The sequence below is a fragment of the Anser cygnoides genome, chromosome 1, assembly GCF_040182565.1.
Source record: "Anser cygnoides isolate HZ-2024a breed goose chromosome 1, Taihu_goose_T2T_genome, whole genome shotgun sequence".
NCBI lineage: Eukaryota > Metazoa > Chordata > Aves > Anseriformes > Anatidae > Anser > Anser cygnoides.
The window spans coordinates 48809857-48931752 of NC_089873.1; the positions used below are offsets into that span (position 1 = coordinate 48809857).

At 44.5% G+C, this 121896-nt stretch overlaps 1 protein-coding gene and 1 long non-coding RNA gene across 4 annotated transcripts; both read right to left on the bottom strand.

Annotated features, from left to right (window-relative positions):
• Positions 1–17866: 17866 nt before the first annotated feature.
• On the bottom strand, positions 17867–27361 carry LOC125182464 (uncharacterized). The gene is made up of 3 exons (XR_007162315.2): positions 24896–27361; positions 18815–18889; positions 17867–18209 (listed from the first exon to the last, which is right to left on the bottom strand). It is a non-coding gene; the product is annotated as an uncharacterized lncRNA (long non-coding RNA).
• A 17375-nt stretch (positions 27362–44736) lies between these two features.
• On the bottom strand, positions 44737–121542 carry CRADD (CASP2 and RIPK1 domain containing adaptor with death domain). 3 transcript variants are annotated; one of them, XM_066995067.1, is made up of 3 exons: positions 121392–121530; positions 117746–118051; positions 44737–45254 (listed from the first exon to the last, which is right to left on the bottom strand). In XM_066995067.1, the coding sequence occupies exons 2-3, from the start codon at positions 118041–118043 to the stop codon at positions 44959–44961; spliced, it is 594 nt and encodes a 197-aa protein (XP_066851168.1). In that variant the 5' UTR covers positions 118044–118051; positions 121392–121530; the 3' UTR covers positions 44737–44958. The 3 variants fall into 3 exon arrangements, with proteins under 3 accessions (XP_066851168.1, XP_013038075.3, XP_066851173.1); XM_013182621.3 differs by lacking the exon at positions 121392–121530 and adding an exon at positions 118172–118250; XM_066995072.1 differs by lacking the exon at positions 44737–45254 and adding an exon at positions 67129–67376 and having other exon boundaries at positions 121392–121542.
• Between the last annotated feature and the right edge of the window lie 354 nt (positions 121543–121896).

Genomic DNA, 121896 nt, shown 5'->3' on the forward strand with positions numbered 1-121896 from the left:
ACACCAGCTGGGACTTTTTGACACATGGTGTATGATCATTTCAGTACTGGTGGGACCTGCATGTGCCAGAGAGGGCGAAAATGCACATTTGCACTGCAAACAGCCTGAGCACCCCATTTTGCCAGCATCTTCAGAACACATCAGCTAATTTCTTGTGTAATGATGTTTTAATGACCACCAACTGCAGAAAAAGAAATAACTGAACCATCTGCACAAATAGGGCAAATTTTGTGTAGTCAAGGATTTGGCTTCAGATTACATTTCACTGGGGCGTTCCCTGAAGGGTATCTCAAAATAAAACCAAACTATTAAAGGAAACAGAGTTCTATTTTTGTAACAACTTTTCTAATTTTAGGCGTAAGTTCCCACTGCTGGCCCCATACTCTTGCAGGTTTTGGATTAGAGATGAGCCGATAATAGACAGCAAGGTTCTCCCGTGCAGTTTGTCTTTTTTGGTTCAGAGCTTGCTTACTTGAAGAAATCAGCAACGAATATACTGTGGGTGAACACAAAGGGCAGCAGCACTCCCTCCTCAGCCTGTCATTGTGTGTGCACGCCTGGCACACATGCCTTGTGCAGTTCACGCTGATCTCTATGGAAGCAGATTACCTCCAATTGTGAAAAAACACTTGCAGCGAGGAGTAAGGGTGAGATACACTTGCTCTTTTTCACTCCCTCATACTCCCGTTTGCACTTAGTCCTGCTTCTGACATCAAGGTAACCCTACTGCTATTAAATCTCTCTAGTGCATGGCTCACAACAATATTTGTGAGATGCTGTATTAGCTCTCTCCAAGCCTGCCTTTTTAGGGCTTCACTCTGCTCTCTGCATTTTAGCTGCTCTTTACTGTGGCACCATTCTTGTCATTCCTTCTGATATTTTTGTCTTTGAGTTTCTCCACATCCTGCCATTAAGTGATTTCTTGAAGCCACACTATGCACCCCTGTTATTTTCTTTCCCTCTAAGTGCTTGTATTTGTCCACCATCTCAGCTAATATAAGCAGGATAATGATTTGGTGTTTACAATAGCTAAAAAAAGTGAAGACCATAGAGTATTTAGGCATACCAGTACCATGATTTCACTACCAAATCACTGATGGCAGCAGTGTGGCCTGAAGGGCGAGGGCAGGCCGGAAAGGCAACACATTTACCCTCCAGTTCCGGTGAGACATGAGTAATCTCTTAATTTGGTCTCTTCCAGTTGCCCCAGATGTAGGACAAAGCTGACAGGGTGCCCTTAAGCTGTGCAGAAAAGAGGTACAATAACTGGTGAATAATTATTAGGATTGCTTGTTTGATTTTAGGTCATGACATTTCGTCCCTCTGGAGGCAGAGGACAGCAAGGGGCTTCAAGAGAAGGAAATTCCACGTTGCTTGAAGGCATTGAAGGCATTTGTGTTATTGATATTGAAGTAAAAGAAATGCTATAAAGTTTAAAAAATCATGAATGAGTGGCTTTTTATAATAATTTTCTCCTTTTGCAACCCTCTGGTTGAATTATTCTTGTGCATTTACCTTGTCTACTGGAAATCCTCTCAGGGTTGCAGGTGCAACCACTTTTGTGATGACTCGTATCACTCCACTCCAAAGGAAGGTGTATTGCCCTTTCAGCCATGGTTTAACTATTTCTCTTGATTACCTCTAGCCCTCATGATACCCTTCACTGGACCTTTAGCAGCCATTGCCAGCCCAGATGGGCTCTGTGTAGGGCCCGGTGACCAGAGGAGGCCTCACCTCCCTCTGGACAGTCCCAGGCTGGAGACACTCAAGTCCTGCTGGTGCCTCTGGATCTACCAAGGTTGATCTGTCCTGCTATCGATCTCTTTTGGGCTCTCTAGGCTTGCACTGGAAATGAAAACCTGCACCCGGCATCCTCTGCAGGGATTTCAGCTCCTTGCTGCCCTGAGGTGAGTGCTGCTGCCGGAGACACACCATCACTTTCCTGCCTGTCCACCGCTGGCACCAGTCTTCTGGCACCCTTCACACCTCTGTGCACAAGCAAATTGCTGGATTGTAGAAGTCTTTCTGTAGTTTCCCCATCACTGGAGCATGCCATGCCTGCTGGGGTGTCCCAGCAGGGTGGCTCCTGCTGCAGCATACTCTGTGCTTCCCTGTCCTGGTACCTCCAATCCCCTGTCAGGGCTTACAAACCGAGAATGAGATGCCCACAAACGGCTCTCCCCACAGACAGGCTGTGCCCCACTTTTGAGCTCCACAGCCCCTCTCCCAGCCCAGGGTCCCTGGTGTTGGACCCCACTGGGAGGCTGATCAGGGCTTCATTTACCACCTGCAGTGCTTGTGGAGCCAGGGAGCCAAAGGCTGCTCTGCTGCAGGATGGGGAGCAGGGAAGGTTGTTGGGATCTCTTACCTTTCTTGGACACAATCCACACAAGTCCATGGGACCCGATGGGCTACCTTGCAGGGTGCTGAGAGAAAGAGAAAGACTAATTTCATTGCAAGGCTGTTTTCTGTTATCTTAAAAAGGTGATGGAGACTGAGGGAAGTCCCTAGTCATGGAAGGAAAATTAGGAAAACCACAGGGCATTAGGATTGACTTCAGTCTCTGGAAAAATCATGAAGCAAGTCCTCTTGGAATACATTCTATATTTCTGGGCACATAGCAAAGAAAATTACTGTGAAATGTCAACATCGGTTTACCAAGGATATCTGAACAACCTGAGTGCCTCCTATGACAAAATGAATGGATTTGTGGATGAGGGGAGAGCAGTGGCTGTAATTTTACGTTGTCTTTAATTCTCTGTCCCACAATATTACTGTATACAAGGTGGGACATTGTGGCCTTCATGGGCAGATGGGTATAAAACTGGTTGGATGGACTCAAAGGGTCATGGTTAATGAGTCATACTCAAACTAAAGTCCTGTGACAAGTGGAGTCCCACAGGGTCTATCCTGGGACCTGTACTGTATAACACAGTGACCCAGAGGAGGAGGAGGAGGTGCACGCTCACCAGATTTACAGATGACACCAAATTAGGGGGACCAGTTGATAATGCTCAAAGACAGCACAGCCATTCAGAGGGACCTAGACAGGCTGGAGAAACGGATCAAGGGGAACCTTAGGAAATCCAGCAGGGACAAATGTAAAGTCCTGCAACTGGAAAAAAAGACGTCCTGTACCTTGGCAGCAATACAGGCTGGGGACTGACTGGCTGGGGAGCAGCTGTGCTGAAAAGGGATGTAGGGCTGTGACACACAGCAAGCCAAACAAGAACAATCATTTTGTCCTGGCAGCAAAGGGGGCCAACAGCATCCTGGGCTCTGTCAAGAGAAGCAGAGCCACTAGGCTGAGAGAAGTGATTGTGTGCCTGAGCAGTCATCAGATCCCACCTAGATACTGTGGCTAGTTTTGGCTCCCTGAGTATAGGGAATACATTGGTAAACTGGAATGAATTCATCAAAGGCCCACCAAGACAGCTGAGGCTGGAGCACATGCCCTGTGATGAGAGGCTGAGGTACTGGGTCTGGTACAGCCTGGAGAAGAGATGGCTTCAGGAGGACCTGATAACTGCCCCTGACTGCTTACACGGAAGTTATCAAAGAGAGGGTGCCAGCCTGCTCACAGCTGTGCACGGTGGGAGGGTGAGAGACAACAGGCAAAAACTGAAACAAGAGATGGTGAGGCTGGATGTAGGGAGAAACTTCCCCGCTCCATCAGGATGGTCAAACGGTGGCTGATCAGAGAAGCTGCGCAGTCACCATCCTTGGAGGTTTTCAAATCCAAAGTGGATTAAAACCTGAGCAGCCTTGCTCCTTCTCAGACCTAACCCTACTTTGAGCAGGGGATTGGACCGGAGACCTCCTGACGTCTCTTGCAGCCTGTAATGACCTGAAATAATTAACATGATAAGACTACCTGAGTCTTTATCATCAATGTCAATATGTGCATTGAAGTCCAGTGAATTTCCAGTGCAGCACTGCTGAGTAAATGTGAGCTTAAGGATCTCTTTTTAGCCTTTTTACGAGCACATTCAGGAAGGCAGCAGCTCTGGAAAGGAAAATCTGGATGTTGCAGATCATAATAACATTGCCAAAGAAGTGCTGGAGTGACATATAAATACCAGTATACATCTACTCAGTGTCTGCCTCTGCGCAGAAATAGTTTTAAGTCCTACCAGTAACTTAGAGATATATTTTGGTTTAAAAATACAGGGTCATGACATCACTGATGTTATGAAGAGAAAATAAGCAAGGCTCTTTTTACTGCTCTTAACTTTCTGTGTTAAAAATCAGATCTTTTTCTAAGAACAGCCCTACTTGGATTGTGAGTTTTGTTTGTTTTTCAAGGATGATGGAATAAAGCTTCATATCAGTCCAATCTTTTTAATATTTGGAGATCAGCTTATCTTATTGGGCAGGCTGCCAAAAGCGATTATAGCTGCAGAAACTATACATTTGAAGAGGGATTTTATCAAATCACTCACATCTGGAAAAAGGCCAAGAAAAACAGTGGCTGGAGAGAGTGGAAAACATGCCTTAAAAAAGGGATGAGAAGCTGTGGAATAATTATTCAAAAGCTTTGTGAACTTACATGAACATCTGCCAGGTGACCAAAATTGCCATCTGAATAAGGCATTATCCACATTTAAAACAGATTTAACTAAACAAGCCATTCCACCAGGCATAATTTCACATTTTCCATCCTTACAACTTTTCTATCAAGTGCGGATGCCCCAGGAGCACTGTAAATTCATAGCCTATCTTAATGCACACTACCTTCCTCTTGTAGATAAGCCCTTAGAAACAGGGACACCTCCAAGAGCGTGAACAGAGTAATGCTTGCTTAAAGGCTACCAGATGAGGAAGTGATTCAGTAGTCAGTGCAAACAAAAGTGGGTAAAAATACTAATGGCCATTAGAGTAGACTCTTAGGAGCGAGGGCATGCATTACATTTGTTTAGCCAGAAATAAAGACATATATCTGTAGGCACCCAATTCATATATCAGTGTGCCCTTCACAGTATACAAAAACACAGTGTGCAAAAGTAATTTCTCAAGCACAACTGGTTGCTTTTTTTTCCACTAACGTGAGAAAAGGGGGAAAAGGAGACAAGACTTTTTCCATCCCAGTTGTGTTCCACAAAGCAGCTGTCCGCAGCCATAACTGTCAGGCACCCAGAACACCTGGGGTCTTCTAGGAGACATTAATCACAGGCCACTGGGGAGGAGAGACATGCGAACACCCGCGTCAGGACTGGCTGTATGCATGGGCCAGGGGAGTGCTCTTTGAAGGCGGAGTGAGACTAGCCTGCTTTTTGCTAGTGCTCCAGGAGGAAGTCTGCACCAGCCAAAATTACTCCAAGGATTCAGAGACACCAAAGACTTGAAAATAATAATAATAAAAAAATGTTGGTTGGTTTCAGGCCATAATCTGCATCTGCATAGCAAGACGCTATTTGCACGTGTGTAAATTCAGCATCCTCACTCCCTTTGCTCATTTCAATATAGTCTGCGAGTTCAGAGAGTGAACCTAAAATACAGATGTAGCTGGAAAAGATTGCATTTTGAACTAACGCTGCTCTTTTGTTAATTTCTTCTGGATTGTGTTGCTTGGAGTAAAGAGTTTACAAGTGTGATGCTCTCAATTAATTTGCCCTAAACCATAAATTAGAGATGGAATGCATGTTCAGGTGACCTAGTATATCTGCCAGTATAACATTTCACAAAGAGAAGATACAGAAGATATAATTGCTTGTTCACTCAAAAGAGGGTATTCGTTATTTGCATAAAATAATTCCTGCGATATTCTGGTGCCACTCGAGCCACTGTAGCCTGTAGGAGGTCTGCAAAACAGGAGTGCACGCGTGCACACATGTGAATACACGTGCATGTGTATGAAACAAGAGAACAGTCAATGAGAGGGAAAGAACCAAAATGATGTTCATGTCTATGCAGATGGGTGCAGACAGATGTGGTCTCCTTTGCAGGCATGTAATCCTGGGCATAGAGCTGCAGGAACATGGCTCGATGGTTTCCAGAGCTGAACTGGCTCCCTTTCGACCAGCTTGAAGCATGGCAGATGAGCACACTTGTCTAGACACACCTGTGCAAACATGCCCAGACCCCGCTCCAGACTTCCAAAATATCTCTGGAATGGAAAGGAGCTTTTCCAGTTAGGACCTAAAATAAATATTTGCTGGGATAACATGCGTACTTGCTAAAGTGTTTGAAGTGGGGAAAGACAAAAATGACAGTAGAAACCAAAATTAGATGAAATGCCATTTGCTGGGTTGTTTAAGCAGGATTCAGTAATGAAAAGATGGCCGATCTCTGCCCCAGTGTCAGGTGTTTATTTCAGAAAAATAAAGAGGGACATGAAATATAAAGATTAAAATTTGGCAGAGCTCAAAGAAGAGTGCAAAAAGAAGAGAAAAAGCAAAAATGAATTCCCTTTATGATGTTTACTGACTGAACATTCCTTTAGGTTTCTTGGTTGCCACTAGCAGTGTTTCTCTCCTTTTCAGCTCTCTGACTTTTGGAAAACAAAAGGGTAAAATCGTATTACATTAGCATGTACTAGCATGGCCACTAGCATGATCATTAATCAAATCTATATTTAGCCATCTAACCTGAGCCGCGGTCTGTCCGAAGCCAAGGAAGAGAGTAAATCACTTCCAGAGGGTGCATTTAGGGTGATGTGATAGAAATTTAAGTGCCATGAATTACACCCTATGGAGGTTAGTGTCTCTATCCTTCTATTGACCGTAGCAATGAGTAGCTCAACCTAAATCACCTGAAGTCAGGGGAGACAAATCTCAAACTAAAGGGAGTAACAAAAGAAGAAAGGTAAATAATGTTCACAGAGGATTCTGCACACGCCGGGTCCACCTTCAGCTCTGGTGTAAGCCTAAGTGTGAAGAAGTATCTCAGAGATCAATGAGGCTGAACACATCTGCAAATTTTGTAGCTGAAGAAAATGCTTCAAACGAATATCCTCAAATAAAACAGATCTTGGAGGTACTGCTGTCAAAAAAGATAGACTTGCTTTTGACTATCTCCCCATCTTGCAATCCACATTCCTTGTCTAAATACGTACCTCAACCTATTGAGGTACTTCAAAGGCACCATTTCTTTTTATGGGGGTGCTAACACTCACAGTCTTAGTAGAAAATTGCAACTTGTATCATACATTTCCTCTGCTTATTCAAATATTGTCAAGTCAAATTACAGACAAAACCAAAAACAAACCAAAAAAAACCAATGCTTCTCTTGCTCTTTTTAAGAGTCTTATATTAGGCTTTTTTCCATTGCCCAGTTTAGTAATGATTAAAGGTCAGATTCACCTCCAGGCTTCCTATAGCACACACAATCTGCCCATGGTGTAATCAGAGACGCTCTGATATTCACAGTACAGCATATTCTAAAAATCCTTGTTAAACAAAACCAACACTTGCTGGTTCTCTGTTTCTCACCACTTACCTGACCAAATCTGGCTGAAAGAGTGGCATATGTAGGATGTAGTAACATCCTTGACCTTCCCTACACAGGCTCGGAGAAAGGACTGGACCCAAACATCTGAAATTTACAGCATGTGAGGATTAGTAGACTCTATAGGTCTGTTTGCCTCAGTGCCGCTCTTGCTGGTCCAGTAAATAAATTCCTTATGTTAGAGAACATGAGCAATAACAAGTGTGCTTACAATAAAGTCCTTAATAACAATGTAGAGGGGTTGTCCTTTCCCCTTTGCCCCATAGCTGAGATAAAAAAAGTCAGTACTGTAATCCCCTTTCAGGTGAGAGAAAGCAAAATAGATTTTCATTGCTACCTCTTGGTAAAGAGGCTACCATGAAAAGGATGGAAAGTTGCCATAAACTGTAAAAATGGTAAGTATTAGAATAGCTGTCTGAAAAAGCCAATACAGCATGGTGAGTGTAACAAAGGGAAACCACATCCACAGCAGCAGCTAATTATGCTGCTTCACTGTAACGACCTGAAGGCATCCCTGTGCTGAGATGATGAGCAGTCCAGGCCTGCACTATGGCTTGTTGTGCATGTGATTGGTAAGAACAGGTTGTGGTGAAACCTGGTCCTCTTCCACAGCTTTAGCAGAGACCTCTTGCAGTGTTTTTTGGGAATGAAGCAAATATTCAGCAATTAAAACCTCTCCACAGTGTCCCTATTGTCTTCCACCTTCACTCCCAGAGCAGCCTCTGTAATAAGTCACCAGAAAGGTAACATCATTGGACCAAGAGTACTTCAGATGGGGATCAACTGTGATTAGGAGGTGACTATCATCTGAAAGTTCGTAATTATTATTAGAATAACTAATGTTAATATCTTCCACTTGGGCTTGGTCCATGCATGCTGGAGATTATTGTAATTTAAAAATCATAAAATAAGAAGCCTGAAGCATTTGTGTTTCTCCATTTTTTTTATTTTTTATTTTTTATTTTTTTTAATGAGTGTTTCATTTATATAGTCCATATTTTAGTATCTTACACAGAGCCACAAGACGACTAGGCCTACCTCAAACTGATCAAAATGGAATTTTTCGATTGGGTTCAATGTTCAGTGGACTATCCAAGCATCTGTTTTGTGGTTCGTTCAACCTTATACGTCAATATGATGTTAATCTTCTTTATACACAAAAGCTGAAGCAGTGCCAATGATTTAACTTCCTAGGAAGATGGAAGATCCTTTCTCAAGCTGTAAATCCTTCTGGCCTATATCCAAAGTGAAAAATGTAAATCATCAGAGTGGAAACATGGCAAACATAATATTCTGTCTAAACAAGGGCAGTCAACTTTGGAAATTAATCAGACTCTTTCTTAGAAACACCTTTAATGACAATGAAGACAAATGTCCTAGAAAATTACTTGGGAAATTAATCACCCTCTTTTTTACACATTATTTCCAGTAATTTTCCAGGAGATTTGTCTTTGTTGCCATTGAAAGCGTTTTCTAAGTCAGGAAAAATCTCTTCTTCAAGAACAGAGCCAGCAAAACCATTTTGTAATATACAGCAAGCTTCCTTTCTCTGTGCTATTTTCTAAATAATCCCATTTCTACCTTTCCCTGAAACAAAACTGTTAGTCTATGCAGAGGTGAACCTAGGGAGGAGGTAGAGTCAAGGGGCTTTATAGGCACCACTTCTGCCCACATGGCCAGCACTGCACACAGTGGCACTCGGATGCTACCCACTTGCGATGCATCCACTTGCACCTAGACTCACTCCTGCATATATGAGTCATGCACTATGTGTGGTAAAAAAGATGAAGAGCCAACTGAGAACAAACCTATCATAACATCTTTATTCAGAAGCCTGAAAATTTATCATTCACTTTCAGATTTACTAAAGTTTCCTTTGGGCAGCTGCAGCCATTCAGGTTTTACTACTCTTTTGTATATGTTTTATGGCCTCCTTGCTCTACAGTGCAAGCCTAATAAACAATGAAGTTTAACAGTCCATGCCCCTTCCTTGTTTCCTCATTCCCTGAAATTTTCTCCAACAAAACAAGGTAGGAAAATCCCAGCTTCCAAAGAATCATAGAATATCCCAAGTTGGAAGGGTCCCACAAGGATCATCGAGTCCAACTCCTGGCTTCACACAGGACCACCTAAATCTTAAACCATTTGTCTGCGAGCATTATCCAAACCCTTCTTGAACTCCAGCAGGCTCCGTGCTGTGACCACTGCCCTGGGGAGCCCGACCACCCTCTGGGTGCAGAACCTTTCCCTAACCCCCAGCCTGACCCTCCCCTGTCCCAGCTCCATGCTGTTCCCTCGGGTCCTGTCGCTGTCCCCAGAGAGCAGAGCTCAGCGCCTGCCCCTCCGCTCCCCTCGTGAGGGAGCTGCAGGCCGCCATGAGGCCTCCCCTCAGCCTGCTCTGCTCTGGGCTGAACAAACCAAGTGTCTTCAACTGCTCCTCCTTGCCTTCTAGACTTATCACCATCTTTGTAGCCTTCATTTGGATTCTCTCTAATACTTTTATGTCCTTATACTGTGGCACCCAAAACTGCACACGGTGCTCGAGGTGAGGCCACACAGCACAGAGCAGGACAATCCCGTCCCTCGACCAGCTGGCAGTGCTGGGCCTGACGCACGCAGGGTACAGTTGGCTCTGTTGGCTTCCAGAGCACATTGTTGGCTCACAGTCAACTTGCTGTCAACCAAAACCTCCAGACCCCTTTCCATGGGGCTGCTCTCCAGCCTCTCATCCCCCGCTCTGTACATATAGCCAGGGTTGCCCTATCCCAGGTGCAGAATCCAGCACTTGCTCTTGTTAAACTTCATGTAGCTGGTGATCACCCAGCCCTCTAATTTGTAAAGATCTCTCCTCAAGACCTCTCTACCCTCAAGGGAGTCAAGATCTCCTCCTCATTTAGTATTGTCTGCAAACTTAATATTCATTCAAGTCCTGCAGCCAAGTCATTTATGAAAACGTTGAAGAGAACTGGCCTGAAAAGGGAACCCTGGGGAACCCCACTAGTGACTGGCTGCTAGACAGATATAACCCCATTTGCTATAACCCTCTGAGCTTGATCCATCAGCCAGTTGTTCACCCATCATATTATGTATTTATCTAGTTGTATGACGGACATTTTGTCCTGAAGGTTATTGTGAGAGACACTATCAAAAACTTTTCTAAAATCCAAAGAGATCACATCTACTGGTTTCCATTGGCCAGCTAGGTGGGTAACCTTGTCACAAAAGGTTACCTCCTTCATATCTACTTTAAAGCTCTTTCAATCAGCCCTGATAACTCATGTACAAAAATCCTTTTCCCACTCTGACCAAGGTGTATCCTGTCAAACACCAGCAGGCCTGGTGTTGTGTAGGTTGTCCCATGATCAAAGAAAACCAAAATTCTGCTGGTGACACCAGTCTCAGAGCCACGTATTGATCAGCTGGCTCTGCCTGTTTCTTCCAGTGTTATTCCCTGGTATTGGAAGGATAGAGGAAAGCACTACATGTGCTCCTGATCCTTTAACCTGTCATCCCAAGGCCCTGAAGTCTCTTTTCATCACCCTTGGACTTCTCTTTACTACTTTATTGCTGCTTACATGATAAACCAATAATGCATCATAACCTGAGGGCAGTACCAGGCTAGCAAATTTTAGGGGAAAATGGGATTCCTCAGGCAAGCAGAAATGAAGGAAGCATGGCAGCATCTGCACAACGGAGGCTCAGGAGCAAGGGTAGAGGAGAGGAATGGAGGAAGGGAACAGAGAGAGGGTGGGGTGTGAGTGCAGCGAAGATGTGGGAGAAGGGAATGTGGGGAGCACATGAAACCATAAAGAAGCAGTTTCTGCAAAAGGGCTCACACGTCTGGAAGGGCAAGCTGAAGTGATACAGGAAGTGGGATTGTGAGTAAAAAAGTTTCAAAACTGCTGCCAAAAAGTTAATAGAAGTTTAGGAACAGGAAAGCAGCCCCTGCTCTGATTCAGTCTGCAAACTTTGTCAGGTCCTCTATAAATTCTGGCAGCAGATGCTTTGGGGGAAGGTGTAAGAGCTGTAAGTGGGTGAAGAAGTGAATGCAGCTGTGCTCAGGTTGGGAGGAACAGCCAGGCTGCATTGCCCTGGTAGTCACTAGTGGTCAGAGACATTGCACATGTTCCAGAGTCGATCTGGGGCTCAGAAAGCTTTGTTAGCTCCCACATGGCAAATGGTCACCTTGGGAGGGAAAGCCACTTCAATGTCATGAGTCACCCTGGCAACTTACTGTCAGAGACTGCCGTGAGTTTTGGAGAAGATTTAACCTCTTTCTTTGACACTGTTTTCAGTGTTCTATCTGGAAATGTACGCTATCCACATCCATGCCCCATGTGGCTTTTTGAGTTTTACATCTCAGTTAAAAAGAGTTCCCATGGCAATGAATGGTCTAATGATAAGTCTGTGGAAAAAAATCCTTCCATTTATCCGTCTCAAATTTCTTGTCTTTTACGTGTCAGTGACCTATTATTAGAAGAGAGAAAGAACTACCCACATCTTCTACCTAACATAAACAATCCCGATCTCCCTTGCACTTTCACAGCTATAAAGTCGCAGTGTAAATACAAAAGGAGAAGATTTACACAGGCATGAGCACAGTGGGCTTTTGCAATAGCAGGAAGATCAGATGAATGCAATGTTTTCTCAGCAACTAATAGAACCACCCAAAACATAAAACCTGGTATTAATGAGAACTCCTACACTGTCGTTGGCTAGAAAAGAAAAATAGCAGGATAGAGATGGGCCACAAGATCTGGGGATATGTTGTGAACACCATTGTTAGTGCAGAGAGTGGAGAAAGAAACTAGAAGAGAGGGTCTTCTACATCTAGTTTTATGTAAGGATGTGGAAATGAAGGTGAACTGTACAAGTGTAAGCACGATATGAATCTTAGAAAAAGCAGGACGACAAAACATCAAAATAGAGAGAATGAACTTTCAGAAAGAAGTCCTCAAAATACTCAGATATCTAGCAGGTAAGATCAACACAGAAAACAAATGTAAGAGAGAAAAGACTGAGGGACAGTGGAGAGTCCCTGAATGTTGCAGTAATGTCAAAAGCATGATCTATCGCAGTGAGGAGGAAGGCTAAAATGGAGTATCAGAGGCAAATGTGGATAAATTGTGAGCCTCAAAACAGATCTTCATAGTTCTCATCTTTGTCAAGGAACTGAGGAACTACAAGGTAATCAGTTGTTCTTCATTTCATGGAAAAATGCTGGAATAAGTAAGCAAAGAATTGTGGGCATCTGGAAGATAACAAGGAGATGAATGACATCCAACATGGACCTGTCATGTCACACTAATATAGTTTACTCTCTGTGGCAGGGCAACAGGTCTTGTTGGCTGGGAAAAGGAAGTTGATGGCACATACCTTTACTTTATTAAGGCTTTCAACATGCCTTGCAAGATATTTCGATAAATAAGCATAGAAAAAAGGAATAGATAAACATTGGAAAGTACCTTAGCTCATCAAACACTTACTCTCAGAGAGTAGAGATCAACAGCTCATTCTCAAGACAGCACAAAGTATCTGCTGAGGTTCAGCAGTGTCTGTACCGTGTTCAGAACTATTCTGGATTTTTAACAGTTCCTTGCGTGAGAGAGCAGACATATGCTTTTTAATTATATGAATGACTAATGGGGGAGAAGCAGCAACGATGACAGAGGACAAGATGGGAATGTAGAATGATCTTGACAAACTGAAGAAATGCCTTGGAAGAAATAGAGTGCAACTGAAAAAGGATACTTGAAAAGTGTTAATAATTAACAAGGAATATCAGACTCCAGAAACATAGAAGGGGAATGACCAATTAATACAGCGTAATGCAGCTTGGGGGGTCTAGTAGTCTGCAAAATCACTACTAGTCAACAATTCAGATACAAAATAGGCAAGAGGTTTATACAATGCATAAAAATAAGCTGTCCATGAAATATGATGTGATTCTTTTGTTCTGTGTGGTGTCAATAAGGTTAAATGGGAGAATGTGTCCCATTTTGGTCACAGTGATTCCAGAAAGATTTGTCCTCCGGGGGTTGCAATGAGGAGGTTTGGAGGAATTTGGCTTACTGTGGAGGAGAGTCCAGTGAGAGATGATGAGTACATTCTCATGATGAGTTCTTAAACATGAATAAGTGACTAAACATAAAAATAATCCCTTAAATATGCAACAGATAAGTCATAGGAAAGGAGTAAAATCTTCTCAGTGTCTGCTGGGGATTGGATAAAGAGTTATGCCAGACATCACAGCAAAGAAGACAGGTTACTCATCAGGAAAATTTCTGCGATAATAAGGACTGCTGCACTGGAGCAGGCTGCCAAAGGGAGGCAGGGAAATCACCATCACTGGAGCTCTTGAAAAATGGATCTGTCAAGATCCAAAAAAACATCTGTCAAGAACAACACGTATTTAACTAATCTTTCTCTACTTCCTTCTTTGAATTGCCCATAATGTTATTACCTTACAGCTCTCCCTGATTTCAGAATCATTGATAAACATAGCAAATAACACAGGCTCCAGGACAGGATCTTCCGCATTTCACCATTTTGTCATTATGAAAAAAAATGTTCAGTCTCACCCATTGATTTCTGCCTCCTGCATGATGTTTGGCTCAGGACAGTGCTCTCTCACTTCTTCATTATTTAGCTGCTGGGTAAGACCTGACTAGATCTTTGTAGAAATCCAGACAGCTTATTCTGCTTCTGGATGTATTATTGCTCTAGTTTCAATGATAGTTTCAACCAGTTCTGAGGTACAGATGCAACAATTAGTGATCATCACCATTTTTTTGTTCATGTGGCGATAAATTACTAGATAAGATTGCCACTTGAAGTGGCAAGCTCAGGCAGACAAAAAACTTTCTTTCTTTCAGCCCATCAGCCTCCTTCAGGACCGGAGCACCTTCCCAGTCTGAGATATACGATCTAAATGTAGCAACATACATGGTTGTGGTATTTCCTTAGCAGCTTCATCTTCTCCTTAGGAACAGAACCAACATCTTCAGTGGTAAAGACTTCCTCTGAAAGATAACCTTAGTTCTGAAAATGCCCTTGCTTTCCTTTAGTTGCTTCCTTCAGCCCCCAAGTGCTCTCACAGCCCCTTGGAATTTCTCCTCCACCTACCAGTTCTGATAGACTTATGAAAACATCTTTTCATATTTACTCTTTTATTTTTTAAGCTATATTCCTTTGAAATCTATGTTGATCCTTCTGATTTCCTGCTAATTTATCACCTACCACAATTTATAATCCTGTTTATTGCCCTCAGTAGGGTCAGATTTCCAAATGCTGAAGGACTGGCTCAAATTACCTCTTAAATCTTGCCACTTGGCATTCCTCTGCCCCTGTCTGGTTCCCTTTTATTCAACTCCATGCTTATCTTCTGACACTATATAATGGTGATTTCATTAGGTAACTTTCTAGGGATTTAATTTTAATTTTAATTTTAAAGCCTTTTAAACTAACCTGTTCATTTTTTAATGCGTACCAGAGCCATGTAACTTTCTGACATTTTATTTTCCCTTTGTGAGTCTAATTATATGGTTGTCTCTAATTATTTAATGTTTGGCTACTGTCATTTTCTTTAAATTAACTCCTGTGTGTTAAGACTGAATCAGGAATAGCTTTCCCTCTGATGTGCAAGTTCTTGGCCTAGTTACACCAAGACCCAACACTTAAATCTGAGAATCTGTGTCTCCAGGGCTGGTGCCAACTGTCCAAGCCATGAGCAGGCTGCTGAGCTCCACCACCATTGCTGTTTCCCTCCTGCTGCTGTCATTTCGTTTGGCACTCACTGTCCTTCCTTTCATCTGGAAACACGTAGCCGAGCCATGATTTTACTATCAATACGGCAATGCTGTTTTTCTCTGTGCTCATGATGATGTTACAAGCTTTCCCTTTCTCTTCAAAGGTTGCACATGTCTGGATTTTGCTCAGGTTGGCAATTTGTCAGTAACACCTATCAAGTTGTGTCTGCATCGCCCACCACTGTTAATTCCCCTCCCAGCCCTGGGTGTGCTGCTGGGCAGGAGGAGACCCCTGCAAGGGGTACGAGGACCTGTGTCGGGGTCCAGCCCCTGTCCGTAGGGGTGAGGAAGGACAAACAGCTCCACTCACAGCTTCTCACTTGGCCAACAGAGAGTCCTTCAGAGAAAAAGCTTACTGCTGCCTGTGGTGCTAAAGCTGCCAGGGCTGATGTGCCTCTGTTTCAGTCCCGAGCAGATGATCTGCCTCGTTAAGGGGAGAATACAGGCGACTATTCATACACTTCTTTTGAAGCGTTCTCATTTGGGGAGTTAATCTCATTAAATGCATCTGCAGCAGGCCGGGCAGCCTCGAACATCTGTTCAATCGGCTGCCGTAACGCGGCGGTCCCTTCTCCTGCTCAGCTGCCACCAGCGTGGCCCGGCAGCCGTGCATTGTCCATTATGCACTGTCGGCGACACTGGTCCATCTGTCCTTGGCAGGAACATCTTGCACAAGGCTCACCACTAATCAGGAGGATGCACCGGGTGCATGGACACATAAACCCTCCCGGCGTCAGGTTACGTGTTGCACAGCTGTTTAAATTGTTGGGAGGCTTTCCCCCGGTGGTTATTTTATTTGGTTTATATGGTGTGAAGGGAGCGTTATTCTTGAAGGGACTTAAAGACCTTGGCCTGGTTTGTCTGTGGTCTTTAAAGATCCCACGACACTTTTCGCAAGAGCTGGAGAATTAATCTTGTGCTGCTTAAATTTCAAGACAGAGAATTATATTTTTCTTTCCTGTCTTTTCTCTCTCTATGCTCTGCTCTGCAGATTCAGGCATTATTAATCCCTTTTATGGCATTTTAAATGTACACTGTGTGTGGCATTGTGAATGGCAATCTGAGGGGTTGAACTTAAAAATCAGACCCTGAGCAGTTTATGTTGCTGGGGGAAGATCATGGTAACTGGCAAGAGCAGCGCTGGCAGATAAAACATGAGCATTGTGAATATCAGATATGGAAGGAGATCAAGTTAAAGTGCTGTTACACACATAAAATATTCTTTAATTACAATTCAATTTTCAAAATACATTTTATTTTTTAGAAATGAATTTATTCTTCAAAAAGCTCTTCCTTTGACATTGTCACGGAGTACCAGGGATAGCAGACCTAGCATCTGATGTACAGAGTACCGTGACTAGATGTCATAAAACAACACAATTTATGTCAGTGTAAATGAAAGCAGAATTCAACCCATAGCAGCACGCACATACAAGGGAGTGTTAGTTGGGTGGGTGTCTCATGCTCTGATGCTTTCTGAACGTAAGAAAAAAAATGAATGCCAAATTCACAGGAATAATTTGGCTTTGCGTAACAGGTACATAAAAGGTGATGAAATGGGGGGAAATGAAATGGAAAGAGTTCTCTGAGAATTCACGAACAAAAGTGAGCAACGAGAAAGAAATAGCCTCAGAGACGGGATTTTAAAAACCACGATTAATTTCTAATACCTAGAACATTCCTAAAAGCTTTCTGCAGTAAATAACAACTGTGATTCAATTACTAAGGGTAGAAAGGCTATCAGCACCACAGACCGTGTCTGTCCCCAAAATGGGCTTTCTACCGCAAGTGGTGGTGCCTTTCAGGCCAGAAAGCCTCCACTTGCTGTCCGTGCCAGCCCCAGCAGCTACGTTGTGCCTGGAATGGCACATCCCAGAGGATGCTTCCTGTAGGCGTGTAAGCCCACCAGCCGTGAGCCGCCCGACGCCCACCTCTCCTGCCCCAGCCCCTGATGCCACAAGGTCCCTGGCCAGCCCCCTCCCTGCTGCGTCCATAAAGCGCTCCTCCAAAACCTCCAGCAAGGAGCCTGAAATGCAAACTGTGCATTCCCTCTGCTTCAGGAGAGACGGCTTAGGACTGGAGAGGTGGAATGCCAGAAATGTTACTGCTTCATGTCTAATAAGCAATAAATGGATTTTATTATTTGCCTTAAATCATAACCCTTACGCTAGCTTTCAGAGCTGATGCAATCTGAGATACACAGTATATTAGATAATATTGTGTCATGGGGAAATATATGGCTTCCTGAGGTTCAAACTGCCAAATCACACCCAATCACCATTGTTCAGAAACTGCGTGAGTGTTATAGCTGTAGCAGCTGACACGGAGAAGATATGCTGAAGTGCCGTACTCAAATATCATCAAGTATTAGTAATCAAACAGTGGGGCCATTCTGATTTAACAGAAGCTGGAATTGAGTTTGGAGTAGTATATCCGTATTTCTCTTTGATTTAACATGGGCCATGACACATGTCATTAGCTTCTTCTCTTCCAGATTCTGCAGAGAGCTTTCAATCTACTCAAGGGATTAAAAATCTAATATGCTGCTGCCCTGGAAAAAAAACAGAAGCTTTTAAGTGCAGAAGCCTGTACTTGGGCACGGTTTGGTTTTCAGGATAAAGACTGTTCTTTATTTGTAACCTAAACACACAAGAAAAAAGAATTGTTCAAATACATGTCATACAGACAGGGAATGACACTCAGGGGCCATGCGGCTTGCAGTGGCTGACATGGGAACTGGGAAGGGAGCTGTGCACACAGCTTCAAGGCTGTATTTTCCTGCAGACACGAGGTGATGTCTTGAGAAACAAATAAAGATGCAATTGTTCCCAACTTCTGCTTTGCAATTCCAACTTCCTGATGCGCACATCTGACGTGCAGTGAGAGGTACATAATTTGCTGGCACGTAAAGGAGGGGAGCAGGGTTTGCAGCAGTCTCCAGTGGAGCTGATTTCTCTAATAGGAGGGCAATTCCAAGCAGAGCGAAGGAGAAAAAGTATCAGTTCCCAAGGACTAGAGAGGAAATGAGGGATTATTCCAGTGTTTAGGAAACTTCCTTAGTTCACTGGAAAGATTTCACAACTATAAACCCAACACCTTCTTTGAGTCTTGCAAAGCTCGTAAGCCTTTCCCCCGGACACATGGGCCAACTCGTGCCTCTGCACAGAGCCACTCTGGGGGCGAGGGGGCTGCCCTAGCAGCACGCGGGGCTGGGGTGAGCAAGGCACCCCAAAATTTGATGTCCCAGCACTGCCTGATGCACCCAGCGACAGTGGCCATGTCACAGGCTCTGTGCTACAATAGGCACTGAAATTTTCCATGTTATGTGCCATTTGCTCCCTTCTCCCCCAGACAGGGTGATTTAAGGCGGTCAGATTGCTCCCCTTTAGAGCGAGGCATTGCCTACAGCCCCATATCCCAGCCTGCAAAAGCACTGGAGAACTAATCCCCCACCACATTCCTCAGGTGCAAGCATTGGTGGGACCTCTCCTGCAAAGGAGATCCTGAGCTAAACATGCTTGACACGTGCCTTGCTTCAATTAAAATATAACAAAACTCACTTTGGATGCTGCTCAGCAGATTTTTCTCCAGCTTTCTTCCAGCAATTAAAACATTAACGACTCCTTTGGTGCTTCCTGCAGGAGTTAAAAGACAGCCTTCGAAACAGGCTCAGGCTTTGCAGTCAGTCTTTCCAGTCATTGTTACATCCATCTGATTTTGTGAAATGCATTTCCAAATAAATGCTAAATAGTACTAATTTTCATTTTCTCATGAGCACTGCAGGCAGACACAGCTGAGTGTTTGTAACCTTTCCATCGTACACAAACCAGAGATTATTAAAACCTTATTATCATACATTTTGAAAAGCACAGTTAATTTCTCCATCTTCCAAAAACTGAACCGTTTATCCACAGCTGCTTTTAACAAAACCTGATTTGTGCACTTCACTGCATTTGAAAAAAAAAAAGTTTTCTCCAAATGAATATAAGTGAAATGTAACTGTGAGCAGAAAAATGTGCACTCACATGTCCCTTCTCTCCTACAGACACACACTCAGAGAAGTAGGCAACTGTCTGAGGAGCCAAATTTCTGTTGTATGCTTTTATTTGCATTTCCTTGAGACCATGAATCATAAAAATGTGAGTATAGAAATTCTATAAAGTTTTTATACAAGAAAAAATAATTTCAGAATTATAGTACCCCCCAAGGTACTCATACTCTGAATGCTAAAAATATTACATATTGTTTTTCATACCCTGTTCTTTGTGATCAAAGAAAATAGCTAAGCTTTGTAATTTTGAGATACGATACTAGAAGCGTTTGGATATCTGCTGCCAGTTGTACCAGCACTAATCCAAAATAATTCTATTATGCACAGTTGTTTCAGATTTGCTCCCTAATGTGGCCATTAATTTTACCATCAAGGAAGCTTGCTGCCCCACCAGAATTTAATTTATATCAGCCCAGCACTCACTGCACAAGGCTGTGCATCAGCACGAGGGGATAAAACGGTGAATGCCACACAGCAGAGGACTGGGAAGAGTGCACGTGATCAAATAATTCGTGATCAAAAAGTGTCCAAGCAACTAATGGCAAAAATAATTCTGTATCCCAAAGTTTCTTTATCCGATTGAAAGGAGTGCTCTCAATGTGATTTCACATGGCAAAAGACTCTCCCAGACTATTGCAAAACTCCCTGGCAGAGCTCGCTGCCTCAGCAGAGGGGCAGCAGCGCCAGAAAGGACGGGCCGGGCCCCCCAGGTGCTGCTGGTGGGGATCGCTGCCTGGTGCTCTGCAGTACGCCACCTGTCCTGGGACTCCCTCAGGGTTTCCAGCCTTGCCAAGTGACTTCACTGCTGCTGCACACCGAATGGCACCGCTGGCCCCACCGCCCGTTTCCCCAGAAGTGCTGAGGCAGAGACCGGGCTTTGTCCCCGCCACGCTCAGCACTGGGCCCTGGGGACGGGCCCTGGGGACCACGAATGAGCTCCTGGTCTGCTCAACCATCAGCCAGAGCAGCACGGCCGCGTTAGAGCTGTCAGCCGGGGGTACCTGACCTGGGCGTTACGTTGCAGAGCCGCCCTGCCTGGCCCACGCCGGTCTCAGCCCGTGCGTGTTACTGACGTGCAGCTTTACCTCTGCAGGCCGCCGTGCTCCCTCGTTCGGGTTGCTGGGCTCGCCGGGGACCTCTCAATTTTTGTCCAACCTGTCTGGACAGGAGGAGCACCCCAGCCCCAGATGCAGGCCAGCATCTCGGGAGCAGAGGTGTTCACTCAGCTGGAAACTCATCAAAACCCCCTGATGACTGGATACGGGTATCAGAGTGCTACGAATGGGCTGTTTGGCTGCTGGACCAGCTGAACTGAGGCGTAACAACCGCGGTCTGCCCCTGCAAAAGCTTCTGCTGACAGAAAGTTATATAAGGAAAGAGAAATCAAAACCATGAGAGATGTAATTACACCAGGAAGGCCTGCGTTTCTGAATGAATCTCGTGTAATCTCTTTTGAAAAGAATGAAAATTAAAGGTATTTAAATGCCCACCTCTTACAGATTTCAGAACACATTGGACACTTGCCTACTTTTACAGAGCTGGCTCTAGGATTATCTGGGGTCAGTTCTCGCCCCCATTTAAAGCCAAGAGGATTGAAGTGATGCTAATCATTTCGCCCTAGCATCTCTGCCGGATGGTGAAACTCTATCTGCATCTTTGGCATCAGCTGCCCCTTATCTGGCCCTTTTGGAATGAAAACATTGTTAGGTTCACCATCAGGGCTATCTACTTTGTTGGGCTGCCAAAACAGGCCAGCGCTCACAGTCAGTACGAATGAGAAAGACGAAATCTTCAGGAACAGATGCAGTCCTGATGCCAGCTGATCTGAACAAGCTTTGTGCCTGCATACCAGCACCCAGAGTGAACCTGGGGACATGTTTGGTGCCACTCCTGGTCACACCGGGAGGGCACGTGCCTGTGGGGAGAAGGGACAAAGTCTCCTTTCATGTCTTCACATCTCCAGCAGGACTGTGGTATGTGAAACGCCACCCAAATACACACTGGGTGCCATGCAACCATGCTCGGCATGCCCCATGGCATGTGTGGGGCATGGCTCCACGCAGAGGGGACCACCTCCCCCTGTTTGCTGGCACCCCTCTGCTATCTGGTGGGGGCTCCTGCCTTCTCTGCACACCATAAAGAACAAAGCTTTGGGGACTGTGCTTTGGGAAATGGGTTTATGGCAGCTGACAAGCTCCTCCAAACAAGCCCTGCACTTCTGCTGTGGTTTAACCCAGCAGGCAGCTCAGCACCACACAGTCATTTACTCACTGCCCCACAATGGGGTCGGGGAGAGAATCGGGAAGGTAAAACTCCTGGACTGAGACAAAGACAGTTCAATAGAACAGAAAAGGAAGGGAAAATAGTAATAATTTAAAAAAAAATGTATACAAAACAAGTGATGCAGTGCAATTGCTCACCACCCGCTAAACAATACCTGGCCAGTCCCCCAAGCAGCAGCAGCTTCCTCCCCCCATTCCAGCCAATTCCCCCCAGCTTTATTGCTGAGCATGGCGCCACACGGTGTGGGACATCCCTCTGGTCAGCCTGGGCCAGCTGTCCTGGCTGTGTCCCCTCCCAGCTCCTGGTGCACCCCCAGCCCCTCGCTGGCAGGGCAGCGCGAGGAGCAGGAACGGCCTTGGCTCTGTGCGAGCACTGCTCTGCAACAATTAAAACATTGATGTGTTATCAGCATTATATTTCTCCTAAATCTAAAACATGGCACCATACCAGACACTATTAAGAAAATTAACCCTATCTCAGCCAAGACCAGGACAGCTTCAGTGGAGTCTGGTTCTAGAAAGATGACCACACCACTCCTTGCTGCTCTTCGAAACATAATAATCCTGATTTAGGGCTGCAGCTGGATTCAGAGGCAGTTGAATACTTCTCATCATATTGTACAGGATGGGGATAGACTGTAAAGATGATCTCTGAATGAATACACATGGCAAGTTTACAGCATCAAGCGCCTCTTAGTGCTTCTGGCATACAGACCTACTCCAGAGGGTAATCAGAGCTGCAGTGCGCTGAAGAACATGTGCAACCGTAACAGCCTCACTGACAAATGGTGAGAGCTCACAAACTGCACCCTGTGGTGTGCAGTGGTGAGCTGGCTGTGGAGAAGTGGGCGGTGGATGCCGGAGCATCCCCATGGGCACAGTGGGGCTGGTGCCATCGGAGCCCCAGAAGGTCAGGCTTCCTCAGAGGGACGGGGCTGCTCCCACTGCCAGCCACCACTCTGGGCTGGGCAGGACAAGGGCAGGGTTGCACCCAGGGCTTGGTTAAAGCGTGCCAATCCCAGCTTTCCTGGGAAAGAGGCAGCAGGGCTGCTTTGTGGCTGGGGGCAGGCTGCCACTGCAGGCTGTGCCTACTCTGCCTTGCTAGCACCAGCTTCAAACAGAGGAGCCTGCCTGGTGAAAGCATCAGTTTTTACCAGCTTCCTAAAGGGAAAATTTTATTGCAGTTTTGCATAACTGATGGTGTTATCTGAGAGGATAATTGTTGGGTGTAATAGAAAACATTCCTGTTCTCTGCACAGCCAGCAGGTTTCGGGAATGAATAGGGGATTCTTGTTTGAGCAGTTGCCCCTGATGTGTTCCAGCTCCTTCCCTGAGACACAACTCGCTGCATGCCGTGTGAGCTTGGGACAACTGCGTCTCTCAAACACAGGGCATGTTTCAAGGCTCCCTCAAAAATCAGGAATCCCACAAGGCAGTGCTTGTGATCATCACTATTTCTTTACTTTTGATCAATATGGATTATTTACTTGGTTGTGGTTAGGGGTACTGTTTAGAAAAGGCCAGAGACAACCCCCACAGGACTGAGCTACAAGACAGTCAATGGTGGGCTTTTATCAAGACACTCAGATGGTCCTTCAAAGGTCCCTCTTTCAGCCCTTGCTACCCCTATGGGCACAACTTGAGGGTGATACTTTGCTACTGCCGTCCTGACACTCAAACCAACGCGGTCAGGCTGAAAGGAAAGTCGGGGGGGCAGGAAAATAAAAAAGCAGTGGTGGAACATGAGAACAGATCTACGCACTAGCAAGCCCAGCGTGTGTTAGATTGCATGCCTGTTCCAGCCTAAGTGTGTCAGATGAGCAGGTGCAGACAGACTCCAGCTCCTCTGCCAGTGCTGTGGGTGCAAGCCAGCTGGGGATCAGTCCTGTGTCAGCACACCGCTGACCACAACATACAAAGCTGGCGGGAGTGCAGCAGCGCACTGTTGTGGCAGCACGGCTTTTGATCAAGAACTCGCTTGCATCTGTTTGCACCTGACTGTGAAGACATGCCCCAGGGGAAGCCACTGAACTTTGTTTTTCTAAGGTTTCCTGGTCTCTCATCTTTGTGTCCTGATGGTTTTCACAGAAACACTGCGGATTTCCCTCTGCCATCTGTGGCCCTCAACCAGGCTCACCTGTTTGTTATTTTTTCACAAACTACCATCTTTCCTTCCCTTGCAAAATCTGGATGTGAACACGAACGATCAGATTCTTGCTTGACAGGGCCATCAAAACTATTGTCTTTCCTTCCCAGTGATGAGGAGCACAGGCAGGCGTTTTGCCAAGTGCATGTGGGAACAGACAGTAAGTGCCATAAAAAGCCCTTGTGCACTGCAGCTTCACATCTTCACTGTCATTTATAAACACCATCCTAAATTATCAGCCATACAGGTGCCTGCAAAGTGGAAAGGCCTCTGGATGAGTGTTCTGGCTTTGCAGAGCTGCTGCAGCCTACAGTGTACCCTGAGACAGAGGATAGAAATGGTCAGTAGAGCAGGGAGTTTGCAGAATCTTCCTACCAGCTCTGCATTTGTGTATAGGTTGGTAAGCGAGCAGTTATTGCTTTTTCCTCATGTATTGTCTCTGTCTATCTCCTTTTAATTTCTCTTTATCAATAACAAAACAAATAAAGACTTCATTTTGCTGTTTACTGTGCTCGGTACCTGTCTCAGTGAGTAAAGGTATGGATTTTGTAATATGAGGATAAATATGCGGCAACTCATTGATGTGAACAATAGCAGACAGAAATGTGAGAAACCTGTATGTGGGGGGCTTGGGCATAGGAGAGGGGGAGGACAGGTATTCTGTCTGTCAGTAATCAGAAACAGGAAGATGCCGTATTCTTAGGCTACAAAACATGAAAATCTCAAGGGATGGAAATCTGGAAAATGTATTTTTCAGTCAGGGTGTCTAAATTTTCTTTGCCCATTTGTGGTACGATGAGTCCATATGCACACTCCTGCCAATAATATAATTTTACAAATCACTCTGGTAACACCTTCCTCCAAAAGGTGCACAGCTATGGCCTCAGGAGGCTCAGGACCTGAGTGTGGCATCGTCTGTGTCCAGCAGGAAAGGTGGAGGCAGGCAGAGGAGCTGGGGGCAGCCCTTGCTCCAGCCGTAGGCCTTGCATCCCACCCAGGGCCAGGCAGGACATGTTCTCCCCGTGCCACCAGCCTTGCTCCAGCGCTGTCAGCTGCCTTGTGCAGAGGACAGGAGGCCGGGGTGAGGTGTCCTGCAGCTGTTCACGACACAGCCCTCGTGCTGCACCTCCATCACGCCCACGGTATTGGCAGCTACACTTACCTAGCTCCCAGGGCTGCAAAGCGCAGCAAAAGCTTGAAGCCACTGCCCAGCGTTTTATCCCTGAAGCCTCCTGTGAGACAGAGCTCTCATTCCAGACGCAATCCCTGTCAGACGTGCGCTGACAAATATTCAAGTGATCTTCAGGTCTGACGCACTTCTTTTTCTCATTGACAACATTCAAATCTCTCTGGTTTTAGGCCAAGCTTGTTCAAAAACAAACAAAAAAAAAAAAAGAAAAAAATTGTTAGCACACTTCTGCAACGCTTTCTAGGAAGACAACTGAGTTTCAAAACTACCCTTTAAGCTGACCAAAAAAAAAAAAATTCAGGAAGATGAAAACAAGCCCTAATTACACAAAGAGACATGAGGTTGCCATTCACACTACAGTTCTGGGCTCTTACGTGAGCCCAGCGTGTTCCAGCAGCACCTTCGACCCAACCATTATTTGATTAGGATGCACGAATTAAGTGGCTTCTACTTAAGAAGCAGACAACCAGACTAAACTATGGGATTTTAATTAAGGCAATTCCTTGCGTGGAGCAGCGAGGGGTGCTGGGAGCAGGAGCTGTCGGTGGCTCAGCTCCCACACCTGGGCCTGCTCCCTGAAGGGGCCTGGGCTGGGGCCCCAGGGCTCGCCTTTGGCCTCCAGGGCACCTTGCTGCACCGGGCGGGCAGGCGGGCTTGGGGGAGGAGAACTGGCCACACCTGCTGCTGTTCTTGCCAGCTTGCACTGTGCAGCGTAGGCAAGCCTGGTCTTGAGGGCAGCCCTACGGCAGCTCGCATGAGCCAGAGTAGACATAGCCATGACGGCCCAGAAAGGCGCGGCGGTGCAGACAGAAGTGTCTTCTGTAACACAAGGCAGAAGAACTGCTGATGTGCGTGAAGAGGACCTCTTCCAGCCACATGGACCTAGAGTAATTCATGAATGTCACAGTCAGCATGAAGAGTAAAAAATTATATCTGTGGTCTGCAGGATGGAGTGTGCAGGTGACTGGCTGACAACAATGGCTACTAGGCACGGGTGTTTGGAAAACAACAAACTGCTAACAGGAGTTGAATAGATAGTCCTCTGACACGACAGCAGTGCTTATAGGCAGTTGCTGTTTGGTAGGGAGGAGATCAGGACTGGAAGGTTAGTGTAAAGGATGTTAGAGGCGCGTGTTGCCAGGCGCAGCAGGGTGGAGGGCCTGCCACTTCCTTGGAGATTTGTGTTCTCTGTCCTCCCTCACCTCCGTCCCCTTGCCCACAGCAGATCTAGTTCCCAGCTTCAAGCACCCGAGACTACCACCTGCTACAAGACCTTGAATTCCTCCCACATCTCCTAGATCCTTTGCTTCCCTGACACCCTTATCCACTCTCTGTATCAACTCCTTTCAACATCCCTCTGTTACTACCTGGACAGAAGGCAGCATGTACCATGCTGTACAGAGCTGTGCAGGTTAGATCAGATAATTGCTTCACTCACATAGAAGCTTTCCTCTCACAAAAGGCCATCTATGTGTCTCTTCCCTCTCTGTTTTCACAAGACTTGCAGAACTTTTGAGATTTCTACCTCACTATTAAGTACTGTAGAAATTAGTCATCTTAGTCAAATCTGTGAAGAGGGGGCTGACAGACACCTAGGAACAGCACAGTTGCACAAATAAAATTACCTTATGAAATCAACTACAAAAGATATCACTGCCAGATGTAAAAAGAAATAAAATAACTTAATTTCATTTGTAAAGAATTTGCAGTCTGGCACTTGTGGTTTTCTTCAGGGAAGAGCCTGATAAATGAATTCCATTCAGGGGTGTAGGCAGAATAAAAGAATTATTCTTCTCTTTTAACTGATTGGAAAAATCAAACTGTCTAGCCCAGCAGATTTGTACAATGAAACAATTTTCACTACTGTGCACAATAATAATGATACAGTCCATCTCTATAGTATATATCAGTCGAGGATGTCAAAGTGATAGAGATAGCTGGGCACTCCTGCATCCACATAAAATGCACCACCTTTTGAGAGACACACAGTAGCTGTTTTGCACAAGAGCTGGCAGGAAACATGGAAGACATCCACATTGCGTCTTCCCTAAATGGGGATTGATCAATATACTAAGGGTAATGTGTTGTACAGTCACTAAGTCAAAGTGTTGGGACACAGGTGTTACACTTCGTGGGTTGCCTCTCTTGACCTAGCTAGATACGCCCACACATCTTCTAGGCTGTGTACAGCATGTTCCCATGGCGCCCATGAGGATTTGGCAATGTCATGTCACCAGATGGCAGAAGTGAGGACTGAAAGCCAAGGTTTGTTGGTGGTGACCAAAAGTTTTTCTCCCAGGATGGCTGTTTCATCACCCATGGGACATGAGTCACTGATGTCAGTGCAGTTCTCACAGAATATGAGAGAAATTACCAATGCTGTCACTGAGGTCAGTACAATTAGCTTTCTTGCTGGTTGCTTCAGAAATGAGCCCAAGGGTTGTCTTGAGCCTCTTCCCACTTAAAATCTCATTGGTTTAAATCTAAGCCAGATCAAAACCCAGAGAGTCCTAGAGGGCAGATCTTCCTGCACCCTTAGGAAACAGCTACTGAAAGAAGTTGGAAGTACAGCTGCCAATGCTGATTTTCAACAGTCCAGCCTCGTCCTTGCTCCAAGGGCTCACATCTCATGATCTCACATGTGACTCTCACTGCTACCCTCTGCCTTGTGCTGCCCCATTCAGAGACCCCTTGCACATCCTGCTGTGGAGCTGTGGTTCTGCCCAGCTTGGACCTATACCAGAGCTGGGTGTAGTCTCCTCCTTGTGCATCCAACAGCTGTCTACAGCTCCTTTGGTGGTAGTGAAAGAGGTTGTGGGCAGTATTCATTAGCATACTTTTCCAAAAAATTAGCACAGAACTCTTTGTATATTCTTGGGCTAAACTACCAATCTCCTACTTTGATCATGCTTTTGCAAGAGAAATGTGCTATGATTCTTCAGTAAAGCTTCCAGTAATAGCTTAATTTCATACTCATGACTGGCATATGAATGGAAGCCTCCACAATAAATTGCATTAGCTTTGCAAAATCCATTAAGCTTTTTGTCCACTGAAGGGCTTTATTTCTTTTTGTCACTGGCACAGCCATGTTGTTGATTGTCTTAATGGAGTTGTGATCTGTCTATACACCTTGCAGCATTCATACTTTGGTAGGTATGTTATTGCCATTATGTGGTACTAAGGTTTTTAGCTGTTTACTTTTAGCCTGGCAACTACAACCAGTTTCCAAACTGCTCTAAGCCCCTGATTAATACCTTCCAAAATCTATCCTAATTCATAGTGCCGTAAGTAAACCTCTGTATTATCCAAATAATATCTGCAGATGCTGCTCCAATGGTAGCTTGAGTGTTCAGTGTTTGAGTTGCTTGCAAGTGATCTGCTTTATTTTGTGTCCAGCTTGAATACAGCAATTAAAAGAGCTTCAGAGTGTCTCTGCCTTTCTGGGAAAGCTGGCCTTCGAAACTGCAATCCCCTAAGCCACAAGGCTGTTCATTAACACCATTACTAGTGTAATGAGAATGGAGCCATATGTGGGTAAAATGTGTGAACAAGAATGTCTGAAATCTCCCTGTGTTCAAAAGAGGGTGCCCACGGTCTAATTCCCGCCCCTCCACTGCATTTCAGCCCTCTGAGCCTCACTTGCACATGTTAAAGCTCAAGGTTGGGTTCCAGTCCCCAGTGGACAGCCAGCAACCATGTGACACAAGGGGCAAGACTTGGAGACCACTCAGATAAAATGGTGCAAACTGTTACCTACCACAAAGCCTCCTTACTGGGAAAACCAAAAGAACAAGTGCTAAATGCAACCCTTGCTAGCAGGCACTGGTGGGTGAGTTAGCTGCCTAGAAGGACACCTGCAAGGTGGCCTGGAGATGCTCACAGTTGTGGTTTTTTTATTATGTGAAGAAAGGGTGTCAGCCTCTCTTTCAAAAGAACAATAAACTAAGTAAATTTTAAAAACAAACAAATGAACAAAAAACATAATTACAGTGACATAGCTACTGATGTAAAGTAGTGAAAACTGTAGGCTGGCAAATGACTCTGCTGCAGACAACCCATGGATGAAAAGTTGTCCTTGTAGATAAATTCTCTGATAGACCCCTGACACAGGCAAAGTTGTTTTTTCCACCACCTCCATTTTAAATATCACTTTCATAGCATTCCTCCCTCTCTTCCCAGTCCCCTCTGCCTTGTACTGAAAGTGTCTACATGTGAAGTGGACTTAGCATGAAGCTCTGGGGCTCTTTGGACTCACTACAGCAAATTGCAAATGATGTGATCTGATGGTATGAAGTGAATAATCTCTGCAAATGGCATGGTGTACTAGCCTGTTTGCTGCATTAGTCAGACACACGCTTCAGTTCAGCAAAGTGCTGCCAGAAATTCTGACCACACCCAGAAAGAAACATGAAAATATTCCTCCCAGGAAAACAGAAAGCTTATTTTAGTTAATTTTTCAAATGAGATGGTGGCCAGCTAACTGGATTTGACACAAAAAGAGAAAAAAGCAGTATAGCCTTCCTTCCTCACAAAGGAATTATAAATCATTCAAAGGGCTCTTTAATTACTGGGCCATTACTAAAATGTGCATGAGCATATATAAGGGCATGTGTCAATTTAGGGATAAATGTGTCCATGTGCATAGATCCTATGCAAGTGCACTGCATATCATTAATGGAACATTTGAGGGTTTCAGAATATAAGAATATAAGAAATAATATAAAAAAGGCTCTGTTAGGTCAAACACAGACCCAGCCAGCCCGGTATCCTGACTCGGAGAGTTGCCAGCAACAGATGCTTGGGAAAGAATATAAGAAAGCAAGCAAATATAGAGTGATCTGACACTTCCAACAGTCAATTAGGGGCTGTGGGGACTTTCTTAAGCTGGAGGCTACATCTGGAGCCCAGTTCTTAATAGTCACAGAGATGCGTACTGCTCAGGTGGTCTATCCACACGCCACAGAGCTTCACCTTGTATCTGAAGACCAGCACCAGACACTGCACTCATCTGCTGCAGGAGGACCTACCACCATGCTTCTCTGCCCCCATCTCTTGAAGAAGCCCCCACTTTGGGCAGTATTCACCTCTGGGTTTCTTTGCTGAGACAGCCAACTGAAGTTATTGTAATTAATTTAAATTGTGGTGATGGCCTCCCTAATTCTGTTCAGAGAGGTTATTATACAGCTATTAGACTGCAACAGAATGTGGCCACTACTGATCTGGGCTGGTTTGAATTAATGACCCAGAAATGAATGGCTCTGCATCCTATTAAAAATCTGCCAAGCCATGCCAGATCCCATTACTTTGGTTTATTTGTAACCTGTCATGAAGGACCCAATGTAAATCCAGATCTGGAGTCAATCCAGAACAACTCCAAAAGGCAGCTCCACAATCTCTCTCACATAACAGAGTGGCGTCTGGCTATTTTCACTTGGCATGTGACAGTGGGGAAATATTTATTTCTGTGGGTTTTTGTTCACCTGGACAAAAGTCAGAGGATAGTGGAAAGTGACCGGTGAGACATGAAGAAGGGCTTGGAGGCCCACCTTCCGAAAGCCATCTACTGCAATGGTATTACTTTGTACATGTAAATATGAGAGAATTGTCTTAAATTTGTAACTCAGGTCAGTGTGCACCTCCAGTTTGCACTTCATGGGCTCCAGCTGGCAGAAGAGTGCTGGGTTTGGCGATGGCGGGGCAGCAGGCCTTGGCACGCGCCATAGGGGATAAGCTGGAGCAGGTACCCCTGTCACCAGTGACTTCTGACCCTGGTGGTTAGTTTGAGCTGGTGGGACCTTCCTGCTGGGACAGGGCCACCGCAGCCAGGCTGGTGCAAGGCGGCCTTCCCAGGGCATATTTCAACCCCAGCCCACCGCCCGTGCCTGGCCCTGTGGAGCTGCTGTTGCTGCCTGATGTGAAGCCTAGATACCAGAGCAATAAATTCAGGCTGTCTGTGTCTACCAGCAGTGAAACAACAAGAGAAAACCAAGAACAAAACGCTGGGAGCAAGTTGCGATCACTGGGGCCTGGACTGCTCTGGGCTGCTCGCACCACCATGGCACGTAGGACAGCCCAGGTGTGCTGGCGTGGCACTCGTAGCATGGCTGGTTGCCACACGGGCTTAATTCTGAAGACTGACAGTTAGGGATGAGCATGCCCGTGGGTTGAGTCAACCTGCAAAACATTACCCCTTCCCTCCCTGTTGTTTGTGAGTGACGTGAAGGGCTTTTCAGATGAGGAGAAGAGGAGAGAACGTGGCCTGAGCACCCTGGGCCGCCGCTCCTGAGCAAGCAGCCGAGCAGGCACCATCCATCCATCCCAGCACCGAACTGCAGCCCTTGATCCAGTCCAGGCTTTCTGCAGATCCCTACTGGAAGGAGGCCATTTTTCTTGAGTGTATTTCCAAGAAACAGTTGACAGGCTTGGCACAGCTATTCCTGGAAATGTTCAATAGGTCATCTTCTGGAAGAGAGTGCTGACTGATGGAATTGAACAGATCTTGTTCTTCGCTCCGCGTGCCGCTTGCTGCCTCCGTTGCCATTGCTTGTCGTCTGCACCCACCCCGTGCCCGGGACCCCCTGGCACCGTGCCCCCGCCACAGCCCTACCTCGGCATCTCCCCCGGGCTCGGCGCTGCACCAGCCTCGCACGAAGAGCACCCTGCACCACACGGGCCCGCAGGACTCGGCATATTTGGAGTCTTATTTCCTTTCTGGCAGCGCTGCTGTGGTTGTGCTGCGCTGCCAGAACAATTGCCGCATGAAGACGGACGGCCCCAGACTGTAAATTGCAGTGCTGCCCGCTCGCACACATGTGCTGGTGCGACGGCAGCCCTGCACGTGTACGGCCGCGCGCTGCCCCACCGCCCTGTCCCGGCTTGTCCCGCGCCGTCGCGCTGAGCCGAGGCGCACGCCGGAGACGGGCTGCTGCTTTTGCAGCGTGTCGGGGTTTGCCAGCAGTGAGAAAGCATGGGGTGAAGTCACGCTGTGAGAAAGTAGCTTAAGGTGAGGAATGCTGGCGAGGGAAAAAAACAAAGATCCATGTTGGGTGGTTTCTTCAGCACTTCTCGTGCATTTAACCTGTTACTGGCAGTAATTACCCTGGCGAGATCTATCTCCTTTACTGGTTTTGGGGTGGACCCTGGCACCTCTGGCTCACTGAGGAAAAGGTCCTGGACACTGGTGGCAGCCCGTCTGGGGCCAGGGCCGGTCAGGATGCTCTCTGGCACTCCCGCATAGCCGAAGGAGTGATGCCGGCCAGGCTGCCCCCGCTGCCCCAGCAGGGATGGGCTGCAGACAGGGAGTCCTCCAGCCCATCCAGCTGGAGGTCATCAGCCCCCACGCATGGAAGGTGCCAGGGGTGCTGTTCTGAGAGGTTTAGCGTGGCTGGGTTTAATTCTGGCCTGGAGAGCACCTTATCACATTAAAGCGTCTTTGCGTCTGTACCGGCATGGCTCAGCAAGTACCTGCTGGTACCACAAGCAGCAGCCGCGCAATGCTCCCTGCCTCTGTCCCATGAGAGGAGCACAAACAGTGACTGCCTTTAACTGCCTCGCCATGAGCAGGAGGTGGGTAAGGGCTGGGAGGGCCAGGCAAGGTGCTTGGCTAGGTAGGATATGATGGAAAAAGCTTCCCTTGCCTCTGCGTCCAGCCTATGGTGATTGTGAGGGTCTAATACTGCTTTTGCCTGGTGTCCCATGAGCTTTCTCTTATTCTTTCAGCTCTGCAGTCTGTGAATGCAGCTGTTCACTAGTATGAGTTTTAAATAAAGTCCTGCAGGTTCTGTGTTTTCCGTATTCAAATCTATCCACAAATAATGTACTTGCTCTCTGCCAGGAGTTTAATTGCATCCATATCTGTAAAAACATCAAGACAAAACACACTTGGCTCAAACAGTTTCCCAAACTGGCATCAGACCTGCTGGATCCCCCAGCAGAGGCTCGGAGAAGCCTTCCCTCTCCCTCTCTCACATCGTGGATACATTGCACTGCTGCTTGATTTACCACCTTATTGTCCCCTTCCCGATTCCCATTGGCCTTGAGCTCATCTTGTCCAGACTGTGGGCTCCTAAAACTAGCTTAGCATATAACTGCAGAGTACAATAGGTTTTAATAAAGAGCCATGAATTTTAAGACAGGAAAAATGAGGACTGGAAGGTACTTGTGCTGGCAATGCAAACATGGGCAAACATGCAATGGGCAATCAGTCCCTGCATCTCAGGGGCACACCCACTTCACACCTTCCTATGCACTCTTAGATGTTGTAAGACTTCCCCTTTCAAAAAATTCAAAGCAATTTGCAAACGACAAAGTACAATCACTGCCCTATTTTACAGGTGAGTGGAGAGAGGTGTGAAGAGGTGCTACACTGCTCACAGCTCCCGGGACCCCACGCTACCGATTCCAAACAAGAAGCTCCCCAAAGAGGACCATGGTGCTTGAGGCTGTTCACCCCATTACAAACACAGGAAGCAGGCTAAACCATGAAGTTTAGCCCTAAATGGAGACTTTCCCCAGAGCTGGGGGCAGTTATGAAATGATAGTGTCATTTTGAAGAAACTGTTCCAAAGACAAAAAGTTGTAACCCTTCTGAGTAGAGAATGAGAACACATCTGTACTGTTCATGAGTAACTCCTTACCTCCAAAGAGTGGGACTGGGGAACACTTGGCCCACAGACACCCTCTTATGCCTGGGTGTAGGTTGGGACGAGGGCTGCCTTCCCTCCTTCCCTTGCCCCTGCCCCTGTGAGTCCTCCTGTTCCTGAAGATACCCCCAGATATACAGGCACCATGGGCCTTCTTCCGTATTTCTCTAAATAAAGCTCACTGTGGGATGCACCTGCTCTGTAACATTGACAAAGCTGTTTTTCCAGATCTATGTCTTCCAATCCTTTTTTATGCATTAATCAAAACCTTGAATCATCATTTGTTACTAAGTTAATTACCAATTATGACCACCACTCAGCAAATAATTCAAAGAGCTGACAGTGGGAAACGCCCTGTCCTGTGCAGTTTACAAGAAGAGCTCTTGCAAATAAAATCTCTAAAATAAAAAAGGAATCATTCATAGTGATGCTTTTGGAGGTCCTTTCCCTCTAACAAGATGACTTACAGAAAAATGTGAAAAAATCATTAACCAGCATTCATTTACTCATTCAGAAAGAGGTTCTCAGCAACTTCACGTAATTTTCAGAAGCTCATGGACACCAGAGAGACCAGCTGCCGTGCCTTCCCCAGGGGCTTGGGGCTCCTGCCCCAGCAGAAGGGAAGCTGCATCTTCATGCTCCCTGTGGCTAGCACAGGGCTAGTGGTGGGAAGACCACCTGGAGACGGAGGCTTTGCAGGATCATGTCAGGCTGAAGAATATATCTTTCACCTGCTCTTCAAGAGACCACTTTCTTTAAAAAGAGACTTGCCAAGTCTGCAGAAAATGCAGTTTATGGGTAAATGCACATAGGTCAGGCTAAGAGTGAGGAAGGGGTAGAGCAGAAGGGATCGAATTGTGTTTTTTGAGTAGCTATAGGAGAACTCTTCCCTCTCCGTCTGAGAAAGAAATCCTAACTTAGTCTAGGACAGGATTCACATGTAAGCTATATCTTTTAAATCATACAGTGTTTGTTTATAGAATATGCTGTCCTTCCCTAAACCTAAATTCCCTATAGTTCAGTGTCTTCTGATAAGCAGCTAAAAGTCAGTGTTGCTTTGTCATTTTTGTTGATTTTGTTGTTGTTGGTGGTGGTGGTGGTGGTTTTTTTTTACAAGCCATTTAGAAATGTCTCTTCCATTTTAGTTGCTTATATATCTCTCTGCTGTCTGGCCAGCTTGTGGCTGATAATCCTTAGTGACTCACAGATAAAACCTATTAAAAAAAAAAAAAAAAAACTAAGCAGTGACGCACCAGATGTGCAGTGAAATTTTAAAAACATGCTTTGACTTTTTAGGAATACATGCAATTAATATTAAACAGATGCCTGAAGTTTCCTGCACAGCTGTTTCTCTATTACGTGTCATGACTTTTAATGGCACTGAGGTGAGACATACAGACATGAGGAAATGCAAGGCTATTCCAAATTCAAGCTTTTAAAATTCCAGCAACAAAGAGAAGAAGAAGGAAAAAAAAAAAAAAAAGAGAGAGAGAGAGAGAGAGAGAGAGAGAAAGAAAACCACCAACAACCTACCAAACCTCTCACCATGCAAATGGAACATTTTTGCTCCGGTGCTTCACAAAGCAGACAGTGAAGAATGTCTGCAAAGGTAACATATAAGGTGTACTGCTTGGTTGTTTATCACCTTTGTTAGGCACCATCATATTTATTGGCTTCCTCTGATATATTTATTTTTGCAGCAGAGATCCACTCTGTGTTTATACACAGCTAAGACTAGAACTGGATTACAAGGCTACATTTTGTTCCAGAATCCCTCTTGCTGTGTGTGAGCTGTTTATACAAACTGAGTAGGTCTTTTTCCAGGGAAGCTTGTCTACAAAATTTCAATTTCCTTTTATTGGATACACGAGCCATTTATTACCCCATGAAAGGCCTCCCTGAAACCCACACTGTCAGGGCCCCCACGGACCTCCACGTTGGGCGAGGTGGCAGCGGTACTGCAGGGGCCGCCCGTGCTGGCAGCCAGAACCGTCGGGAGCGTTCAGTTCCTGTTGGAGCATGTTGTCTCCAAAGACCAAGTTCTGGGGTGGGATTCATTTAATCTGACAGGAGGGACGGGGTTCAGCTCAATAAATGTCATGCCTACAGCTGAGACAGGCATCAATTATAGTCACTGGGGTGGGGCCTAATCTAATCCTAGCAAAAACATGTGGAAAAGTAGATAAATTGCACTCAAAAGGGGCCCGCTTCTCTCTCTTGACTCTTGAAGGATGTGATAGGAATCAGCTGTGATGTAGGCGCCTCTACTGTAGATTACTAAAGTTAGGTTAATCCTTCCCTGGCTTTCTAAAGTGAAATGGTTGGCCAAAGCAATTCATCTAAGTTACCTCGATAGCCAGTAAAAGAGATCCCTCTAGATGTCCCCCCCGTCTATCTACCTGGCAGGTGGGCTGAGCTGTGGCCGGTGGGGCCCACCTTCCTTCTGCTGGCTATGGGAGAAGCGTAGGCTGCACGCCTGATCCTTAGATGGCGCAAGTCAGACGGGAAGCAGCCAGGTCTCCATCTCGCAGGGTTACCTTGCTTCAGGATCACACCCTCAGCCATGACCTCAGTAAGGCCTCTTCTCGTCTTTTGGCTGTCATGTCACAAATGCAGTGGTGCTTGCACGCTTCCTGGGATATCTTTCCTGGCTCCAGGGTTAAGCAGTTAAAGTGACAGAGAAAAGCCTCTGTATAATAAGCAGCTCCACCCCAAGAGATGGTCCTTACCTGGAGGATGCGGTCCCCACTCCCACCCACTGCCGTCCATCTCAAGGGGATCTCCTGAGGCCCCAGGTTCCTCCAGCAGCAGCTGCTGTCACTCCCTGTGTCCCTTTGGAGGCTCACTGAAATTCTGATATGTGCTCTCTCGCTATTCATTGTGCCTTCTCTGGGGAGTCACAGCCAGTTTATCAGCTACCAGGAGCATGCTTTGTGGGCTGAAAAGCAATTTCCTTTTCTCCTCTTATTGCAGGAGCCTAAAAGGGGTTTGATTTATGCCATCAGTTTTAGATTTAAAAATCTTCAGCTTCACCTTGGTACATTTCCTGGAGATCGGCAATGCTTAGTATAGTAAGCATTTAGTAATGCTTAACAGATGAGTAATTCTGTTATGGCATATGATCATCTTCTATAAACCAGGCCTGGATTTTTCCTACCATGTTAGTTATAGCCACTGTCAAATGGTGCTGTTCCTCTTTTCCTCCTTCACTTACCGAGCTTATGTCCCCAGGAGAGTTCACAGCAGCGAACATGGCAACACTCTGCCGCTGCTTCTGATCAGCTGCACTTCTGGTATACTTTTGTGCAGCACTCCTACTTTGTTGCTGTAATGGCCCTTAAAAAACATAAGCATTTGCCAACATGCTCAAGTACACGAGAACACAATGGCACTATTGGAGAAATGCTGGCTTTTTAATGAAAAACTCTGCTGTTTGCCAGGGGAAGTGGCATTCATCACTGCATGGACAACTGAGACTCAACAGGCCGCACGCTCCATTACCGGGTTGCTGCTGGGCCCACCACAAGTACACTGCAGAGGCGGTTTCTCTGGGCAGGTCTACGTGTTTGCCCGGGTACGGGTGCCCCTGCCTGCTCCTGGCACAGTGCCTCCAGCTACCAGTTTCCGTGTTGTTACGACCGGTGGAGCCCTGGCTGCCTGCAGAGCTGGTCAGGCCTGGCTTCTGCCCACGTGTGAGTCCTCCCACAGGACTTCTCTGGCTGGTAGCACTGGTGGCACCACCATGGGGTAGGGGGCACATGGGAGCGAGCAGGCAGAGGGCACCATGAATGATTTCACCCTCCCTGATGGAGGTCTCTCTGCTGGTGAGTGGTGAGAAGGAGCAAGATGGACTGAAATGTGCTGCCATGGTCCACCCTGAGGGGCCATGCGAGCCCACAATGGGGCATGTTCACCAATGGGGCAGGAGCATGCAACTATGCATCAAGCCCAGCACTCACTCATTCCTTTTCTCCTTGCTAGCGATGCTTATTTTTGTGACACTTAAGAGAACAACCTAGGATGAGACACTCGAGAGAGGCTTTGAAGCAGCCAATGCTTCTGTTGACTTTTCATTTTGTTTCCCAAGGAACCAACTATTTTGGGTGCGGGTTTCTCTGAGCCAGGCTGTGTATTGACTCGCAGTCCCACACTGGAGCTGGGTGAGTCCCTCAGCGCTCACAGCAGCAGGGAGGTTTTGTCATCCGATGGAGTCTGGTCTTCCCATGATGTCCTCCAGCACCACAAGGCTGGACCCAACGGCTCGAGGTCAGGAAGGAGGTTAAACACCTCCCTAGACTGGGGCCCAAAAGCCAGCAGGAGGTCTGGCACGAGGCAGCCGGGGTGGCACATGCCTGTGTCCCAACGTTGTTCTGGTGCTCACGTCCCTGCACGAGATGGTGGTGACGGCTGCGTGCCCCTCACACGGCACTAGGAGGTGACAGCCATGACCAGGAGCATTTGCTGTCAGCCATGCTTGGCCGCATGCCTGCTGGCACTTCTCTGGGATGACGGCTCTGCTTCAGTCACTCATGGTTTATCACCTCGGAGGATCCCTTGCCTCCTGGGATTAACTTTTGGATATGGCAGCTGTGTGCCCTGTGAGCAATGTCCCTTCTAGGAAAGCACGTTAAACCTGGACTCAGTCTGTCAGCTGGATTTCAGGGTGAAATCTGATGTGTCAGTTGTATCTGCCCAGTGTAAGAAAAAGAATAAAAAGACAAATCCTACCTGCTGTGGCCATCTGCTGAGGTCAGGAGGACTTCTCCTTACACAAGGTCTTGTGGCAGGGGCAGGGAGGTGCTGGGAGCCAGCCCTCGGCTTTGGAGTTCATTCCCTCCTCTCCCACCGCCTTTACTTTTGTCACCCTGCTTGTCATCCCCTCCATGCTTGCGTACACGTGTCCCTCTCCGCCCTGTTTGCTTTTCCCTCTGCCTTTAGCAGGAGCTGCGGGGGCTGAGTCACCAGAGCCCTGAGCTGCCACCGAGGCAGGGAATCTGACAGCCCGTGGCACAGAGCCTGGTCTGGGGCTGAACTGGAAAAAAAAGCATAGTCCTCAAACTCACAGCTCAGCCAGACTCAGGACTTCACTTCTAGTCTGGCTTTCTTCAGACGGCTGCCTGTGCTCTCACGTGCTTCTCTGATGTGACTTTCGCTTTGGGATGCTAGCTCCCGTCACTTTTTGTGCAGACTTCTGTGGGACGCAAAGACCTGGTGCTTTGTGAGAAAACCCTTGTGTGTCGCAAGGAGAAAACCCCGTGCTCTGCCCCCTGAAGGTGCACGCCGACCCGCACCGCTCTGCTGGGGCTCCTGTGCTGCACCCTGCTCGCAGCGCGAGGTCGGCTCGCTCAGGCAGCAACCCCCGACATTTATGTGGTAAATAATCCAGAGCTTGCTACAAGTTAGTCGGGCTCCTCTCGTAGGAAGCCCGCATCGTTCTACAGGTGGTAGCCCGAAGTCGTTTCTCAAATTTTGCTAAGTCAGGGCCGGCAGTGGAGAAGAAGAATATTGAATTATGGAGACTCATTTTGCATGCAGACATCTGACCCGATGGCACAGAGAGCCCAGCATGAGGCGAGTGAAATTCCATCAGAAGGGTTGATTTCCCAGGTCCATACGTGGACGGTTTGTTAATTCTTTTTCTCAGAAGTCTTTATTATGGAGAACAGGGGTGTGTGCTGATCGCACGCTGTTTCTTGGAACTTGATGGGAGGCACCGCACCGGGAGGTAGCTCGGGATGGGAATCTGAACAAAAGGTGTTGCTTAAGCATTTTGAAGAATAATCGAGCACTTGTTATGCAGCCTGCTTAATAACCTGAAAGAAGGATCCTTATCAGGAGGCTCCACATGTTCTAGTTATTCAACTGCTTTCTTATTTAAATAAAGCCTAGCAAAAGTGCCCATGAAAATAAAATTACCTCACAGAAGACAGTATCACTGGGGTCTGCCTGCTCAGCTCATTGAAAGTTACCAATTTTCCTGTTAGTATGCCTTCCTATCCTTTTTTACAGGGCTGTTGGGTGCCCCTCAGGATCTCGAGGGCAGAGACTGGGCTGCATACACCCAGTGCTGTTCCTGCCGAGGTACCACCACGACGAATGGGGCCATCAGCTCGTCCCTGCCAGCCGCAGCTGAGCGGGAGCACTTGGAGCTCACGGGGCTGTGCTGTGTGAGCCGGGAAGCATCACGCTCCTGACGAAGAAGGTATTGCTAAAAATCAAAATGAATGTCAGCGGAGCGTAAGAAGCTCTGTGTGGCTGCTTCCTAGGGAACGGTGCTCAGCGTGCGTGCGTGAAGAAACCGCTCTGGTTTGTGAGGATAACTTAATGGCTCCCTTAAAAATAAGCCAAAGCTCAGTGGCTTGCACTTGCCGAATGGCCAACAGCAGGGATCCTTACCACGGGACCCCCCAGAAAAAAACAAAAGAACATTGTTTGTCAGGAAATAGCCCTGAAAATACACCCTGCAGGAGAAGCACTGCTGATGGCACATCTCCCAGCTGAGGCTTTCCCCTGCCCCGAGCCCACTGGTGGCCGTGCCCTGCGGCAGCAGCCCCTGGGGCAGGTACGTGTGGTGGGTGGGCACACGCTGCTCGGGCAGGGTGACGGCAGCGCACACTGAGAGCAATAGGCAGCCAGCAGGCGGGCACAGCCTCTGGGTGCTCTGGAAGGCGCTCCTAGGAGGCTCCTGGGCATCCTGAATGAGCCTGCTGCTAGTGCAGAAGAGCTCTGGGCAGCATCCGTGAGGCTGGTGCCTGCTCTGCACACCCCAGGAGGACGTAACGCTGGCCATGGCAAGGTGTGCTGGATACTGCGCCCCCCCGGCCACTCTAGGTCTATGTGCCTGTCCCTCTTCTGGGCAGATGGCTGGTCAAGGACTTGGCTCATTCTGTCTTCCGTGCCCTTCTCTGCTCCTCTCTTCTTTTTCCTGTCTCATGGCGCTGATTTTGAAGTGGATAGCGCAAAGTAGCACTCGAGGCAGAGAAAAAAGGACCCCGTAACCCAGAATGCTTCCTACACCCACAAAAAGCCTTCACTTTTTATTGCCCCAAATTCATAAAGACTGCTTTTCAAAGGGAGGTAGTAAAAGTACCACGCTTCAGCAGGTTCCAATTAGAGACGGCCTAATCCAAAGCGCATTGAAGTCAATAAGAGACTTTTTGTCTCCTTGCTTCTGGGGCCTGGATCCGACATCCATGTCAGAAATGGCATCTGCAGCATGTGCAGACATTTTAATGCAGTCACTGCTGCAGAAGTGCCAGGAGCCTTCCCGCGCCATCAGCCCCTTCAGTAACCGCTCCGCTACACTGATCGTTCAGCCCTCCCTGACAGCTTCAAGGGGAAATTACCAATTCATCTGTCTCACAACTAAAATGCCAGCTTCAAAAGTGAATTCTGCTAAAATACATACTTTTTTAATCTGGAAAGACGTTTTGAAGGATTATTTCCGTTTCCAGCAACCGTGCCTCTTTTTCAGAAAAATATTGTATTCAGGCCAAAAAAAAAAAAAAAAGCCAAATCACTGGGTTTATTTTTAGGTCTATTTATCAAGTGATAGAAAGGCACCTTGAAAGTAAAAATTATTTTCGTTTAGTGAAATTTGGACACTCATTGTAAATTCACAGAAAGAAAAATCATTGTAAATATGCAAACCTTTTAGGAACTGCCTTTTCAGCTCTACTTCTGCTGTGTGTTGAGATTAGTCTGTGGTTATTGAGAATATGGAAGCTTATAAATAGATTAGCTCTCAGAGATTGTTTTTGTTTCCATTAAGAAACAAAATTGGCAGCATGACTGTATTTAGATCAGATCAGTGTGCCTTTTATATTCTTTGAATATAATATGACTTTGTTTATTTTTCCAGCCTTTAGCAAAATGTTTTATTCCATAGATCGATGGCTGCTGTAGCATATGACTCAAGATGGAAACTCCCCCCGCATGATCTGGGAGCAGCAGCTCGAAGACGACTGCATTTCAGTTTTCCTCTACACTCCGGGCACTGTTCGGAGCAGCATGAAGCCTCATTGACCCGCCTGCGCCCCGAGGAGGTCCCTCCTTTGTGATAGCCCGTGTTGCTCGGTGCAGGTGGGAAGTAGTGCTCTTAGTCCTTTCCTATTGCTGTGCTAAAAGTCCACCTGTACTCGCAGGGTACAAAACAGCTTTTATAAAGCCTGCTTACCACTGAAGAGAATTTAAGTGGGATCTCAACCTCTCCTTTACAGACCAAGGAAGAAAACCAATGGCTGCTTTTTCCAAGGACTAGAAGTCAAGCCATCCATTTCTGTAGAAGGTCCATCAGGGGCCACTTTGCTTTCCTCTCTCAGGCCACCTAAACGCTGCCACAAACCAGAATATAGCGGTCACACAATTTTCACTCGAAAGGCTTTTTCAGCTTCAGCTAAGAAACCCCAGTGCATCAGAAAACACTTGTTGCTGGCCATACCCTGCCCCTTGCTGAGCCCCCATCCCAACCTGTGGTCAAGGTGGCCACAGGCCCCCCTGCCCACCACGAGCAGTGGCCGAGGCAGGGCTGGGGTCCGACACCAGAGCTGCCACCAGGTGTGGTGGGCAGGGAGCCCCATGTCCTCACCCCAATGTACAGCAAAGGGAGGGACGGGCGCTCGCTCACGGGACTGCCTCCATCCTGAACAATGAGAGCTGGAGTCACTGGCTTGCCTTGTGAGTGACATTTAAACGAATAACATTTGCTCCCAAATTAGCCAGAGAAGAACAAGCCTTTTAAGATCTTTTGGCTGGCTTAAGAGAGAACGAGAGGCTTTGCTATACATCTGAAGAATTAAATTGTCTTAATTGCATCCTTGTGTAAAATAAAGCGTTACATACAGAAGAAAAACATCTTTAAATGGATGGAAAAATACACTGGATTAAAGGAATACTACTGTCAAATTAAATGTGTCCCTGTATTTGTGTGGTGTAAAAACAAGCTTCAGTAAAACTGAAGAGTCTAATAGGAACATTTCCATGAATTTAAAAATAACAGCAATGGAAACTGTCTCATAAAATAAGTAAACCTCTCCCTTCAATATTTGCAGCTCAAGTATTTCAGCATTAATTTAGGGCCTGGGAATGTGAAAGTAACTATAAATTATGAATTCAGCGCTTTGTTCTACAATACGAGAGACCAGGTTTTAAATTCCTTGTCTAGTCCCGGCTCTTGTCGTTTCAGAACCACTGCTGGGATGCAGAATTTAGCCCATTTAAAGATCAGTTTAAAGACTATGGAGAAATTACCTGTTATGATAGTGACCCATCAAGCTTCCAGTGGTCCATATTAGATACCTGGAAGGATACCTTACTTGTTAGGAAGGCTTCTTTGGCATAAGATTTCATACCTACTCCAAACTATTTTCTTAAAAATGCTCTATATGGGCTAGTTATGGGTAATCTGACATTGGTCTTGCAAAAGAAGAAAGTAAAATCCAAAGTTAATCCAAAGAAGAAAGTACCAGGGCCTGTGAGCACACCCACTATTACACTGCTTTACTGCCGGGACTGGTCCTATTCCCGAGCACTGTGCTCAGGCTGGTTTAACCGGGGATGGCTCTCTTGGCCACCCCTTTGTGTTCAGACCAGGGCCGTGCTGGCTCAGAACACGATAAGGTATTTGCTTTTACGTGATGGGGAGCTTTCTCCTGTAAGTCAGGCTTTTAGTAGTTTCTCCTGCTCCCCATTTCCAGCTTTTGTTCCTCCAAGCTTCTGCCTCTGACACTGCTTTGCCCCTCTTCCCTAACGTGCCAGTCACACTACTGCTTAAGTCCCAGCAGAACAGGCTCAGAGTTCTCACATCCCCTGCTCCGAGCCTTGTCTACATGAATTTGTGAGATGTCTCTACACCTGCTCTAGGACGGTTTTCAACAAAAAGTATATGCTGGCATTAAAGCATCATGAAATAGCAAAATAAATAAATAACAAGGCCTAAATTGTTTATTGGTTATTTTGGACTTCCTGATAGACTTAAACTCTGTAAGTAGCTGTAATAGGATATAATTAGTTAAGATCTGAGTGAGGTATAACAGGATCATGATTTACTGAAGGTCAGATCTGTATACAGAAGACTAAAATACCATCAGATTGCTTCAGGACCTGCAGGAGAACTGATCCTGCCAGGATATGTTCTCTGTTTCCATGCTTCTGAAATACACGGCAGGTAGGATGTCCTTAAAATTTCTTTGTCTTTCCTAATTTCCCATCTTCAGGAAAACTCTTCAAAAATCTGCGTAGAAGAAGAATTTTTAGAAAAAGGCAAAAAGGCTCATTCTTTCTCTAGTATAGAATTCTGACAAGGCTGTTAATCTGTTAAATTATATGGGCCAGATCCTATAAGATGGGAATTTATCTGGCAATGACTCTGTATAGATTAAATGGTCTACCAGAACTTGCTCATAAATAGACCTGGAAACCGTGCATCCAAACTTTGTTCCTAATTTAAGGTACAGTAAAGTGTCCAGAAAGAATTTAAATTCACTCAGCCTCTTATCATCAGGTCTCAGAGAGCAGCTGGCCACTCCTGGATATATACCATACTGCAAAGACCCCTTGGACATCAGCTTATCTTCCAGTTTATTAGCTGAGATAAACATAGACAACCTAGAAGTCATCTCATTTCATAGGCACCTTCTTGCTTTGTTTACCATCCCCTGCCCATCCTGTGATCATTTTTCTGCTGCATATCTTTCCAGAGAGTTCCCCACCCATGCTATGCTTAGAGACAGCATACAAGCACAGTGCCCGTCTCCTTGGAGAAACCTACATCCATTAAATAATAATGGGAAAAAACCTCACAGGCATGCCATGTTCCCGTTACTTCCGCTTGGGGCCAGTTTCAAAGGTAGACTAAGGTGGCAGCCATCTACCCTAGCAAGAAACTGTATGTGCTAAAACTTCAACAAATGTGAAATGGGCCACCTGCAATAACTGTTATAAAATTGTTAAATTAGTAACAGTGATTATTCTCATTTCTTACTGGGATATCAGGGAACTAGCACGGAACAACAGTAAAAAAGGCTTCTATACAGTCCAGAATATAGGTTAAACCAAGTGTTGTGCCCGCAATGAAACCAGAAACCTTGCTGAACTCACTGCAGGGCCTCCTGCTTGCAAGGACTTTAAGTGTCACCTTATATCCCCATTGGAACAGTACAAAAGCGAACAGGAAAGAGTGATCCATTTTTTAATGCCTGCTAAAAATTAATCTGGCATGAAAGGAATTATAAATCACAAGATGCTACAGAAAACTGGAATGTATAAGCTTAATAAAATCACAGTTCTCAATCCCAGTTCTTCCAGTTTGATGCACCAGATCTTCAATACATCTCCGTGAATCCTCTTTATTTAATTTAGCAAAGTGTGTGAAAGCTCCCAATCAATAGCAAGGCTTCACTCGAGCATGTACTGTATCACAGAAGGATCCACTTCTTCTGCCATCAGACCGGCTTGCAGACTTTGGATTGTTGCTTTTTTCCCAAAACGCTGTCTCCACAGGACAAATGCTGCTACAATCTGTGACTGCACATTGTGAGGGTGATTGACTTTACATCGATAGATGTCAGTATGGGACAAACCCAGGCACAGAACAATATGCTCCCATTCAGGTCCCAGTCTCTTTGCAAGCTTGTTCATCTGCTGATCTGTTGGTGAGCTCTTCAAAATACATGGTGCAATTTCAGTTATGTCTGTAAAAAAAAAAGAAAAATATGCATACACATGTCTCTAGGCAATGCTGCAAATACTAATGTAAAACCTTGACAAAGGAGAGAATAAGCAAAGCTGAGGTGAAAGAATTAATTAACTAGAGAAACAGAATGCACACTCAACCAGAAAAATGAATTACATAATCAACCAGAAGATTAATTAGAGGAAAACTAATGCTCAATGGACCTTATTAGAGAGCCTGGAGCTTCTGAATGTCAATAATCCAGATATCAGAATTCTACTCTGAAGCCAAGACTTTCAAAAGTAATTATAGATTTTGGGGTAGTGAACAAGAAAGGTTTAAAAGGAACGTGCTTCCAGCAGTCAGCACCTTCTGAAAATCAGTCTGGTTGTACGAGTATGAAACAGTGACAAATGACAAATACAGGACCAGCAATACCTTATTGCTCCTGTCGTGTGACTCTCTGTTTATACACTTCACAGATAATTGATTCCTTAGTTACCAGGTATTGCCCCATTTTTTTGCTGATGGCTGTTCACAAGAAATTTTTCTGTCTCCTAAGATGCTACTTACCAATATATTCCCCTTTGTGCCCTCTCATATATGGCAAATCCATCTTTGTTTTTTTTCTTCTTTTATTTGAATAAACTGATAAGTATGGTCCAGGTGAACCCATATGAACAAGCCATCAACACCGTTTCCCAAAATAAGGCATAAATGTAGCTGTAATTATCATCAGTAAAAAAATCTCTTAGGTACCGAGCCAAGTATTTCTTAAAAATACAAGTGATCTCTTTGCTATGGCAATCTGGTCATTTCAAAAACAACAAACAGACAAACCAAATTAATTTAAAAAGTGTTAATAGCAGAGTGAGATGACAGTGCTATTCAGAAATACGCTGCAAGGGTTCCATCCCACCCAACTATAGATAGCCCCTCCTGAACTCATCATGCTATGATTAATTATTGCTAAGAAGAGAAACAGGCTCTGCTAGGAGACAATCCATTTCATCAGAAAGAAGATGTCTAAAATAGACCAGATGAATTGCTCCTCTAAAAATGCACATTTCTCTCCGTTGACTATAAAAGGATCGCTGGGTATAAGCTCAGATGTTGACGTCGATGCTGTAAACACCCAGCGCTGGTGAAATGGTTCTCTGCCTGCAAACTCAAACCACAGACCAGCTGCTTTAAAAAGGTGCATTTAGAAAAGCAGCGTATCTGTAAAACATTTTCAGTCTCCGATACCTTTTGAGATCACAAGCTGAAATGAACGGTCAATGCTGGCTGCAATTGCTACTCTGCTTTTGTCACTGAAGCTGCTGCGTCAAAACAGAGCAAAAATATCCTCAGGAAAATGCTAATTATAGCCTGCCAATCCGAAGCAGCAGCCTCCCTCCAGAAGAGCTGCTTTGCAAAATCTAATTTATAGCTCCCATACCATGCTCACAGTCTCTGCCACAGCAGAGCAGCAACACCTGAAAGTACCACTCCTTTATTTCCTCAAAAACAAAACGATTTTGCATAGAATACCCAGCGCCTGTGAACATTTGTACTGCTTGAGCCCAATCATGCATGAGTGCTGCACAGAGATGCTGTGAGTAAAGGCAAAATTGCTTTCTGAAGAGTATCTAGGTGTCATGGTTTTGGCTGGGATAGAGTTATTTTTCTTCCTAGAGGCTCACGCAGTGCTGTGTTTGGGATTTTTGATGAGAACAGTGGTGATAACACACGGATGGTTTCAGTTGTTGCAGAGCAGTGCTCGCACAGGGCCAAGGCCGTTCCTGCTCCTCGCGCTGCCCTGCCAGCGAGGGGCTGGGGGTGCACCAGGAGCTGGGAGGGGACACAGCCAGGACAGCTGGCCCAGGCTGACCAGAGGGATGTCCCACACCGTGTGGCGTCATGCTCAGCAATAAAGCTGGGGTAAAGAAGGAGGAAGGGGCGACGCTGGGAGTGATGGCGTTTGTCTTCCCAAGGAACCGCTCTGCGTGACGAGCCCTGCTTTCCTGGAAGTGGCTGAGCACCTGCCTGCCGATGGGAAGCAGCGAATGGGTTCCTTGGTTTGCTTTGCTTCTGCACGGCTTCTGCTTTACCCACTGAACTGTCCTTATCTCAGCCCGTGAGTTCTCGCACTTTTAGCTTGCTGATTCTCTCCCTCATCCCACCAGGGCACAGTGAGCGAGCAGCTGTGTGCGGCTGAGCTGCCCGCCGGGACTAACCCCGGCCACTTTGATCTTTGTCTCCGGATTGCCAGAGGAACTGGGGCAGCGGCTGGTTTGGGAGCAGGGCACAGGACGCACCGCTTTCCCCACAGGTCACCGAGACAGCCCAGGCTGTCCCAGCTACGACAGCAAAGGCTGAGCATCGAGGCCACCTTTTGGCCTCAATGGATCGTGAGACAAGAGGGTGCGTGCCGGGATGGCGGCCCCAGGCCACGTCACAGAGCTCAGGAACACCCGATCTCCTCAGGCCTTATCCGCGGGCACTGGAACAGGTACGTCTGTGAAGACAAGGCCCCGTGGCCTACAGCTGCCCGTGCTGCTGGCGGTGTCAACACTGGCAAAGGAGGCAGGACCTAGGTGACCCTGTCAGCCCTAACACTGCTCTCCGAAGAAGGCTGAGCAGGACTGGTGGGGCTGTCCTGCATTACACGTGATGCCAGTCCCACAGGAGCACCAGGACATCCGAGTGCCTTTCATGAATGCAAATATGAACACAAGTGTTGGAGAACAAGTAAAATTTACAATAAAAATAGCTACACCGTGCCAACAATCTGCTCATACTAAACCCCTGGGTTGTCCCATGGTCAGCTACTAGGCAGAAGCCCTGTGCCCCAAGGAGTATGACCTGCCAGCCTGAGCCTTTTGCTCGCACACTGGCATTTTTACATCCAGCAGAATTATTTTATGGTACTGAAATATGATCAAGCAGGGAGGCCTAACAACAATACATGTCAGCTTGTCCATCCAGCCTTTGATATCAGGCAGATTTTTTTACTACAACAAGTATCTTGCCTTCAGCCTGTTATCAGCCCTTTAATAAGAATAAGAATAAAAACCATCCAGGAAATCTTTTCATCTTGAGCTAGCATCTGATTCTAATACGGATGCAGAAAATTCTGGGACAGAAGCCAAATGTTAAATTTAATACAAAGGCCTGTTATTTTAGGCCCATTTTATTTTCTGTGATAGCTCTTTTTCAGCTCCCATACAAAGTCACTGAGATAAACTCCAGACAAGTATTACATGACAGGTAACATTATTTAGAGGCATACTGAAATATTTAGTGAGACCATTTCGTTATGGCAAATGCAAAATCATATAAAGGTTTGGATATGATCTAGGACTAATAACACTTAATTTAATAAACACAAGGGCATTTCAGGTAAAAGGGAAATACATTTTCAGTCCTCAGCACCCAAGCTGCTTTGGACACACTGCAAAAACATTAAAGACGGCTTTGTAAAGTTATTTTTACTATAGACCCTCACTTATAATCTGCATTGGTCAGGAACAGGCTGAGGGAGGCAGCAAGATTATAGAAAAAGTTTCAATTATGCAGATCCTCTGACTGCATTTGAGAACTACTTTTAGGAAACCGAGACCTCAATTTGCATAAATCCGAAGCTCTTCTAGCTTTAGGTGGATCCCCTGTGAAGATGTACATGACAACATAGACGCGGGCTTAGGGTCAGAGAATTTGTTCCACACTGTTGGAAGAAGTGGGGCCTGGGGAGAGGAGAACTAAATGGCATCCAGGGTGTCACTGGGCTGCCTGTTTCTTATCAGGCTTGCCGCAGTGCTCTGAAGAGTATCTTACACAGGGACCTGGCAGGTGATGAAGGGTTTCCCTGGGAAGATCATTCGCAGCGTTTCTACCTCTGGTGAGCACACCAAGTGAAAGACCACAACAGCTGTGGACATGGTCTGTGCTGTGAAGTGCCACGGCTGCGTGCTGTGGAGAGAGGGAGCCCAGCCTGCTGCTGCTCACACCAAAACCACCAAGCGCCTGAGAAACGGCGAGCTGACAGCTCTTTGCTGGGGAGCGAGCTGACCTGGGTCTGCCTGCCAGATTGCTGGAGCAACACTGGAACCATGAAAAACACCTTTCTCAGGGCTGGAAGCAGGGGGGATGTTATTCACCCTGGTTTTGGAGTAGGAACAGACCCAGAGGAAGAACTGCGGCTCCTTCTGTTCGAAGTCGCAGCACAAAAGAACAGGTTTCTCCCCTTCTCCACCTGCTCCTTGCCGCCAGCTCTAGCTGTTCAAGGAAGCTCATCCACCCTAAACCTTTATCCCATCTGTCCCAGCTGAAAAAAACTACTTCTGGCTTGTGTGTACGTGTGCTTCCAGACCGCTGCACGGACTGGGAGATACAGCCATGCTGGTGAGCGTGGACAGGAAACAGACCTGGATATAAATAGAAATTATCACAGATATGGACCAGACAAAACAGAGTAACCCAGATACCAAAGATATGGCTGGGGCAAAGGCATCTGGTTGCCACTTCTGCATTTCTTTTCCTTCAGGACATTTCCAGCTTCCAGCATGAGACTACAAGATGTTGTAACAATCAGGGGGGTGGAAAAGGAACTCACTCCAGCTTGCCCCACTTTGGCAGAAGTGGGAAGATGTAACATAAAGTCCAGTGAAAATGGGCTTTGAATCACTTAAAAACTTTTTTTTCACTTTTTTTTTTTCTTTTCTTGTCACCATCTAGGTGACAAGAAAAGCTGAGATCATCTCAGTTGATGGCTGTCTTGAGCCACTGGGAAATCTTTATCGTCATCAAGGAACTGACTTGCTCTCTATATCGACGGAACTCAGTAGGGATCAAATAAGCTTGGCTCCAGCATAGGGCACAGCAGCAAAAAGCATCAAGGCATTTTTGGGTGATCTGCAAAGTACCCAACTGATTCCTCAGAACCGCCAGCAGCCCAAAATGACTTACGGTTTTGTACAAAGCACTCTCCTTTATGGCAGTATGGCTTCTCTGTGTGTGGCAAAAAGCATCTGTAAGAGTTTCAGAGATCTTCCTCCCTTACGCAGTCAATTCATTTTTACATGATGTAATGATGTAACGAAAGGAAAAAAAAAAAAAAAAGACTTTCTGGCTTTTGCCATCTGCTATGTAAAAGGTACTTTGATGGAAATAATGTACCTGAATCCAAAATGATGAAAAAGTCCCAATCAGCTACCACCTAATCCTGTGAGGACAACTCCATAGCAGTTCAGGATACCATTAGGGAGCCAGGGATAACACGGCCCACTTGTTATCTAATAACTGCTGGTAAATCTGCCCCTTGGGAAAGGATGTTCTGGGGACTGGTTTCTTCTCCCAGCACCGCCTCTGTATTTTATCTATTAAAATGACCACGTACACACTCACTGGATAAGAAGGAAGAAGGAGCCCTGATCTCTCTGAGCTGTACTTCCTAATGCCGAGATGCACAGACATGCTCCACTTCATTTCCTTTCTCCAGATAAATCATTCCAGCAAAAAATAGAAAGATTTCCCTGGGAAGGGTCAAGAACACTCCTTAGCCTCCAGAAGAGAGAGAGAAGTGGAGAGAGAGAAAACTCTCCTGCGAAGAAAGAGGTATGCTGAGACACAGCAAAATTGAATGCAAGAGTCCTTGGCTGAAACAATGCTAGGCAAACGCTCCAATTATTGTATTATCACATTGCAAATAGGCAGGTGATTCTGGACTTCAAATCTTGCACAGCTGGGAATGAGACTGCAGAAAGGAGTAGTTTCTTAGGTATGCACCTGGCCTCAGCATCTCCTGTTGGTCGGTGTGTGGAGTCCTTCAGTGATCTGGACTCAAGTCCCTAACATTTTTCACTTGATCCCCTAACCAGAACCGGCTCATAATATCTAAACAGTTCAAAGCAAGCATTTCAGAGTCTTCTTTAATCAACTTTCCTGGCATCTGGAGTACACTTCTTCCCTGAGAAGTGCTAAAGTTAGAGCAAGCAGTCCCACAAGCAACAACCCAAGAAGCCTTGTTCACCCCAGGTGTGAGTCCTACAGCTGACTGACTCCTGCTTCAGCCACTTTCCTCACGGGGCCTCTCCAGCTGCCTACTAATTCTCAAGAACTTCATGAAATCAATTCTCTCCACAACAGCATCTAGGCAGGCTTCCTGAAGTTGGCCAACAGATTTAGAATCTCCTAGGGGTAGACACATACACACAATGGCCCTCAGAAGAGGAGAGCACTGTAAGCAATACAGTAGGAAACCGCACCAAAGATGTTGGGAGCTCCCAGCAACAACACTCCACACAACAATCATCAGTGATGCGCCAGCAGCCAGTCACATTTGGAGCTCTTCAGCTAAAGGAAAACACATATAATGAAGAATTTGTGCCAGCCTCTGCTCCCCTCCAGCCCCTTCCGAGTGCAGCACACTTACTCAACTAGTATGAACCACGGACACAGTGCTGGATCCTGAACGGGCATGACCGTGGTTGCCAGACTGTGTGCTGTGTATTTTGGCAGGTGTGTTATGTTCCAGAAATCGTTTAATGACTAAATGTCATAATAGCAAACAACTTGCGTATAACCGTGTAGATTCGCTTTAAAGTGTAATCCCCTTGGCCCGAGCACAACAGCCAAACTGGGTCTGTCATGAAGCAGAACAGCACTGGGAGGATCAGGTTGGGACAAGCTTTCAAGAGCACTGAGGTGGGGTTGCAGAACCTGAATTGGAAGGTGAGTGTGTAGCGCCCCTGGTAAAGGAGGGAGCTGAGACTTCAGAGAGCCGCAGCCCCTCACGAGCTGCCAGAGACCCTGGATAAAAGGGAAAGAGATTACGAGCCTTGAGGGCTCCCAGTGGGTGCTGAAGTCAAAGGCCAGAAGGTGAAGGTGGTGATGGTGAGAAGGGTGGAAAAAACAGGTTAACTGCTGGATAACTGCAGGGGGTGGGTTGGCTGGATTTGCTACAAAAGGGGATGGGTGGTGACAGTGGGCCTCCTTTTGTGCGCTGCTCTTCTGCTTTCTTCTTCAGCTGTTCCCTCCCAGCCCTGTTCTAACAGGCGGAACGCAGGCAAATGCCTGCCCTCCTCACACAGCACATCCAAATTCACCAGCACTAAGCCAACCTGCGGCAATGGATGGCTGGAGTGCCAAATGGGAAACTATCATGCTAGATATACAGCATTTGGCAGCACTGCATGGGGACTGCAGTGCTTATTCTGTCCTGTGCAAATTAAAAATGGTAATGAAGCACCATAAGGTTATTTCCTTGTTGTGAACTTCAGAAGGTCTGATTCAGGACCCATTTAACATGAGAAACTAGCTCAAATCACTGATCAGTAAAAATAGTAGAACAGACTATCCAGAAACCAACCCCTGCTGTATAATTTGGGTGTTGTTTTTCTTCTTGTTGCTGCTAATTAAACACCAGACTGATTCAAAGGCAGGGAAGAGAACACTGGTGTTTTGTAACAGCTCCAAATAATCATGCTCCAGGGAACATGGAAAAATATTTCTCTTCCATATATCACTGTAGAGCTATTTTTTCTATAACTCTGTGAACAACATGGATCATGCAACCCATCCAAAGTATATTGAAAACCACTATGGTCCACCTCCTGGTGTCACTGGGGATCAAAAAGTGTTTTACCAGGGAGCAAGAAAAGCGGAACCATATCCTGTAAAACCTGAACACTGACAGCTGACCCCATTATAGACATCTTTCTGTACATAGGGCTAATACTCTCAGATTAAAATAATTTACAGAAAAAGATTAAAAATGACTTAGAGAAGATGTACAGCCTTCTGCTTTTAGCATGTGTGCAGCTGTTTCTCTGTCAAGTTCGCAGACTGTGGTCATTGTTCCACTTCTTTGTGCTTGTTGCCTCCTCTGTAGGTTTTTGCTCACTACCAAAGAGACAGCCATGCCTACCTCTTTCAACCCATTTGAGTATATCAGAGGACACCATTTAATGATGACTGCCAAGTATACACTGATCTCTGCTTGGGAACTCCCTCTCCTTCCACAAAACTGAATCAACATGGGAAAATCCTAGGGATGGAAAACCTACACCTTTGCAGGAACAACAGGTCCAATTAGCTTCCCAAGAATGCCTGTATAAATCCAGAATATATACTATCTCCTCTAATGCAATCAAAATCAAATCTCGGACAATTAAATACTCAGACTGAACTACAGAACGGAACCTGTACCATAAGCACATTTAAAAAAATAAATAAATAAACCAATCGTAGAATGCTGCACATTTTTTCCACTGACTACACTACAGCAAAACGAAATTGACAGAGAATTTTATGTTGAGTGTATGCCATAGGTATGCTTCACAACTGAAGGATTTTAAAGTTTCTGTAAATTGATAATTTGTGGTCTGATGAATCCACATAGTCATTAATATACAGAATGTGTATGTATAAAATCCAACCTCTGTCAATTAGTGATCATAAAATACACTTAGCATAAGTGAACTTCTATTATGGTAATTTACATTTCCACTTCTCATAATTAAATTATCAAAGACACTAATCAAAATGAAAGTAAATATAAATTATTAAGATTGGCTGTGTTCTTCCACATCGTGCTGTTTTTTTAAACTTGCACTACAAGATAGGAAGTTCTCTGTCTTATTTTAAATAAATTTGAATCTAATACCATGGCAGTCAACATGCAGAAAAAAAAATGTGGCCATGATTTTGCAATAATCAAATCTATGGCAACTTTAAATGGTCTCCCTCAAGTGAAGCAGAATCCACCCATGGTACCAAGTTCAACTCCTTCCTGCCAAAATCCTCCTGGGATTCTGCATTACTGCAGTAATTAAAAGGTACATATATCTTCATTCACTGGCACTCTCTTCTCCTTTGTGCTCTCTAAAGCTCCATGCTTTGTGACGTTAAAGGCATTTTTGGTACCGGGGTATGAAAAGAAGGCAGCATAAAATTTTGTAAATTTACAGGCAATTCAAGAATGCAGATGTTCCTATTTGGCTCGATACCAGCAGCAGCTAGTTCATGTATTCTTTATCACTTGCTAATGACTGCATAGTAGCTGCGGATGTGGCAACAGACTGCTAAAACCTGAAACATAAACATTCAGATTTTGTGACAAAAGTTTTCAGTTGTATTCTCACTAATCAGTTCCAGTAGCTGCCCAGTTTTCTTGAACTTTTCTGTAATGTGTCTTACACGTTTTGTACTTCCACAGATTTCTGCAGTATTACGGATGGCCTTCAGTACCAGCCCATGTTTAATCCATGTTAAACAGATTGACAGGGAATCCCCTAAATAAATCCAAGCTGTCTTAAGTTTTCACCCTTTTCAAGCCATAGGAAGCAACCCCTGTGTTTGAGGAGCTGAAACAGATCCACGTTTCACTTTTCATTTGCTTTTTATTGGGAAGAGCAGGGATGAAGTTTCAGCAGCTAATACTGTGGATTTTATTCTGTGTCCTGCGTGAAAAATGAAAGAATTACAATCCTATCTAGTATTTCTCTGCAGTTGCATACCGTGAAATCAGATAAATGATTCCACAAATAAAATGGTGGCTACAGATGTATACAAGGAAAATAATATCTGTGTAACGAAAACACAAACACAAGAGGTTATAATACCTGCTCTCTTTTTAGGCTGGATTAACTAAGCATTACAGACAAGATTGGACTGAATTATACTGTGTTTTTATACTTCTTTAGTTTTTGCAGGATTTGATACTGCTCTAGTACCTGAAGTGGAAGCAAAATTTGCTTGATATTTCCTATAGATTTCCATATTGTTGTCTGTAAATAAGCCATATGCACCAGCACTGAAGCCACAGCTAATGATTGCATCCTTGCAGTGACACCTTTGGTATAAATTCATGAACAAGCATGGAATGTCACACTAAGGAAAGAAGCAACGTCTAGTTAATGGAAAAGTTCTCAGGAACACCTGAGCTTTTAGGAATCATTTGGAAGAACTGCTTAAATACAAATACTGAGCATTCAGATCGTGGCCAAAGATTTTTCCCAATATGCCTTGAAAAGTTATATGGAAAGAACAGGTGTGCCCATGCTTTTGGAAGCCAGGTGCACCCATTTGCTAGCACAAAGCTACCTGATTGCGTGATAGAGCAGAGACAAGAGTCCCTGGCTTACAAGCCATCTGTCACACCAAGAGTCAACACTAGAAATAATGCTGAAAATCACATTCTAAAGTACGCCAGTGTCGATGTAATTTTGAATGCTCTGCAGTTCTTAGTGAATTCAGTGGAGTTCAATAATACTCATGACACATTCAACCATTAATTACCAGTCTGACCCATACAGAGCCATCATTTCCCTCAATCAAGTCTCTTCTCCGTACTATCACAAATAATAATTAACAATCGGTGGATGGTTGTACGAAGCCATGACGATCATAAAGCGCGTTAATACTCGCAGTAGACTTCTCGTGGTTCCATAGGAAGCAAATGTTTACCCAGGTGGGCAGGGCAGCTCTGACAGAGCAACTCACCCACTCTAAGTGCAAAACAAAGACAACTGGAGCAATTAATGATTATTTTGTCAGCTACGTGACAAACTCATCATGCAACTTTTGTCACGGGGATTGAAATTTAACTTCTTGTGACAGAAACCACTTGAATGCTTATTTTAAATAGCTGGAGCTGTCTTTCAAGGAGCTGAGGCAAGTATTAATGCCGCTGTTCCTTTGCAAGTAAGAACCACGGCAGAATCTACAGGATGTTTATCTGCTGAGCACAATAAGTAAGTATTTTTTTTCCTAGCAACTTTCCTACCAAGAAATCTTTCTAAAGGCTGCAGCATTTCAACAATAAAATCATGCGCTTGGACTTAGCTGTGGATGTTTCTCTCCTGCAACAACAAAACTAACGCTGCCAGCATGAAGGGCTGTTTTGTTATGTAACACAACCAGTCACACATTTTTCCCTTGCAGGACTTAAACCAAGTATGACAACAAGCCATTATACTTAGCCTTGATAAAACTGTTCATTCTGCCTAGAGATTTTTCTTCGAGCTGGCTCTTCTTTTTGCTTTGGCTTCGGTAAGCCAGAAATATCAGAATCAAAGATCTGCACAACAGATGGAACTCGGTTCAGAAGAATGCCTTTGGCTGGTGAAGATCTTTGCCTGGCAGGTGTCAAACCAAAATTAATACTGCACATATTATGCTTTACCAAGTTTCAGATTTTAGCCAAGTGAGACTGCGTTCCTTCCTGACCACAAACATATATTAATAGAACGAGCCATGCAGAGCAAGCTAAAACAGTGCTATCATTATGCTGAATCCTTCACTGCTTGGCATTTTATTTAATCATTTACACCCATGAGAAGCAAGTAAACAAAGTGCTACCAACAGGTTAGCTGCGTGTCTCTCTATAAATGTTTTGCACAGGTGCAAAAGACTTCACAAAGTTCGGTAAGCAACGTGGACTTAGATCCCTCCTGTTTCTTTTTCCCTCCTTTTCTTGTGTCAGGGCCTTTTTCCTTAAAGGCTTATGAACTTTAGTAGAGTTTCTGACATTTCAAAATCCACAGGAAAACTGGTACTAAAATACACTGCTCGGCTACGGCCGGTCGCTATGCCTGGCATGCCAAGCCCCAGTTTCAGCAGCCCAAGTCACAAGGCAGGGTTTTCCATAGGTGCAGGAAGGGGAGCTTCAGGCGTCATCATCTGCTCCTCTGCATTTCCAAAGGAGTGGGAGGTTCAGCATCACAACCGGCCCTCTCTCGTGCCAAGTCACTTGAAGATTTGAGAGAAATTAATCGGGAATCTCATGACTTGTTTGACACAGCTGTACTGCCTAAAAGCAATTTCGGCTGACTGATGGGACAGTAATTTTAAAAGGTCACAGTCAAAGGACTTTTAATGATCTGTAAGGCAAACGTCAGATTATATCTGTGTGTGCATATGTGCATATATATACATATGAACATTTCAAATTTCTTAATAAAAAAGATGAAAGTCTCGTAGGTATCTGCAAGTCAAATTCACTCCCTTTTTAATTTCATTTCTACAGATTTGGTTTAGGGAACTGGCACACCACCCTTTGAGGAAAAGTGATGGAACGAGGACAGTGGGTGCAGCCATTGCATACCCAGAGGACCTATTCCACCGAGCACTTTATGCGACCGGGGGGCCGGTGAGTATTTCTTTCCCCTCTTACTCAGTATTGATCTAATGCCCGGCAGGATTTGCTCGCTGGCGTGCTTCGTGGCTGTCTGGGGACACGGCACTCCGACCAACTGCGCTCATTAAAGGTCCCAAGGCAGTACTGAAAGTAATGAGGTGACTCACTGCCGTAGCCATGCGCTTGAAGGCTGTGGGCCCTATTACTCTTTTTCTCACTCAGGAATAGTATTTTGCCAAAGCGACTGAAGCAAGTTCAAAATCAAACAAGCTATTAGCAAACACGTGTATTACTTGGGATATTTGTATAAGATTTATGCCAGTATTAGTGGGACAATTCCTATACAAAACGTAAACATCAAAAAACCTTGTGCTCAGATGATTAATTTTCCTATCTCACGCATACAGAACAATGTTTTCCCTCACAGCTTTCTAGTCTACTCACTGCCAGATTTTGATCCAGTATCAAAATTTCAGTCACTTCGGCTTTTGTGTGTAGCAAATCAGAAATAAAAATGTCTTAACATCAGAAATGAAAAGGCTGGAAGATCAGACAGACCATAAAAGATTTGTTTTACTTGGTTTGGGAATTTTACATAACTATGCTTAACCTAAGTAAGATTGAAACAAAACCAAAAGGCAAAACAAGAAACTAGACAATTCTGTTCTGTCCCAGAGATGCAGAAATACAAACTATGTTTGTATCCCCATGTGAGCCAAAGCTGAAACTGTGCTACGAACAAGCAAGACGGGCTGCTTATTTGCTCCACAACTGTTCTTGACATGACAGCTATCTCCTAGAGTTAAAAATGGAAAAGCAATCTCAAAGAAGAAAAAAAAAACATTCTTAAGCAAACATCTTTCTAGTTAACAAACTCATAAACAAAGAGATCAGGGCTTTTTATAATGCTGACAATTTTTGTGCTAGAACTGCAAACTTCACTGTTTTTCTCTTCCTTCCTTTTTCAGAGGAACTGCTAGGTACTGCTTGACTTTAATACAGAAATAAAACACGTGGAGAAGCAATGACCTTCTAATTGGTTTCGGTGTTAGCCAAGGCTGAATATTTCGAGCCTCACGCTAAACATGTTACCTAATTTTGTGTGGGGGTTGCAGTAAGAATAACCAAATGTTTTTGAGATGCAAGGCTGACACATTCTGAGAAAGTGTCCTCAAACTTCCATTTGAGGAAATACAACATACTGCATCAGCATATGTGAACCAAACTTTACTGTGTAGCAAACTACACAGAGCCCTGCTACCTAACCTGACCTTCCACTTGCACATTAGTGTGCATAAATATGCTAATAACAGGTACAGAGGGTTCATGTGCAAAGTTGACAAGTTCAAGTGCAGAAGACAGATGAAAATTTGGCTTAAATGCTTCAGTTTTCCCTCAGTTTGTGAGATCCCAGCTTTCTAAGATGATTATGAAGCCTTGGAGTTCTGTCCTAAAGATGTAAGATTGATTTATTTAAACATCTTTATTAATTTTTTTAGATTGAAAATGAGGTCTTCTTGTCCACTTGAAAGAGGTCAACAAGAATGTGAAAGTACCTCTGACTCGGGCCTTTTAAGACACATTATTTACTACTATTTATACATATAAATTGTCTTAACTCTTTAGCCACACCACGGAAAGTTCTTGCTACAGACACCTTGGAATCTAAAGATTTATGAAGGTATTCACTTCCAAAATTGCCGGAATGAGTTGGGATACTCAAGGCAAAAACTGCAAAGAGCCTCAAGTGGTTTCAGGAAATTCTGTGCAGATAGGCTGTGAAACTGTGGACAAGAATCTCAATAACAGCACAAGAAGACAGCAGTCATCTTTAAACAAGCCAGATACAAAATATTTGACTCAACAGACCTCTGCCATAAACCAAGCAAGGAAAGCACAAGGAATTTTTAATATTGTTCTTTGTGTCTTGCAATTATTTCCACACGCAACTGGAGAAACTTAGGCAACCAAAGATGCTTGCATCTGTAAGTGCTGCAGGAGCACGCTGCCTACAGGGAGCAGAAGTATGTTTGGAACTACTGTGTTCAGCTTAATGAAGCAACTTCAAACAACATATAAAATTGTTTCAGATACACAACTGTAAAAAAAATCATAGCTCTGTAGCCCCACAGACTGCTATTTTAAAGACAGTTTCATTAAGAAACACAGCTTGAGAATATCTGTCAAAAAAGATCAGAGCTTCACGGAGGGACAGCAGGAGGCAGCTGAAGCAATCTGCAGCACAGCCCTGGTGCTCATCGGTCTCTGACCCTGAGAAAAAGTGTAATTACTGCATGAATATACCTATTAGACTAAAAGAAAACCTAGGGAAAGGCAAAACTCTGCTAGAAAGAGATGGTGAGAACTCCACTGGCTTTATGCAAGGGCCTACAGCTCTGTATGTCCCAATATGATAAAACTTTGTTAGACTGACAACACAACTGTGGCTTTAATTTGAAGTTCACATTTTTCTATGGGAATCATTAAATACGACGCACTTGCCCTGTTCTACAGAAAAGCAAATCTGCCTCTACTTTTTATTCCTCTGAAGCCTTAACTTAATTGTGCAACATTTGATTTAGAAATATATTTGAAGATGTTTTAGGTATTACCTCACTTGTACACCATCCCAGGCTTTCCAGGAAATCTAACCCAACAGCTTTCTAGCCTTGCTTATATCTGAACTACTGTATTTTATGGCTTCCACACTGTACTGTCTGGAAACTCCCAGTGAGACTGGCCTCACTGTATTAAATATGAGCATGTAGGAAGGACAGACGCTGTGCTGGAGAGTTTTCAGTCTCAGGCCTAGACCCTGAAAAAGGCTTCGCACATATGAATTTATGTATGCAGAGAATGCCATCAGAGAGTTCCAACAACTCTGAGGAGCCAGGCCTACACAGGTGAAGAAGGAGAAGCATCGGAAGGGAGCAGAGAGACAGTAAGGAACAATCCGGGTCATCCACACTCCATTTCCTGCTCATGACCACTGCTTTGACAGGTGTCCATCTTTAGACGCTGGTGGAGATCCATTATGCCTCTGCTGTTTTAATCATAAAGCTTAATTTATGAGGTCCTAGAAATGCAAATAATAAGTTGTCCCAAATCATTGTAAGTATGGAACTGAAAATACTGGAATTTGAAACTCCAGTGATATACTGATAAGCAACGGGAGCAGTAGTTCTTTGAGCTAGAAGGGCTGGAATGATACAGAGACTCTGTCAGACACGTCTTTGTTACCAGGCTGGGGCTCCAATCTTGCAGTTGTACTCAGTGCAGGTCCTCCTGACACGCCTGACCCATGCAGCTGAGGCTCTACACAGAGGAGCTCCCCCACACTTAAACTGCTGGATGGAAACAGCGAGGTTTCACCCAACCGTGTTTCACATAACTTCAGTGACCACCGGTAACTCATTAAGGTATCTGTAAGTATCTCCCGTCTGTGAGGCATTCCTGCCACAAGTAGTCTGCTCCTTGCCTCCTCCCGCTGCTCAGCCTTTGCAGGTAACGCCCCGATACACAACCACCGCAGCGGTCCCTCTGTGTGACGCGTGTCATGCTGCACGGAGGTCGGTGAAGTGCTTCACCCACGCCAATAGCCCTGGTGGTTTGTTTTCCTAAAGCAACTGTGGGCCTTTGGCACCTTCTCGTTGTGGACACAGGTGCTGTCACAACCGTTTCTCAAAGGAACTGCTGCCTTCACGAAAAGCTACACCAAGACGACAGAAGATTGACTGCCACAGCCTACCCGTGCATCCTTCAAAGTCTGCACCTTGCCTCCACTCTGCCGGTTGCTTCTAGTTTTTCATAAAGCGGAATTCAAGACATTGAGATTAATTTGAAAAAACACCTTTGAGCCAAATCCTGACGTCTGCACTTACACAAAGTAATAGATTTTCCCAGGCAATCCACAGTGTGAATTGCTTCTGGTCTCCCACTCTTAGCACTGGCTTAGATCTCCTGCCGTCTCATCCATCCCTCCTCTCTTTCCAGCCTTGTGCTGTGGCTGGCGAAGGCTCCTGGAGCTGCAGCAGTGTGCTACCCCCGCGCCTTCACGAGGAACACAGCCCCTCCTGATCACAGATGTGCAATATGCAGTTTTCTGTCACACAGTCCATACTGGCCCAATATGCAGTACTTTGGCCAGATGGGTGGAATCTGTTGTGCCAAAGGTGTGTTGCAAGCTTTGCTGTAATAAAAATCCCATCCCACTTTTAAACAATGAATTTCTTTTCTCTTTTTTTCTTCTTTCTCTAGCTTTTTCGCTCCTTCCCCTCCCACTTTTTCAAGTGGGAAGGAAAGCGACAGGGAGAATAACGATTTCCTCAGCTTCTGTTGGAAAAAAAAACATACAAAAAATTCCACCACGACACATTTTTCTTCTTTTTTTTTTTTTTTATTTTAGTGAAGTTGAGAATCCATTTTTTTTATTAAAAATTTCCTACATGAGTGCCCAGCTAATACAGGCATTTGGAGTTGAAGGCAGCAGGGAGCTGGTAACTCTCTACCTCTGCTTTGTTTATCAGAAAGCCCAGCCTTGTGTGTGGCAAGAGGTCAGCCTGCATTTTTCTCTTAAACTGCATCTTCAAAAAATGTTTTTCGGGGTCTAGGATGTATAAATCACACCCCATAGCCCAGCGTGGAAGCACAGCTTGCGATGCTTTCCTTCTGCCAGTTGGCTTTACACACCCCCGGTGTAATCCCCACCGTCTCCGCATGTTAGGGAAGGAGGGAGAAAAGCCCCCGTGAATTATGAGGCGACTGGGATGGACAAAAGCGAAGCAGCTTTCCCTCGTGCGGAAGGAGAGGCAGAGAGAGGAGTGACCAGCGAAGGGCAAGACACAGTCCCCAGGACCACAGACTTAAATGATTTTGATGTGCAGAGGCTTGAGCAAGTTTGGGATCCCAGAATCACTGAGGAGGGGTGAGCATGTGCACGCACTGCACGCTGCCTCTGTTTCTACTCGGGAGTCAACCTTGTTTAAGGCTTGCTTTGTCTTAGCAGATGGCAAGCACGACGGCTGCTGGTTTAAGATTTTTCTGCCAAACCAGCCCCCGGCTGTTTTCAGAAATAAAGAATGCTGCTCTCTTTACCAAAGCAAAAATAGCTCCTCTCCAATTCTCTCCCTCAAACTATTATCTTACGTGTTTCAGGAGTAAATATCTAGCCAGACTACATAATTGCCATTACACAATTTTTAATTAGCTACCTACAACAATCTTCCCGCTTTAACCGGTGGTGGTGGTGCTTTGGTTTTGTGGTTGGGTTTTTTTGAGGCTACAGCAGAAATCTGAATTCCCAGCTGGAAAATCCCACAGTTCAGAGCATTACAGCACCAGGTGCAGAATGCGACCTGTCGCGCTGGTCACACTGAGTCTGCCACGAAAAAACTGTTTGTGACACAAGAACGAGCCCAGACCTCATTTGCACTAGCAAGTATGTAAGGCAGGACTGCACCAGAAAAGACGGTGACGGAAACACATACTGATTTAGTTCATTCCTTCTGCTGCTTTTTTTTTTTATTATTATTATTATTATTTGGCCAGGAACCTCCTATAAAGTTTGGCTGTTAACCCAACCTGCCCGTGCCAGCAGAGTCTTCAAGGGCATGCTGCAACTACCCGGCGGCACGGCTTCCTCTGGGAAGGCTTCCTTCCCACAACGCAGAAGGGCTCCCAGATACTGCGAGATGTAACTCAATGCCTCCCTCAACCAGCAGCAGGGCGTTGGCTTCCTCATGCTCAAAAACTACCTACAAAACACGAAATAAGTGAAAGTCCAGCAACCTTCGCTGGCACAAGTAAGCTCCACGCAAACCAACAAAAATATCAGCTCTTGGAAATATGATGAGGTCTGGGGACAAACAATTCTCATACTCTTTCCCCTTCGACTGGATCTGCTTGCACCTGGAGGTACGGACGGAGGAAACACCCCAACCACACACACACACACGTAACTTCTCAGCAGACCACCAGCAACTGTTCAGCCAGAAAGTGCAGCTGGAACACAGCAACCCTACACAAGTGATAAAGCACCGATGGGCTGGATTTTATGGTGTCAGCCCCAATTCAATAACAGCATCACAGAGCGTATATATCCGTCAGCCAAGCCAGCTGTTCTCCCAGGTTTCAGCGAGCCTTTAGCTGCAGCGCGTGGAATTGCTGCTTTCCACATGGAACGTGTCATTGGGAGCAAAGTCTGCCACGGCAACTGCAACGGCACCGCACATTCTCGGTGTGATAAGCTGTAGTCAGAGCGGAAAAGAATTGCTTTGTGAGCTGAAAAGCAAACCAAACAATGAGCAATAAAGTCAGGAGCTTCAGGCCAATAGTTCTAATATCTGGTGTTTGTCCTGCTTCCCAAAACCAAGGACAGTTTATGCATGCTGCAGACACTTTCTATTCGCAGCAGTGCTAACACTCTTTATGTACACTGCAGGTGAAGCGTCCTCTAGTCCCCACACAAGACAGCCTGATATGGACCCACCCTGCTCTTGTTCTTGTGAGGAAATATAGGAAGCTGGCAGAGGCAATGGCTCCAGATATTCTGCAACAGCATCAGGCAGAAAAAAACATGTGTGTCCTTCCTTGCAAGGCACCAGGGCCCTCCCAGGATTATTTTAATTTTGCCTGTGAGGACGGGAGTGGAGAACGGCAGGCAAATCTGTGGCAGAGCTGAAAAGCCAGGATTTCTGGAGTCTTGGTCATGCACCATAATTGCAAAATCATGCTTCCTGTCTTCCACGTACACAGCAAGTCTTCCTTCTCCCTCCATCCCAGAGGGGATGGGATTATTAGGAATTTCCTTAAGCTTCCCTTGCTTTTTTTCTTTCCTCTTTCCTTACCCTGACAGCAAAAAAAGATCACACCATTAAAGGTAGTCTGGACTTTTGCTTCCAAATACCTTTCGGTATGGATAGGACCAAAAACCAATGGAATAACCAAGCGAGTCACCCTATTATGCAACAGATGGTTAAACTATTTGTGTCGGTAAACTGTGGCTTTCATTCCTCTGAAGGCTGCTTTCCTCCAGGGGATTCCAGTAACTGGACTAACTGAAGTGTGTTTTGACAAGTTATAACAGCACAGAAAACCCACCTATGAAATTACATCCTGGTAGCATCTTCCAAAGTAAACTGAAATCTTGGTATCACAGCTCATTTGGGAAACTACTCTGTTTTCATTTGTTATGAGAACATAGCTTGAGTTTTTTTGTAGATAACAACTGTTCTTATACCTAATGATATGGCTTAATCTCCTCCAGAACTAGGCTTTTGCACCAGCACGGGCCCTGTAGGATCATCTCCTGCAATTCTCACCATAATAAGAATAATTTATTTTCATTTTCAGTCTTAATTTATTTTCATCTGCTTTCTTTCACTGTATGTAATTCCCTCACAAAGTCACCAGATCATCTCCAATGTTGTCTGTCTGTCCCCAAGACGCAAACTAATCAAAGAAAATGCAAACAAGGTGCCAGTGTAGATGCCATCCCATTGGGTAGAGAGGGACACCAGCAAAGTTAAAATGAGGGTGGAAAGGCCTTGCAGAGGGATCTGGATAGGTTGGAGAGCTGGGCGATCACCAACCGCATGAAGTTCAATAAGAGCAAGTGCCGGGTCCTGCACCTGGGATGGGGAAACCCTGGCTGCACGTACAGACTGGGCGATGAGACGCTAGAGAGCAGCCTAGAAGAGAGGGATCTGGGGGTCGTGGTAGACAGCAAGTTGAATATGAGCCAGCAGTGTGCCCTGGCGGCCAGGAGGGCCAACCGTGTCCTGGGGTGCATCAAGCACGGCATCGCTAGTAGGTCAAGGGAGGTGATTGTCCCGCTCTACTCTGCGCTGGTGCGGCCTCACCTCGAGTACTGTGTGCAGTTCTGGGTACCACAGTATAAAAAGGACATGAAACTGTTGGAGAGTGTACAGAGGAGGGCTACGAAGATGGTGAAAGGCCTGGAGGGGAAGACGTACGAGGAACGGCTGGGGTCACTGGGCCTGTTCAGCCTGGAGAAGAGGAGGCTGAGGGGAGACCTCATCACAGTCTACAACTTCCTCGTAAGGGGGTGTCGAGAGGCAGGAGACCTTTTCTCCATTAACACCAGTGACAGGACCCGCGGGAACGGGGTTAAGCTGAGGCAGGGGAAATTTAGGCTCGACATCAGGAGGGGGTTCTTCACAGAGAGGGTGGTTGCACACTGGAACAGGCTCCCCAGGGAAGTGGTCACTGCACCGAGCCTGTCTGAATTTAAGAAGAGATTGGACTGTGCACTTAGTCACATGGTCTGAACTTTTGGGTAGACCTGTGCGGTATCAAGAGTTGGACTTGATGATCCTTAAGGGTCCCTTCCAACTCAGGATATTCTATGATTCTATGATTCTATGATTCTATGAAAGTTCAAGGCTCAAGCAATGCTATTCTGAGAAAGGCTTCTGACTACTAAAAATGTGCTCCGCAGTAGTGCCGGTGAGCCCTAGCCATGTGCTGGTGAGGCCTGTCAGGCACAGCGCCTGTTCCTATCGCGTATGTTTTCTCGGTTTATTCCCTTAAACCAGAATCCTACCGGTCTCAGACTGCCATGGCGAGAAAATACGCAGTGGGTGGGAAGCTCTTGCAGAAGTGAGCGGGCCCCCTCGCGCAAAGCACCGCCACCAGGCAGAGAAGCAGACCCAGAAGAGATGAGTGCCGGCTTGCACAAGTCCCGAAGTTGCTGACTACTGAAAGCAGGAACAATAAGCACAAGGGTGACTCTGTCTGTGTCCTGCTCTTGCGTTCCTCCAAAAGAATTTGCCGCTGCCTGTTCTCGGAGAAAGATCTTTGATTGCCATCATTGCAATTGTTAAAAGCAGATAATCTTTGACATTTGTGACTGTGCTTTCCCCTGTCCTGACCAACACGTGTGCCAGCAGGATTGGGAAACAGCCTGCACAGGGTGGGTAGGGGCAGAGAGCAGCTGGATCCAAGCTAAATAGAGAATAACCAGTCCAATTCCTCCCTGTTAAACCCGAGCTTTTTGCATCGTGACCGAGTTTAGGCTAGAACCTCTTTAATATGGGGCAATGCTTTATATACAAGTAATTTAGGATTCAGAGGGCAGATGGCTCCAGTTCCAGTAACCACCTCTTCTTCCTCCGGTAAGCTTTAAAATGCTAGTGGTTAGAGCATTTTGGACAGGGAGGGACGGACTGACTCAGTTCCTACTCCCAAGCGCAGTTGCAGCCTGGACGAGTGAGCACATACGATCAATATCCATCAGGAAAACAAAGGAGACAGAGGCCGTGAAAAGGAAGGAAGTCGCACACTAAAACATTTCATTTTTCCATATTTTTCCTCACAAATATCCCAAAACATAACGCAGACAGATTTTTTGCAGAAGTGACCAGGATTTATTAAAGACAGGATATTGATATGAAACATTCATGACCCTCAACAGTATTTCTCTTGGATGGAGTAATGAAGTGAATTTATTACATACCAGTGCCAAGAAGCTCATAATAAAAATACAGATTATAGTTCTCAGATTCATCAACTCAAACCAGATATTTCTGAAAAAAATATGCTGCAGCAGCAGGAAGAATGTAAGTCTCATAAGTTACTTGGGTTACCAAAGCTGCATGTGAAATACGTATTTTATCCAACAACAGGATAAAAAGTAAATGATTTGATTTTAAAATTCCGGAACAAAGGCACTCTGTGAAGACATGAGAAGGAGAACCCTTGTTGTGTTATCCCAGGTGTGGGGCGTAAGGGGGAAGATATATAGTTATGTTGGACACGGACAAAGCAAGCAGAGATTTTATTGCATTGCCAAGTTGCTGATTTTACGAGACTTGAAATAAAACAATAAAAGATGGATAAAGCAAGATAGAGAAATACAGTATCTTCTCAGGAAGCTTGGCTTCAGAGAGGATTCAGACAGAACACGGCCACAGCAGAGCTTGCCATTGATCCTGCCCTGATCGCTCGCTCTCCTATTCTCTTCCGCTTCTGACCTTTGCTTCTTTCTCTGCTGGGCAGTATCTGTGGGGGAATCAGCCAAGGAGGATCCATTTATTAAATTCTTAATAGTGAGCTTTGAATATTTCATTCAGCTTCCGCCACGCTCTCTGCAAAATGGGAATATCCCTCTTCAAAACGTTCCCAGAGCCTGCCTGCATCGCATCTGCATGGTCTGCGTGGCTTCGGGAAGACTGAACACATCAGCGTGCTGTGCAAGAAGGAACTCATACATCTTGAGGCGTGACTGAAGGCACTGTCACACGGAAAGCTTCCACACATCACTGTGTAAGGGACCAACCCTTTAACGACTCAACACTCTTCATAGGCAGACATGCTACCAAGGGGAGAAGTTTATTTTGAAGTTAGTGCCGAGAATTTCCAGGGTTTCTAATTCCTCACTTCTTCCAGCCCATCCTCAGGAAAAGCAATAAATAAATAAATAAATAAATAAATAAATAAAGCAAAGAAAAATAAATCAAAGCAAATACCATGGTGCTTCTAATTTCCCTCCAATACAGAACAGGCAAAAAAGCATTTAAAACTGCTTTAGGTTTGGGAAATTACTAATCATGAGATCTCAAGTGTGTGTCTGTGTTTAGCAGAGAATGTAATGGAAAAAAAAATAAGAGTATTAGTGACTATCCAAGAAAGATTTCAAGAAAACAGGGTGGAAGGGAGTTTGTTTGGATTTAATGTTTCCCCAGCAGCATCTCTAATCCAAACATTACACCACAGGTCAAATGGAGGGGAGCCAGAAAATGAAGCACATTAAAAATAGCCCTTAAAAAGGAAAGTGAAAGTGACCGGTCTCATTCCACCTTTTGTGACCATGAAATGCACATTCTGTGATGAAAACCAAATTTGGGCTCTGGTGCCATCACTGACTGTACGTAAATACAGCAACCTATGCATGCGCAGTCCAACAGAAAAATACAGAGGCAGCTTTAAAATTCTTCCAGACTTAGAAATCCGAGGTGGTATTACTGCTTGTAAGTAAACTTACATTAAAATATTTCTTTTTTTAACTGATAGGATTGATTTAGAAATCGCGTTATATCAAAAAGCTGTCACATGTCAGTTTTAAATACATTAACTTAGTTCGACAAGTCAGCGCTATAAAAACGAAACAAATATTATGCCACATTTGAAATACAATGAACTGTCCTCAGCCCGTTGTCCTAGCGCTTCCAAGCCGCCTCCTCGCAGGCAGAGAAGTTCAGCAAAGCTCTCACGAGGCTGCCTGCCACCAAGACCAGAGAAAAGGCATCTGGCAGCTGCCTTGGTAGCAATTTATAGCCATAAGGTTAAGTCTTCACAGCCCTGTATCCGAGCTAACAGCCTGGTTCACACATTGCAGTACTCAGTTTTCTTCTGGGTGCTCCTTTGAACTGAAGGAAATTAACCTTTTTTAATGTTTGCTAACACTCAGACTTTGCATCCTGATGCTGATAGAGTCTCATTTCGCCTTTATTTCAGGGGGCCAGGAATTAGAAGAAGTTAAGGGGAGAAAAAGCATCGTGGCCATGGAAGGCAGTGCCATTGCCCCTAGCAGATCCACCCAGACAGGAGAACCGCAGTCCCCCTCAGAGCCTCTCAAACTGTTGCAAAATGCCTGTAAGGCATCTTTTCTCTCTTCTCCAGGTGCTCCTTGAGAACGAGACGTGCACCATTAAACAGGGAGCCAGAGGGTTAAGCACCACATTGCCTGAAGGGCAGAGCACTGGACAAGCAAAGAGGCCTGAACAAGCAAAATGCCTTAGTCAAAGAAAAGGCAATTCCAAACTTCTTGTCACTGAGGAAAAAAAAAGCGATCTCACCAGAGGATGAAATGACCAGCAACTTGCAGCAACAAAACAAGAACTATTTGAGCGAAAAATCTGAAGCATTCTCAGGGAGTGCTGACAAAGCTTGAAAAAATTAATCTCTCCTGAGGCTGGAGGGAGACTCCCTGAGAGGGGGGACACCTGCCCATCCTGACGTGTCATCTTGTGGGAAAAGCAGCTAGGGAGAAAAAACCGAGCAAAGGCGAGTTCTCTATTCTGGAATTCACCCAGACAGGGAAACTTGTTCAAGTGCTGCAAGCTGATCACTTGAGGCTTCTGAAAGGAGCAAGCTCTGCATCTCTTAAAAGGAACAAGCTTCATGTAAACAGCGCTCCGGGGAAAAGACGTTGATGAAAGGTATTGTGCTGCGTGCTTAACATGAAAAGAGAACACTGCTCCAAACAGCTAAGGGCTCTGCAGAGGTCTGAACAAAGGTAAAGTGGGAAATGCAGACTTGCAAGATTTCAAGGACTGGGTTTTGATGGGGCCTTTACGTGCCTTCCTGGATGTTGAGACTCCCTCAGTGTGAGAAACAACTCACAGGAATGAGAAACACCAAGCCATGCTCCTCTCCAGACCTTAAGCACCTCGCAGAGGGCTACCAGGATGGTGCCTCCGTTTGGGGTTCTCAGCCTAGAAGCCTCTTCCAGAGCTGAACAAACCCTTTATTTCACAAGCAAGCAACGTTGCAGTCCTCTCTAATACGATCTGAGGACCAGTGCTGCCGCTGATCCACTTCGTCCAGCATCCCTCGGCACCCACCGTTCATTCCTGCGGTTTGAATCCACACCTCTCGGTGCCCAGAAGGATGCTCCAAGCTCTCGTCCCTGCTAGTGAAGCCGTTCTTCTGGCTGCCTTCCGACACAGAGAGCACGCGGGGCTTTCTAGCCTCCTGCCCAGGTGCTGGGGGTGTTCGCGCTCAGCCTGTTACCTCCCGTGGTTGGGATGACCCTGACCCCTCGCACGACCCCCAGCACGCTGCACAGTTTTTAGGATGATAATAAAAGAGTCAGTTCTGAGGCCTTACGGGGCCAATTTCCCCTTCAGACCCGTGGTTTCGGGAGGGTTTGCAAATGGCCAATAAAACTCATGGCCTGAGCCGCAGGAGATGAGTCTGAAACAGAGCACAATTAAACTTCCCTGTCGCAGCAATCCCAGCGGAAGCCAGGGAGGAAAAGGGAAAATTGAGTCAATTGAGTAAGCAGTCGTGGCCAGGAATGTCTTTCATTTCTAAACTGCCTGATTGAAAAAGAGAAAAAAAAAAGGGGGGGGGGAGAGGAAAAAAAAAAAAAGGCTGTGGTAGAAAAAGCCCAGTCAATCAATTAGTCAGTCATTTCCAGTTCAAATATTTCCATAAGTGCTTGGCAGTGTTTTCTATGTAAGGGATGTCTACTGCTGGTGAAAGATTTCTTAGATGGCAGAGAATTCCTCTTGATGACAAACTCCCCTCAGACAAACTCCAGTCTAGGCAATTTCCCTTTGGAAGCCCTCACAACTTGTTAATTTGTTCAAGGATTTTGAGCTTTCTTAAAAGAAAAGCCAGTTGGCTATCAGTTGCATTTCTGAACCTGATACACTGAAAGGGAGAGACAGTACTGAAGTGTAGGAAAATTCCTAAATTTAAGACACCAGTAACATATTATGTATCTGACCTGAATACTCTACCTTCAGAGAAAACATTTACACAAGTCTTTGATGTGTCCCAAACAGCTCTACAAACAAGCTGTGTTTAAGAATAATTTTGACTATTACTGAAATTCAGCCTCATCTGAATTGTAACTTGGCAGCTGAAAGCTGGCAACTCTTAAATAGAAAACTATACAGCTGAAAGTAAAGAGAAATCCTGCAATCTTTTATATTCTGATAACCTAAACTCCCCCTTAAGTTATAAAATCTAATTAATTTGAGATTTGGCTGTGCCGCTTGAATTTAGGCATCTCTTCTTACAGAAAATATTGTGGGTTTTTAGTCAGTCCCACGAGCTCAATAGAGATTTACAAGATAAGGAGTTCGTGATCTGGCTCTGCAAGCAGGCAGCAGTTATGTTCCACTTATTAAAGCTATTAAAGCATATATGAAAATCATGGCTGGTCTGTCATCTTCTGCTCCGCTGCCGATGGGCTATGTCCTTTGAGATCACCTTTTATGCTTCCTGCGTGAATCAAACTGGTCATGCGGGCTTGCAAAGCCAGAAGGCTTTGCCAAGAACCTAGAAGCTGTTCTCTCCGATCCACGTCTTCGTCACAGCCAGACAACTGCCTCACAAGTCGAGCACTGTGCATACGAACGTAACACGCCTGAGTCCAAACTGGAGAGCAGGGCACAGACAGACTCTGATTATTAATCCCAGATCAGACCATACTCCCACAATGGGATGTACATGACAGCAAGCACGCAAGCAGGATTAGGAAAACTAATGACACAAAGGCAAATTTTAATTATGGCACGCAAGTGCCTCCACTGGGCAAAAATATCTAAAAATATCTACTCCTTTATTCCTAAACTTCAAGAAGTCGTTACAATGCCACTAATGGAGGATCTGCAATCACAGCACTTGGTGGCTTTGTCTTATTTTTCTTAATTAGTTATGCTGGCAAATTACATATGAGGACAGATGATAAATATTCCTCATACTGGAGAATGCTCTAATGCTTTCTTATAAAGAGATCTAAATTATGCCATTTCTCAGGGTGTTTTTTAATTTTTTTTATTTTTTTTAGCTTTGAAATGAGAAGTGAAGTGCTCATCAGCTGCAAAGTGCTACTTTAATATCACCCATGCAACAATTACCTCTGCAATAACCTTCATTAGATTAAATTACATACTATCCTTCCTCAGCTCAGTGTGAGGACTAGCTGAAGAATAAAACAAAACAAAAAAAAAAAGACTGGAAAGCCATTGTACAGTACAGTGCCTGTATAACAAAGGTGAAGGTACTCACTGCGTGGAAACCATGCATTGCTTAAAAGCTACCTGCCTTTATTTGAAGTCTTAAATAAAACCTAAGAAGTCCCCTACCTATTTCAATATTCATTTTACTGATGCAGTCTCGTTGCTGAAAATACACATGTATGACTGAATAATTCGAGTTTTGCAATACCCAGTCACAAGGAGTTAAACAATGAAGAGAATTTTGCTGTCTTCATTTTTAATAATTCTTGTCGCAACCCAAATATTCTCATGAGGTCTCTTTCCATATAGAGCAGAGATTTATTGAATCCCTTACTTTCTCTAAATAACCAGTAATGGTCTGTTTCTTTCTATTCCATTCTAAAATATGTCTGTCTGTACTTGCTGGCTTTTAGCAAACATACGTGGCTATTAAAACTTTGAGTTTTTAAAGTGTGATTTGCTCTGAAAAGTGTCTCATCAGAATGACATTAAAATTCTTCATGGTTTATGTCTCAAGGGCTTCCAAATAAAATTAATTTCATTTACAAGGCATAGGCTCGGGGGGAATTTTTCATAGTGTCTTTCTTTCTCAGCCCCACTGACTGCCTAGGAGATAGAAACTCAGCTGCACTCTTTTTGATTTAGACATTAACACTGGTAATAGCAAATATGCAGGACAAGACATGCATTTAAGAGAACAGAGCAGTGTAAGCAAAGGCAGAACATAATAACTGAGAAAAGAGCTAATTCAGTGACACTGAATAGAAAATAGTTCATAACTGTACAAAATCTGCATTCTGAAGAAAAAAGCAACAAAAGTGAGACTGGTGGGTTTCAAGATGTGGGCAAGGCACATTCTTCATTGATGGATAATTCTGCAGCAAGGCCATAAGCAGCACCAGCAGAGAGAGGAGATTGAGAATGACTGTACCACAAGGGTGGACTCTAACAGAGCTGACTCTAAGATGAAGGGTTCTGCTTCAGGATCTGCAGCCCCAGAGCATAGCCTGAATACTGAGTTATGGGTCTCCTCTGCATCCTTTGATAGGCAATGTGCTGTGCCAGGACAGACAGCTTGGGGCCATGGCCGTGGGCCCGGTCGTGGCACCTCCCCACTCCATGCCTGGCTCTGGAGAGCTGCTGGTCCGGGTGATGTCTTGCCTAAGCTGGACCAGTAACTCTGATCGTGTGTGTAGCCAGCATGTTTGCTGGAAAGAATGTGGAACTGCTTATGGTCTTTGACATACATTAACACTGTGAAGCAAGCACTGGCTGCTGAAGTCTCCATGGAGAGTGGACATTGCCAGCTCTACGCCAGCTAGCTTGGGTCTCTGAAAGTGGTCATGGCTTCCTCTCCTTGGCCTTTGGAAATCTTGTTGAAACTGGGGGAACTGACTGAGAAAAAAAAGGAGACCACAAGCAGCGAGACAATGATCTGTGTCCCTGAACTCATGCTCCTGGAATAAAAATGTTGGCTTTGTTAATGCCTTTGTCAGCAAATAGATCACAGGAAGCCCCACTGATCTTTATCAGCTCAGTATCAGCTTCTCGAGAATTGCCCTTCCGCTCTACAAGTTCACAAGTTTATCTTTACCTCCCGAAAGTGAAGAGCTAACAGATACTCCATACAGATAATCATCTCCATCAGGAGCTCGAGAGCTCTCAGGTTTCCAAAGAAGCATGAAGGGACACTTTTTTCTTGTCAAGTGTCACCAAGATCATGTCTATCAGGTTCTCCACTGTAGATTACTGTTAAAAGTGAGAATACAGTATCATATTTATGGGTCAGTGTTCCAAAGCATTCATGGGATGTGATGTCTTCTGAACACCGTATCTGGAAGCTACATATTCAGCTAGGCTCCCCACATCATTTTGGAAACATCTATGGTTTCTGCACACACAGGGCAGGTGCTCCAGCCCCGGCTGTGTTGGTGGGCTTTCAGTGAACTCATTCCAGTTTATCAATGTCTTCCCTGTACTCGGGGAGCCAAAATTAGCCGCTGTATCTAGGCGTGATCTGACGACTCCTAGGGCAGATAACCAGTTATCTCTATCTACTGGCCCTGCTTCTCTTGACAGAGCCCAGGACGCTGCTGGCCCCCTTTGCTGCTGGGGCATACTGCTGGCCCACGTTTGGCTTGCTGTGTATCACAGCCCTACAATCCCTGTGTGTATCACAGCCCTAAAATCTCAGCACAGCTGCTCCCCAGCCAGTCAGTCCCCCGCCTGTATTGCTGCCAGGCGGTCTTCCTTCCCACGTGCAGGACTTTGCATTTGTCCCCGCTGAATTTCATAAGGTTGTCACTGACACATTCCTCCAGCCTGTCTAGGTAGCTCTGAACGGCAGCCTTGTGCTTTAGCATACTGAGTGTTTCCCCCAGTTCGATATCATCTGTAGGCCTGGTGAATGCACTCAGCCTCCTACACCCAGGTCCCTGCTATTAAAAGCAGCATGTCCCTGGACAGGCCCTGTGCTACTCCACTTGCCGAAGGTCCAGGTTGAGTATGACCCATTAACCACTGACTCCAGTCAGTGGAGCAATGACAGATGACTCGAATGACTCCAAACATTGACCCCAAACTCACACCACGACAGATCAGGAGGCTGCATCACCTATGCGAAAACGAGGGCTTTCACAACAGCAGTATCACAAACTGCTTTGTGGGCTACAGTGCTTCAGAAGATCATAAAAATGTATGTGTTTATCTTATTGGCACTAAGTGAGTCTGTGGACACTAAAAAGCCAGCATCTGTGCACAGAATACATAATCTTCTTGAAAAGATTAGTTGCCCTCATACTTCCCATTTGGTAATCATATTTTTATATTTAGTACCTATCACCATGTCAGCAACACTCACTGAATACAAAGGAAGAGAAAGACAGATGCAAGCTACCCTTGAGCACAGGTGCTTACCAGGTTAACAGGCAGCTTATACGTTAAAAAAACGGTAAGGAAAAATTAGCTTTTTTCCTCACCCTATAGTTTGCCAAAATCACGGACACAGGATGTTCTGGAGGCTAAAGTAAAACTGGGTTCAAAACAGATTAGAAAAATTCAGAGGATAAATAATTTCCAGTGACTACAAAACACAGGGATCCAAATGCTGCTTTGGAGACGCTTAGGTCCTCTACTTCTCCATCAGTATCTCCTACCAGCCTCTTTCAGAGATACAGTACGGTGCCAGGCAGGCTTTTTCCAAGCCAGTCCACAGCTGCTATTAGGCCTTTCTAATAAAGAGAAATGGGTAGGAGGCCATGAAATGTGTAACATGCCAACTGGCCAGTGTGGATTGCACTGAGAAGGTGGGAAAGGTGATGTGGTGCAGGACAATGTGAGCACTTGGGTATGGCATTTGAGAGGCAGGGCTGAGATTAAGTTTTGATAAGATATTTGTAAGGTCATTGTGACACTGATTATATACAAAATCCACAAGTAGGGTAAATATAACAAAAACAAAATGCGATGATCTGATCTTATGATTTATAAAAGGATGTGTATTCATGGCTTCCTCCAAAATGAAAACTCTTCAACTCAACACAGCAAGATCACCAAAACATAAATATGAAAGAGATCTTAGGCTGCTAGAAGAGTTACGCATTTTAAGAATCTCTCTTTGATTTTAGTAACAAAGCATGTTTCTGCTTACACCAGTTGACAACTTTAAGTACCAAATGATTTATTCTGTGCTATGATAATTTATGTAAAGTATCACTTAGAGCAGGAACCATATGTAAAACGAAGATGACACTTTGCATTTACATAATGGTCCCTGGTTATTCCCTTAGCGTGTAACAAAAAGCCTTTAATAAAAATAACAACAAAAACGCACTAATTAAAGCAATGTTTCACAGTCAAAAAAAAATAATCTGACAACAAATACCAATTTCCCAGTGACGTATTACTTCCTATCATCTTCTCAGCCCTATGCAGAAGGACCAGAGCTATTACTGTGTTCTGAACACAGCTCCCCAGGAATTGTAATTTACTGATTTCTGAAATGCATTACAAGTGCTGTTCTTATTTTGAGGCCAGTAATTTGCATAAACAACTTTTCTCATAGTTGGAGTTTCTCTAGGCGGGTCAGATAAGAGCAGGTAATCTGCTTAGCAATTCATGCCAGAGATTTCTAGAGAAGACTAGTGGAGTTGATGGGAGCTGAACCCTTTTGTAACTCCCAGAGGTGGTTCACAACGATCTGTTGTTTCTGAGTCATGGGCCCACAGACACAATTCAGCCAGATGTGAAGCATTCTCGATGCCACGCTGGTTTCAGTGGGAGGACCATAAGCAGTGACAGAACTGTGACCTAGCTGCAGGAGTCGCAGTGTACCTTCTGCTGCCATAAGAAAATAATTTCACTAAATTATATGGGTTTCTTAATTGCTGAACACATTATTAATTCATAGCTGACTCATCTTCAAGGCCTTACACACGCTTAGAATCACAAGAAAAAAAAACATGTTGTGTTCGTAGTACCTTCCATCCAAGGATCAGAGAGTACGCCATCCACACTGCTAGGCATCTGTGAATTAGCCAAATGTTTTCTCTGTTGTAAAAACGGGCATTTTGAGTAACATCACTTTTGCTCCTTGCCCATCCTCTCCTTGTATCTGTTCTTCTAGAACAGTCTGACTGACTTCACCAGCAGTCAGGTTCACAGAAGGACCACTTGGGAGCCACTTGATCCTCTCTGAACTGCAGCGTGGGAGGTCAGGCCAGGCAGGGCCTTACAAGTCCCCGCTTCCTCCCACCAGCCCCAGCCTTAAAATTGCATCGAGAGGATTCTTCTCGCCTGTTTCCTTCCTAGGTCTTAACCACAGGACCGTTTTTCCTCTCCATCCTGGAGAGTTAAGGGCTCCTCAGCTCCATCCCCCTGTGGTGACACCATGGTGGTGAAAAGCAGCTCCCCAGAGCAGCTGCTCCGAGCTTCTGCCTCATCTTGCAGTCCCTGAGTTTTGACTGGGGCTAGATTGCCTTGTCTTTCTAAATGACTGTATCCACTTTTTCTACCCTCTTCAAACTTTTCTGTGTATCTAATCCTACTTTAAGCAGAGTTTTTACAAGCGCGACAAATACAGGACAAATTTATGTTTGTGTACAGTGTGTCTTCCAGAAAATCCTCTAGTCTTTACTTGCAGGTATGGGGAAATATTTAATTTGCCAACCAGCAATTTTCTCCAAAGGTTAGCCACCTCTCTTATTAAAAATGCGAACCCTGCTTCTAATTTGAAGTTTTCTGGCCTCAGTTTTCAGGCACTGATTCCTGTTATGCCTTCTGCTCCTGTTAAAGTGACCTTTTGGCAACCCACTATTTTAGCATCAAGTATTTTTTCCCCATGCACTTACACAGTACAAATGACCCACCACTTTAGTTTCATTTTAACAGGAGAACTCAAACTGTTAAGTTTAACTCTCCCGTTAAGTAATTGGAGGTCATATTAAAATATATATATATATAAAAAAAAAATCTTGTTTTCCCTCATTTCTTCATTCTGTTAATTAGAGCAGAATGTTAGAAATATCCTCAGAAACACAGAAATAAGCAAGACATCCCTGCTTGGCCTAGTTATACAGCATGACTCAACAGTGGCCACAGACTTGCAGCACATTAAAACGTTGTTTGTTTTTTTTTTTTTTAAATAAAGAAAAATCACTACTTATGCAGGCAGTGAGCCAAAGTTACTCCCTGTAAATCTAGTATAGTATCGAACACTTATAAATGATTAACTAGCACGGAAGCTAGAAAGTTAAAGTACAAGAAAAAAAAAGACCCCAACATGAACAGCAACAGTACACAAAATTCCAATCTCCAGATTTCACTGTGATTTAGCTTACGGTATGAATTTAGTCACATTTGAAAAGCTGTAATAGCGCACTGTTATGTGGCCTTCTTGCCTGCAATGTCTAATAACCTTGTAAGCTGCTACTGCTAACCTGCTGAATCCAAAACTGAAGAATGTTTTTGCACTGATTTTGTGACTTTTGTGCAACTAGGAAAAAAAAACTCTTGAAAAGGTTTATTAATTATTTGTTAAATTAGAATACATTTCCCATCTTAAAAGTAGCCAGCTCCAGTGAACGAGAGACATGGACACATTGCACTGCATCAAATGAAGGTCCAGGAAGATGATAAAGGGCTGAGAGCAACTGGCACATGGGGAGGGGCTGAGAGAGCTGGGAGTGTTGAGGCAGAAGAGAAGGCTCAAGGGGATATTATCAACATGTGGAAATACCCGACAGGGGGAGTGAAGACGAGCCATTCTTCTCAGTGGTGCCCCGTGACAGGATGGCGGGCAATGGGCACAAACTGAAATACAGGAGTTCCACTTAACTACAAGAAAAATATTTTTTACTGTGGGAGTGATCAAGCACTGGACGAGGTTGCAGTCTCCATCCTTGGATGCATCCAAAACCTGACTGGTCGTGGTCCTGACCAACCTGCCCTGGTTCACCCTGCTCTCAGCAGGGGTTTGGACTCTATGATGTCCCCAGGGGCCCCTGCCAACCCCAACCATTCTGTGACGCTGTGAATGTGCATGCGGAAGTGGAAATTCTTTTCATTAGGGATATTGTTTTGCCACTCAGAGAAGTCACTTGCCCTAGCTGCAAACCGATGTGTTTTGAAATTCCCTGCTCTGTACAATTTTGTTCCCTGGCCTTTTTGATTAACAGGTCTTTTCCTGTGCCCCATCCACTCTGTAAAGTATGAAATTCCTCCAGTCTGAAAGAGTCTAATGTGTTCTGGGGATGAAAAAGAATGAGGAGGAAGATAATACAGGATGAATGGTTAAACATCACTTCTTATGCTAGCAGAAAATAAAGCAGGCTATATTTAGAGAGGTCAGCAAATGGACTCTTGAAGATGACTTTGTCAACACCCATGATAACTGGGACCATCCATACAGTTGAAGTTAGGTTTGTGATTAAGAACTCCATTGAATAAAGGCCTGAATTCTGCTCAGCATATGGACAACGTCTACAGTACAAAATCAACCAAAAAAGCCAAATTTAGGAATTCTCAAATGCAGTGGTATCCCCTATGGGTTTTCACTAATTCTCCCTCCTACTGAAGATATTAAAGCATGATGTACTAATGTACTATATAACCAGTAGCTCACTGTTCTTTAACATACAATCGGCCCTTAAAGTCAAGAGGACTGAGGGAAGAAAGACAGGGAAGTTCTAACCAGTTTCACTACTGCTCACTAAGAAATCAGCTTAGCCACTTGTCCTCATTTTAATTTAGCTATTCTAGAGGGAAAATAAAATGAAAATCTGGGGACAGAAAACTTCAGAATAGGTAGTGGTGTTCCTTGGGAGTCCCACTCTGCCTGAAGTTTGGTTTAGGGTGTTGTTTTGGGTTTGTGTGTGTGCATGCTTTTTTTTTTTTTTTTTGGCGACTTTGAGAGAAATACCTGAGAGCTGTGTGTTTTTATGCTGCACAGAAAATACCACTTCCTACGGGACTGGTGAACAAATACGCCCTAACCGCATTCAAAGAGCTCTTTTTTATTATTACATGAATAAAAGAAACATGGAAGGAATCAGTTTTTCCCTTGCTTGCTCTCTCTCCTTCACATAAAATACAAGACAGCCCCCAAATGAATTTTACTGTTTAACACACAAATTCAAAACTGCAGCTTTCCTAACTCTCGCGTTCCTTATCAAACGCCATTAAATTCTCTAAAAATACCGATCACATTCCACACCTTCTGCAGATGTCAAAGACTGGCATTTACTTCAAAGCCCCAAGGGGCCTCCAGTTCCCCTTTAACTCCAGTGAAAGCAAACCCCAGTTCAGAGAGGAAAAACAGAGATTCAGTGTTTTGGCCTTGATACACAGATTCTATTAGAACGAGCAAACAAACCTCAGGGAGAAAAGAATACCAGGAATAGGGGGATGCTCTGAACACTTAAGCCACCTGCTCTAGTCTTTTTCACCTCAATGACTGTACCCAAGTTTCAAGGATTTCTTTACTAATGGTGGCTTTAGAAAGCTCCGATTTACCATGGATGAAAAGTACTTCAAGTCACTTTAGAAGCCTAACAGTATTGTAAAAATGAAAAACCCAGCACTGACCATGTCTGATCACCCCTGGTTTCTGCAAACCCCTCTGCTATTTGTATCACTCCATCAAATGAACCTCACGCCAAATGGATGTTTTGGCAGTGGTCCCAGACATATGCCACCAAGTCCCAAGCAGCTCAGTGTGACACTTCTCCTACTAATGAGAAGGAGCGAGCTTCAGCAGCAGTTCCTCAATGTTCTTCCCTCCCTGCTCCCCTGGGGTACGTTCCTCATGCCCTCTCCTGCCTTTGAGAACGGGTGGCCCTGGGAGAAGGCGGGAAGGGAGGGATGGGGAACTGCAGTCTGTGTCCTATGAGGACGAGGCCGCCCTTGCTAGGAAAACCATGGGGAACTCAGTTTGCAGTGGGTGGGCAGGGATGGCAGGAGGAGACCCACAGAACTGACCACAGCGCGAGGAGGGCAGGCTGGCAGCCTCCATCACGGAAGACAGAGGCCATGTTGGCTGCTAGTTACCACACGCTCCTGCTTCTCCTGCCCTGTGTCGTCTGCCCCCCTCCTTCATCTTCCCCAAGCAGGTGAAGGCTCCCCCACCCCTGCACAGGTCCCCTCATCCTCGATGCTCCCGTGGCTCTGCCTCCTGAGGCACAGCACGGCCTGGCCCGGCCCGGCCCCGCCATGTAGCCCGCATTCCCCTCAGACAGAGGTGTGTCCCAGCCTGGCAGGCCACCGCGTGGCATCGCCGGGAGGGGAGAACAGCAGAACATTATACGGTGCGAAAAGCCGCTTGGATGGGAGGGCAGGCGGCTGGTATGCGAGAGCAGGAGGATTCTGCAGGAAAAGCTGCCGAGCAAAGCCAAGCCCAGCTGAGACACTGAGTGGTAGGCACAGCAACAGCAGGAGAGAGCAAAAGTAAAGACAAAGATCTTCCTTCAAAAGAGCTGGAAAGGATTATGTAGGATGGTGACCACATCTTTCCTCAACCATTCAGGCCTGCCTTCCAGCTAAGCAGAAAAAAGGAGAGCTCATTTTTTATTATGTGCGAGGAAGCTCTGGGAAGCTTCTTTTGAGAAGAGCGGGTATTCCTCAGTCAGGGGACAAGAAACAGATTTTTCTTTTGCAAACTGCTTCAAGTACTAAGATAACCTGGGCACTGGTTTCTCCCCGAATCCCAGGAAAAGCCCTACTGGTATACAAAACGTTCATAAGCAGAATAGTTGGCCCGTTCCAGAAAGCAAAGGGAAGAAAAAGCAAACAGATCCACCAGACCGTGACAGCATGTGTGCATGCTGGAAAGCAAAGTGGACGCTTTTGGGAGCAGTCAGAAGGGGAATGGGTGAGGACAGAGGCCTTGGCCACGCGCAAGGCCCAGAAGTCTAATAGAAGGGACCAAGGTTTTGGGAACCAGGGAGTGGAAGCGTAAGCAGCTTGATGTTTCTAAGGGAAATCAAGAAGAGAATCATGACTGGGAAAAGTTGCTAAAATGGAGAGAGCTCTCTAAGGAAGGCACTGAAGCATATATCCATCACATCCATGTCTTCCCCTCCAGGGAATTGGCATCTCCACTCTATGCACCACGCACCTGGCTGGGGCTGTGCGCATGCCGTATCACCAGGAGGGGGGAGTCCCTGCTGCCGCATGGGCAGGACCTAGCACAGCTCTCTCTGTCCAGCAGAAGCTGCCACAGCCCTGAAACCAGATCTAGCATCCTGCTAAATCAGCGGAATTTTCTCTATGGATAGCCAAAGACAAGGGGGAATGAAGGCAGTTTCTCAGTGTGGCTTTGGGGTGTGACACGAGCCACACCACAGAGCCCTGAGTCAGCCTGCCTCCATCTGCAGGGCAGAGGCCCCTCTTCCCAACAAGCCCACCAGTGGCAGGGACTGGCAGATGAATTGGCTGGCACACTCGCAAGGGGACAGTCCTGCAGAGAACAGGCAGCGTGAGAAATCACTGGGCATCTCTGGGTTAAGAGGCTTTGGACGGTTTACCTTAACCAACTCTGTGGTCAACATTTCTGAATGGGAGAAAATATTGCAGTGTGTTCAAGAAAAAGAAGGCAGACCTAGTAGGTGCCAACAGAGCCACTGCCTGCACAGCAGCATGCTAAGGGTAGCAATCTGCTGCCTTTTCCAAGCAAGTGTGCCTGTGGCGATGGCAGCCAGCACGGGGTCTTGTACGTAGCACTCAGGAGTGGCACAGCTCCAGGGGTCCAGCACACCTCTCCCTTGGAAGTCCTTGTGCAGATTGCATCACAGTTAAAACACATTTCATCACCAGTGAACACACTTTCCTTTCTTATTTTCAGTTATCTACCAAGAATTCATTTGAATGAAGGATTACTCTTCAAGACAGCACAGGCATTTTATCACACTCAATTTCAACACCTGATCCTAGTAGCACAAACCCAGAGATGTTTTATGGAGGGATCTTCTATTTTTTTCTTGTCATTTCTATGTATTTCAGCAGCCAGAGACTTCTTACCAACAAGATCATGCTGTGTAGAAGACTCTTAAGATCTAAATAATTAATCGTAAATATTAGAAGCTTAGTTCTCAAAGTGATCCTGATGGGAAAAAAAAGAGCTGCAAAAAGCAGGACAGTCAAATAATACAACTGATAGCAACATTTTAAGTGAGTCTGTGCTAAAAGGCCAACTCTGCTGCTGTTAGGCAGGGAGAAAATTGCAGGCTGGGATGAAAACATGCCTTGAAAATAGAGAGCTTCACTCAATTACCTTCTACAATCAAGTGAGAAAATGAATGTCACCCCTGTCACCTGCAAAAGAGTAAACTCAGGCCAGTCTCCACCCACAGGTACAAATGCCAACATGTCAAGCAAAAACATGCCTATCAACAGGAATGCAGTCTTCTCAGCACTGAGAAGGCTATAATTTAATTTACTATGGTTGGCATAAAGCAAACACCAGCTATAAGAAAGGAGATGGAGTCAAAGATTGTATCATTGGGATCTTCAGAAGCTCATCCGCAAAGAAAAAAAGCTTTTACCCAGGTAAATGCAAGTGAAGAAAATGAATTGCAAGGCAATGTTCATACTGGAAGAAGGCAATCAGAACAATTATCTGCCCCAGCAATCTAAAAGAGCCGCATTAAGTCTTGAAATGGGTATCCGTGTATCTGGTCCTAAAGGTCTCCTACAGAACCTGAGAGAAATGCAGGTGTTACGTGCTCCTGGTTTATTCCTCGCTTGGTTATCAACCGCCGCTCATTGGTACAGGGCTGGCTCTCAGACGGGAGAAGCGAGGAGCGCATCCCGGCATGCGTGTCAGGACAAGGAGGAGGGAGGCGCACTGCTCTGGGAGGCGGCAGGTCTTAGCTCCTGGGGGGCTGCCACCAAGCTGGTTGTACGGAGGCGAGACAAGGGCTCACGTTTCGGCCCATGCCTGCTGGAGGAGAGGCTGCTGAGCCCAAGTTGGATGGGAAGGGCCATGGCCAGCCCTTTGCAGAGATGCGGACGAGCAGAAGCTGCCCCTGCTGGGGCAGGGCATGAACTGTGCGCAGCAGCCACAGGCACTCCTCTCCCCGCCGCAGGGCCGGGGTGCTCAGCCCTTACTGCATTCCCCGTCCCCCTGCCCAGAAGCAGCACTGGTTGTGTTTGGCACTTCTCAGATCGGGGAGGGGGAAAATGGGACAGAAAGAGTCTGGGAGTCACAGTTCTCCACCAGCAAAGAGGCAAAACAGGGACAGAAACCATAGGAGATTTTTTTTTGAAAGGACAAGATGCCAGGTCCGGTCCTGCAAACTTGCACCTACTCAAGTGAATGGTTCACTGAGGGAATGTGACACGGAGCAGAGAGGACACCAGCACGACTACTGCAGAGATGGGTCAGGTTTAGCAACTCATCTGAAAACCAAACTTCAAATCACTAACATTTCCTGCATGTGGTGGCAACTGGTTTTGCTGCCAGCTGTCTGCTTCAGAGCTGCTTTCCCCAAAGCTCCTCTTGCACACATCAGTAATACTTACTCATACAATAAAATCGGGCTGTGATAAATAAAGTATTTGTGACTGTACACTGACCGAGTACTGGGAGAGCACTTGCATTCTCAGCTGACAACTCAATTAAGTTAAGCGCAGGGTCTTTCACCAAAGACATTATTCACTTCCCTCAGATGGCAGAAACTGCTGTAATCCCAACCAGGATTAGTGGAGCTGTATCGTTTTACGTCATGTGGGAACTGGCCTGTTTACCTTAAACTGCATTTAACTTCATAGACTACTTATTTCATCTCTTCCCCGGAGTGATTATTGTTATACTAAAAAGAGAATGAAGTGAGCCACGATGGATATTGAAAATAAAACAGGATAGGTCTGGCAGCCTCCATCACGGAGGGCAATAACAGGGCAAATGAATTTCTGTTTCTGAAAACAAGCTTAAACTCTGCTGATGTGATACCTGCTTGTGTTTCACACTTACTACCCTAGTGTTTCTTTCCCCCTCATTTTTTATTAATTTAAAATAAAAAATAAAATAAAATAAAATAAAGGCAGCATTGATGATGAATTTCAGTTTGCAGCATCTGGTGCCGGTGACTAAGGGAGGGATGTCATCTTCTATTCTTCACTAAGAATACGGTTGGTCCCACTAGCTTAAGAAAAAGACTGTTATGGTTTCCTCTGAGTACTGAGCATCACTGGTGCTGGGTCCTGAGAAGTGAAAGATGAGGATGGACAAATAAAAAAGGCAGAAAAAGACTAAAGATAGAATACTTCTGAGGAAATAGTTGGAAAAGGAAGAGAATAAAATCAGAGAAAGGTCAAGTTTTGGCATCTTTAATGTGAAAAACAATTTAATAGGAAAATGGCAGAAAAGAAGGAACTTACTACTTTCACAGAAACCAAAAAGAGCAAAGATCAGATATGTTTCATTCAAGTGCAGAGGAGAACGTCAAGAAGCTATTACATAATTTCTGCATTTGAAAAAACTCAATTTTTATTATTTATTTACATATCCCTTCCTTCCTTATTTGGTTTGTTATTAAAATCGCCCTCTTTTGGAGGGCAATGTTTGTTTAATGTAGCAAGAATGTATCTGCAATTACTGTCTGTGGGTTTTTTTGCTCCACAAAGTGCAATTAAATTATACTAAACATGTTTACAAGATAGCACATACAGTAACAAATTAGAACCTCTATTTCACTGCTCTTCCAAACTTAAAAACAAACTCCCTGAATTGAAGGCTTTATGTTTTCAAATTCTAAGTAGAACATTTCTTAGTTCCAGAATTCCTGGAAAACAGTAAGAGTAACTGAGAAAAAAACTAGGAACAGTAAAAGCTCAACAAATAGCAACTGTAACTTAATTAAAATGTACTTAATTTCTTAGTCAACTACAGAAGACAACTGCAATTGTAATAGAAATTCTGGTCTCCTATTCAACTATCAGATTGAAATAATTAATCAATATTCTATCTGAATATGTTTTTAACATAGGTTTTGATGGAGAGGGAGGATCATCTACTGATTTTTTGAAAGATTTAAACTATGCTGTTCTGTAGTTAAAAAAATCTTCAGTCCCGAGAGAGAGTGAAAATGTAAAGCTCTGACTGTGACCCCACTAACAAACAAGCTTTACTGAAGTAATGATTCAATAATTCCCCAATTACTGTAAATGATTTACATGAACGATAAGAAATTATTCTGAACGTTGCCTGCATTTTTTCAGGCTTAAATATACGATGAGAATTAATCTTCTTAGAAACCAGCCATATTAAAGAAATATGTGTCTTTAGTCCATTAGTTAGGCTTTTATACAGCTTCAACTAAAGAAAAGTTAATTTACAGAAGCATCTTCATTTTTCAGGAAAAGAAAATATTCTCTGAAATTGCAACTTTAAAGTATTTCTGTTAATACATGCAGTCCAATATTAAAAAGCTTTCCTGCAATGCTGCTGTGCTGGTTTTGTTGGTATGCGTTCTAGTCAGATGTTTCTTTACTACAGTAACAAGCTATATTAAATTCATCAACTTTTACTACACTGTATGCAATTCCTCGATGTAAGTCTTTCTATTAAGCAATTCACCAAGTGATTACGGTATGTATTTTCTTGAGACAGAAGCCAGTAACCATGGAACAGATCCAGCAGCCTTGGAACCAGCGACGGAGAGCAGAAAAGAGGGCAGTGTTCAGGAGTTTGGAAGAGGAAGATTTTTCTCATTGTTTTTGTTGTTACAAATGTGACGCAAGGATGAGAAAACAACGACAGTGACTATGGCTGCGGTGGGGCAGACCCAAATAATTACAAAGACAACAAAGATGACTGGATATTGAAAGTGAGGTGTCCCTTATCCTCGACTGGGTATTTGACAGATCCTTTTTTATACAGGAAGACGACTGGTACAGCTCCATACCGTGGCACAGACTTGGCACAGATTTGCAAAAACAAAACAAAACAAAACAGAAAGGTCTCAGAAGAAGCCCCTAAATAAGGATGATAATGTAAGCTGAGGAAAACAGCATTACAAAAAGAGAAAAGAACAGAAACATCTAGGGACTGGACACTGAGGAACAGCCTGGCAGTGTACTGAAGACTGCAGCTTACACAGAAAGCAGGATGATCCACGGACAGAAGGATTGGAAAAGAAAGGAATCAGATTCATACTGACACCAGGAACAGGAGGAAGATATATATACATGATGGGAGACTGTTGTTAGGAAGATCTGCAAAACCTGTCATGCGACTGGATCTAGAAGAAAAAAGAACAGCGTGTCAAATGGATACAGGATATGGAGTTAGGCTGGAAAATTATCCTGAAAAATCTTGCTTTTAAAGGTATGGCAATGGGAAAAAGAATGTCAATGAGGGAAAAGAAAGACAAAAATGAGGAAGAAAACAGACCCAATACTGCAGAGAGCAGTAATTGAGAGGAAACACAGGATTATACCTAATCCGGTGAGGGAAATGGATGTGGTTAGTGAGAAACAAGTAAAATGTTTGTGTACTAACACTTAGGACATGGACCAGAAAAGAAAAAGAGGAATTTTAATTGCTGGTGCAAAATGTGAAGCAATACATTGCAGGAATAACAGAAAATGCAGTCAGGACCTAGACACAACAATGTTCAGGAAAGATGAAAACACAAGTAAAATGATGGGCAAAAACTGAACATGAATAGTATCATTGGCAATGATAAGAAAAGAATAGTATTTATAATACAAAATCTGTTTAGAGGAAGGAAGCTTTGCAGCAGTCTCTGAGTTCACTTGCAGCAGATTTTTTTTCCATTTTTCCCCAAAGAAATTTTTCACCTGAGACTCAAAAGACAGAATTCCTAGTAGAAAACGAGATTTTAATTTAGGAGATACAGACAGCAGAACACATGGAACAGCAGGGGAACAGATATTTCTGGATGTGAGATTCTATGTATTTCTTTACCAAATAACTATTTAAACAAGAGGGCCTGTGGGTATTCTCAGGGTTGATTTGGAAGTAGCAAAGATATCTATAATACAATTGGATTAAGAAAATAATTACAAGCTGAGAGAACATTATTTGCTTTTGTTTAAATTAAGCAGATAAGCAAAATGCCTGTTATAAAAGTTCAGGACTTCAAAGGGGCAAGTTTGATAAACTAAAAGGAACCACTTTATTAAATAATCACCTGGACCGAGGAGATATCAAATCGGAAGAACTAACTGACCTTGTGAAGCGTAGCTACAGAAATGAAACTGAAAAAGGAAGATCATGAACAAAAGGACTAAAAGCAGAATTTCTGCCATAAACTGAAAACTCTTCAGCTGAAAATGTGAAAGATGACAAACCCATAAAATCACACAGATAATCCCCCTGAAATAATCATAAAAGACAAAGATTCTTCTGAAGTGTATCAGACGAGTTTCTGTTAGATACAAATCACTGCCATTCTGTAAAGCTTTAGAAACCAGGAGCTCACATGGAGCACTGAGAAAAGTTTTTATTACCCATATTGAAGGAAACTGGCCTCAAACTGATGAAAAGCAGGGTTATTAGAACGGTGATGGGAACAGACCAGCTTCTGATACAAGAGAGGAGGACCTGAGGAGCTTGGCTTGGTTAGCCTCAGGAGATGTAGGCTGAGAGGGCTACAGAACGTGTTTCTATAAATATATCACAGAGGAAGTAAAAGAGCTATTTAAGCAAAATGACAATGTTAACTGAAGAACAAGTGGCTATAAACAGGCCACAATGAAATTTAGGCTGAAGTTAGAAGAAGGCTTCTAGCCTGACCACACTGAGGTTTTGGAACATATTTTTAATAACAGTAGTGAAGACAAAGAACTTAACAGGATTTTGATCACTTTGCAAATGGAATAGCAGGAGGAGGTTGCCTGGAACAGTGAGAGAATGAATGCTAGGTTCAGGAAATCTTTTCCATTCCTAATTTAAATAAAAATTTCTTCACTGAAACTTGGCAGAAGTTATTCAATACTGTCTTTTAATGGATGTCTTTGTTACTTCATGAAATGTACTTAAAAAGAGTGTTAAAAGGAAAACCTGTCTGTTGAAAGACAGCATTGTATTTTTACGATATACAAACAATAAGTACCCTGGAATCCTCACAAGTACATTGAAAGCCATTAAAAAAGTTGCAGCAAATTCATTATTAGCAATGATAACTATAAAAATGAGGAATTACTGAAACAGCTTAAAGTTCATGCATTCTGGAGTTATGTATTTTGGTAAAATTCCCCAAATCCAATTCCAGATTCCAAGTGAAAATTCAGTGCAAATAATCCGATACCTATTCTTTATGCCCACTGGAAGCTAACGTTCAGACATGTACAGCTGTGCTGCAAAAGAGGCTCTCTCTTTTTAACACATTCATCCCTGTGCTGCCCAGTCCCCAGAGCTCCTGGATTCACAAGGAAGGGAGCAAAAACGGTAGGAAAAAGTATTTAGAACTAATACAGGGTTGCAATATTTCAGGAATTTAAAGAATTATTTTACCAGGTTTTCTAGAAAACACACACACTCGTGATTTTGAAATAATGCCTCGAGTAACTGTCTACAGAGGAAACCACAGTTTCTCTCTTTTTGGGGACTACAGAAGGATTTAAAAGTGAGCTAGTAGGAGATTTTAATCTCAGAAATTAAGTTACTGCAAATAAAGTAAAACAGATACTATTTTACTACTTAAGCAGAAGAGGTACTAGACCTTAAAATACTCACAGGTGAAGAAGGACCAGTGCAGTCAGCTCTGAGGTACCGCTGAAAAATAGCCTTGAAAGATTTAAAATTACTTTATTTAATTGATGATAGGAAAAACTGTCTGTGGTTAGGACAGTGGACTGGGACTTAATAGTTCAGTTCCTGAATCTGCCATAAACTTCAGGGAAACTATTCATTCTGCTGCTCAATTTGCTGGCTGTAAAAATAAAATAATCATCTTTTTTCCCTTGCCCTACATCTGGAGGCCTCCACACCTGGAGACCGTGACTGACGAGAACAACAGGGCCTGTTCTCATTTTACGTTCTCACATTACTGGGACCAGCGAGTAAATATCACAGTATGACTTTGGCTCCACTGGCTTTTTCCCAGTGTGTCAGCTTCTGGTGACTGACCAGGCTCAGGTGTAAAGTAAAACCATGCAGCAGCCTGGCGCTGAGCGACCGCAGAAGTCAACCACGCTCCCCTCCGCAGGCTGCCCCCGGTCACCGAGACCACCAGCTCTGCTACTGCTGGAGAGGGCAAGGAAGCTCCACAGTCCCAAAAGGAGGAAACAAACGGGTGAGCATAACCCCCAAGACCACGTATCTCATGCCTCTCTGGGCCCAGTGAAGAAATGAGCCTCAAGACGTGAACGGGCTTTGTGCTCTGCCAGTGCCCAGTCACGGCCCAGCCATCGCCACGCTGAGGAGCCGCCTGCCATCCGCCATGTCCTGTGACCCGTTCCGTGAGAGGAACACCAAAGTAACGCTGAAATGCAGGCAGTCATCAATGACACTGGCAAGGCCCATTTTATATTAATGCAAAGACCGATGGAAAAAAATGTTGTGGCATGTATCCAGTCTGGATATAAACTAATCACCACTACTCCACACCGGGACTTCCAGTATTGTCCAAGTGTCGCGAGCTGCAGTTCGTAGGCTGATCTGTGCTGGTCTGGATCAACCTGAAAGATCAAAGCTCTGGCTTGTAAATGAATTACATGTAAATGGGAGACAATTCAATTACAACCACACTTCGTATGGTATCAAACTGCAGTCACAAACACTTGTATTAATACGCCCTTGTCTTCAAGTTCGAAGGTCATATTTAGTCATACTGTTACTCTTTAAGTAAAGAAGAAACGTACATCAACATCATTTTTAACAGCTTTTCTCTTCACAGAACATATGCTACGTGTAAAAGTCTTTCTCTGGAAACTCCAGCTTTATTCTACTTCACTACCTCCCAACAACATAACAAAAGGAAGCGGACAAAAAAAAAATGTTCTCAGTGTAAAAACCTGCTCACAGGCTTTCTCTCACAAAACCCCGCTGCAGGCCCAAAGACACTTCTATAAAAACAAGGATTACCATATTTGCATAAAAGTTGTTTCAATCCGTATTTTGTAGTAAGGCCTTTCATATTTTTCTTGCTGATTAGTACTCTTACAACCTATACTGCAACACAGAAAGCCATTTGAGCTCCTGTGAATTTCAGTCTTCATTTTAAAAAAAAACAAAACACGGCACCTATGAAATAATAAGCACTATTAGTATGACACGGAACAAATTCTATCTGTCTGGAATGCAGGGAACATATTTTTATTATCTTCCTTCTGACTGCCAAGAAATTCAGCTCGGGGATGAAGCTGCAGAGTAGATGGAGTGGCTCTTTCAGCAGCTCTGGAAGACCACCAGTTTGCAGTAACTTCCACATCACAGCACATATTATTTCACATTACTGCTGAATGACTACACCAACGGCTGCAGATTAATCCTACACAGGAAAGAAATAATCAATGCTGAAAGCTGCGCCTGCCGGTATGCAGTCACTCATCTTAACACTGCTGTGGACTATTTCATGTGGGGAGACAGACAGCAGACACCGTCCTTCAGTCCTTTAGCACGTGGAGCTGCTTTGTCGTGCATCGTGCACCGACAAAAGGAAACGCTGCAGTTCTTTGTGCAAGGCTTTACGTAAGTAACACCAAACTGACACCCTGAGGCAGTCATGTGCCAGTATTTTTCATCAGAAGCATTCCTCAGGCTAAAACAGTCCCACTGGCTGACTTCACAGTGCCAACCGTGAAAGCAAAAATGGCTCGTGTCAGCCTGCGAAGAGCCCTGGTGAAGGAGCAGATACCAGAGGAGGGAAAGGCCAGAAAGAAAGCGCCTTCCTGTGGGCAGCTATTTCCAGAACTGGAACTTGCCCTTGGGCTTGAAGGTACCTGTTTTTATTAAATAGTCAGTAGGGACTACATCCTTAGTGAGAGTATACTGGTGTCAAGTGAACAGCGTTTGGGAGACAGAAATGCATCTCATGCAACAGAATGGGGGTGGGCCACCAGTCACAATCTCCAGACACGGATGCCAGACTTCAATATGCACCTTCTCAAGTTAAGGGCGAGAAAAATCCATGAGGGGCTATGAAACGGGGAGAGACAAATTCCAGCTCACGGAGCCTCTGAACACCTGCCTGCAGGAGGAGCGTGGCATATACGCACCGCTATGGGCACATCCCGTTCTCGCAGCTTTCCCTCCGGCACTGGGCTACTGACTGCAATTGGAAATAGGTTGCTGAGACAGATGGACTTTGTTCTGGCTTTGACTGGCTATCCTTGGACTCATTTTATGTTCCTGTTTTCTCTGTTCATGCAAAAAATACACATATGACATGCTGTTTCGAAGAGTTAACACACAGCCTAAAAGAAATCGGCGACACTTTGTACAACGCTGCCAGCCCTGAACAGCTTACACACAAGGAAGACAAAACAACAGAAAAATCTGGAAATGACAGGGAGAGGAAGTTTATTTTGCAAATTCTTGACACAGTAGCCAATTTGTTTCTCAAAGTTTGTTTCCATAATTGGTAGGGACAATGCTTCTACATTATCGAGAATTCTTTGCAGGATTCATGCACCTTTGCAGAAGGTAAATGAAGTGAGAAGCTCTGAAATTGCTACAAATCTGAGCCACACAGTAATAAGCATGTCAATACCTTCTAAAGTCAGAACTTTTTTTTTTTTCCTCTCACATTACTCCTCAATATTAGCTCTTCTAATACACAGTGTAAGCATAAATTGAACTTGCTAATGAAATGGATGCAGTGTTCTCCCTCCCATACCAAACCCCGGAAAGATGACTTGAGAAGAAAGTCAGGGTGGTGTTTTATCTGCCACATCATGAGATTTGTCTCCCTCTGCTTATGTGGGAGTAACAGCTGTCACTGTAGAAGATTCCCAAGATACTTCGTTGATCTTGGGTAATCTCGAGAATGCCACGACATCCCACTCTGGTGTTGATTCCAGGAACTACCAATTTCACAACCATAAGCCCAAACACTGAGCGTGCCCCTACAGGACCTGCACCTACCCTGGCTTGGCAGGAGGATTCTCAAGGTTACATTGAAGACTGTTCGCTAAATTTTCTTTCCTAATCTGTATGGCACTGGAGGTGGGGCCGGGACTAAGAATGTATGATTTAGTGCAAAGCTCTTCCCTCCTGACAAACCTCTGCTCCCTCCATGTGAATCCAAGATCCTTTTGGCTTTCCCAGGGACTGCAAGAGGATACAGCTCAGCCTTTGATATTCTCCCTGTCTATACGTTGTAATGAAAAAAATCAATGACCAGAGGGAAAGCATCAATCTGTCAGGATGTTCCGTGTCACAACAAGAACAAAGCTCCTGAAAATCTCCCAAGGCAGCCAAACTGCAGCTGAAGACAGGAGAGGCTGTTGCTTACAAAGCATGTTCTTAATTTTTGCTTCTCCCTTCCTGTCGTGGGCAGAACAGTCACAGCTCAAGAAATTTTACTTAATTTAGTTTATTGCCCATTACCACAACATTTTAATTACTCGTTCAGATATCGAGGGGAAAAAAGAAGATGTGAGCAATGAAACGCTTGGGGAAACACCTTTCCTCCCCCTTCCCCAAGCTCCAGCAGCTCTTCTCCCCGCTTCCTACTCCCGGTTCCCCTTTCCCCCGTGTGTCACACGCCCTGTGAGAGGCAGGCCAGGCAGGAGGCTGGGTGTACTGCTGGCCCTTCCTGTTCTGCCTCCCATCCTACTGCCTCTTCTCTGCCACCCCCTGCTTCACCCATGGTCGCTCTGAGAGCAGCCCCAGCCGCGGTCCCCTTCCAGGAGTCTCCTCCTGCACGTAGCTGCTGCTCCTCCTCAGGCAGGTGTGGGATGAGCACTGGGGCTGGGGGGGGGCTTTGGCACCTTGCAGATACCCCCCACGGTGCCCTGCAGCCCCTGCCACCCTGCAAATGATACCCAGTGCCCCCGAGCAACAAAACCCCAGAAGCCAGAGCTGCTCTAAGTCCAGAATTCACACCCTGAAGCCTCTTTTCGTACCAGCAAAACGAGGAAAAGCAGCAGAGGCCAAAACATGCCCTTCCCCAGCATCTCCTAAATCCTGCTAAACAGCAAGACTACAAATAAGCACGCAGCTGATGTCAGCTAGACTGTTTTTGCAAGCGACTCATTCTATTTTTTTCCAGACAAAATTACTTTTCTCTGCAAAATCCAGTTTTCCAGGTGGGTGTCTCTGGTTCGGTGGGAGGAAAGAAGAGGGAAAACGCATGGCCGGGGTTTGGGAAGGGGCAGCGAGTACATCTGCCAGGGTTGTAGCTCGCACGGCCACATCGGCAGGAGCGTGAATTTTGTGCCAGCAAAACTTTCAGGGCAATGCCTCAAAAGTATCAGCTGTAAATATTTATCTTCTGTGCTTAACAATCCTATTGCACAGAACTATTCGATGCTGATGCATGCACTGCAGGGACATGAGAAGGGGAGGAGAGTCGGTGCCCACAAGGTTGCCTGCTATGCTCCTTCTAAGGTAAATTTTCTGTAGTATGCGAGCAAGAAATCACCAGCTTTAGAGAGAACACACATTGGCGTGTTTTGTTTTCTCAAAGAAGTGTGGAATTTGAAGCCAGGTCCTTTGGCTTATCTGTTGTAAACCATGACTGCTTCTCAGCGCCACACCACTCAGTATTTCCTAGAGAAGGGATTCTGAGAAAAAGAAAGAGCCCCAGTTCCCTAGAAGCATTAAATTAACACAAGGGATCTGTAAACGAAACAGCAGAGGTTTGAAAGCCTTACCCTTTACTGTTTCCTGCTTTCTTGGAAAAATCTCAGTATTAAAACAGATTGGATTACATTACAGGGCTAGCTGCTGCTGAAGAATTTTATTTTGGGTTATAAAACACAATGTTTGCTGTTTTTCTAATTCAATTTGCTTTCACCTTCATTATGTCACACTGTTACTAAGGTTCCTGTGAGAAAATGCAGGTTATTATTGCCTGCAAACTACCCCAATTATCATCTGCTCTCACTTTGCAAAGTAATCATGGGTAGAGACTGTGTAGCAAGTATAATGCTGACCTAAAGAAGTATGTCATACTTTCAAACCCATTTACAGCTTTTGCTTTGGGCATATAAAAACTACATTAAGAACTCATCCCCCCCCCCCCCCAACCCCAAAAGCTAACATCTCTCCGAATTCAAACAAACACGGAGCACAACACTACCAAGCAGTTTACATCTCCCAATTGTAAAATGTAAACAAGGGTTCAGAAGCGATCTTGCAAACTTTGCTTTCGGGAGTTTGTGCCGTTGTAGCTGAGCTTTCGGTTGGAGTAACAACACCAGCAGCCTCGCACGGTTGCGGGATCATTTCACCACGAAGGACTGCCTGTGACTGCGGACCTATTCCCGCAGCCCTGACACAAAGACGACTCGCTTTTAATGCAGTGGGATTTTTTTTTTTTTTGCTAGGTGATAGCCACAGAATCAAGCTTCCCGGGGAGAATAAATTCTGAAGCAAATTTTATACTCACATTTAAATGTTTTAAGTAGGTGAAGTGAAAATTCTTGGCACTCCCAAATGACATCAAAGATCGAGGGAGGAAAAAAACAGAAGATTCTTGGTAGCAATATATTTAGCACCTTTCTTGGAATGTAATTGTTACTGGAAACTTTGGGGGTGTATCCACACGCATTAACCACTCTTGCACAGTAAAGTCTGGTCTCTGAACTCATAAAAGAATTACATGATATTCTAACTACCTCAAAAGGCCTGATAATAATCATAAAATCACAACGTTCTACAATAATCCTAAAGATAAAGGGAGTAATTAATTTGCAGCTGGAAAAAAATAGGCAACTGCATATGTTACTGCAGCAACATTTTTTTCTGCATACTGCAGTGATGCTTCTCACATTGCAAGTAAGAGCAGAGTTAAAAATATAAAAGTAGCAGGCCCAGACAAGTAATTGACTTGGCCAAATTTATACACACATGTAAAAAATTGATTTAACAATGTTTTTTCCAAGTATCCATCAGTTATGGGAAAAATGGGGGGGAGGGGGGAGCGGGGGAAGTTTACACTGAAAACAAGTGATGCAGGTCGGAACCAGGCTGCTTTTCCTGTCGTCTCTCAGTAACGTTCTTCTGCGTGGTTTAATCTTCCTACTGCCACCTGTATGCTAAAACACGGAAGTTTTAATGCAGAACATTTCATGATCCTATAGTGCTTGTAAGCAATGCTACCTCCTGAAATGGCACAGCACAGCACTATGCGTTTTGAAAAGGAATCGGGTGAGTGCAAATCTGTAGCCTCTGCCCAGCCTGGGTGCTTGGTCATCAGTGTCTGTGGGCATTTTGCTTTAAAAGTAAGAGAACAACAGTGCAGCACATCAAAAGCCCCTACAAATTCCTCCTGGCACGTACTTCAGCACCGCCACCCCTATATTTAGAGAAGATGTACATCAAAACAAAACCAGAAAGCAGAGCCCCTTTTAAGTTAGGCATGAGGAAAATATAAATGAGGAGAACTAACGAAATTGACATCGGAGCCCTGAAGATTTTTAAATTATTTATTCTTGTTCTCTTTTACATACTAATGTAGTTTCTAATACCATGAGGAAAAAATAAAAAAAGATATAAAAATAATTAGTACAATATTAAGCAAATAGCTAGAGTGTAAACTGAAATATTTAGGGTGGATTGTGGTGTTGTTTTTATTTTTTCCCAGAAAGTTAAACACAAAAAGCATGGCTCAGACCTGCCTACAATTTGCAGACAACTTAAAATGACTGAACAAGAAAAGAAATTAAGGTACTATTCACCAGGATGAATTCATAGCTGAGCATTCAGATCAAATAGCAAAAAGACAGTAGCTCATATAATCTTTAAATTTGTAATTTTAAAAGTCACAGAATTATAGCAATTTTGACAGCACAAGGAATAAAATTATGGTTCATACAGAAGCATTTTCTCTACCAACTTCACATGCATCTGTGAAGTTATAATAAGGTAAAAAGATACTTGCTGAAGGAAAAAAAAATAGATTTTGTTGTTCCATACACAATATTTCTGCTCAGCTCTCACTGCTTTCAGAATGATTTTCTTTGAGCTCATCTCTTTTGGAGCACATTTACCACGGACCATGAGATTTTTCTGAGTGCTACCACTTTCTGTCTCTGGACATGAGGGCTGCTCTTTATTTTAGCAGTTAAGCTCTAGCTACATAAAAAGCACAAAACATTACTGGACTAAAAAAATACTCTAGGCTGTCATAACCAATAAATGTCTAAATGTTTATAAAGCAAGCTAATGTTAAATCTGGGTGCTCCGTGTGAGCCACAAACATCCCCAATATAGTGCAATTCAAGTAGGAAGGAAACAGACCAAATTCTTCTCACTTCTACAGTGCAACCCCTACCAACTTCTGGGAAAATCCTGATTTCAGTAAAATCAGACTGATGCTAAATGAGTGCACTGAATTTTAAGGAAGTATGCATTTAAACTCTGTGTAAGGCTCTATGCCCATTTCTTCTTCATATATACATGCGTGTGGGCGTACACCTAGTTTATACATATATACATACACCTGACTTCTTCAAAAATCTTAAATATTCATCAAATATTGTGTGATAACCAGTAAGTGCTAATCTACCCACAGCCAACAACAATAACAAAACTATCCTCAGAAAAGATTTTTCTTAGGCTCTGGATACTTGCAGAAACAGTTCCACATTATTAGTATTTATAACTAAAAATCATTCCACTAGTAGATTTGTGTAAAAAATACAGACATACTCAATATTTTGTGCAAGTCTTCAGAACAAATAATAAATATAATAATAATATAATAATATAAATAAATAGTGAATATGCTATAGTATAAGGTTTTTATTCAATTTTTGAAACTGATGCCCTTTTTTTTTTTTGAAGAGGCTGTGCTAGCAAATAGCTTTTAAGAACTTACTGAATATACAAAATGTATTTATTGTGAAAATTATATACTTGGAAGATTATACTCATGATTTAAATGCAGATGATATGACAAAGTATTTGCTCTGAGGAGAGGGAGGGACGGAATTAGAAAAGCAAGGTCATTCTCTCTGAAATATTTAACTAATTTAGTGAACTTCCTACTCTAGATCCTATTCATGATATTCAGTATGAAAACAAGTGAACGAAGCTTGATAATAAAACCAGGGGCAGTGCTGTAATCAGCAGTCTTGGGTGCAAATTAGTAACCTGCTTAAATGTAGGATGTGGGAGAGGTTCTCGGCTGATGGTCCACTGATTTAGCTCCGTTCAGTGGGACTGTGACAGCTTAAATGAAACCAAGGGCTAACTAACCCCACCACTTTGCTGTTCGAACAATACAACCTGATCCTTACTTTAAGGAGAAAGGGAGGGCAAGATTTCTAATGGATTTTGAATACCACCACCTGAGTTTGTGTTTTTCTTTATTTCTAAAATAGGCAGAACTCTAAAAGTCAATAATAATATCACACTGTAGATGTGGGACCGAAGTCAATAAGACACAGTAAATTCAGTTATGGGAAACAGCTTTGAATGGTTTTAATTATATTTTCCTAGAAAGGCTTATAGAATGTTATTGATATTTGACCTGGACAGTTCTGTTTTCTATTACAAAGTACATTATATCTATACAGCACCATATATGTCTGCATTCAGCAGTCCTTAACCCTTTGCAGGCCCCGAGTGAAAGGGAAGGCAGGTGGATTTTTTTATTTTTTAATCTGAGAAAAGCAGACGCCACCCAACCAGTCACCTGTCAAAAAGCATTAAACCTCTTCAAAGTAAAGGGCTGGTGAGGTCTGAAACACCACCATGCTCTAGCACGATGAAGAAAGAGAGCAGACTATTCATTTTGAGCACAGTATTTTAATGTTAACTACATTAGACGTCTTTTATTTTACAGTTGCCTCACTCTTCCTCCCTCCCAAAGCCGGCTCATGCATCTGGCCTCCTCCTGGAAGCCTCCGCCGTGTGCTGCTTTCAGAAGTGCTCATTCCAGCTGATCGAATCCTTTATTAAATTAGGTACCCCCATCTTGAAGTTTAAAAAAAAAAAAAAATACAAAGCACAACACCACCAAAAAAAGCAGCCATACAGAAGGAACAAAGGACTCCAGTTTCTCAGAACTATAAATTTCAAGTCCATCTGGCCCGGCAGGGGGACAGGGCAGGAGCGCGGCAGGCAATCCAGCGGTGCCCCACGATGCTCGTGAGGGTGCGATGCCGCAGGTCCCACGTGCCCCAGCCGGGGGCTGCAGGAGGTGCGCGGCCACCACCACCGCCTGCCCCGAGCAGAGGGCAAAGCAGGCCAACTTCCCCGAGGCCAGGCTTTAAACGGGTCGTAGAACCGGGAATAAAACTCCCAAACCATCCTGCTTGCCTGGATCGGGCACGATTCAGAAGATCGCAGCACAAAAGCAAACAAGCACATGGATGAAATTAACAGCTTGGTATAAAGGCAAAATTATTGCAAGAGAGGAGGGTTGTGACAAGGCTAGCAGCAGCTGAACAACGTGTGTTTGGGCTCAATCTGAGCACCGACCTGAAACGTGAGGGCTGATAAACCTCAAGGAAAAGTGGGGAATCTTCAGAGATTTGGGCACTATCAGCATGCCTGCTCAGGAAAAAGGCAGGATTTTAACGTGCTGAGGAAAGAGCAACCATCCCGCTACTGCCAGTAAGTACGTGCATACACCCACAGGGACACAGCAGCAGCCCTCCGGGCTAGTTCAGTAAGGGCAGAACCACAAACGGGCCGCACAGTGCTTGAGACAGGAATGGAAATGAGCCGAGACAGCAAGGTTCGGGTGCCTGCCTGAAGCCGAAATCAGTGTAACACAGAAAGCCCGAGCCACAAGTTTGACAGCAAATATAGGTTAGAAATACACGGGAGGAATTGGTAGAATAGGCCAGGAGAGTTGTTTCAAAGCCCTGGCATGCTGCTTGGAATGATCTTTAAAATCCATTTAAAAGAGAATATACAGTGAAAATGCAGCAAATGTTTTAAGAAAACAACCTTCTGCCCGGCGAGCGCTCTGCGGGGCTCTGCTCTGCACTGACACGAGATCAAACCGAAACCAAGGGGGCACCAACAGACAGAGGAATTTTTTTGCTTTTTTTGTCCTAAATACCAAAATAAGCTCTCTCATGCTCCACAACTTAAATGCGACCATTAACCCTAGGAAGGTAGGGAAGGAATTTTAAATGGCAGAAGTTTTACTCCTAACCCAGTAATACGGGGATCCTTTCACGTTCCCCAGAAGCTCAGAAACTAACCAGCCCAACGCTATGTGGAGGGATGGCACATCCGGGAGCGGTGTGAGGAAGCCATCTACTGAAATGTAAGCAAAAGGCTCTTAGGGTAGTTTATTGGTGCTCCAGGAGGAAGTCTTTCAAGAGGCCATACGCCCATCAGTGACTATAATGATAGGAAGTAAATACGGCTATTGCGCAGGGGGAAGGGAGCCTATTGCCCTCAATCCGAGACACGATTGATCTCTGGAAGCGCGAGACGCATGGCGTTTGGGGAAGTGCACCCATCGGGCCAGAAAGTAAAACAAAACATCGATCAGACCACACAGGGGGTTTAGAGGAGAGTGGACAACAGCATGTTAGGAAACGGTCCGTGACCTACAAAACAGGCCACAAAAAGGAACAGTTAAGCCTGGGTGAGTAAGCTGAGAATTATGAATGCATGAGAGCTACGAAAGTGTCCTTTAAAGAATAAAAACCTTGCTCCCTACCAGAAGGGAATGGCGAGCCGCCTGTCCAGCAAGGCGCGAATCGAAAAGGCCATCTGAGCAGCAGCGGGACGTGACGGGCAGGTCTCCGACTGTGGCATCCCCATCCTACCCTCACCCTTGCTGCCGATCCAGCACCGACAACTCTTCTTGCCACAGGGGTAGCACTATTTGCTGCTTTGTCTGAATGCCCGGCTCAGAGTCGTGTTGCCAGACCTGCTGTTCTTAGTCGTCATGAAGAAAAAAATATATATTCTTCATGATGAAGGAGGAAGGACTTGAGAATATTGACCCTCGAGGCTAAGAAATGAAAGCCAAGCGTTACCTACACGCCATACAGTGGCCAGGCTGCAGTGACTCCCTGGGGTGCCCCAGGAGGAGAGGCCAGGATCTCACACAGGGCCTCCGGAGACCTGGCGTTTCGGGATCTTGGTTTGGCACCCAGACGAATTTAGTCATGGTCCAAATCGAGACCAAATTCCCCCATTTGAATCTCTCTTCGGCAGGCACAACTCCATGTAAACAATCAGCTAAGCCCCATTTTCTCTGGTGACATTGTTTTAAGAATGAGAACAATAAGATGGCATGTGTAACTGTGGCCCATCGCAGCCACCCTTGGGAGCGCAGCAGACAGCCACATTAGCTTTTTTACATCGGTTTTGTTATTGAGTTAAAAGGGGAAATTCTTTTTCCAAACATTTTATGGGCAGTCAGCATGTCCTGCAGAAAGATTAAAATGCACGCAGAGTAAATTACAGAATAGCTTAGGAAGTTCAAGGGCCGCAAATCACTTGGTTGAGAGATTCTGAAAAAAAAAACCAACAGAGTAAAGCAGCAATGGTACTTGCTGATAGAGGAAACTGAACCATATAAAAGAGCAACTATTCCTGAAAAGTCAATTGTGTGGTGCCATTTTTTAAAGCAGTCAAGTCGAGGCAGATCATGACAATTAATGTGCCAGACGTTACCAGCAGCAAGCCTTATCTCAGTTCCAGGGGAGCAGCACAAGACAAAAACACCTGGATAACATCGTGTAGTCAAATCAAAACAGGTTAAATAAAGGAAAAATGAGGTTTTTGCAGCTACTGAAACCATGAGCTCAGCTGAACAACTACATATACTTCAGACCATTCTCTTCCAAATGCAATACAAGGTGCTGATCACAATCTGCTGAAATGCTACAAAAACTGATGTAGTTAACACAGATGTCTCCCGCGGTGAGTTATGAACGCCTGGCACATCTCGGCTTCATCCCGGTGTTAAACTCCCCTCCAGCAGTGAAAGGCGCCTTGCAAAAACACTTTGAATCTTTGGAAAATGCATCTGCTGAAACATCATGCCTCTGCGCCCCCGGGCCCAAAGGTCTTCAGTATTACACCCATCGGCTGCATCTTCTTTTATGAGTTTTAAACACATACTACTGCAAAAGCTTTAGTGCCTAAGAGTACAATGCCCATGCAAAAACCAAGGCTTTCAAGGTTTTGTTTGTTTGCTTGTTTAATTAATGTACTTTTTTATAAAAAAGGATGCCCCTGTTAGGCTTCAAGAAGCCTGGGAGTTCTGTCCCTATTGAAAAGAGCTCTCTCACTAGTCCTGGTGCCTAGGAGGAATATGAGATGTGACCTAACACTGACTCGGTTTATAGGTTCAGCTTCTCCCTGCATATTTCATAGGGCAGGTCACAGAGTAGACCTGAAATCTAGCACCTTCACCTTAAAATGTGTAATCATAAAAGTCAGCAGGTGATACGATGACTTCTACTTCATAGGTGAGTTTTTTTACATCAATTTAAATAAATTATTAATAAATTATTAATAAATTAAATTATTTTCTTCTCACTGTTTAAAGGTCCTATTGTGTATTTTTCTTTACAGATCACATTACAGTCCAACTGTTCAACCACAGAAAAAGCAAATAAACAAACAAACCCACATCATGTAAAGAACAAGTAAGCTATAAAAACACAGCCTTGCCTAGTTCCCAGAAGTTTGCTGGTTTACGAAATCTTTGATAAAAAATATATTCTACCTGTAGTTCTTGTTTCTGATGGTCCACCAGTAAACAAATACTAAGAAATGTGATGAGAAAACACAGAATGGACTGGACTGCATACATCAAGAGCACCTTTACCTTAACTTTTCATGATATTCAAAGAGTTGATTTGTGTTCAGAATCAAAAAAAAAAGACAAAACTTGAGTCTTCAACTTGTAGCAAAAAGTGTTACAACCGGCTTCACCTCCAGACAGCAGTGATCTTTTATAACTCGATTTCAAGACTTCATAATTAAACTAAACCAATTACAAGGCTTTGAAGATTAACTGAAACTCTAAAAAACAGCTGTAGACAAAATTTCTGCAAAGCAAATTTCTGCTTTTCCTCTGGCTTTTGTCATGAAGAAAACTAACCTGGAATTAAGTGCTGGTGTATTTTACAATGTAAATATAACACACACACTTTCTGTACGGGGGCAAAGCTCCAGCTGCTAAGTACTCCTTGTTCAAAGTGCAAGAAGCTTTTCTGAGAACACTGCTCAGCTGGGTGCTGCCTACAGTGTAACACTCCCAATTTGTACGGAGGAAAAGGAGAAAATGATTTAAAACAATTCTTAAGACAAGCAATTTAGTTTTCTTCTGTACCGAATATAATTCAATCATGCAGATTTTCCCCATAAGACGACGTCAAGAACAGTATCAGATTTGGCTGTTTTTCTTTTTCTTCCCAACACCGAACATTTACCAGTCAGCCTGGGTGTTTTGCAAGGTAAGAGAACCATGGTCTGCCAGTAGCACCGATTCTCTTCAACAAACTGTTTTCATCTACTTAACCACGTTAATTTCTCATAGGAAATAAACTACTTTTATGTATGTATATTCTGAATTCAAGCTACCAAGAAAGGTGACCCTCTAAAAGCTGAGAACAGCTCTCAACACTTTCTCATAACCTTTGGGCAAAAACAAGCGTGGAGTTGGTAGTAGTTCTGTCAAATAACTACCTCCTCTTTGGCATTCCTAAAGCACCAACCGCCTTTGTGTGCCGACGCCAATCCTTATTTTATAAATCTGGAATGAGGGGGGAAGATTATCTGATAGCACATTTCCCGTATCTTGATCCTAAATCATAGCTTGTTTTGCGTGATTGCGTTCTGCCTCCACCTCCTCTGAGGTAATCCATTTCTGTGTTCCAGACATGGCATATGCACTTTCTTCAGGTACGTGTTGCATTATCACTTTGCATAAAAATAATTATGACTGTGGTGTTAAAAGATACAACTTTGACTAGCTACTCCCAGTCAAATCAAAAGATCAAACCGAGTACTAAAAACCTATGCCTAAAAAGGCAGTCACTGAAAACCCCGGAATGAAACGCTCGTCCCTCAGCTTATGGGGCTTCTGGACATCTGTTCCTGAACACAGTTCTGACCGGCTTTCCCACCTGGGACAAGCAGCAGAGGGCTAGATGCGGGAGAAGCCATGAAAATGACTGCGTATGACAAAAAGGAAGAAAGAGAGAGACTTGAGCGTCAAGAGATTCAAAAATGTATGAACGGAGTGCCCACACAAGGCATCCCTGGCATCCCTTTCCGAAGACACGTAAGGAACTAGCAGATGCCACCTGGCACCTCTCTGTCTGGAGACAAGACAGCAAAAGGACTCCTACCCCACTGTCTGGATTCCCCAAGTGAAGCTTCCTTCTTATGGTGAAGTGGGTGTCCAGCTTGAGAGAGCCTAGAAAAGGTTAATGGTGAGTTCCTTGACTCAGTGGATATACTGACCAACACAGTAAAACCTCAGCCATCCCTCCTTTTTCAGCTAAGACTTCATGGGTAAGGAGCAACTACAAGGCTTCTATAAGAAAAGGAATATTCCTAATAACATAATGGATCCCACAGATGGGAAAAAAATTCAAAGCCTATATGCCGCTACAGCTCCAAGGTGAGGCAAAGATCTGCCTGTCACAAACACTGACAAGTTCATAATGTGTGCTCTGCAAGGATAGGATAGGACTATGATTAAGTCTTGAGAAAGCCCCTTTTTCAAAACCAAGGTAACGAAATGTATAAAACATAGTATCTCATCATCTGTGAGGGGTCTGCTACACAGCTGCAACGATTTAAGGACGAAGCAGGATTCACAACTGTGCTTTAGAATTTATAGCAGCTACACTACAGTCTGGAAAAGATAAAAAGACCATGATGGCAAGGGCAAGCATGACTGTTACTACTGCAAAAGAAGGACGAACAGCTTTCGTAGTAGAAGGATAGTTTATGGTTATTTTGGCATGGACAATTTTTAACCAAGGAAGAAATGATATCCAAAACCTCAAATGTGATAGCCTACTTTGGTGCAACGAAGGAAATAAGCACATTGATAGCAGTTCCTTATGGTGAAGCAAACCAGTCAATTCTTAATACTGTCTCTCTACATTCTGTGTGCCAAGGGAATTTTGTCTGTAACCTCATGATACCAGTGGACATAGGAGCTGATAAGAAAGGACAAGAAATAATAATGGACCTACTCCAAACATCCTGACAAAGGCAGAACTTTCAATTCTAAGGAAAGGTCCTAGTAACGACTTCGCTTTTTGATCTTTAAAGAAGATGCAACAGCGATGTTCAGTTTGTTCATAGAAATGCTATTGAACTCTTCACTGGTATGTACGACCAATGTGTTTTTTGTCTCAGAATTAAATCAGCTACATGTTATCATGCTAACTTGTCTGTGAAAGGGCTGTGCATGTGGAAATAGTGCAATGAGAAGGAAAAAGCTACCCAGAATGAGGAAAAGGCACAAATGACTAGAACTAGGCAAGGACTGTCAAGAAGGGGAGTCATTTAGAATCAGGCACGCATGGAAGTGGTACAGGAACACAACTGATGTTCCAGGAGATATTATACCCTGCTCATGTATTAGCTTACTAAATAAACCAAAGGACTTAATCTTTTCAGAGAGTAACTCTTCATTAATGGTATGGTATTGTAAAGGCTTTTCTTGATGCACAAGATTAAATTATCAGTCTGAATAACTAAATGGTGGTAGCCCTAAGGGAGGAAAATGGGCTACAGCAACGACTTGTACAGTCAATAGGAACTGAGCACTAGAAAAAGTAAAAAGCCACTCCTAAGGCATACAACAGGAGAAAAAAAATTGTTTATCAGTGCAAAGCCTATAAGCTCACAAACATCAGCTGGTGCTACATCAGAAAGCTAATTAACACCTGGCAGTACAGTCTCTTACCACCTCCCTCTCCTCAACCAGTAATACGGATGTTTTGCAACTGTGTTCCCACTCAGATGCTCCAGGATTAACAGTTATTTGGCCCCAGTTCCAGGACTTCTGGTTAGTGCAACAGTGTTCTCCAGCACTCCTGAGCCACTTGTGGAAAGAGTTCACGATCATCCCACAAACAGTAACGCAAGCCAGTGATGAAGCCTTAAGAGCTCCAAACTTGTCTGGATATGTACGCCTCAGACAATGTTGCTGACAGTTTCCCAGAATGAACCCGCAAAGTAAGGACAGTAAGTACAAAAAACAGCGTCTGTTTATACATAAACCAGAGGGTTTGCAATTTTACCTGACAGCAAATTATTTAGTACAAGAAGCACTAGTAATGCTGTATCCTGAACAAATAATTCACAATTTTTCCTCAGTCCATACCAGGAAGAATCAGTTGGCCCCAAAGCAGTATTAAGATACGGACATCCCATACATTTCCTTAGTTTAGGCCTCTGAAGCTTTATGGACAAAAATACCTGATATTTGATAGCATTCAAAATGCTTAAATTGAAAAACAAAGCTCAAGAAGTATACAATGGTGAAATTCATCTTGGGGGACACAATCAAAAGGGAAGGACGCTGACATGTACACACAATCTAATGTTGAAGACCCACGTGGAAGGTCTACACGCAAAAGCAAAAGGCTAATTCTGACTTCCCTAACATTTACAGGTGATTACAGAAGACGTGCAGAGAATCTCAAGATATTACCATTGCTTGCATTACTGAGATTGATTCAAAAAAAAAAAAATCCCAAAGTGTTTTCAGCACTTATCAAAAAGGTTTGTAACAGGAAGTAGTAGTATATTTGGGCAGGTAGAACGAGAGGAGAAAAACCCAGCACACTGCTTTCTTAAGCAGAAAGTAATCCTTGTCAACAGAAATACTCCGTGATACAGAAGGAATGTTACCAAGTGCATGGGCTGTTGAGCAGTGGAAGTGAAAGCTGTTCAATCGTAAGTTCAAGGCTGTAAATCACAGTTCCTTTCTTATCTGGCTTCACAAAACAAACAAGAAGAAATCTTCTAAACCAGAGCCTGGTATGCAAAGAATTTTATAAGAGGGTGCACATACCAGAGGCACAATGAACGCTGCAGTCGACATGTAATCACACTAGGAATGCCTCTGATCAGCATTAGCCATGAAAACACCTTGTTGTGCAGCAGGCTAGTGCATGAAACGCAAGTGAACACCAGGTTTACATGCCAGTTCTTCCTGATATTAGGGAAGGTACCACACTACTGAGATTCACTTTTTCTCTAAATAATTTTATGTTTACTTTTTTTGCACTATTGCAAGTCACAAAAAAAATAAATAAATCCAAACAAGACACACAGTACCTCGTAATATCCTCCTGTACTCTGTGCATCCTTCAATCACAGTTGTTTTCACTCCTACAGACTGTTTACACATCGTGGCCCAATCCTGCAGACACTTAACGTAAGATTAGACACAAGTAATCCAGTCAAGGCCAGCAAGCATGCCTACATGCATTCAGGCACATAAACAAATGTCCACAAGATGAGTCTAACAAGCAAATATATTAGCTCAAGCCTCTAATTACCTATTACAATTAAACCAACTTTAGCAATACACATTTCCACTAATTGGGATATGGATGTCATGTAAAATGACCTTTCAAGTCTTTGTCTTGTGCAAAGCACCAGACCAATGCAGTGCCACACCAGTAGCTGGCCAACTTAATTTTACCTAAACCGAAGTATGGAAACAGCTTTTTAATAAAAGGGTAGACATTCGTGCCAAGCAGGTATTAGTGTGTTTTTCTTACCTATATTCCACCTACTGATCACACTGGGAGCTGAAAAAAACCTTAACGTGTAACAACTTCAAAAAGACAAGTGACGTGTATGCCTCTACAGTATGTGTGGGGAAAGAATGACCTCGTACTTACTTAACAAATTAACTGTACAATAATATTGCCATATAAGAGAACTAGGGTAAATGTAGAATATAAACAAGTAGTGATAAATGAAAATAGGACTCACAGTTACAGCGTCAATTCTTCTGGTGTCAGATGCAAGGCAGAAGCATGGCACTATCACCAATCCCTTTCTCCCAGGACAGGTCTGAATTATTTCACTAAAATACGTGTACAATTTCTGGGGAAAGTTAGGTGCATTAAGAATGGGATTCATACAGGCCAGTGCGCCAACTGAGAAGCTGCCTAAATTAGCCCATATGAAGCAAGGAGGAGAGGAACTTGAGCCCTATCCTTTCTCTTCCTGGGGCTTAGATATGTTTCTTTCAACTGCTGGGAAGTGCTTTAGTGTGATACAAATTCAAGTCTCTCTCTCGAAGTGCCACAAATTTACTGAAGTTGAAGGGCCCAGTGGTCACATGCAGCAGAGGTGTGCTCTCAAGAGAAGTGTCTTTGAGGCTAGCCACACGGCAGCCTCCCCACAGCAGGGCCATGCAAGTATTCAGCTGTTCCAGCACGGAGCCACAACACGAGGGACTGGAGGCCCCCTCCTTCAGAGGGGCCCTCTCCACAGCACCACCAGACAAAATGGAGGTATATGCTCCTTGTCCTGCCACCAGCGGCTGACGGAGGCTGCTCGGCCCCGCAGGTAGCGCAGAGAATCCCAGTGGAGGCAGCCCAGCAGGCAATGCGGCTGGAGAAACACCTCACCTTGCCACACCAAACACCTCACCTTGCCACACCACGTGCCCCAAGGCAAGCAGCCATCAAGAGGTGGGAGGCCTGGGACGTGCCCTGCGTGCTGCAGGTACTCGGTAAAAGCTGCAGCACCCAGGGGACCTGGCTGCGGGCACAGCCAGCAGCCCAGCGAGAAGGACTGAAGGCTTCCCATTCTGGGATCCGGGTGCCTGCCAAGTGCAATGCCCCCGTAATCCTGCGTTGGTTTCTACTGTGAACAGCCCGCCAGCATTTCTAGCTGTAACCTCAGGTTGCCTTCAAAACAAGCGCTTTGCAGGTGAACGTGTTAGGTCCCCGGTGAGCACATGAAACAAGGGGATTAGGAGAGCATTCTGCAACCCTGACTGCAGGAATCACCGTTCAAGGCCAGGAAGAAGAAACTAATCTCTCACGGGACGTGGCATAACTGGATCACAGAGAAATACATGACTTATTAATTAAGCAAGAGTGGAGTAAGAATGAAGAAAATATCTCTTTGAAGAGCTGAAAGAATACCGCCATCAACTCCAGTAAACAGAATCACACTGGAATAAATACTTTCTTTACACAGACCTACTAGAAAGTACTGATTTACCTTTTGTTCCAGCTTTCCTTTCTCAGCAGTTAATTGGCTGAGGATTCGCATAGCCCTGCTTAAAGGCAGCACTGGCTGCCCATTTCGGAAGCCCCAGGGCTGGCAAGGACTCCATTAACCCTTTACCTGTTTGAAGTTACGCAAAGCCCTTCCACTCAGTCACAGCACACGTACTACAGAGATCCAAAAACTGAAACAGGCTGTTCATTAAAAAGCTCAGCACATCATTAACTACAAATGAAAGGTAAGACTTTCAAAAGCATCAGCACAGGACTAAAATTGCCTTCTTTAAAGCCAAAGGGAGCTTACCCTTGACCTTGAAGGGTGGGGGGCTGGGTTAACTTTGAGCACTTTTGCAAATCCCAGGCAAGGTGGTGAAACACTAAGATTAAGAAGGCTGCCAGAAGGAGTGGTGTACTAATGGCAAATTATTCCCCTTGACCTGATGCATTAATGCTTATTTCCCGCACACACAAACTGTGTAATATAAATCAAATCAACTCCTTCTCTAAATGTAGATTGGAAGAAACACTGAAGCTGCACTTCAGTTCATAGCACTGCGAAACAGAGATGTTTATCAAACACATGTACAACTTCTTGTCGACATGTGAGGGAACACAAACCTATTTACAGACAAAGAGAGCAGGGAGAAAACTTTAAAAAGAAAATCTGAATGTATAATGGAACAATGGTTCAATGGCTAAAAAAAGCAACAAGACTGGTTTTCTGTTTACACAGACAATTGCCAAATAGATAAAAATTGGCTTTACAAGTCTTGTATACAGAATCTTAAATCTAACAAGATAAAGTGCAGCTGCATCCCGCTGAAGTTACAATGAATGCTGCTTGGTTGCTCTAATTCTTATTCACATAAACATATATGACCAAAACCAAGTGAACAAATCTGCAAAGAAAGCTTAGTTGAGTATGGCAAAGCAGGGAGGACTTTCAGATACAACCACCATAAATAATTAACTGTATCTTAGAGAAGCTTTCTGACCTTTGTCATACAAGTGACATTTCCAAGTGAGAAGGAAGTCACATCACTGCTGATCTTCTCAGTCAACAGGCAAAATGCCATAGCACATGGGGTCTGAACTAGTAATAGCTTTTCAGCTGCAGAAGTGACGTTGCTTTGAAGGACGAGACATAGTGTCAGCGTAGGGAGGAGAGCAGTGTATCCATTCCTTCAGCGGAGAGAACATTTCAGTCATCAGTGGTAAGATCACCAGTGTCCTTGATCGTCAAGTTACCGGTGGTCCTAGTCTAGTCACCAGGGCCTGGCCCATGACCTTAGAGAAGCCAGGCTTTCACTGTGAGGCACTAGTTAACATTTTTACTGACTCTGGACAGCTATGCAGCCGCCACAACACATGCGGGCTAAGGTGGGTGTGTTTGTTTTTCAGTTTCTTCTTAAAAACAGACTTAACAGTCTTATTTTATAAAAGACAATAGATTTCCCCCCACAATGGGAATACCAAGATTATACAATCATTTCCAGAGAAAGCTCCAAGGCAATTCTGGAGGTGTAAAAATACAAGCTGGACAGCTCTGAAGGAAAATATCCATGAAGAAAAATTTTGTGAAAAGTAGTCTAATAATGCTTAAGTAGGAACTTGTCTCAGTTACTCTGAAGCAAATATTAGTGTGTGCCTATAGACATCAAGAAGCATTAATTAGTATCAACAGAATGCCTATACTGATAACATAATGCAAAAATAACAGCTACATCTTTTTTTTTAAAAAAAAAAAAGTTTATAACTGGCTTTATCAAGCTGTAGGATCAGGCCCTTAGTAGGGCATTTCCCTTCTGTTCCAGAAAACAATGATTATTGTCTGCACAAAGCATTTTCAATGGTTCCCATGCCACATTCAGAGACAAGACCAACAGTGGGAAGCTGGCAATAATTAACAAAAGATTTCAAGGATCATAGAGGACTGCAGCTATGCATGGTTTTGGAAATATAAAACGCTGGCATGATTTTATCATGCCATGATGCAAGTTAAGGAGGAAAATGGACAGAGAATTGATTAATTAACTACTGACCACCACCCTTTGAGCCCAGTGGTCCAGCTTTTATCCACTTACCATGCAGTCCACCCATTCAGACCATACTTTTCCAACTGGAATGCTAGGAGACTGTGTGGAAAGCCTTGGTTAACTCAAATTAAACAAAATCTATTCCTGTCATTCACAGAGGTAGTCATTTTATCAGAAGCTCAGTTGGAAGTTCCCCTTACAGCCAAACCAACCTCCTGCCATGCCTGTATTTTTTTGTGTGCACATAGGAATGGGCTCTTTTCGTGCTTTGAAGATGTTTTCCTTGATGATCAGTCAGGTCTCCTGGGTGCTTTTGTCCCACTGTATCCTACAGTGTTCAATCGACCAGTTTCACAAACAAGGTGAAGTCCATGATCTTTGCTCTGCTACATGCCTTCCTTACTTCTCTCGGGATCTTAAACTTCAGTGCTGCGTGGTAACTGCAGCCAAGACTGACATTAACAATCACAGCCCTAAACAGTTGCTCATCTGTGAGTAGCAAAGCCAGCAGAGCACCTCCCTTAGTCCATCTAGGCCACTCATCAATATATTGTCCCTTCTGCACTCGAAAGATCTCCTGGATTGTACTACTGTGTCACATTTCCAGTAAGTACCAGGGTGCTTAAAATTCCCTTAGAACCAGGGCCTGCAATAGAAGTGCTCTTTTAAGAAGGCTTCATAGCATATTCGGAAAACTCAATTTGGAAGAGACCTCAGGTCTCCTGTCCAACCTCATGTGCAAAGCAGGGTCAGCTTGAAATCAGGCCACGTTGCTCAGCATCCTATCCAGCTGGGTCTTGAAAACCTCCAAGGATGAAGACTGCTCATCCTCTCTGTGTCTCTGTTCCACTTCTTGACTGTCCTTACCATGAAAAAATTTCTCCTCGTAGCCAGTCAGTACCTCCCATTTCAACTAACACCCATCACCTCTCATCTTCCCACCATGCGTTGCTGAGAAGATCCTGCCTCTGTCTTTTCTTGATAGTCTCTTTGCAGGCATTGGAAAGCTGCTATCAGGTTCCCCCAAAGCTTTCTCCTTCCAGGCTCTGCCTCCTTTTGATCAGACAGTCTAACAACAGATACCACCACAATGCCTCCTGCTGAGCTCCGAATCTGGTCCTCACCCACACAGTCTTGACCAGCCTGTTGCCCGGACAAGAGCAAAACTCTTTCCATTCAAGACTCCTGCACAGGCTCTTCCCCTTGAACGGCAGGATGGAGAACATCGCTTAGGCTCCATCCCTTCACTCTGGATCACTGAGCCCCACAGTCATCCTCAATCTGCTGAAGTATTACTAGTGCCCACGTGAAAGAATAGCAAAGTCTGATGATTAGACAGGCCTTGGTAATTTCTCTGATATCCCAGATCTAGTCCCTGGGGAAGCAGCAAGCCTCAGAAGTCATCAGGTCTGGTCAGCAGATGGACGTCTCCATTCCCTGTTACCCATTGCTTGTTCCTAGTGGCACTGGTTATGAGTAGCTGTTGATCAGGTGCAGCTGGCCCAAACACACCTCTTGACAGAAGTCACTCCTCCTCTCCTGTTTTCAGGGCACTATACATTTTATTAAATCTTTATCATTATTAGCCTCACGTACCTGTGTTACTGAGGATGATACCAAGTATGATTATATCCTTCTGTTAACTTATATGAAAGAGACTAGACAGGAAACTACCGTTCTTATCAGCGGTGCCTATGATTTAGGCTTCTCAAAGTGAAAAACTTAAACGTAAGCAGCATAAACACAGCTGCTTATGAACACGGCAAAAAAGCAACAAAGAAAATATTCCTTAAACTATAAAAAAATAATAAAAATCTTACAGTCATATGCACATTAGAAGTGAAATATATACGCAGAACACTCTGCAGAACCAGGGAAGTTGATTACTTGTCCGTATCACGATGTATGCTGTTTATTGAGTGTGTGCGAAGACCTTTAATGCCAGACTTCACAGATCTCACTGCGGTCACGAACAAAGCCAAAGCCATAAATGTAACACCTGATTTTCAGGGGAGATGGGAATATGGAAAAGTGTTTGGGAAATTCTCCTGCAAAGATGGAACTGAATCTCTCAAGAGAACTACAGAACATTTTCTACAGCCTCCAGGCACTGGGATGTGGCACAGGGGCATTCCTTCATCTCCAGGTCAGTCCAGTGCGGCCAAGACTGCTAAGCCCATCCCTTTCCTTCATGGGAGGAAACTCCCTCTTCTGTCACTGGACTATACAAGAGAGGGGAGGGAAACAGAAGAAAGAAAAAAACACCCTCTTCTGTCCACCATTTTAGAGAGAGAAAAGGAATTTCTCAGCTGCTCTCCTATCTGACATCCAAATGGAAAAGGCAAGAGACCAGGCTGTTTCCTCATTGCATTAGAGGTGAGAGGAAGCAGGATAGGAAGAGGTCAGGAAGCAGCCAACAAAAGGTAAGAAGAGATGTTAAACTTCCCCATGTCCTAAAGCTGCTGCATTTGAATCAGAATTCTTAGAAATCTACAACCCAGCTGTGGAAAAGGACTTTGGTAAAGCTGGGAGGGAGGGGGGAAGGCTTTCTCAGCGAAAGTACTTGTTTTGCTTTCTTTTGCATTTGCATGCTTCATCCAAAGTGTTACACAACATGAAGCTTTACAGAGCTATACAAAAACATGCACTCCACATGTGGCCAGGGAAAGACCCAGTCCCACCAGAATCTGTTCAAAATAAAAAGCCTCACCCAAATCTAACAGGATCCTAATGCAGACTGCTGAATATTTACCACAGCAACAAAAAAAAAAGAGGAAAAAGAAAAAGAAATCATGCATTAGAAAATATTCCTTGCTTGTTGCGACAAAAGAGCTTTTCCAAGATGATTCTGTAACTCCATGCCCCAAATTCACTAACGTTTGCCAGGATAGCAACGGCTGCTGCAGAATTCCACTGGCAAATGCTGTATCTCACATTTTTCTCTTTCTCAATATGCTGTGATTTCCTGTGGAGTGGAGAAATAATCTATACTCCAAAGAGGTGCAGTACTAACACTCTTAGAAGTAAATAATTTTACAGCAACATAAAGTATATATAGAAATACAATACTGAAGAAATTCCTGAGCAAAGAGATTAGAAATACACTCTGATAAACAAATGCCTTCAAAGCTTACATTATTTTACTCAGTGCAAAAAATATTGGGTAACTGTGTGCTGTTCCTAGAAAGAATGAAATTATGCTGCCAACAGCTGCAGTTTATCAGAGGAATTATAATACTATATTGAAGATTTATGCTCCTGACAAAGGCATAAAGTTATCCAAACTAGGGCAGAAAAAACAATAGTCTTCTAATGAACCAGACGCTATTTTTGTTAACTCTTACTACAGCAGAAGTTATGATCTTCAAAAACAGACGCTCACAACTGTGGTTGATCTTTACGATGATTCGTAAGTCCTGCAATAACACTATACATAGGGTGAACTGTTTTATCACAGGTTTTTAAACAAGCAAGAAACACACCCTTATCCTACTGGAATCGATTAAAGTCACAAATATTTACCTCCAAAGCACATGACTAAGTTTTCTTCCTGACATTTTTGGAACTTACAGTTATGTTTCCCCTACCTTAAGAAAAGGTTTCCTCAAGATGTGCCATCTGCCATCTGACAGGACCATACGAGACAGGACAAAAGTGACCCTAGTCTGAAGGCTGCTCGGTGCATAAAGTAAACAAGCAAGGGGAAGCAACCTTGGGTCTCTTTGCTGCACTTATATGGACAGAAGTAGCCCTACCTGCCTGCACGTCACGCTCCTGATTCCAGTGGAAACTGTTCCTCATGCTCTGCAGGATTAGGGTCTTCTGTGCTCCTCGTAACTACAGTAGCTAACAGCATATAGAACTATTATTTTTAAGTCAAACTGATATTAAGCAATAAAACTCAGGATGTCAAAGCTTTTAAGGCTCATTTATTTGCAAGTAGCCAAACAGCATACCCTGGGTTGAACCATGGGCCAATTTACAGTTACGCTTTGTGCTGTTCCGTGAACATCACACCATGTTACACAAATTGTGAAGCGACAAATCCATCGCCTTAAAACAATTTGCCCAAAGCCTCACGATGAGTCAGTGGCATCATCTTGTTTATGTCTCAGACTTTGGCTTCCATTTCATAGCTGCTCAGTCCACCAGATCATAATTGCACTGCATCACCAAAAATGTTTTTATTTATGTTCTTCTGAAAGTCCTGTTTACTTTGGTTGTTTTTGTTTGTTTGCTTGTTTTGCTTTTACTAGGGGAAGAAAATAAATTAAAAAGCTTCTTAACAATTACAGTTGTGATTTTTTTTTAAAAAAACTGGGAACCGACAAACTATATTTCTCAGCTGATCCACAGAAAAGATAGAAAGCCTGATCTATTTGAACCAAATGCACAATAATCCAAAGGCCTACAGAGAAAAATCACTGTGCAAGTGCCAGAGTTTTCACGTACAGATAAAGTAATAGTATACCTGTACTGACTTTAAAAATACTACTTGTAGTCAGTAAGAAGTGAAAGACTTTAAAATAAAACCCTCCTTCAAGGAACAACTTGCCACCGGTCCTTAATCCTGCAGATGATCTGCAAAAACTGAGAATATTTTGCTTGAGTAAACAGAATTTTAATTGAGCATAAACAAGTGAACAGCAGGCATGTGATTTCCATAAGTATGCATGATTGGAAGGAATAAAGACTTAAAAATCTGGGGCCATGAAACCAATTTCAATTTTAAAAGTCTTATGGTTTAAAAAAAGGTAGCATGTACATAGAACGGTCTTTTCATTACAAATGGATTCTTTAAAACAAATTGCCAGTGACAAATCACCATTTATAAGAATTGTTTCCAATAAGGTAGAAGTTATCTAGCATGGCACTAAAGAATACATTTAATTTTAAGCATGCTTACTGTTTTATTAGAGCCAATGGCTTTTTCCATGCTTAAAGCCAAGCATATGCTCAAGTACTCTGGTGAGACAAAAGCTTACAAGTTTGTTGTTTAGAATGCAAAGCGAGGCTTTTTATCCCAAACCACATTTTCTTGCATGTAATCAGCCGTGATGATGTCACCATAGTTTCCAATTCATTTCAGGGCACACTCATCATTTATTAGGACCCAGATGGTGCTCTCTTTCTCTGGCTTCTACAGAATATGCCCAAATATTAAAACAGACTTGGCTATCTGCCCCTTATCCTGTTCTTACACTCTGCATTGCCACAGTAAAAATAACAGTAACCTTTGATCTAATCTGGAAATCTTCTCTAATTTAAACACACGATTTGGCAACATCAAGTACAGTCAACCCACTCGAAACCAGAGAACCTGACATGCGTAAATACAGCACGTTAATCACAATATATCGGGAACAAGCAATCCACAAAACAGTCAAAAGAATAAAAGCAGAAACAATTTTTCTAGTAACAAAATAAGGGACCTTGACTGTACTTGATGGCTGTGTGTGTTTTTGTGGAACTGTAAGGATTATTCAACAGCTTAACTGGCAATTAACAAACACACGCTGATTTGTAAGGCAAATAAAGAGCATGACAGGATCTGTCATAACAGCAACATCTTTCAACACCACAAGTTTGTGTTGTGCTGACAGCTCACGGTGTTTTCACCCATGGGCAGCACACAATATTTGGTCTCCAAAAAGTTCTGAAAATTATTTACCATCCCTGCAGCTGTGGAGCAAGCGTAAGGCAATCTCCACAGAGGCCCAACAGAGCGATAAGCTGTTGTGATATTCCATAAAAATGTCCTAAGGTAAAATAATGCCACATGTGTCCAGCAGATCTTGACAAAACATTCTTGAGTGCGCAGCTAATTCAGACGCAGGTGCACATGATGTTCAACAGTCCTGAGTCACACATCTTCCCAAGCTTAGAGACTCATGCAAAGCACACTGACACTGGAAAAATCACACATCACGAGCATCATAATATGACCAAATCCAAATGGGGTGGGGGGAGGCTTGGAGGGGAAGGAAGGAAGGTTAGTGAGAAATAATGTTCCCAAATGAGAACTCCTTCACTATTTAATTATCATTACCTACTGCTATTTAACAACTAATGCATGCTGTAAGAAAATAGGGCAAGAAAAACGTATTTTAAGCAGTCTTCTTGACTTGAAAACAGGTCAATAATTGCATGCACGTATTGGTAAAGAACCCACTTTGGAATGAAGATCAAATCCAGAAAACTCGTTTTAGAACTACATTTAAATTTCAGAAAAACAGGGATTCGACTAAATAAGATTTTAAAACATCCACTAGGTTAACTCCTAAACTTTTTGTAATACTAAGCAAGAGCTAGTAATTTTGGTGGTAATAATACTAGACATTTGCACTCCAATAAACACAATAAACCACATAATTCTAAATTAGTATATGCTACTAAATAAATTAAAACAGCATTAAAATCATAACAATGAAGTTAAGTAAATAAAAATTCTGTCAGTCCAGAAACAAAACACCATAAAACATATATAAAGCACACATTAATCAGGTATGGATGGTGAAGAGACCGCTGTTCAGCTAGTGAAAATTACTTTTTATAGCCCATTCCCTTTGTAGTAATGGAGCGTGGGTCCTCCTACATCTCAAACTCTCCAAAGGCAGCTGTAGAAGAGCTGCTGTCTCCCCACATCCAGAAACTCAGGCTTGCTTACACCCCAAACTTTGCAACGCTTCCTGGCATCTGGCTGGTTCCAGGAAATTCAGGCTGTGCCCCGTGGTGCTATCACGCTCCGTATCTATACGATGCATGACTTGAAATTACCGGTATGTTCAATACTTTCAAAACCACAGCTCGAGAATAAGCTTGGAAACACCAGCAACAACAACCCTGGCCTTACCTGCAGGATCTTGTACTGTCATTTCCTTACGCTTCGCCTTCAACTTGTCTTTGACCCACGGGAACTCCTGTAAGGACTCCAAGAATGCATCAAAAGCTTTGGGTCCTCTAGTAGGGAGAATATCAAGGAGCATCATGGTTTTCCTTTGACTTGTGGTTTGGGATTTTATCTCTTGAACGTGACTGTCTGTGAGAATCCCTTCTTGGTAGAGATACTGAATAACCAGTCCATCCACCAGCACCTCTGTACAGAGCTCCAGGCGCAGGGAGCGTAAAAGCTGCTTGTCTCTGGCATCCATTTGGCAACCTAGAGCATGAGTAAAGGGGAAAGCATGGAGATTAAAATACTTCAACCCTGAACATCCAGAAGTGATGTCCGATACCCAATAACCTTTAGAAAAAAAATGCCAGACTCAGAATCACCAACCTGGGAAGACTGCTCATGGTCCCCACCATCTTCTCTCTGCTCAGATTACGCTGTCTGACAAGCTAAAACGCAGCCATTTCTGGGAAACATTAGACAGGAAGAGAAGCTTTGGCACTGTGAAGACCAGTGCTTGGCTGGAATAAAAACCTTGCCAAAACACCCCACTCGCTAACTGGTCAAGGTCCACACCAAAGCAGCTGGAACATTTGCCAGTCCAAAAAAGACTGTATCCCCAGAAAGTTAGAGAGATGTCACGCGACCTGTCCCCAGTGTCTGAGACGTGGCGGCTGCTCTTTTCCTGCAGCAGTGCAAAAGCAGCAGCAGGACTGCGAGGCGCAGCGCAGCCAGCCGGCAGCAGAGCCAGCAGGTAGCTCTGGCCTGCGCAATACATTTTAATTGTAGCCAGGGTGGAAACGTACCTCATGCACCAGGTTGCCCTCTCCCCTCACTCACCCTGGAAGGCTGTTCTAGAAATCGACAGATCTGATGATGAGAAATCGTCCCCAAATTTCCATCTTAAATTTATTCACCTTCTATTTATAGGCGTTTTTGCTGCCAATACTGTTCTTTAGCTTAGACAGCTCCTCTCCCTCGCTGGTATTTGCCCTTCTAATGTGTTTATAGGAAGCAGTCGGGTGCCGTCTGCCAGCTTCCATTTCACTTGACTAACACTCTGACTAGACAAAAGCTGGAAAAGATGCATTTTATAGCCACTCTGCAGAAGACGAATCAAGGTCCAGAGAGACCAAGCAGCTCATCCAAGATCACATCAGGACTCAGTGCCAGAGCTAGGAACTGAATCAAGATGTCTAGTCTAGTTCTTAATGACAAACATATCCCCAGGACCATTAATGGCACTTGAAAAGGAAAATTACTTAGTAATACAATTAAATACTTTCTCATGACTAAATCAAGAACTCAAAAAAAAATGTAGCAGGTGTTGAATGTGATTACTAAGAGAATTTCTGGTGATTCAGCTAGAAGCTGCTGTACTAACAGCCTGACCTTGCAGGAACTGCACTTCATTCAGCTTAAGGACACAGGGAGAGATCAGGGTTATCAAAGCTTTTGTAAAAGACCTGAAGTCTTTATATTGTCAGAGATGCTTACTGACTCCCAAGAAAAAAAAAAAATAGTATGTACTAGAATTAAAAAAAAAAACACCTTGTAATCAAGTACCATTAATAGTTCTCTTAGTTAAAAGCATACTAATAATTTGAGAGCTCTTGTAACTTCATTTCATTGTTTGCAGGTAGTTATGCCTGGCCTACTACATGACCTAAATTATTTTTGCTAACTTTTGTAATGGGTTCCATAATTTAGAACAGTACGTATGACTGTGCAGAAAGGTAATAGTTGCCTCTGATGACAAAAGTTATTTTTGTATAATTAGATCTTATTATATTAAACATTAGTATTTCATTTTATATAAATGAAAATATATATGAAATATATAAATGAAAAAGAAAATGAAAGACAAGCCTACACAGCCTGACTGTTGAAATTTAGGGCAGGTAATCAACAGAACATATAGGCACATAAATGGCATTCTGGACAGAATGCAGGAGCCTATGGCCAAAAGAAAGAGACTGGAAAACCCCATCTGTGGCTCCCCCTGATAAAGGCACTTTCTGAAAATGCTTTCCCTGAGTGCTGAAAGCAGTGCTGGATGGCAGCTTCCCAGGAGGTTACCCAGTACGTGTCTCTGTGCTGATCTGAATTTTGAGGTGCTCACCTTCTGTCTGGGGTCATCTCGGAATTGAACAGCAGCTCTCCTGGCACATGTCCTTTAAAAGGCCTAGCTTGCTAGGCATAGCTCAAACATCAAACTCTGACACGGAGTGAGACGACAGTGAAAGCAAGGTAAAAAAAGAGAACTGGGTATCTCGTCTGATGTTAGGATGCTCATTTTGGATGGGTGAAACTCAAGATTCTGGTCTCTAACATGAGCTACTTCTGGAAGCACTCACCAGACTACAGCAAAATAACCAAAAAATAAATAAATCACAAAGCAGATCCCTGCAATTTCTCCCTTCCAGAATTCCCTGTCTGCCTGCGAGCTCACCAAAGTGTTTGCAGAGTTCAAGCCAGGCACCCAGCCACAGCTCAGATGGCATTACCTAAACCCAGGCAGAAAACTCTTTCCAACGCTGTGTAACCCTTCTGCTTCACCCTCGGCAAGGGTCATCCAAAGTCCCAGCCCAAGAGCCTCACCCACGCACTGAGCGAGGAAAAACGAGGTCTCTGGCCACTACGTAACACAAGACCAGCTCCCCTTCCTCGTGGCCAAAGTGGCCAACCCTTCTCAAACATAAGCCTTTTCACACCGTCTCAGTTCGCACCTTCACGCGCCGGGAAATGCCTACTGAGTTATGAAAGTGAAATGGAAATTTCTGCTGAAAAAGGCATTTGGCCCACGGGCTTCAGAGCGAGCCCAGCCCAGGTTTTAAAGCCTGTGGGGCTGCTTCACGCCAAGGCCACTGGCCCAGCAAACCTTCCAGGATGCGGCTTTTTTGATATTTAGGGTCTTTTTAAAGATTAAGTGTTTCTTTATGTGTGTTTACCATGAGGAGGAAGTGTCTGATTCAGGAACTGGAGAGCCAGATAGGGAAACGTTATCGGGATTTCGGTGCACGTAAGTGTAGGGCCAGAGTTTAATGCGAAAGGGAAAGGGCTCCAACTAACATCAATCACAGGCTGTATCTAGAGGTCCAAAGTAAGCTCTCGGGTAAATTTCCTCTAGAGATAGCGGTGCTGGAGGGAACACGAACAGATGAGAGCCCGGTTTAACCAGAAGATGACATTGCTCAAACCTTCCCTGGACACTTCTATGGACCGTGGAGCCCTAGGGTTTTTCGTAGGGCCAAATTTTAACAAGCACACCTGTAAGGTATGCGGAACGAGCACAGCCCTCGCCTTTCCCCCGCACCCACACGCACACCCCGGGATATTCCGGGACCTGCCGCTGCACGGGGTGCCCGTGCAGGGGGCAACCCAGCCCGCAGGCTGCCCCCCCTCCCCGCCCGACCCCCGGCGGCCCCCCCCGGCCCCAGCAGCGCCGTGCTGCCGGTGCCTCCCCGCCGGCTGCCATTCGCCGCCCGCCAGGGCAGGGCCACGGCCCGGCCCGGCCCCGCGGCGGAGCAGAAGGAGCGAGGCCCCCGGGGCGGCGGGCGCCGGGCGGGGGGGAGCCCGCTGCCCCCTGCCCCCGCCCCGTACTTACGGGAGGGAACCGGGGAGCTACCGGCGGCGCCCCCGCCGGGCCCGCTCGGCCGCCACCATCTTTGGTGAGGGCTCCGCCGGAAGCCGCCGCCGCCGCCTCCCTCGCCGCGGGCCGGCCGGGGAAGGGCGGGGGGGGCGCCGCCGCCGCCATGTCGGTTGTGGGCAGCGCGGCGGGCGGGCGGGAGGCGCGGCGGGGAGCCCGGCCCCGGGGGCGGCCGGCGGCCGGAGGGGGCCGGAGGGGGTCGGAGGCACCGCAGGCACCGCGCCTCGGGCGGCAGCGCCGCCTGCTCCGGCGGGACGGGACGGGACGGGACGGGGGCTCAGGGCCCCGGCTCCTCCCGCGGGAGCCCGGCCGGCGGCCGCCGGGGCGTTGGCAGCGCAGGGGGGGATCCGTGGGGAGTAAGGTGGCAGCGGGGCGGAGGCAGGCTGCCTTTGGCACCGTGTGGAGGTGTGTGCGTGCTCGTTTTGTGGCCGTGTGTGTGTGGCGGTTTTGGGGCCGGGGACTG

What these genes read in the sequence shown, in the direction of transcription:
- CRADD (XM_066995067.1), bottom strand. Translation starts at nt 118,043, where the DNA reads ATGGATGCCAGAGACAAGCAGCTTTTACGCTCCCTGCGCCTGGAGCTC. An exon ending in GACAGTACAAGATCCTGCAG is followed by an intron (nt 45,255 to 117,745) that starts GTAAGGCCAGGG and finishes TTTTTTTTACAG; the next exon opens with ACATAACTGAAATTGCACCA.